Source organism: Jaculus jaculus, chromosome 15 (genome assembly GCF_020740685.1).
Source record: "Jaculus jaculus isolate mJacJac1 chromosome 15, mJacJac1.mat.Y.cur, whole genome shotgun sequence".
In the NCBI taxonomy this organism is placed as follows: Eukaryota; Metazoa; Chordata; class Mammalia; order Rodentia; family Dipodidae; genus Jaculus; species Jaculus jaculus.
This window is the reverse complement of record NC_059116.1, coordinates 338,145-482,323: the sequence shown is the minus strand read 5'-3', so window position 1 is coordinate 482,323 and position 144,179 is coordinate 338,145. Positions and strand designations below refer to the sequence as shown.

At 37.8% G+C, this 144,179-nt stretch overlaps 1 protein-coding gene, 1 non-coding gene and 1 pseudogene across 2 annotated transcripts; 1 reads left to right on the top strand and 2 right to left on the bottom strand.

Moving 5' to 3' along the window:
- Nucleotides 1-12,856: 12,856 nt before the first annotated feature.
- On the bottom strand, nucleotides 12,857-17,265 carry LOC101595917 (dynactin associated protein). The gene is made up of 3 exons (XM_004654623.2): nucleotides 17,209-17,265; nucleotides 14,313-14,393; nucleotides 12,857-13,207 (listed from the first exon to the last, which is right to left on the bottom strand). The coding sequence occupies exons 1-3, from the start codon at nucleotides 17,263-17,265 to the stop codon at nucleotides 12,857-12,859; spliced, it is 489 nt and encodes a 162-aa protein (XP_004654680.2).
- Nucleotides 17,266-44,968: 27,703 nt separating this feature from the next.
- On the top strand, nucleotides 44,969-97,830 carry LOC101595325 (annotated as a pseudogene).
- Nucleotides 97,831-101,329: 3,499 nt separating this feature from the next.
- LOC123455164 lies at nucleotides 101,330-101,436 on the bottom strand. Its single transcript, XR_006633722.1, has one exon. It is a non-coding gene; the product is annotated as a U6 spliceosomal RNA (small nuclear RNA).
- Nucleotides 101,437-144,179: the final 42,743 nt, after the last annotated feature.

Sequence of the window (144,179 nt, the reverse complement as noted above, 5' to 3'; positions counted from 1 at the left end):
TGGGAAATGGAACCAGCCTAGATGTCCCTCAACAGATGAGTGGATAATGAAGATGTGGTACATTTATACAATGGAGTTCTACTCAGCGGTAAAGAAAAATGAAGTTATGAAATTTGCAGAAAAATGGATGGACCTGGAAAGTATTATACTAAGTCAGGTAACCCAGGCCCAGAAAGCCAAGCGCCACATGTTCTCCCTCATATGGGGATCCTAGCTACAGATGACTGGGCTTCTGTGTGAGAATGAAAATACTTAGTAGCAGAGGCCAGTAAGTTGAAAAGGAGACATAAAGGGTGGAGAAAGGAAGGGAGGAGGATACTTAATAGGTTGATATTGTATATATGTAATTACAATGATTGTAATGGGGAGGTAATATGATTGAGAATGGAATTTCAAACGGGAAAGTGTGGGGGTGGGGAGGGAGGGAATTACCATGGGATATATTTTATAATCATGGAAAATGTTAATAAAAATTTAAAAAAAAAAAAAAAAAAAAAGATGTGCGCCACTAAAAAAAAAAAAAAAAAAAAAAAAAAAAAAAAAAAAAAAAGGGCAAGATAAGTCTCACCTTCTCAAGGAATATTCTACTCTGATCATTCTTAATGCTTTTCCTTTGGGAAGCAGCTGGATTTATTCTTTCACTATTTACAATGATGTTATAATGAATATGGATCTATCCTTAATCATACATTATGGGTTCTATAAATGTGATGATATTAAAAAATTCATGATAAATGTGACTATTGTGCTATATGGGGTTTATACAAAGAAAATATTAATAGTGGTTGCTTCCAAATACTTTTTGAACTGTTCAGTTTTGTCTCCACAATGAACACATCCCTGACTTAAATAGAAAAAAATTAAAAAATCAAACTGGATGGGCACAGTGGTGCATGCCTTTAATCCCAGCACTAAGGAGGCAAAATTAATTACCCTGATTTGATCATTTTCATTGTATAATGTACTGAAATATCATTTTGTTTCTTATCCATATGTACAAGTATTACACGTTAATCAAAAATCAGGTGTGGTGTTCTGTGTCTATTATCTCAGCACTTGGAAGTCATAAACAAGATGATGTAGGTTCAAGGTCACTTAGGTTCCATATCAAAACTAATAAAAAAATTTTAAAAAAACATTTAGAGCCAGGAATTGTGGCTCATATCTATAATCCCAGAACTCAGGAGACTGAAGCAGGATTGCTATGAATCTGAGGCCAACCTGGGCTGCATAGTGAGACCTTTTCTCAGAAAACAAAAAAAGAAGAAAAAACATGCTTCAGGAAGTTTAAATGCTAATTATTCCAGTTTGATCACTGTACATTGCATATATGCACTGAATTATCACATTGTGCCATATAAGTATATACAATTTAGATGATAACTTTTAAAAGTGTGAATTTTCCTTGTAATATCACATTCCACTGTGCAGTAGAATAAGACTTCTTAGAAATTATTAAGAGTGGCACTATAGGATACCACTATCATTATGACTCATGTCTACTGATGACATCCTAATACATAATTAGGCTGCTGGTCTCCGTGACAGGTAATAATCAGAATTTCTTCAGTGTACTCATCTCTACTGGCTATTGCTGGGGATTTGCCAACCAAAAAACTATAGAAAATAAAATCTCCCGATCCAAATTTACCCCTTATTCCTCTGAAATTTTGCTGCCTTGGAGGTGACTTTAAAGTTCTAGTAATCGGTAACTCGGTTAGCAGATGAAGTTCCAGATGAGTGCTATTCTGTATACCAGAGGTTTTGTTTCATCAGGAACTTAAATTCATTTAATTATATTCTATTATTGTTTTAGAAGCTGCTAATCTCACATAATACAGTCATGGTCATGACTTGGAATGCTCTTCTTCTGAAAGTTTTTACTTACTCATATAAGGTGAGGATTAATAGTTTGCCTATAATTATCAAACTAGGAGAAAGACTAGAGGCCACGTCCTCAAAAGCAAGGTTGACCTATTTAGGAGTCATGGGAAAGGGAGATCAATATAGGGTGTGAGTGATGAGAAATAGCTATTATTGAACCAAGAGTCTGAGTCACAATGAGTTTGAGGAAGAAACATTAAAAGAGACCTTCTTCTCAGAGTCAAAGTAATAGTGACACAAGTAAAAGCATGCATCCTAAGAGTACAGGCCATCTTAATGTTCTACTGGAAAAATAATATACAGGCATGTCCACATGCCTAAACTTTTCCCACATGGGTATTGTTTGAGGCTATAGCAGTAAAGGCCACTTTGACATGCAAATACACTGGACTGCTCCTAGACTAGTCATAGCAACCAGCACCATGGGCCCTGATATGGTTACCTTGATGTTGGTAGTCATGTGGTGGACATAGCCTTGAGTGGTAGTTAGTGAAAATGGAGGAAAACCCATCAAGAGACATGGGGAAAGGGAGTGAGTTGTGATGGGATAACTGGACCCTAGCAGGGAGAATCAAAACAACAGTAAAGGTTTTCTAGAAAAAGGTGAGGTATCTCTAAAAATAAATGTCACCTGCCCCACAGTTTATGTCTTGGAGGAGCCCTGCAACAGATTATTAGTAATTCAGGTATTTCAGGTGGAAACAATAATGATTTGACAACTATTGACATGTGGTAATCCCTTACTGTATGGAACCATTCTACAACAGACTATTAACTATATTCATACAACTATGTTATAGCTCTCTGTGCACTTACCTTATACATTATATACTATTGTCATTCTCCTTTTACAAATGGAACTCAGATTTAGTCTTTATGTCCACATGTCCATGTTTGCAAACAGTGGACCAAGCTTTATCCTTCTAGAATAAAGAAACCATGCCACAAGTAAAACTAAAAATTCTAGTAGTTTTTCTACCTAATAAGGTAGTATAAGTAACAGCAATTCAACCTTTTTCTGGTCCTTTACAGCGACAAAGTGTCCTAAGATCATGATACTCAATTATCTTCAGAACCACTTTAGAAGCAAACACCAATGTTCCTACTTCTGAGATAATAAAGAAGCATTTACATATGTATGTATGCATGAAACTTCCTCCCAAGGCAGAGGATTCATAAGTGGAAAAGAAAGACTTTAGTGCTTTTTAGTAATTTCATGCATGATTTTGGAACACAACTTGTGATTGAGTCTTTTCTAGAAAAGAAAAAGGTAGGCTATGGTGATATATATATATATATGAAGTCCTTGGAGAAAGGATATGTGAGAATCCCAACCATTATAAAAATTAAACATACAAAAATGTACCTCATTGATGTTTTAAAAATCTTAATTCTCTTAACTAAGTTGATTCTTTTAGTGAAAATGCTAAATCTTGCAAGCATTTGTATGTTGTGCATGCATGTGTGCATATATTTTTTAATGTTTCTTTATAGTATTTATTTGAGAGAGAAAGAAATACAAAAAGAGGCAGATAGATAGATAGATAGATAGATAGATAGATAGATAGATAGATAGATAGATAGATATGGAGAAAGAGAATGGGCATGCCAGGGCCTTCAGCCACTGTAACTGAACTTGAGACACATATGCCACCTTGTGCATCTGGCTTACATGGGTCCTGGGGAATCAATCCTGGATCCTTTGGCTTTACAGGCAAATGCCTTAGCCACTAAAACATCTCTCCAGCTCCTTACAAGTTCCTTTTTTTCTAATATTTATTGGAGAGAGAGAGAAAGAAAGAGGCAGATAGATAGATATATATATAGAGAGAGAGAGACAGAGAGAGAATGGGTGCATATATGTTTTTATACTAAACATTTTTAAATGTTTTGTTTGAGAAATAGTGCAATTCTCTTACTGTGATTTAGCTATCAAAAAAAAAAAAACACATTCTGGGCTGGAGGGATGGCTTAGTGGTTAAGGCATTTGCCTGCAAAGCCAAAGGACCCAGGTTCAATTCCCCAGGACTCACGTTAGCCAGATGCACAAGGGGCGCACACGTCTGGAGTTCATTTGCACTGGCTGGAGGCCTTGGCACACCCATTCTCTCCCTCTCTCTCACTCGCTCACTTGCTCATTCTCTCTCCCTCTTTCTCTGTCAAATAAATAAATAAATAAAAATTTAAAAATTTCTTAAAATCCCGCATTCTCTGTCATTCTTACGTAAATGAAGATGAATCCTTTCATCTCTCACCCAAACTTCACTTCACAGGCATGTATTATACACACTTGCTGTATGTGTATGCATGCCTGTGTGAGTGTGGGTATACATGGTTGGTGGCGTATGTGTATGCACGTGAAGGCCAAAGGACAATATCAGGTGTCATTCTCAAGAACACCATCAACCTCTTTTTTTTTTTTGAGACAAGGTTTCTCATTGGCTTGAAACTCATAAATTTAAGCTACACTTGGCTGGCCACCAAGCTCAGGGATCATCCTGTCTCAGCTGAAATTATGTATGTGCCACCACACTTGATATTTTTATTTGAGTTCTTGGGATCATATCAGGGCCTTATGCTGGCAAGGCAAGTCTTTAAACAACTGATCTAAATCCCAGTCTCATTTCAAGGACTTCTATATAAAATTAATTTTTATTCCACCTTTTTTAACCCTTTGTTAAGCTTTGAATTTTCTTATAACTTTGTTCTCTATTAATTATCAATATCTGTTGCAACTTTCTCATTATCAACTTTTTAAAAAATCTAAATTTTTTTATTAAGTAGAAACTTTGTATGGACATATCATATGTTGGTACCATTATTTTCTTCCTCCCTGTCCCACTCCACTGTGAGCCCTCCTTAGTGTATTCACCATGGAGTTATAGCTTATGAGTTGTGAAAACAGAAGTCAGTCATTGTGGGGGTGGACAATGTCTCTGGATTCCTACCCTGTGACTCTTACATTCTTTCCACCCCTTCTTTGACAAAATTCCCTGACCTTGGTGGGTATACTTTAACTCATCATAGTGTTGACCTCTCAGCAGCTTCTAGATTTCTGATTTGGTAAATTTTGAATATCCTCAGTGTCTGTCTCTATCACTTTCACCCAGGTTGTCAGGCTCACCATGGATGCAGCACTCTTGTTCATTTTTCCAGTTCCTTTTTGGGTTTACTTAGGCCCTAGCTGTTGTTCAAATGGCAGGGGGAGCATACAGTGAGGGTGTTTGTCTCCTCCCAGGGAGTCTAATATCCTTGCCTTGTTATTTTCAGTTCTCACTGCTTTAATGGAATTAGGCTACTGGGCAAACTGAATAGCCATATGCAGGAAAATGAAACTATGTCCACACATTTTGCCATGTACAAAAATCAAGTCCAAATTGGTCAAAGACCTCAATATAAGACCATAAATTCTGCTACTACTGGAAGAAAAAAAATAGGAGGAAATTTTCACATTACAGGAGTGGGAAAAGGCTTCCTGAACAAAAAACCCCAGTAGCTCAGGAACTTAAACAATCACTCAACCATTGGGATCTCATGAAGATGAAAAGATTTTTCACAGCAAACATACAATAAGCAGAGCCAATAGTCTACCTACAGAATAAGAGAAAAATTTTGCCAGTTATACAACTGACAGAGGCCTAGTTTCTAGAATCTACAAAGAATTCAAAAATGTAAACAATTTAAAAAAAGCAAACAATCCACTCACAAAATGGGGTAGGGAACTGAACAGGGAGTTCTCAGAGGAAGAAATACAAATGGCAAACACACACTCAGAAAATGTTCAATGTCCCTAACCATCAAGGAAATGCAAATTAAAACAACTATGAGATTCTACCTTACCCCAGTAAGAATAGCAAACATTTAAAAAATCACAATGCAAGACCCACATTCCCCAATGAGGATGATACGTGTGGAGAAGGGAAGACAGGGAGGAGGGTAACAATGGTTACAACATGGCTATTTACACACTGTGCACATAGCTAAAAAAAAAAAAAAAAAAAAAAAAAAAAACCAAATGAAAACAAATATTGGCAAGGAACCCTCATTCACAGTTGGTGGGAATGTAAGATGGTACAACCACTATGGAAAGCAATAAGGAGGCTCCTAAAAAGGTTGATTTCAGAATTACCAACAGACCCAGTTATTCCCTTACTGGGCATTTACCCTAAAAGCTCCATGCCTCAGTTCAGAGATATTTTCTCCACCATGTTTATAGCTACTCAATTCATAATAGCTAAGAACTGGAATCAACCCAGATGTTCATCATTAGATGAATGGATAACCAAGATGTGGTATATCTACATGATGGAATTCTACACAGCAGTAAGAAAAAAATGACACAAGGAAATTTGAAGAAAAATGATCGAACTTGGAACAGATCATTCTCAGCAAACTCATTCAATCATAGAAAGGCAATCATCGTATGGTCTCACTCATCTGTGGCTCCTACCCTGGATCTGCCCAAGGTGCTTTCAGACCTAATAGGCATCTCAAGGACCAGTCAATAGGGAGGGTGGGGCTGGAATATAGGATAAGTGGGGGGGGGGACACAAAACTGGACCCAAATGGAAATGGTACCATAAAATCCTATATCCTGAAGGAAAGACTACAAGGTTGAATCTTCATCAGGTCCTCAGAGGGAATGCCTGAATCTAAGGACCCTGGAAAAGGGATGATGAAAACTAAACTTAATTTTCTCCTGTTTCTCTCTCTCCCTCTCTCTCTCTCTTTCTCTCTCTCTCTCTCTCTCTCTCTCTCTCTCTCTCTCTCTCTCTCTCTCTGTGTGTGTGTGTGTGTGTGTGTGTGTGTGTGTGTGTGTGTGTGTGTGTATGTAGTTTCTCTCTTGCTCTTTTAGATTGCCTTTTTCTTCCTTCTTTTATTTGGCACTGGCCTGTAACTCCCAGTATCAGAATATGGTTAACATCCACAGTGAGCTGTTGACCAGAGAGACCTACAAGGTTTCCCAAAAGAAAACATAATTCTGTCCGAGCACTTGATTACCTACCAAAGGTTAATGGTAAGAGCCTACTACCAAAGATACCATATGCTGTTGGAACAGAACATGGCGAGACCTGGCTGTAATCTGGAAGAGTCATTCCTCAGACAGTTAGCTTGTCTACTGCAAGAAGGTGCTACATGAGCTACTGTGAGAAAATGGCCAACATCTGTCCAAGCAACTCATGATCTAAGCTAATCAGCAGCAAACAACTTGATGTAATGCTCAACCAAGTGCAATAGAGGCACACAACCATGGTGGGTAACCAACTCTTCTTGGATTGGCTAACTGATCTGCTCAGTGGAATGGAACCCATAGCTGGAACTGGGAAACAAGTCAGAATCATATCCAATAAAATGTGTTCACTCTCCAATATCAAGCTCCTACCAATTTTGGGCTACAATAAGGCCTAAATCTGTTAAATTCCCTCTAAAATAATAATGGTTATCCCATTGATCCAGTGCTGACTTTACTCTCTGTAGGAGAATCCGCTTCTCTTTGTCAGATGGATGCAGAACCTGAGGAGAGAATCCGCCCATCTCTCCTCACCAGGGTCCCAGCTGAAGCCATAGAGTAATTAGGAAAACGAGCAAGAGTTATGCTTTCTTGCTGAACCTAGTATAAGAACAAGCATTTCAAGGGGGAAAATGACAGATAATGTAAGGTGAAAGGTTTTGTGCTAATACAGAGCCTCAGAGTCTTAGGTCTATCTCAGCTTTACCACTAATGCACCATGGACAAAATGATTAAAGTACTTTGCTTTTTACCTTCACAAACCCAGAGCTAGCCAAAGAGTGTTCCAGCTCCAGTCCTTTCCTTGGTAGAGTACTTGGATTAGCTAAGTACCAAACTCTCTCTTCCTGTCTGATGTCTCTATTATGTTGTCAGTGTGATAATGCATTTAATGATGCTGGCTTTGTTCTTCCTCATGACAGCACAGGGCTGTGCTCCTTGGGGTGACACAGAAATAGCAGACATGAGCCACTCTTTGTGGAAGGGTCTTCTGATACTCACTGTATAGCATGATGCTCACCTGGAGACATGAATTGACAGCCCATGAGGTTTCTAATGACCAGATTACTTTAGCACTATAAATGACTCAGGCTTATTAGACACCCTTGTAATTTGGCAAGTACCAAAATGTTCATGCAAGAGTTTTTATAAAAAAAAAAAAAAAAAAAACAAAAACTGGAGATCATGAGGGATCAGAAATTTGGAGACAAGCCAGGTGTGGTGGTACACACTTTTAATCCCAGTGCACACTTTTAATCCCAGTACTAGGGAGGCAAAGGTAGGATTGCTGTGAGTTTGAGGCCACCCTGAGACTACATAGTGAATTCTAGGTCAGCCTGAAGAGAAACAAAACAAACAAATGAATGAATGAATGAAGGAAGGGAGAGGGAAAAGAAGGAAAGAAAGGAAGGAAGGAAGAGAGGGAGGGATGGAGGAAGGGAGGGAGGGAGGAAGGAAGGAAAGAAAGAAAGAAAGAAGGAAGGAAGGAAAATTGGAAACAAATGCATACATTTTCCTCTAAATTTTTAAAAATGTAATAGCTATGGCAGTGAATCTTGGTTGTACCCCATAACCAATCTCTTGTTAGAGCACTAACTTTTGGCTGACCACACTTATACTACTCTAGCCCTTTTTTGTCAATTAAAGCATGGCTCTATGAATAATTTCTGGAAACAGTTGTATAACAGAATTTTTGTATGCAATTTCTGGTAGAAGAAAGATATAACAGATACAAATAAGAAATGTAGAAGTCAAATTATTCCTACTTGCAGATGAGCAATTCTATACATAAGATCCTATGAACTCAACCAGAAAACTTATAGATAAACATTTTCAATTAAAGTTACAGGATGAAAACTCAATATACAAAACTTTTATAAATACTAATGAACTAGCTGAGAAATTAGGTAAAATATTCTCTTCACAATAGCTTCAAAAATTCCATTATTATAAACCTAACCAAGGAGGTGAAAGTATGCTATAATGAAAATTTTATTAAGAATACTCTTAAAGAGAAGATTCAAGACCTCTGACCCTTTTCCTTTCTGGGGGCTGGATAATAGACATAGCTAGAGCTTAAGCAACCACTGTGAAATGAAAATTGTGTGCCAAGGATTGATAATATTGTTTATATTTCCAACAATCACGACATTACTTTCATCAACATTGAATTTTCAGTCTTTTAATGTGTGTGGGAAAGAATTTTCTGGTTGTAACGCTGCAGGCACAGACCATGGAGAGACCTGGTTGGAATCTGGAAGAGAGCCAGTCCTCAGATAATTAGCCCATCTAGTGCTGGAAGGTGCTACATGAGCTACCAGGGGAAAGTGGCCAACCTCTGTCCAAGCAACCCAAAGTCTAAACCACTCAGAAGCAATCAACCTGATGTGATGCTCACACAAGTGCACTAGTGGCCCACAGCCATGGTGGTTAACCAACGGCCCTTGAATTGGCTAAAAGTTCCACTCAGTGGGAAGGAAACCATATCTTGAACTGGGAAACAAGTCAGAATCATATCCAGACGATGATTCTGCTTTCCATTGTCAAGCTCCACTAACCTTAGACTAAAGTGTCTAAACCCTTTCAATTCTCTCTAAATTAATAATGGTTATCCCACTTAAGTGGCACTGACTTCACTCTCAGTTGGAGAATCTACTTCTCTTTTTCAGATGGGAACTGGACTTGATATAAATGACCCAGTGCACTCCACCCCCACTGCCCAGCCCAGCTAAGACCACAGAGGAATTGGGGAAATGAGCAAGAATACTGCTGATATCAGCACAAGGGTGATGGAAAAAGATACTGAGGACACTCAACACCTACCAAATCAGACCTCTAGATAATCCTAAGTGCCCATCACTGAAATAGACTTAAAATGCTCCCAGCATGGCTCAGGGAATTTTGTGGAAGAGGGGGCAGAAAGAGTGTTAGAGCCACAAGTTGGGATATTTTCGCAGAGACATTGCCTCTCCCCCATAACTGACTGCTGCCCCCATGAGGCATGACCCACAATCCCCATGGGGTAGACCTGCATTCCCCAGTGAGGAAGACCTCTTCAGAAAAGGGACAGGGAGGAGGGAAAGGATGGTACCAACATGTGCTGTTTACATACAAAATTTGTCCATATCTAATAGCAATAATAAATAAAAAGAATTTTGTGTTTGTTATTTTTCTTTTTTTTTTAATATTTATTTATTTATTTGAGAGCGACAGACACAGAGAGAAAGAGAGGGGGAGAGAGAGAGAGAATGGGTGCGCCAGGGCTTCCAGCCTCTGCAAACGAACTCCAAACGCGTGCGCCCCCTTGTGCAGCTGGCTAACATGGGACCTGGGGAACCGAGCCTCAAACTGGAGTCCTTAGGCTTCACAGGCAAGCGCTTAACCACTAAGCCATCTCTCCAGCCCATGTTTGTTATTTTTCTATAATTTCTATAACTTCCTATTATTTAGGAATATTTATAAATTTCAATGACCCTTACTTTAGCTGATACAAAGATAGGGAGTAGGAAGAACTAATTTGGGGTTTCTTGTTACATTGATAAGAAGAGCCCCTCTCTTCCATTCAGGTCATTGGCCAATATAGAACCATATACACCAGGTACAAAACACATGTGCTTCCAATATTTCTTACAAACCAAACTGCATTTCAGAGAAAACACACATCCACATAAAGAATGTGATGAGCTGTGCAGAATCTTCATGGCTTCTTTATTCTGTTGTTATTCTATAACATGTTTGTTTTGTTTCTTCTTTCCCTGGGGAGTCATACAGACATTTCAAAACTCACCTTGCCTGATTAGAATAAAGGTGATATGAGATGGGCAACTCATGGTGCATTTTGAATTTAAAAAACTAAAAGTTTTCAAAGTAGTGGGAGAAATGATGAATACTACATGAAATTTTAAGAAGAAATTTTTTGAAGGTAGGGATCATTTTTAATGAAAAAGAGGGACATGTGCAAAACTTGACAAATTCCAGCATGATGTGGCAACAAATCTCAACAGGAAACATAGTAACATTAAAGTATGTTTGGCTTCAGTATAGCACCAGTAACAGATGCCTGTCACTATAGTGGTGACTAATGAAATTCAGAGATCATTAGCAATTTGAAGATTAAACAGGCTGATATCCCAAAATTATAATTCATTATAAAGTACAGGTGGTTCAAGAAGTTTTAGAAACTACATATTAAAGTGAGTAGCTTAATTAGTACTATGCCTTCTAGGAGGTTTTCCATAAGATACTTGTGGGACAGTGTGCTACTTGTTATGACAGAGAATTAGTATAGATAAATTAGCTTATTTAGGGAAAAATGTGCCTAATAGGACATTTTGTCCATAATGCATCTATGAATGGACTTTTGCCCTTATTTGGTAAAACTACATTTGAAAACTGAATGTTTTAGTCTGTGTTATCAAAAATTTTCTTGCTATGACAATACCAGGGAGAAACAATTTAAAGAAAGAAATATTTGTTTTGGCTCATGACTTCAGAGGTTTCAATCCATAGTTTATTGGTTCCATTGCCAATAAGTCTGTGGGGAACAGAAGCATGAGGGGATGACAAAATAGCCAAGAAAGGCTGTTTACTTCATGGCACTGAGAGAATAAAGAATACTAACAGGAAGGGGCCAGAGATAAAATTGCCCTTCAAATACACCCCAATTACCCACTTACTTCAATTACATGTTTATCACCTTTCAATAATCCATTTAAAATTTGAATCCATCAATGGATTAAAGCATTGATTAGATTAGAGCCCTTGTGATCTTTTTCTGGAAATGTTCTCACACTCATAGCCAGTGGTATATTTTAGTAACTTCTAGTTACCTCTCATTCCAACAAAGTTGAAAATCAAAATTAACCCTAGCATAGTCCAACATAAATATTTAAAAACAAATTATGGATTCCCAGTAAAAGACTTTATTTAATAATTTGAAATATATTGTTGTTATTAAACTTCAGTGAATGTATTTTGAAGTAATAAAATGCTAGACTATGTTAGCATTTAAATATTTGCTAAATAAGCACTAAAACTGGGTAATTACTTATCTATTAAATATGCTTAGTATTTTTATAATATTTTAAAATTTTTTGTCAGGTTATGTAATTTAACATGTGAAGCCATTTCCACAGATGTGTTGACTACTTAATAGTTTATCAAACTATGAAAGCAAAAATACCAAGAGCTTATCTCCATCCTCATTTCATTAAGAACAGAAATCCAATCAACCCTTATAACCTTAGTCAGGATTCTTCAACCCTGGTATTTAACCTTTGGCTGAAAGGTTCAGAACCTCAAACAAGGCATGTTTCCATGTTGTTGTATTTTGTATCATCATTGAGGCAATCAAAGGAAAAGGGTTCCTGTCAGTGACTTAAGATGGCTTCCAGAAGGCAGGACATTTTAAGTTTTCTTTATTGAGAGAGCATTTGAAGAATAACATTTTTTGGCTCTTGTATCCAAAACAAGGTTGTTTATTTTTTTTATTATGTACTTAGAGAAACAAAGCCACAGCACACATGTGGAGGTCAGAGGACAACTCTGGTTGGTCTTGGCTTTCTACCTTATTTTAAAGCAAGGTCTTTAGTTACTGTCCAACACTCTTTTCACTAGCTTCAAGGAAATTCTTCTGTCTCTGCCTCCCTTTCCCTTGTAAAATCATTGGGATTACAGATGTCTGGCAAGGCTTCTAGTTTTAATGTGGTGTTTAGGGATCTGAACCCAGGAACTCAGAGCTGTATGGCAAGCACTTTATCCATTGATCCATTCCCTCAGCCTGAACCTAACACATTTGAATTTTCATCTTTATGATCATATAATGAGCCAAGACTAAGGGATCACTATATGGGGAACCAGAAAAGAATTGAGCAAGAAGAACCAGATCTCATAAAACCACATACTTTAGAATGTCATGACATGGGGAACAATATCCTGGACATGTCCCTGTTAGGGTAAGGGAGTTCAAAATTGTCCATCATACTCGATTTCAGCTTCATGTTCCATAGTTGTGATTCTTGTTGTTGTCATAGCAGATGTGGGTATATTGGTAGATGAGCTTAGGGTAGCCACAGGAGTAGGAGGCAGAGTGCTCTGAGATTCAGGTGGAAATGATGAAGAAAAAGATGGGGTCGAAGGAGGAATGAAGTGGTCCTCACTGGACCTCCCGTCTGTGTGAACGATGATAGTGGTATTGGTAGTTGCCTTGCCAAAGGGGCCAAAATAAAAGACCAGAACAGTAATGGCCATGGCAACTAAACAGGCCAAAACACACATTAGAAATGTTTTCCAGAGTGACCATGAGTGTTCTGTAGCCTGAAAAATTCAAGTGACTATTTCAGCAAATTACAATGGAGAAAGATAAGAAACTAGAATTGGAATAAAACTAATGTATTTCATTATTCCAAATGCCATAATGAAAACAAATGTTTCACACCTCTCTGTGTGTCTCAACACACACACACACAAAAAAAAAAAAAAAAAAAAACACAGACACACACGCCTATGGAAACAAAATATCACCTTGTAATAAGGCTTCATCATAATAGATTTTCTTAGAATATATACATCATAATAGATTGTCAAAGAATATATTATACCATTATCAAATACTAACAGCTCAGAATAAATTATCTAATTAGTCCAGGTGTATATAAAAGATACTTAAGACAGTTTATATTGGTTATCTTTGGATGCTGGAAAATTGCAAGATTTCTTTTTTGTTGTGCTCATCAGTTATAATTTGTACATACATATTGAAATTTTGTAATTAAAAATTATTTATTAAATACGATCTTACATGTCAAATATAAATAAAAGAAATCTCACTGTCTGAAATACATAAAAACTTAAATTAGTTCTGATATGGAGCAGGATTTTTTTAATATTTTATTTTATTTATTTATTTACTTGAGAGAGAGAGAGAATGGGTGCACAAACAAACTCCAGGCACATGTGCCACCATGTGCATTTGGCTTATGTGGGTCCTGGACAATTGAACCTGTGTCCTTTGGCTTTGCCGGCAAGTACCTTAACTGCTAAGCCACTGCTCCAGCCCTAAAGCAAGATTTTAAAGGTACAGAATCGAGAACAGATAGCTGGGTGTGCTGGTGCACACCTTTAATCCCAGCACTTGGGAGGCAGAGGTAGGAGGATCTCCAAGAGTTTGAGGCCACCCTGAGACTACATAATGAGTTCCAGGATAGCCTGGACTAGAGTGAGACCCTACCTCGAAAAAAAACCAAAAGAGAATCTAGTACAGATACTCTTTAAGGAACCTTAAGTCCCAAGTGTTGTCAGGATAAACTGTTCTGAGATAGTGTGAATCCTACAGAGGAGCAGTGGAGAAGGTCCTGCCTGCTCTATTTCACATTATTTCAGATGAAAAATCTCACATTCTTCCTCCTCTATTAAACTTTACCTGCTGTGGCTGGATTATCACATGGTGCAACATGCAACCACAATGTGTTCCTTCATTTGAACAGTTTGGATTTCTTAATGACTGTATAGAAACAGACACAAAAATAAATGAATAAGAAGGCAAGTAGGCAAATCCTGTTTTTTTCAGAATAAGAAATGTTCATAACACTAACATACAAAATAAATATAAAATTATATTAATCCAAAGTGAATCAGATGAAATAGCCAAATACTAAGAGAAATTTTAACTGTATTAACAGCTTATTTCTATGAGATATACAAGTACATATTTCAAGCCAAGTGATCAAAGAAGAAAAATACAAGGATCGTATCAATAGATGTCAAAGTACCACTTAACAAACTTCAGCATTTAGTCCTGGCAAAGGGGACAAAGATATCAAAACTAAGAACAAAATAAGATAGAATAATTCAAAGATGTTGCAGGAAAGGTTTACCTAAAAATAATGACCAGTATTTTATTTTACAGTGAAATATCAGTGCCATTCCATTACGGGAAGGGGAAGTAGAATATGGTTTTGTAAAAGTTCTAGTAAGTACGTATGAATAATATTATTAAATGGTTATAAAATATGAAAAATATGTGACAGCATTTGCTTTGTATGTAGGTTTATGTGTATGGGTATTTGCAATAATAATAAACATAAATATATAAAATGCAATAGAATTTACATAGCAAAACCCAAGAAACTTTACTAAAGAACAAAAAAGACAATATTAACAATAACAATATTAATAAATATTATTCAGTAGCAGTATAACCTGTCAATTCCATGAATTTCAATTAATAATCTTGTAGAACTTTTGGAAAGAGATCCAAAGGCTCCTAAAAGCTCATCATTGAAGTAAAGTTAAAACTCACCTACATGGCTCAGGGAATTTTGCGGAAAAGAGGGCAGAAAGATTATAAAAGCCACACATTGAAACATCATGTGCAAAGGCATTTTCTCCCCCAGAAGAACTGACTACTTCTCCCACCATGCATTAACTACAATCCCATGGGGAATACCTGCAACCCCACTGAGGAGCATCACCAATGTAATGGGGGCAGGGAAGAGGGAAAAAACATGATGTCTCTGCCAACACATGATGTTTCCATACAAAATATGTTGTTGGGCTGGAGAGATGGCTTAGCAGTTAAGCTCTTGCCTGTGAAGCCTAAGGGCCCCGGTTCGAGGCTCGGTTCCCCAGGTCCCACGTTAGCCAGATGCACAAGGGGGTGCACGCGTCTGGAGTTCGTTTGCAGAGGCTGGAAGCCCTGGCACGCCCATTCTCTCTCTCTCCCTCTATCTGTCTTTCTCTCTGTGTCTGTCACTCTCAAATAAATAAATAAATAATTTTTTTAAAAATGTTGTTAATAATAGAAACAATGATAAACATAAGAAAGAAATTTACACCTGGCGTGGTGGCGCACGCCTTTAATCCCAGCACTGGGAAGCAGAAGTAGGAGGATCGCCATGAGTTCGAGGCCACCCTGAGACTACATAGTGAATTCCAGGTCAGCCTGGGCCAGAGTGAGACCCTACCTTGAAAAACCAAAAAAAGAAAAAGAAAAAAGAAATTTACTAAGACCAAATTTTGGAAACTTATTTAAGAAATTTAATATGGTAGACTTAATCCCATCAATACTATTAAAAGAGACAACTTGGAATAATGTTTAGTTCTAATTAAAGTATAAAAGCTCAGTGTCTTCTTTAACATGACTGATTTCAAATCTTTTAAATATAATTGATTAATAAATTTTTAAAGGCTGAGCTGAAAGAATTAAAATAGTTGTTTTTGTTATTGTGAAGGGAAAATTTTATTCAGCATATTATGGGAAAAGAAACAGATTGATGTACATATGAGGTTAACACAGTGACATGTTAGAGCTTACTTGGAATCTCAGGAAAATATAAATTAAGTTTATTATAATCTAGATTTGAAGCCTAACACAATCTGAAAATGGTCTTATACGCAAACTTCACATTACAAAACAATCTTATATTAAATCCCATCTTTACTTTTATTTGTTAACATTCTCAAGTTAATCATAGAATTCATTTTTCTTTGTTAGGAACATAGAGCTTAAATTTTTTTTTGAAAGCTAGTTGCTTACAGAGGTGTATATGTGAGATACCTGAATTAAGTCTTCACCTCTGTCAGTGCCTAAGTATACTCAAACATTTCAACTTCCTCATTTGTAAAATGAATGAGCTAATTTAGATGATTAATGAGACCTTTACAGGTTGGTTTACATGCATAATTTGTACATTACTAGAAATCATATCTTAAGCATAAATCCCCACCATGAAACATTTTCCTAAATATTACTTTAATTGTAAGTAGGCCACAATTAGGTAGGAAGAAATATCTGTACTAAGTACTTTCAACGGACTAAAATACATAGAAATAAAAATAATGTTTTTGATATTTGATATTAATACATTTCAAATCACCAACCAAAATTTTTTCTACTGTTCCTATTTAAAAGGTTTTTTTGTTGTTGTTTTGTTTTTTTTTTTGTTTGTTTTTTTCGAGGTAGGGTCTCACTCTAGCCCAGGCTGACCTGGAATTCACTATGGAGTCTCAGGGTGGCCTCGAACTCACAGCAATCCTCCTACCTCTGCCTCCTGAGTGCTGGGATTAAAGGTGTGAGCCACCATGCCCAGCTAAAAGTTGTTTTTTTTTTTTTATAAATAGCAAAATATAGACAAGTCAACTTTCAATTGCCCAAGAATAGGATAATACTATTTGGCATCCTGATATTAACGTACAGGTTCCATTTATTCTGCAATAGCAAATACTTTTTAAAAATACAACTAAATTTTCTTGGCAGGTAAATGTTGAAAGCAAGAATATAAGATACGAAAGCTACTAATTATTATTTACATACTCACCTGCTCCACAGCATCACGTTCAGCATTAACAGTGTACTGTTGCTGTTTTCCAATCATACTGAGGCTGCTTGTCCAAATGTGATTCCCAAGACGTCTAAACTGACTTCGTGTATTAGAAGTGAGAAGATTCTGCGTTTCTGCTAAATTGATAATTTTGAAGTTAGTCAGTTTGGAATATGTATATGAATAGTAACTTTTCTTCTGGAAAACAATACAATATTACACAATTCTTATTAGATGAAGAAAATAGAAAAAAACTCTTCAAAAAATGGCATGAAAGAAATTATCTCTTTTGTGTGGATGACTTTAGGATTCTGAGAAGATATAAGCTGTTATCCTCCTTATTTTATGCAACTTGTTTGAAATCGCTGTAATTTCTCATAGGTTAGGAATTCTGTCATTGCTTCTGAAGAGACCCACAGAACCACTCCCTGATTATTCATGTTGCAGAATTCTGTTGCTAAGCAAACAAGGATTATGGTGCTCACTAATTTCAGACTGCTCAACAATAATACTTAGATTACCGGATCAAGATAAATTTAGGTAAATGGTGAAAAACATCTCTACTATTAAAATCAAGGTTTGTTTAAGATGGATAAAGAAAATAAGTGGTTAAAATTATTTTAGATAAATTTTAAAAAACTTTTTTTTAAAAAATGGAGATAATGAAATTTAATAGTTTTCGACTGCATGAATTGAAAATTGTCCAAAGCCAATCTTATCTACTTCTAAGGACATTATATTTTGCATCAGGCTATGTAATAGTTTTTGCGATTCTGGTGAATCTTGAGCTTTTAGAACAATAAGAACTAAAAGAAAAAGAAATAGTATCTGTGATGGCTTTCCACCTCTCATTGGAAAAGTAGATATGATACAGCATGCAAAACTGAGGCGATGTTTCATATTGAGAGTTGATTATCTTTGCCCCTTTGGCAGAGTGAAATTTCAGTAGAAAACAAAGAAAAACAACTTTAAAATAAATAATTAATTAAATGATTTTAAAGACTTTTCTTGTTCATATATTTCTTATACATGAGCCACCTTTCAGAAAGTTAATTATGTGAATTTCCATAGCATCAATAACTTGCACTCATACCCTAATTCAAGGAAAGATATGTATTCCTAGGAGTTCCAATATTTCTTCAATATACTGGGTATTAAATATTTCCCAGAATCAGAATGGCAACCTTATAAGGTATTTCAATTTTAGGTTTCTCCAGAACCCTCTGTACTGATTTCCAAGTGAGTATCTTAATTAACATTTTCACAATATAAGAAAGTTGCCTTCTCCCACTAACTTCACCCAGACTTGCTCTCATTTTTCCTTTTTTATAATACTTATTCTAGCAGGCATAAGGTGATAACTCATTGTGATTTTCATTTGTATTTCTCTGGTGGTTAGTGCTGCTGAAGTATCATACACCTGCTAGCCATTTGTATATATTTTAAGATATGTATATTCAGGATCTTTATTTATTTTTAAAACAGTAATATTTGTTTTCTTGTTACTGAGTTGAGTTCATGAGGATTAACTTTAGATATTAATCCTTTTCAAATATATCATTTGCAAATATTTTCTCTCAAAGTATGGGTTGTCTCTCATTCTGTTGTTTCCTTTGCCTTACAGAAGCTTCTTATTGTGATACATTCACATTTATTTATTTTTGCTTTGGGATCATATGAAAAAAATCATTGGCCAAGCATACTGGTACACACCTTTACTCCTAGCACTTGGGAGGCAGAGGTAAGGGAATCACTGGGCTACAGTGAGAACTTACCTAAAAAAAAAAGAAGAAGAAGAAGAAAAAGAAAGAAAGAGAAAGGGAGTGAGGGAGGGAGGGAGAGAAAGAAGAAGGAAGGAAGGTAGGAAGGCAAGGGAAGGGAAGGAAGGGAAAGGAAGGGAAGGGAAGAGGGAAGGGAGAAAAAGAAAAACAGAAATCATTGCATGGCCCAACACTGTGGAGCTTTATGTCTGTATTTCCTTAAAGTAGTTTTACAGTTTCAGACTTTATATTTTTTAATATCATTATTTTTATTTTTATAATAAAATATTAATTATTTATTTGAAATTCAAATTTAACATACATAACCTTGAATTTTTACTCCAATTATAGGCATTATATAAGCTACAATATTTATTGCTTCTTTCTTTTTTTAATTTTTCTTTTTTTTTTTTTTGTTTGTTTTTCAAGGTAGGGTCTCACTCTAGCCCAGGCTGACCTGAAATTCACTAGGTAATCTCAGGGTGGCCTCGAACTCATGGTGATCCTCCTACCTCTGCCTCCCGAGTGCTGGGGTTAAAGGCGTGCGCCACCACACCCAGCTCTTTTTTTAATTTTTATTAATTAGTTTTGTATTCAGCAAATACAGTCAGTTTGGTACCATTATAGGCTCATCCGTGACCTATCCCCTCCCCATTGGCCCCTCCTTGTTGAGGTATATGGGTCATGCATTGTGGAGTTAGCCCACAGTTATAGGTAAGATAAATATCTCTGCATATCATGACCAAACATGTGGCTCTGACATTCTTTCCGCCCCCTCTTCTGCAAAATTTCCCTGAGCCATGTTGGGTTCATTTTTGGTCTGCTTCAGTGATGAGATGTTGGGGGCCTCTGAGGCTCTGGCTCGCTGATTTGGTAGGAGTTGATTTTTCTGTGTTGCAGACCTTATATTTTTAAGCCTTTGTTCCATTTTTAAATAAATCATGTAACTTGGTGTGGTATGTTTCATCTACTATGTCTCTGCATGTGGAAACCAATTTTCTCAACTCAACATAATTTATTGAAGTGACTGTGCTTTCCAATAGTGTGTTCTTGGCACTTTTGTCAAAAACTAATTGATGCTGAGCTTGATGGTTCATTCCTTTAATCCCAGCCCTCAAGAGGCAGAGATAGGAGGATGGAGGTGAGCCTGAGGCCTTTCTGAGACCACATAGTAAATTCCAGGTCAACCTGTGCTCAAGTGAGACCCTACCTCAAAAAAGGAGGGAAAGGCTGGAGAGATGTCTTAGCAGTTAAGGCATTCACCTGTGAGGACTAAGGAGCTAGGTTCAATTCCCCAGTATACATGTAGGCCAGATGCACAAGGTGGCACATGTGTCTGGAGTTCATTTGTAGTAGTTGGTGACCCTGGCACACCCATATTCCATATTCTCTCTCTCTCTCTCTCTCTCTCTCTCTCTCTCTCTCTCTCTCTCTATCCCTCTTTCTCTCTCTCAAAATAAATAAATAAAATTGACAATAAGTTTCTGCTTATGTGTATGTGCTATTTGTATATATCTGTTCAATATGTGTGTAGGCATATGTTCTGTTCTTTAGGTTTGATCTCCACCTTGGTGTCACAGATTGAATTGTCACTCTTCAGAGAAGTAGGACAAAGAGTATAGATATTCTTCTTTTCCAAGCTATTGATTACTAATTAAAATCAGCTTTGGGCCACAGCAGGCAACTGCATCTTTATTTCTGGTCACATTTCTTGGGCTTTATTTGTGTATCCACAGAAAAAGTAGAAGTGCATTTGCACTTAGCAGAACTGAAGAGATTGCTTCTGAGTTTTATTGTAATCTCTGAAAAATTCCTATGCAAATCCCAATTATTGAGCCAATTCAAGAGCTCAGAATGTCAACTTGTAAAACCAGTAATAATATAAGGAAATTAAATATATTGTCCATATATTCATCACAGACTAGTGGCAATTCTGGACACTGGCAGTGAGCTACAATCAACCATATGGTCCCAGGGGACACAGCTAACACTAAAGTGTTGTAAGCATGTTTAAAGTTGACTAGCCTAAACTATTATGTTGGTAGGTTGGACTTATTAAATGCAACCTTGACAATATTTTCAACTTGCATTTTTTGGGATATATCATCATTGGAACTGGAGTCACATCTACTTCTCACATAAAGATTTGGCTCTATAACTCAAAATAAAAAAATACTTAATTTTCAAAACTTCATGAATCACACAACTATTGAAAAAGTATTATGTCAACTTTTTTATTTATTTATTTTTTATTTTATTTATTTTATTTATTTATTTATTTATTTTTGGTGTTTCGAGGTAGGGTCTCTCTCTGGCCCAGGCTGACTTGGAATTCACTATGTAGTCTCAGGGTGGCCTCGAACTCACAGCGATCCTTCTACCTCTGCCTCCTGAGTGCTGGGATTAAAGGCGTGCGGCACCACGCCCCGCCTATATACACATTTTAGATGAAGAAAGTAAATATCAGGCTGGGTGTGGTGGCATATGCATTTAATCCCACCACTGAGGAGGTAGAAGCAGAAGGATCACTATGAGTTTGAGGTCAACCTGAGACTACATAGTGAATTCCAGGTCAGCCTAGTCTAGAGCAAGACACTACCTTGAAAAACCCAAAAAGAAAAAGGGGCAAGGGAGGGAGTGGGAGACACAAATCTAGACCCAAAGGGCAATGGTACCATAAAATTCTACATCCTAAAAGGCAGACAAAATGGTTGAAACCACCAGACCCTTAGAGGGAACACCTGAGCCACAAGACACCAGAGAGGGTATGATGAAGACTGACCTTAATCTTCTACCGCCTCTCTCTCTCTCTCTCTCTCTCTCTCTCTCTCTCTCTCTCTCTCTCTCTCTTCTCTCTAACTCTTTTACATTAGTTATCTTTTTCTTCCTTTTCTTAGTGGGCACTGACCTGTAACTCCTAGTACCAGCATATGGCTTTCATCCACAATGAGTTTTTGATCAGAGAGACCTACAAGGTTTCCTAAAAGAAAGACACATTTCTGTCAAAGTACTTGATGACCCACCAAAGGTTAGTGGTAAGACCCTACTGCTGAAGACACCATTTGCAGTTGACATGTAAAATGGAATGGCATGGATGGAAGCTGGAAGAGAGTCAGTCCCCAGACAGCATGTCTAGTGCCAGAAGGTGCTACATGGGCGACTGGGGAAAATGACCAATATCTGTCCAAGCAACTCATGGTCTAACCTATTTAGCAGTAAATAACCTGTTGTGATGCTCACACAAGTGCAATAGTGGTGCACAGCCATGGTGGGAAACCAGCTGCTCTTGATTTGGCTAACTGATCCCCTCAGTGGTAAGGGACCCATAGCTGGAGCTGGGAAACAAGTCAGAACCATATCCAAACATGAGCCAGCTCTCCATTATTAAGCAACCACCAATCGTGGGCTACAAGCGGCCCTACACCTATTAAATTCTCTATTAAAAAAGTAGGGTTATCTCATTTGTCCTGGTGCTAACTTACTCTCCATTTAGAGAATCTGCTTCTTTTTTTCCAGATAGATGCAGATCCTAAGGAGAGAACCCTCCCATAATACCTCAAAAGGGCCCCAGCTGAAAGAACAATGGGCAAAACAAGCAAGGGTGCTGTTCTCTTGGAGAAATTGGCACTAGCACAAGGGTGAAGGAGATCGACACAGAGATCAACTCCTACCAAACCAGATATTCAGAGACCCAGAGGCCCCCAACTCCTCATCAGTGAATCAGACCAAAAATGAACCCAACATGGCTCAGGAAAGTCATGCAGAAGAGGGGTCAAAAAGAATGTCAAAGCCACATGTTGGGTCATGATATGCAGAGACATTTCTCCTGCCCATAACTGTGGGCTAACTCCACAATGCATGACTCACATACCTCAACAAGGAGGGGCCAGGAGGAGAGTAAAGGGGAGGGGGTACTACATGGATGAGCGTAATAATGGTACCAAGTTGACTGTATTCACTGAGTACAAAACTATTTAATAAAAATTTAAAAAAAGAAAAAGAAAAAGGGGGGAAGAATTTAAGAAATCTCTAGGTTTGTAAAACCAGTCATTGTTGAAAATCAGAAATTCAATCCCAGTTCTAAATTGAATGTCCATGTGTAACCAGAAATCTAGTTCATTTCTCACAGACAGCAAGCAAACAAATAACCTCTCAGCAGATATAAATAAGGCTTGGAGGGCTCCTTGTATAACTCAGTTTTAAAACAATGGCTTGCAGCCACTATATATACATTCAAGAAAAGATACCCCAGCCATACGTGAGTGCAGATTCATTATTCTCCTTTAAATCAAGGAATTTCAGTTTCTTTTTTCAGTGGCCCCAATTAACTGATTTGACATTTTTATGACTTTTTTATTAGGTTGTAAAAAAGAAAACTCACTTTATCTTTTTTTATAACTAGAGAAAGAATACTGCCTTTATAACTAATTAGGAAAATTATAGGAAAGTTACTACTAATCTACTGTTGAAGTTTTGAAGCTTTCATTCCAGACTTTTTCAATGCACACTTAAGAATATTTATTCATTTTGTTTGTTTTTGTGAGTTTTGTTTGTTATGGCTACACAACAGTCTCATATAAAATTACCATAATTTATTTAAACATGCTTTCATATTTAAGTATGTAGATGATCTAAAACACAGTTAATTAGATTAAAATTATTGATAATGGGCTGGAGAAATGGCTTAGTGGTTAAGGCACTTGCCTGTAAAGCTGAAGGAACCATGTTCAACTCTCCAGATCCCACTTAAGCTAGATGCACCAAAGGTGAGGCAGGCACAAGGTCTCACATGCCCACTAGGTGACACAAGTGTGTGGAGTTCAGTTGTAGTGGCTGAGGCCCTGACATGCCATTTCTGTCTTCCTCTCTCCCTCTCTCTCCCTCTCTCTCCCTCTCTCTCTCTCTCTCTCTCTCTCAAATAAAATAAAAATTAATTTAAAAATTATTGGTAAATGTCCAAAGTGAAAAAATAACAACTTCCATTAACAACATAACAATGCTATGTTAGTCACTACATTCCCCCGCTTGATTGCTTTGTCAGTCTTTACTAATCAAATAAGGTAAAACCATGTGTGTGTGTTTGTGTGTGTGTGTATGTGCGAGATTGATGTGGTCATTTTCTAACTCTGAAATAAATATATTTACAACCATTTACTTATTAGCCAATATTAATATTTATTTTTATTGTTTATGTTCATATTTATGTTTTATGGCAGTTTGTTGTGGCTTGGTGTTATTTTCTTAATGAGCATTTTATATATTATGAAATGAGAACTGGGGAGATGACTGTAGGCAAAGCGCTTGCTGAGCAAGTCTAACAACCTGGATTCAGATCCCCATAATCCTGGTAAAGCCAGGTGCAGTAGCTCAGTGTGAAAGATGGAAGGCAAAAATAGGAGAATCCCAGAAGCTCACATTGAACAAGAGGTCCTACCTTAAAAAAGGTAGAAGATAGGCTATATTGATGGCTCAGTGGTTAAGAGAAAATCTTGTGCAAGAATGAGGGCTTAGAAGATGGAGAGACCCCTCAAGTTTGATTCTAAGACACACATGAACAGCTAGGCCTGACTATGTGCCTCTGTAGCCACAGGCCTATGGAGAAGCAGAGATCCAAATTGCCAGAGCTCACCAATAGTCAACTCTAGAATCACTAAGAGACTCTGATTCAGCAAAGAATGGACAATCAACAAAGCACAATACCAAATGTTTTCTCTGGCCACCTCAGGCAAGCATATGGGACAACACATGGGCACACATACACACACACAAGCAAAAATAATTATAAATGGTGAAATGAGAGAACCAACCTTCAGGATTATTCTCTGACCTGCAACTGCACACACGTCATGGCACATGCATACCTGCACTCATACACATGAACACACACATTCAAAAGTCAAAATAAATTGAAAAATAAGAAACCAGATATTATTTTTATCCTGTGTGTTCCAAATATTTTACCAGTAGTTTTCTGTCTTTTATTTTTCAAATAACCTTATGACTTTCAAGACTAGTGAACAGTTAAGGAGTTAGGGTGATTATCTCTAGAATATATATTTACACCAATTAACTTAGTACATTTAGGTTGACTTCTGTATATCCTTCAATATTACTCAGAATATATGTTATAAAATTTGTTTATAAAATTTTTTCGTGGTCATTTTCCCACTATACATTGTTTTGTTGAAGTTTTATTAGTAATTTATCCTAATTATAAGTCAATATTTAATCGATAGTAAAAACTACTAAAAGTTATTTGGGGCACTCTGGCTACCACATACAGAGCACAAATATTTTGATAAATAGTCCATGGACAAATTTTTTTGGTTTACTTTTATTTATTTATTTGAAAGCAATGGACACAGAGAGAGAAAGAGGCAGTTAGAGAGAGAGAATGGGTACACCAGGGCCTCCAGCTGCTGCAAACAAACTCCAAATAAGTGCACCACCTTGTGCATCTGGCTAACATGGGTACTGGGGAACTGAACCTCAAACCGGGATCCTTAGGCAAGTGCTCTCCAGCCCAACAAAATTTTTTATTCTTCACTTAAGCTTCAGGAAATTGGTGTCTATATGCTATTTTGTGTGTGTGTGTGTGTGTGTGTGTGTATCTAGTTGACATGGCTTGATACTGATATCAATTCCTCAGAATAGAGTTCCATGTCCATGTCAGATAATATGGACACATGACTCTTGAAAGGTGCCTTTTATGATACTGTTTCTCTGAAAAAGTTTGATCACTCGAATAACCATTGACATTTCTGCATTTTTATCTTGTGACTCTTAATTCTCTGTCTGCAAATATCATGTTACCAGTTATCTATACAATGAGACTGAGCATATGCTATTATATTTAAAATATTATAATATTAGTTCTGAAGGGTGGGTGTAGTATTTGAAATGAATTTCCTGAACAGTTACTATACAACTTCAGAATTTGTAAGAACTTAATGAATATGAGACAACTAATAAATTGCTTGTTTAATGTTAACAAGTTGTGTAAATCTGTAGTTTATACTAATTATAGAGTCTATCAATTTGTTTGAGAATATGTGATATGATTAACAGACTTGGAGTAAACAAAATAGTGTATATGAATGTATATGAGGTGTCACTTCTGTTGACATCAGAATTCTACTCATACTATAAAAAGTTTCAGTGTAATGAACATTTAAAATTTCTCATTTCCATCATCTTGACAGTTTTTAATCTTGCATCTTCTAGCATGGCTATGACTTCTTTGGATTAATTAGCCAGGGGAGGCCAAAGTCATTGTGGAAACAGAACTGAGAACTCCCATGACCACTGCTCTAACAGTTACTAGTGCATTTTAAAACCACCCTGTCCAAAATGACTCAAGTAGCCCATTTTTACATCACAATATGAATTTGTTAAGGTATAAGGGTAATTTTATTAGATTTTCTATGAATTTATAAAAATATTTAACAATAATATACAAAGAATAACAAAATAATTATATGTCCAATGCCTATTACAAAAAATTACTAACATAATTGCAGCCCCAGTATATATTATCTTTCATCCCCAAAGTACCCTACATTACAAATTCATCTGTTTGCAATAGTTTTCTTTATATATTTCACATCCATTCAGCTTGGAAACAGCAATAAAAGTACAATATGGCCTTGCCTTTACTTTTGTTATATTCATCTGTGAACATCTGGCCTGTTTCCTAGAACTTCTCTAGAAATTACCCAGGGATTAAGTTTCTGTGTTACAAGGTAAGAACATTTCAAATTTACTGGAAAAATTACAAAATAGTTTCCTGCTTATGCTAGTCTACATTCCCAAAAATGTGCATTACTCTAGATTACAGTCAAAGCTTCATGTTTTCAGATTTTTAAAGGTATGCTGCAATCTAGCAGGTATGAAGTATTTCAGTGTGTTGGGAAATTGGCATTTCTGCAAAATAATATCTGAGATGTTAACTGGTTATTTATATTTTCTTTTTTCATAAGTTTTTTATTGACAGCTTTCATAATTATGGACATTAAACCATGATAATTCCTTCACCCCCCTCAATTTCCCCTTCACAATTCCACTCTCCATCATATCACCTCCCCCTCTCAATTAGTCTCTCTTATTTTGATGTCATTAACTTTTACTCCTATCATGAGGGTCTAGTGTAGGTAGTACAAGGTATTGTGAGGTCATAGATATCCAGGCCATTTTGTGTCTGGAAGAGTACATTTTAAGGAATCCTGCCCTTCCTTTGGCTCTGAGCCTTGTAGTGGGTGATAGAAATGTTTCAGTGCTGAGTACTCCTGTCACTTCTTCTCAGTACTGTGGTGCCTTTTGAGTCATTCCAGAGGTCAGTATCATCTAAAAAAAAAAAAAAAGATTATCTAACCAAAAGTGAGAGTTTGATTGAATGTGCATATTTCTCAGTTGAATTTTAGAATTTGCCAGTAATTTGCTCCACCTAGCCTACTAGGATTTTGAACAGCAGGCAAACTAAACATCTAGGGTTACTTTTGCTGTTACTCTGGGAATATAAGAGCTACACCTGGCACCTTAAACTCCTGCCTTGAAGATAGTCAGATTTACATGGCTAAGAACAACGGTAAAGTCAACCAAGAATATGTCAATCAAATCTAACACATAACCTTCCCTGATATGGAAGGTAAGATTAGCACTTCCAATGCAGGCCTATGTACCTGGATTTGTATAAGCAGGCCCTGTTACCATTTGGGATAGTTCTAATCTCACCAATCCTCAATCCTTCTCTGTTGTACTGTGGGCTCGATTAGACTGCTTGACTCACTGTGTCTGGTATTCTGATCCAGCTGTGCTGGATGGCATGCAACCAGGGGGTGGATGAGTTCTCTGGTGGTTGTTAGCACTGGTGGTTGGGGATGGGAGGCTGTGCAGGATGCCTGGAGTTGTACTGGAGCTGCTCAGCTGATCTCCTATATGATCTCCTTCAGCAGGTGTTCAGCTGGTCCCTGCTGTCTTCTCCTTCAGGTTTTTTGGCTTTGCCAGGAGGCTTGTATAAGTGGAAAATCTCTTCACCTGGTTTCTGCTTCTGCAGCTCTGAATTTGCTGGACAGGTGTGTGGATACGGGCTGCCAGTGCCTCACAGGGATTATGGATGATTTCCTGCTTGCTAGAAGATCTGAGTCTTTCCTGCTTTACTGCTGTGAGTGATAATTCCTTATACACGTTCACTTTTTGGTAGATGAGTATTATTTTGCTGTTTCTCTGCTTATTTCTCTCCCTGGGCTGCTTTGATGTGGCTACTATGCCATCTTACCCCAAAGTCCCTTATGTATGCTTTCCTAAAACATAAGGCAAAAGTCTTCTATAGTTAAGGAATTCTATCCCAGATGACGATAGCTCAAACTCCTAAGAGACACTTGGAAGTGTCAAAATTCATTTTAAAAATTATCACATTCTAGCTAGTCTGGTGATTTAATTGTTTGCAGTTGTTCATGAATCCCAGTAATTATTTCTAAGCTTTCTTAAATTAACTTCTCACTTCTCAAAGAATTATTAACAAAGCAGAAGTTAAGAAGGCTTTGCTAAATTGTCATGAAAAAAACAAAAGAAAAAATGATCGAGGAATGACTAGGAGGAAGGAAGAGAAATATGGGATAAACCATGCTTGACAATGAATAGAATGTCCAAAAAATGAAAATGAGCATTCCAATAGTATAAAGACTGGAAGTAATAAACTTTAGAAATGAGATGAGGCTAAGATGGCAAGCTATGGCTTAGGTACCTCATTAGAACAACAGGACTTTTGTGAGACTGATGTGTCAGTTTAGGGATGAAGTAAATGAGTTAGATCTATTCCTAGCATCCCTACATATGGCCAAATTCATCATCTTATATTACAGCTATGACTTTTGTTTCCCTTACTTAACATTCAATTTACTGCCCTTCCTCTCTTATCACCTTTTAACTATGTTGTGAAACAACTAAAGTCACATTTAATGTTACTTTGTCTTTAATTCTTTACCTATTGTTTACAAACATTGCTCATTCTATCTATTCATCAAATAACACCACTTGCTCCAAAGTAACATTGTTTTGAAGTTTAACCAACATCAAACAATGGATATATTTCTTTCAATCATGAGCTACCTGGGTCAATTGCATGGCTTTTCATCTGTGTCTTCTCTCCTTGCCATTTTCACCACCAATAGACACCCAGTGATAATTTTGATCATCTCTTTTTGTTTCCATTCTATTTCACATACTGCCTCTAGGATAATGGCCCCTAAAGGCAGGTTATAAGACACTGAGCAGTGTTCTTTTATCAAGTAACAGTTCAAATTCCTCCATTAGTAATTTCCAGTCCTCACACCTACTCAATTTATCTTGCTTTCCATGAAACTTGATTATCAACTGATATAATCTCCAGTGTTAATTGTGTGTCCTTAGTAAATCTTTATTACCTGATATACCTAGTCCAAATAAATGAGATTAAAATATTTATATGTATCTTAAGCATGCACCATATATAATTATATGCACTTTTCCTCTTTGGGCTTGCCATGATGTCTTAGGTGATGATGTTAAAAGATAATATTACCTTCTGTGTAACTCGCCCTTTTATGAGCAACAGAAAAAAAAAGACAGTATATGGTACAGCCCTACTTAAGGCTGAAGACATGGAAGCCTTCTGGAGAGTCACTGATGCCCTCATGTTATGTTAATCCTAACACAATCTTAAAGAGATGAAAATACATACAAAAATCATGGTAACAGCTAGATGTTTTAGTGATTCTATTGAAACTCTCTTGACTTACATTGAGTATTTCACAGGCTCTAAAGTTCAGCCAACCTTGGGCACTGACCCAGAACCCAAGTGTGATCATTATTATTTTAAAGTGCTTTTGGTACCCTAAAAAAGGCCTTTTATGTTAGTTTAGGAAATAAATTTAGGATCCAGGCAATGTGAATCCTAAATAAATTTTAATAGGTCTTTGGCTGCATTGCAAGTGGCACCTGCTTATACCCCAAGAAGGGAATAAAGATGTGGATGAAAGCAAGATATGAATTGTCTCATTCTAGTAGCATTTTACCTCTGCTCAGCCAAGTAGCTAAGAACTCTTCTGAAACTAGTAAATAGGCAGGAATTTGAAATTATGGACCAAGATTAAAAGGAATAAGAGACATTACTAAACTAGAGAGAAAATTAAAAAGGATTAAAGAAAACCAAACTATTTCAGATGAGAAAGTCAGAGCACCATGCCAAAGAACTAAAGGAAAGCGAGATGTAGTCACCATGAGAAACTAAATACAAAGAGCAAACCCTAGGTGCCACCCTAAAGCAGAACCAATGGGAGAGTTTGATCACAGTTTGTGAGTATTTGCTATGCATGTTCTGTTTATCTGAGAAGCTGTGTGCTTTGTGCTAAAGCATTCATGTTCAGAAGTGCTATCTAACAACTATCTAAAACCATACCAGGTACTATCTTTGACATTCCCACACACAAAAAGATTTATCGTGTAATATCAGGAGGGCAAAATACCAATGTCTGTGATGCATTCAAAAAGTTTCAAATTAGTGTATGTCAAAATCTGGAACCAAGAAATATTTAGAACATCAAGGTATATAAAGTGTCACTAGGGAAAGTGTGAGACAAGAATGATCCCAATGAGTGATTACAAACAAAGACCTAAAAGATAAACTGCATGGTAACCAGTGGCTGAAAATAACTTTGTAGTATTCATGATCAAAAGATTCCTCCTAGGGATTTTCAGAAGACCATGAAGGTGTGGGAAGAATAAATTAGTTAGAAGATTAAGAATCAAAAAGGCAACCTGCAAGATCTTATTACTATAAATATAAACTTATTCCTTTTGCTTAGAAGTTGTCTCAATTTTGATATAACGTTGATATTTTGATACAATTTTGGCAGTATGTAAGCACATTTTTTTTTTTTTTTTTTTTAGGTAGGGTCTCACTCTAGCTCAGGCTGGCCTGGAATTCACTCTGTAGTTTCAGGGTGGCCTCAAACTCACAGCGATCCTCCCACCTCTGCCTCCCAAGTGCTGAGATTAAAGGCATGCGCCACCACACCAGGCTGTAAACACATTCTTTTCTTGCAACCTTTCACTTAATCATTGAGAGAGAAGTGGGGAGGGAATGAGTGCACCAGGGCCTCTAGCCACTGCAAACAAACTCCAGATGGATGTGCCACTTTGTGCATCTGGCTTTACATGCATACTGGCTAAACAAACCTGGGTCTGTTGGCTTTACCAACAAGTGACATAACCACTAAGCCATCCCTCCAGCTCTGGTCCATGTTTATTCTGGAAATATTCTCTGCAATTGAGTTTTCCCTCATTACAAAGAAAGATTTCAGGTTCTCCTGAAAAGATAAATTAATTTCTTATTTTCCATTTAATTACAAAATTATGAAGTTAGGGATTAGGTAACAATTTTGTCAGTGCTAGAAAGTGAATGTTTTTCTCTCAACATTGTTTTAAAGTCTTTTTCCACCCAGACTGAAACCAAAGGCACTACATGCCCACTGATTTCCATTGTTTTAATATGTCATGATCAAGAAGGAAAAATATTATTTTGGGTTCTTACTCTCTTTGGTACATATTGTGACAATGAGATTTCTGTGTTATCTTGACATGTCTCCCTGGAGTCTAACAACTTGTTTGCTAAATGTACAGGATATTCCTGGTTTATCTTGCACTTTTCCTGATTCAAAGTAAAAATAAGTGAAGAGCTTCTTTTTTTATTTTAAGAAGAATTGGTATCTAGAAACCAAGACCTAGAAGTCAAATGTCACTGGGGTTCCATTAGGTGGAAAGATCCCAGGAATATTTATTTATTTATTTGGTGTTTTTAAAATTATTTATTTATTTGAGAGCGACAGACAGAGAGAGAAAGAGGCAGACAGAGAAAGAGATAGAGAGAGAGAATGGGTGCACCAGGGTCTCCAGCCACTGCAAATGAAGTCCAAATGCATGCACGCCCTTGTGCATCTGGCTAGCATGAGTCCTGGGGAATCGAGCCTCGAACCGGTGTCCTCAGGCTTCACAAGCAAGCGCTTGACCACTAAGCCATCTCTCCAGCCCTTATTTATTTTTTGTTTTTTAAGGCAGGATTTCAATGTAGCCCAGGCTGACCTGGAATTCACTATGTAGTTTCAGAGTGGCTCGAACTTACAGTGATCCTCCTACCTCAGCCTCCCAAATGCTGTGCTTTAAGACATGTGCCACCACACCCAACAGGAATATTTGTTTTTTAAAAAAATAATATTGACCATACATTTTAAATTAAATGTTAAAGTGTTATCCTTAACTTCTACAACTGTGTTTGTAAATCATATTTCAATTATTTTTCTGAGTCATTTATGTATAAGCTCAATAGTGCTCATAACAATAGTTGGCATGTGATGGAGACATTATTTTTACAAAAATTACATGAAGGAAATGATACAGAGAAGTGAAATTATATGCCCAAAGTCATACTAAGTGGTAACTAAATGTCAAAATTACATAATTTTGCACAAACTTAAGTCCACCAACAGCATACCATAGCAGAAACTAACCCAGTATAGGCAAATATTTTTTAATTTATATAAATTGTGAGATATGAAATGATTTTTATTTGACACAGGAATTTGATTATAGGTATATGTGTTTATATGTGTCTTTATTTATTTATTAATATCTTCTTCATTTTTATAAAATCCATGACAAAAGCAACTTAAGCAAGGAAAGATTTATTTTGGACCATGGTTTAGAGATTCTATCATGGCTAAGAAGCATCTTGTCTCATTCTGACCATAACAGCAGAAGAATGAGGTCACAGCTCTTCACATCTTGGAATATAAAGCAACAGACTGTCCAGGCTGAAACCAAAGGCAGATATTACCTAAAGTTCACCAACCCCAGTCCCAAAGTTTCTATAACACCCCACAACCAACAACAACAAAAAATATTATCACTACTTGAGGGCCAGGCATTCAAACACAATGCAGAGGGGGAACATTTTACATCTAAACCATGACATCTACTATATTATGTTTATACAGTGCTGAACAATTCTATTAGTGTTTATATGCATAATAGGCATACCATCTTGGGGTGAGGAATTTTATGTTATTAGTATGTTAATTTCTTATCACTTTCATCTGGACCACCTTTGTAGTACCAGGAATGGCAGAAGATGAGTCACTTAAGAGGAATATTAAAGATAAGGAAGAATCCTGAACATAAAGGAAAAGAAAGATAAGAATCCTTTCCACTCTATCCTCAAAGAATTTTGGTGAGAAATGGATAAGCACAAAATTATTTTAATTAATTGTTACTAACAAAAATTTATTCCAGGGCTGGAGAGATGGCTTAGCAGTTAAGGTGCTTGCCTGCAAAGCCTAAGGATCCATGTTCGATTCTCCAGGTCCCAAGTAAGGCAGACACACAAGGTGGCACACACATCTGCAGTTGGATTACAATGGCTAGAGGCCCAGGTCTGCCAATTCTCTCCCCCCCACCCACACACACACACACTCTCTCTCTCTCTCATAATTTTTTTTAATCTATTCTAAAACTGGAAATGGTAATTTCATGGGCTGGAAGTCTGTTAACCTCAAACCGCCTCAGATTCATTGTAGTTTGTATGGAATCCAGCAGTTGCTACATAGGTAGAGAAGTCTCAATTTGGAGATATTCATGTGGCAGATGGAGGAAGTTAGTGGCTATTGGGGCCATAGTTAAATCCAGGGACAAATAATTACCAGCTTGCAAAAAGGGCCACCAGACCAGAGCACAGGTTACCACTGATGAGGAGCAGAAAACACTAGAAAAACACACAGCTGGAAGCCTGTGCACCACACCTCATCAGGCATGAGCCACAGTAGATTCAGGGACCAGAAGAGCAGGCATCCACTATTCTCTCCAGTGCCCCAGAGTCCTTCTGAGAAAGCAAAGAGGGAAGATGAAATCTAAAAGACCAATTTACAAACATGACTCAGTATTGAATAAGTATTTTGGCTCATGCTGGCCTCAGAGTACTATAACAAGATTTATGATTTGTCCATAATAGTGCCTGAAATTTCTGTTACAGTAATGGCCAAGACTCTGTCTTCATAGTGGTAGAAGTTCACAAGGTAATATAATTTGCTAGTTGGTAAACTCTCGAGGCTCTAGTGTCATTTGTTTAAATCTCCTGCATATGAAATTTCTCCTAATTATACAGTTAATTTGTGTGGAAAGAAATGCAATACTAATAACTGAAACCAATGCATACAAAGTGGTTAATATTACTATGAGATTTTCTTTAAAGTTTTGTAATGAGCTAGATGTGGTGGTGCAAGCCTTTAATCCCAGCATTCAGGTGGCAGAGGTAGGAGGATCACCTAGAGTTCAAGGCTACCCTGAGACTACATAGTGAATTCCAGATCAGCCTTAGCTAGCGTGAGACCCTACCTCAGAAAAAAAAAAAAAAGAAGTTTTGTAATAATTTCCTATGTGAACAAGTTGAATTACTTTTCCCATGTGAAATTATATTACTTTAACAATGGAACAAATTTCAAATTCATACAACATAAATGCTCAATCACATGAAAATAGTTTGTGGTCATTCTTCCATTTAACATGAATATAGTCCAAATTATTATTGGTCAAATAGCATCTTTATTGTAGGTATGATATAGAAACATCAAGGATATAGATTCAGCCGGTTTAGAAGAGGTAACTAGAATTTTAGGTTGGGGAAAGGCAGTGGGACTGGAGGGTATTTTGGAGGGTAATTTGTATTGGTGATAACTAAAGGTGACCTTGATGCATAATAAATCATTTTAATAATTGACAGTGGTTCAACTGCAAGCAACTATTGTAGTTGTCAGCTGAGCAGAGGAGATCTGGATGCAGCAAGGGTCAACATGGCCGTTAAGCAGTACTCTGAGTGGCACTGTAGTAGTTGCAGCTTCTGTAGTGCTGGTGGCAGATGTGGTTTTACTTGCAGCTGAAGCTGACTTAGCTTCAAGTTTGAGTTGAGGTGATGGTCATGGCTGATGTGGCTGTAATTGAAGTGGAGGTTGCAGAGGTTGTAGCCTAGCTTGAAGTAACTATACTTGTGATCTTTTGAGTGGAGGCTGCAGAGGTTCTAGTCTAGCTTGAAGTGGCTATTCCTGTGATTGTTGGAGTGAAGATTGTAGTATGGCTGGAAGTGGCTGCAGTTGTGACTATTGGAGTGGAGGTTGCAGAGGCTGTAGCTTGGCTTGAAGCAACAGTACTTGTGGGTTCAGTTGAAGTTGTAACTGTTGTGGTTAAAGGTTGAGTTGAAATGATGGTCATGGCTGATGTGGCTGTAGCTGGAGTGGAGGTTGTAACCTGAGTTGAAGCAGCTATACTTGTGACTGCTGTAGATTCAGTGTGAGTTGAAGTGGTGGTTGTTGTGGAAGTTATAGCAGTTGTTCCTGCTGAAACAGAGGCCACTGTAGTTTGAGAAGTAGAAGTTGTTACAGGTATAACTGTAGGCACTCCATTGTTTAAGGGCGGTTGGATGACAATAGAAGGATTATTTTTATTATTCACCAGACTTAGAAAGAGTACTCCAATTGCTGTTCTTAGCACACAGGCTAAGAGGCAAGCCAGAAAGACTTTCCACAGAGACCTTTCCTTCACCTACAAAAAATACGTAAATTAACATAAAAAAGGTAAAGGCAAATACTATTTACCATGATTTTTTTTGCAATACTTATAATTTGTGGCATTAATACTATAGAAATCACGAGGTATTTAAAATTTAGGGTTAAAAATCTAGGCATCATCTGTCTTTCTCTCTGTGTCTGTCACTCTCAAATAAATAAATAAATAATTTAAAAAGAAAAAAAAAATCTAGGCATCATTTTTAGTTTCAAATCATTCCCAAGCTCTCTCACCTTGACCTGATTTTTTTCTAATATTGTTAACTTTCTCCCCATGTCTTCTGACACCTCTGTAGTCCAAGTTTTCATCATCTCTACCTTGACCTTGAACAATGTCCTTATATTACTTGGCCCTCTACGCAGTTCCTTCATTGTACATGCATAGATATAAGATAGTTCTTTCTTGGGCTGGAGAGATGGCTTAGTGGTTAAGCACTTGCCTGTGAAGCCTAAGGACCTAGGTTCGAGGCTTGATTCTCCAGGGCCCACGTTAGCCAGATGCACAAGGGGGCGCACACATCTGGAGTTCATTTGCAGAGTCTGGAAGCCCTGGCATGCCCATTCTCACTCACTCTCTCTCTCTATCTGCCTCTTTCTCTCTCTGTCACTCTCAAATAAACAAATAAAAATGAACAAAAAAAATTTTAAATAGTTCTTTCAGTCTAGCTAGAACTCTATCCACCATCCATAATATCAAATAGTAAACCTTCAGTATGATACAGTGTCCAGTGACCAGTGGCAAATACCTAAGCATTTGTCAGTGACTATATTATCAGGAGAGTAATGATACATTATGAAGACTTTCATGATGGTTCTTAGAATATCCAATTTATTAAGAAGTATTGGCATGAAATGGATGTTAATAACCTTTGATAATAACCTTTGATAAATTTCTACCCTTCAGTATGTAGGTGGCTGTCTGGGGCCTAGTATAATTAGAGGGACCAAAAAATATAACTGTGTCATTACTTCTTTCCTGAAATTGGACAATGAAAAGAGCTTCTTAAAAGTGAGACACATTTTACTAGGTAAACTAAGACCCTGCTTATTATTTCATTATCTTTATCACTGACTAAGTAATTTACCTGCACGGTTTATAAGAATAAAGTCAGAATGTTTTTTGACACTCTGTATTGGAATATACATTAGCTTAACTGCTTTGAGTCCCATCTTACCACTCACAAGTTAGTGATATAAGTTGTTTATAACATAGGGTTAACAAAGCCAATTTGTGCTGTTCATTCTAAAGTACTTTCACAAATATTTGTTATGACTATTCTCAGGCAATGTGGTATCATAGAAATATAAAGCTTTTGTTTTATTAGAAATAATAAGTATAGAATCACTAGCTTTCAAGATTATGTTTTTTGGATGCAATATAGTATTGGCATTAGGAAAAAGAATTTCGAGTCCATGGACTGGAGGGATGGCTTAATGATTAAGGCACTTGCCTGCAAAGCCAAAGAACCCAGGTTCAAGTCCCCAGGACCCACATTAGCCAGATGCACAAGGGAGTGCATGCATCTGGAGTTCATTTGCAATGGCTGGAGGCACTGGCACACCCATTCTCTCTCTCTACCTCTCCCTCTTTCTTTGTGAAATAAATAAAAATAAAATATTTTTTAAAGGAATTTGGAGTCCAAACATTGTGTACTATCACTTAAGTGAGAGCAAGGCTCTCAAAGAATAAAAGGTAAAATTCATAGTTTCAATGCAGATTCAAGTAGGACTTAACCAAAAATATAGACCACAGTATTTGTTGGGAAGCCATAGTTTTATGGAAAGGGTAGTGGACCCAAAACTGTGGGAGCAAGATAAGGGCGAATGACATGGGAATCATAAGTGGAAATAAGCCCTTAGATGAAGAGCATCTTTTTTACTTTGACTATAGCAATAAGAGTTAAGTAAAAGAAATGACAATGGGGTTTATGTGAATCTGGTAAGAGTCTAGAATACTACCTCAAATAAATTTACAAAGAACCCTTTATTGAAATATATTGCACATAACCAGACTATAGAAAAGCCAAGTTATACTCATGTGTTGGGTCCTTCTGGCAAAGGTAATGTGAATTCTGGTACATCTTTCAATTCACCTTAACCATATTTTCCCTTAATGCTCAATAATGAAATGAACCTAGATTACTCATTGTCAACAGTGGCTGCACATCTGATTCCTCTGAACAGGTTTTAAAACTGTTGTTATAGGGGCTCACCCCAAGAGTTTTTGAATAATAGGTAAGGTAGAATTCAGTCATCCCTATGTCTTAAATAATCCCCAGAAGATTCCAATATGCATTCAGCCTTAAGGACCAGCTGATTAAACCTCTTCAAATTCTAGGAATGATATGACTTAGTTAACCTCTGAAAACAAAAAGAATTTTACAACTCCACCATACTGAATAAAACATTAACTATGACAGTTTTCCTATCAAAACATAACTATTTAATTGAACAATACACTTGCCAACATATTTTATCTTTAGTTCACTCACCAACTATGAATTTGGGCCTTACATTTGTATTTGTTTCTTTTGATTGCCATTTATGTTTTCTATCTATAATAATATTTGAGTTCTAGACTAGATCACTAGTTCTCTAAAAATAGACTAGCTAGTCATAGTCTTCCCATGAATTACTTCACAGTGACATAATGATACTGAAAACACAGCAAATTTAAATGAAAGTAGACAAATAACTACATTTCCAAGGAAAGAACAGACCAAGAGCATACCCCTGTTCAACATATCCCAATCAAAGGAAAAGCTACTTTAGCAGACATTACCTGTGTGTTGTGTGATTTTGGGTGTTGGCATTCTGAATGTGCAAGGATCTCTGGGCTTACCCAGACCTCAGGCAAGTTGGAAGGGCCATCACAGGATATGTGATTTGATGGTGGACAGCAGGATGTAAAACTTTGACCTTTTTGGTCATTTGTACACATGCCCTGCTACAGAGATGAAACCTAAGTTAGCAGAAATTCATAGTTTCATTTCAAAAGTTTGGACCCTTTTGTGACAAAAAATACAATAGAGGTTTTCAAAGGAATAAATGTCTTCTTATGCTCTGAGAACAAAAAGTCAAAGTAGGTAGTATGTGTGACATTTAAGCTAACTTTTATAAATATTTCCAGTGCTCCAAATGAAGCAAGTGTGCTAGCTTCTCCATATTACAGTGGCTGTGGGTGGAATATGCTCTTCTATAAGGAATAGAATGAAAGAATTGAAAAGGTCCTCAGAACTGATCAGATATAACCTATTCAGGTACTTTTGGAAATTGGAATATTGAAGTAAAAATAATTGATCTGTCATTCCTACAAACTAGTAATCACTGGAGCTCAGACCTTCCCTTGTTAAGACCACTAGCTTTTCCACCACACTATACTATGTATAGTGTATGGTGTAATATTATGATGTATTGAGCTAGTTAATAATGTACAGAGTATGTTATACTGTGCTGTACCCATAAATAAATTCCAAAAACATCTCCTCACACAACTTACATCATGATATAGCCAAGAGAATTTGTGATTCCATGTCAAGGACAAATCATTTGTCTAGTTAATACCATACATTCCCTGTGCTCTTCACAACAACTCCCAATTTCTACTGATTGTATTAATTATATTTAATGTGGCTATGGCTAATGATTTTGGACATGTTAATACATTTTGTAAACAAAGTAAAACTCATCAGGTTAGATTTCCAAAATTTTCTGGACCCACTGGAATGCTAGCTCTTTCAAAGAAAATAATGGCAGGTGAGTCTACAGTGGGGTGGTGAATCCATGATCTGGGCTCAGCTTTGCAGCATGGGTGATCATTTTAATGAGACAAGTTGCTCTTACTCTTAGTACAAGTGCAGTCTCTACAAATTTTCAATAGTTAGAGAATGTAGATATGTTTCAATCAGGTCGTTTGTATTAACTAGTAATAGCTGGAGGCAACCAAAGTACATACTGCACTTAGCAGAGGAAATTCTGTAGGTCCTTGCCTACCTTTATAAGGACTGACTTATGATCTTGTATATTCCTAACCAGAAAAAACACACACCAAAATTTACTTTCTCTTTTGTTTAAAACCTTCAAGTAATTTAAAAATTACATTATTGAATTTGTTCTTAAGATAAATATTTTTGCAACGATGCTATTATCTATAATAAGCTGAAGCCTACAGCTAGCCATATGCATACACTCTATGTTTAAATAATACACATATTTATCTATTGTTGTCTAGAGACATGATGGAGAAGACAAAACCAAGCTAAGAGCTGGGCATGGTGGCACATGCCTTTAATCCTAGCACCTGGGAGGCAGAGGTGGGAGGATTGTTGTGAGTTTAAGGCCACCCTGAGTCTACATAGTAAATTCCAGGTTGGCTTGGGCTAGAGTGAGGCCCCACCTCAAAAACCAAAAATAAAAATAAAAAAATAACTAAGAAGAATTTGTTTTTATCTGAGTGTTTAGACATCTTGACCAAAATAAAGAGGGTTAGAGGGCCATTCAGAAGTGACAATGAGAACTTTTTCAGGAGGGTCTTTTGATGACCCAAAAGGAACAATCTCCCCTTTTTGGTGTATGAGGAGTCCCTACAAGGTTCTTTTATTCAAATAACAGAAAATTCATTGAGAAACAGGACTTTCATCTCTAGTTTACCTAAGAAGTAATTAATGCAGGCTGATTGTCACAGCTCCTTATGACCATGGCAAATATTTTCCTCACACACACACTTGCCATTTATTCTTCAGGCAGTGAATTTGAATTTGCCATTTCAATATTCAAAACATGCCCTTCCTTTGTTTTGTTGTCAAAGACTATTTAATCAGGTACAAAGTTACATAGAAGCACTTGTGAAAACTATACAGTAGTGGCTTAGTTCTTGGCATAAAAACATTTTTTAAAAATATAGACAATTATCTCTTTACATAAAGCAGGTATATATAGAAGACTTTGTTGTCAGGCCTAAAGATAATATCTATGTCTAATATTTATATTTTGTTTTCAGCATAATTAGAAATCTTGGATCTGACACATCTAGAGGTCATACACAAAACTGTAAGCATCAAATTGTAAAAAATAATTAATAAATGAATAACTTCATTGGGGCTTTATAGCCACATGTTAATGAATATAGGAAGTTAAATAGGTTTATTTGGATATCATATAATCATACAAATAGTATTTTATTGCTATAAGCATTTAAAATTATATGTAATATGCAATGAGCAAAATACATCAGTAAAGTTATAGCAGCAAATATCATCTATGGCTACACTTCCTTTTGAAGAATACAAAGCTAAGTCCATGACTATATAATAGCAAAGAGATTTAATTGCTTTTTAATGCTGAAAATGAAAGTTTAATGTAGGAAAAATATCAAAAAGAAGCAACAATACTAACCAGCTTGTTTCCAGAGTGTTGTACATTCACCACATGTTTCCTGTACTTTCTGTCCATTCTCTTGCACTGACAATATCACAAGCTTAACTCCAAGAATATTTTCAGTTTGCTCATTGCCCTTTATATCTGCAACCATGAGAAATAATTAAAACTCATTGTGGAAAATCACTATGATACATTCATGCAGGTGTGGATTAAAATAAATAATATATAATTGTTCACTAAAACAGGATACACCTTTGAGGAGGAAGTGATGTATTAACTACAGAAAGACACAAGATCAATACTGCCTCTAAAAGCTATCATGGATGCTCACAGCAACCCTCCTGACAGAAAAATAATCTGAATACCTTGTATAATTTTTCTTGTTGGCTCTATCTTTCAGTGCTTACTTTCTATTTTAGTACCAACTCAAGAAGAAACTTCTGATGTGGAAGATGTGCATGGCTTTCTCCATTATAAAGTATCAATTAAGACACTTGCTTGCAAAGCCTAAGAACCCTGGATCAATTCTTCAGTACCCATATAACACCAGATGCACAGTGACACATGAATTTGGAGTTATTTTGCAAGGGCTGAAGGCCATGGCATGCCCATGCTCTCTCTCTCTCTCTCTCTCTCTCTCTCTCTCTCTCTCTCTCTCTCTCCTCTCTCTCTTTCTATCTTTCTGTCTCTCTTATTTCTCTCTCTGTTTACAAATGAAAAAATAACAATATTTTTAAATGTTATTCAATTAACTGTATTTTCTTTAACTACCACAATTTTTTTCTGCAGAGACATTTATGTTAATTGGGCAACATGTAAAACTCCATCCCTTTGGATAGCATCCACACATTGCACCAAGGACATAGAGTGAAAATCTCTTCTGCCACTTGAGTCTCAGAACTTCTAATCAACCAAGAAGTTGTAAGTTCAGATGCTTTGCTTGGAAAATATGAACATGCCTGCTTTTAGTTTAAAAAAAATAGTAGCAGATGGGTTAGAGAGATGATTCAGTGGGTAACAGTTCTTGCTGCACGAGCCTAAGGACCTGATGTGAATCTCCAATACACACATAAAAAGCTAGGTGGGGCAGAGACAGGAGGATGACTGGGGCTCGCTGAACAGCCAGTCTAGCCCAAAACTCAAAGCATCCCAGGGTCAGTGAGATACTCTGTTTCAAGAAATTAATACAGAAGAATAATAGAGGTAGACACATGCAACCTCTTATATATGTATATAGCCTCCACTACATGTGCATATGGTGTGCACAACTACACACACATGCATACCCCACATGTGCACAAATGCATACTATACACAAAAAAAGCAGTAGCAGTAGAATAAAACAACATACAGTTAAATTTTCTATGTGCGTCAGAACTTTATTTTATTTTTTCAGCAGGTATATTCATAATTATGTGAATACCTTCTTCCACAGGTCAATGTGAAAATAAAGCACACCTGGATTGGCACCTCTTATTGCCAGAATGAGAATTTCCTATGAAATCTTTGTTCCAAGCAGGATTTCCAGCCAAAATGAAACATGAAAGTATGGTTGACCTGTAGTTAAGTGAATTCTGCTTGTTGACTATTCTTGGGGGTAAAAGATAAAAAGGTGAGAACCCTGTTTCTCTGTCAACTCTAGCAAAGATGAATGACACTGTTGTTTCAAAAGCAAGGGCAAAACTATTATTTTAATTATATTACTCAGAGAGTTTCTTGCATAAATTTCTGCCTATTCTTGATTATTTTTCCTTGATTTATGACAGCTCCAGTTCTGTGACCTTAGACAACATTGCAGAGAAACAATTATCCTTCATTTTTGGTTGCATTATTAACCTTACAACAAAACTTAGATACAATTTCAAAACTAAGTAAAATATTGACATGTAACCAAATCAAGTTCAAAGTATAAAGGATTCCTGTTAAAAGTATAGGTACTGAAAATATATTTCCAAAATTACCTATCAAAGTTTTTATTTGTAATAATAATTAGCAAGTTAACAAAAAATTCTGCAAATGTTTATGTTGTTATAATTCTATAAAGGATGTTCTTTTTATAGGTTTTTTAAAAATCTGAGTGAATATCTAAAGCAAGTATTCACTACAGCAAAAGAAAAGAAATCAAAAGCTATCTCAGCAATACAATGGGAGTATAGTAATTAGCCCTGCTCAAAATAGAAACTACAGGGTTGAAAACATGTTTTGATGCATGTAGTTGAATTTCCTACTTACACAGTTTAATGGTTCTATAAACAGAACATTCCTTTTATTTTTTTTTCAATTATTCCCAACTAACACATCCCAGGCATGTCTGGGCCCTAGAAATCAAGTTATCTTAGACTGAGAGAGATGTGACTCTGCTTCCATTTGTCTTTAATAAACATTTTGATTTTGACTTTCAAATTTAAGTTGTAAGATTTTCATTTACTCAAAAAGATGTAATACTTTGTTTAAAGGTAAGTTTTAGTGTTTTGTTGAAAAAAGAACTCTAAAAGTAAATATATATCAATTTCAGGAAACAAAGAGGCATCTGTATAATTCCTCTGGGTCTGACTACAGTGACTGAGTCACTGAATTTGAGACTTTTCTTTTGACTGGTATTACACATTATAGTGATCTAAAATCATGAAAGTTCTTCAGCCTTTGAATCTCAGATTTTTCTTGTTCCTCCTGGTTCTGCCACTGAAAATAAAGTTGTTGTTGTTGTTTTTCTTTAGAATATGGGTTATGGACCCTGACTTGAAACAAAAATATGTGTGTGTGTGCGTGTGTGTGTCTGTGTGTGTGTGTGTGTGCGTGCACACACACATGCATATGCACGTGTGTGTCACAGCAAGCATATGGAAATTAGAAGACAACCTTGAGGTGTTTGTTCTCTCTTTCCACTTTTCTTTGGACAGTTTTTGCCACAACATGTGAGTCAGTCTAGCTGGCATGACACACCCTGGATTATCCTGGTTCTACCTGCCATTCCCATACCTGCGATTGCAAATGTGTGTGGGTCTTTCCATCCAGCTTTATCAAACTTGAGACACCAGGCTTACAAGCATTTTTTTTTTTTTTACCACAGATGCTCACACTCCTAAATACACACACATAAATAATTTTTTAAAAAAGAAATGTACTCTCAAGTGGAAAATGTTGATAGTGAGGAAGCTTAATCAAAATATATTTTCAGGGCTGGAAAGATGGCTCAGTGGTTAAGGTACTTGCCTGGAAAGCCTAAGGACCCAGGTTCAATTCCCCAGTACCCACATAAGCTAGATGCACAAGATGATGCATGCATCTAGAGATCATTTGTAGTGGCTAGAGGCCCTGGCATGCCCATTCTCTCCCTCTCTCTCTCTCTCTCTCTCTCTCTCTCTCTCTCTCTCTCTCTCTCTCCCTCTCTCTCTCCCTCCCTCCATCTAATAAATAAATAAATAAACAAAATATTTTTAAAATATTTTTCATATTCATCAAAGCATAGATTTCCTTTATGTACCTTCCATTCAGACTGAGTCTAAAATCAATCTAAAAATAAACTCTAATGAAAACTTAGAATAAAAAAAAAGAAAAAGAAAACTTAGAATAGCTTTAACCATGGTTGGAATGTAGCAAATGGTGCCTCTAACATAAGCTTTGATTAAAATATTAACACTACAAGAATTCTAAGCCTATTCCAGTGGGTGTACCACACTCTTGTAGCTAATCCTTTTAATGCCTGTAATAATTTAGTATTATTATGACCATTTTTCTGATGAGCATGCATGCTTTCAGTAACCTTATAAACCCTAAGATTCAACAGTATGTGACATTCATCCTCTCTATTATTTCATTGTTCATAGCCAGTTAATAACTTCCCAGTGTATGCCACATGCCATCTGGAGAATGGCAGTGGGGAGTGTCAAGGACAACTCAGAGATGAACTCATTTAACAACCACACATATAAAACTATGGAACCTTTAGAAACACTGGGGATATATGCAACGGTTATGGAGGAAGTGTGGATGTTTACTGGAAGCAAAGCCAGAATATGGTACTGCCTTAAAACAGAGCTGCTCATAGTAACAGAGTGTTATACTCCAAACAAGAACTGGGACTCAGCAACTTCTACTGTGGAAACTCAGCTCATCACCCCTATGATGCTGCAAGGTCAGCCCAGGCATAATGAAAATGTTCAGATGCTCTCAAATCATAGGAGTGTCAATAAGCTGGGCAGATAGAGCTCTTAGAAGGCAGTGTATGTCCAGATATAGGAGCTAAGATTTGTATCAAAAGGATGTGAATTTTTAGGAATGAGCATGAGAAGAGTTCCAAGCCTCATTGTTTGAAACTTGTAGCAAATAAACTGAATATTAGTAAGGAAACCCAGTGTGATAGTTAAGGTTTTGTCAACTTGATCTGTTTAGTAATCCACAGAAATCCCTTTGGGGTGGGTCTCCTAGGAATGATCAACTAAAGGAGGAAGTCCTTCCCCTAGAGTGAGCCCTTCCCCAGAGGGGGGAGGCCAGCTCAGAGGGGGATTTCATATAAGGAAGATCTGGGTGAAGAGAGCCCCTTCTTTCTTCCCACTTGGCTGTCAGAGCTGCTTGCTGCCTTCTAGCATGGACTGAAGACCCACATGGATCAAAAACCAGGGGTTCCTCAGGAAGCCTCCAGGCCTTCCAGCACCATCTGCAGTGCTAGATTGGGACTTCTAAGGCATCTGGCCACATGGACTGAGCAGCTACCAGATTTCTTGATGCTCAGGCCTGCAACTACTATTGGACTACTGTAAACTATTCCAATAAATTCCCTTTTTAAAATAATTCATTCTAGCAGTTCTGTTCCTCTAGAGAACCCTGACTAATATACCCAGGATGGCAATCTAAAACACTTTCAGATCTATAAGGCAAAGGAAAACCATAAAGTGAAAGCCAAAGCTGGATTATAATTAGATTTGAGCTCAGACTGGGGTCAATTCTCAGACTAGGATTAGAGTAGGACCAGCAGCTCAGTGGTATAAGGTCATAGCATTGATCAAGGCTGCAGGATCCTGGATCAGGGACATAGCACAGATTGACCCAGTAAACTCAGAGTTAAGGCTGACCCCACTTGGTGTGGAGAATGGAGTGGTAACAATTACATGGAGCTGGATCTTGAGCAGCTGACAGAACTCATGAATCAGATTTGGATCTGTGCCATTCATAGTGAATTCAGCTTTGAGGAGCTGATGGCCTAGACAGTGCATCAAAGAGGGAATAAATCTGGTGAGGTGATGCTCAAGTACTAGGAAAGCAAAAGAAGTGATCTTTGTGGAATGTAGTTGCTCATGATTTAGAAAAGGAAGTTCAGATACAGAGTTTAAAGGACCTCAGTATAGATGGCTGGATGGGAAGGAGGAATGAGAAGCTGTGAATGGGAACAAATGAAAACAGCCTGGCAGTAAAAACCTAGATTTATGAAGGGAAAGATAAATGTAAGGTGAAGGTATCACAAAATCAGAGCTCAGTTAAATTACTTAGACAAGTGAAAATGGTGTTAAGATGTGAGCTTGATTTTGTTAGATACTAATGACTTTATCATTATATTCCTAGGATTGCAAATGTATTTTGCATATTTGAAGAATATGTTGCTTAAGAAGGACCAAGTGTTTACTGTTTGCAAGAGTAGATTATATAAAAAGATATTTTATTTATGACAGAGAGAGAGAGAGAATTAGCACTCCAGGGCCTTAGCCACACTGCAAATGAACTCAACACATGTACCACTTTGTGCGCATGTGTAACCTGTGTACATGCTTCACTTTTGTGCATCTGGCTTATAGGGGCCCCTGGGGGAGTTGAACCTGGGTCCTTAGGTTATGCAAGCAAGTGCCTTAATGGCAAAACCATCTCTCCAGACCATAAAGAGATTTTTATTTTGGACCAACATTATCCAATAGAACATATGCAATGGAAGAACTATTGTCTGCACACTCTTTTGTTTTTTCATTACCCAGGATTGAACTGGGATTGCATTCATGGTAAGGAAGTGCTATACTACTGAACTATGTCACCAGCATTTTTTCTTGCCTTTTAATTTATTCATTTTAAAGTAGCATATCACTAAGCTATCCAGGCTGGCCTATAACTCACTCTGTAAGTAGCCAGACCTTGAATTTGAGATCCTTCTGCCTCAGCCTCCCAAATAGCTAGGATTACAGGAATGCACCACCCAGTCTAGCTGCTCCAAGGTATGAACTTTAAAGTATGAATGGAGAAATGAACAAAAATAAGTCTTTGAAGCAAGAAAGTTAAAATAATGCTTGGAATTAGTAATTGTCTATTAGTAATCCTGCTGGAACTGAGCTGAAAACCTCCTCCATGTAGACCAACTAACAGAAATCTGGAACAAGCTATGCTACATGCAGTCCAATGGGAGAGAAAGAAAGTGAAGATACTCAACAGTGGACACTGCAAGCCTTCTTTTAATGTTTATACCCATATATTAATGCTATTCTCACTTTTGGTTAGAGAACCTTCTCTTTTCAGATGACAGCGACCTTGGGATAACTCAAAAGGCACCATGGTGCTGAGAAGCGACAGAGGAGTGCTCTGCACTAAAATATCTCTATCACACCTTCCAAGGATCAGGGTCCATTGTGGAAGAGGTGGCAGAAAGAATGTAAGAGCCAAAGAAAGGGTAGGACTCCTTACAATGTGCTAACCCTTGCGGCAGGAACATCCACTCAAAGCATTTTTCAGGTCCTTCAGATGAGCTCTTAGGAGCCTCTGCATCTCTGCTTTGGTAGGTGTTGAGTGTCCTCATGGTCTGTCTCCTACTACCTGGTGCTGATTATCAGGTTCACATGGCAGCACTCTTGATTGTCTCAATTCCTCTGTGGTTTCAGCTATGGCCTGGCTGAAGCACCATGGGTAGTTTATCTTCTTCAGTCTTGCTACCTTCTGAAAAGGAAGAACAGATTCTCCAATGGAGAGTGAAGTCAGCATAGTTTAGATGGGATACACATTATTTTTTTTTAATTTATTTATTTATTTGAGAGCGACAGACACAGAGAGAAAGACAGATAGTGGGAGAGAGAGAATGGGCGCACCAGGGCTTCCAGCCTCTGCAAACGAAGTCCAGACGCGTGTGCCCCCTTGTGCATCTGGCTAACGTGGGACCTGGGGAGCCTCGAACTGGGGTCCTTACGCTTCACAGGCAAGTGCTTAACCGCTAAGCCATCTCTCCAGCCCTACACATTATTAATTTAGGGAAAATTTGATATCTGTAACCCATCTGGTAGCTAAAGACTAGTGAGAGCTTGACACCAGAGAGCATAATTTTTGTCTCCATAGGATTCTGATCTGGTTCCCAATTCCAGTTATGGCTTCCTTTACACTGAACAGATCTCTTAGCCACTCAGAAAGCTATTGCTTACCCAGTGAGGCTGTGTGCCACTATTGCACTGGTGTGTACATCCTGTCAGTGTGTTTGCTTCTGAGTAGCTTTGCTCAGATTTTTCTTGGCCACTTTCCCCCAGTAGCTCATGTAGCTCTTTCCAGCACTAGACAATCTAACTGTCTTTCTTCTGAATTCCAGCCAGATCTCTCCATGCTCTGTATCAACAGCATATGGTATCTTCAGCAACAGGGTCTTAGCTTTAGCCTCAGGTAGGTAATCAAGTGCTTTGACAGAAAACTGTCTTTATTTGAGGACCTCTTAAGTCTCTCTGATAAATAGCTCAATGTGGATAAAACCCAATCTCTGGTACTGTGAGTTACAGGCGAGAGACAGAAAAAAAAAAAATTCTTTTAAGCTTAGACTTCATCCCACCCTCTCCAGGGCCCTACTTTTAAAGTGCTTCCCCCTTACTCCTTTTGAGGGTTATATCTTCAAGCTATCTCCAAGGATAAAGAGTCAATACTTTTTACAGAGTTTAAGGTTGATATTACTTTCTCTTGTTTTTCTTTCTTGTCCTAAAATCTACCTCTTTCTCTGTCACTTTCAAATAAATAAATAAAAATAAGCAAAAAATGAACAAAAAAAGTTTTTAAAAGAATATGTCAGAAAGATTATTCACCCTGACCAAGTAGGCATTATTCCAGATATGCAGGGATGGTTCAACATATGCAAATTAAATGAAATAGACTATATAAATGGACTGTAGGTCATCTCAACAGATGCAGAAAAGGTATTCAACAAAATCCAATATCTCTTCTTGGTGAACATCCTACAGAAACTGAGAATAGAAGGAACAAATCTCAACATAATAAAAGCTATTTATGACAAACCTACAGTCAACATAATACTAAGTGGGGAAAAACTTGAAGCCTTTTCACTAAATTCAGGAACAAGACAAGGGTATCCACTGTCCACATTTTTATTTAATATAGTACTGGAAGTCTAAGCTCTAGCAATAAGGAAAAACATACTTATAAAAGAGATAGAAATTGGAAAGGAAGAGACTAAATTATCATTATTTGCAGATGATTGATTCTATACATAAAGGACCCTAAAGACTCTACCAGAAAGCTGTTAGAGATGTTAGCAATGTAGCAGGATACAAAATAAACTTACCAAAATCAGTAGCTTTCCAATATACTAACAACAAACATATGGAGGATGAACTCAGCGAATCTCTCTCATTCATAGTTGCCTCAAAAAATAAATAAATAAATAAAGTACCTTGGAATAAACCTAACCAATGAAGTGAAGGATCTATACAATGAGAACTTTAAAACACTCAAGTGAGAAATTGCAGAAGACACTAGGACATGGAAAGACATCCCATATTCTTGGATTGGAAGAATGAATATTGTAAAAATGTCAATCTTATCAAAAGCAATCTACACATTTAATGTAATCCCCATTAAGATTCCAACTCATTCTTCACAGAAATAGAAAAAAACAAATCAAAAATTTATTTGGAAGCACAAAAACCCTTGAATAGCCAAAACAATTTTGAGCAACAAAAATAAGGCTAGTGGTATCACCATACCCAATTTTAAGCTATATAACAAATCCATAGTAACAAAAACAGCATGGTACTGACACAAAGACAGACACACTGATATAGAACAGAATAGAGGACCCAGATATTAAGCCAGACAGCTACATCCATCTGAGTACTGACAAAAATACCAAAAAAAAAAAAAAATCATTGGAGAAAAGGCAGCATCTTCAACAAATAGTGCTGGGAAAATTGGATACCTGTATGTAGAAGGATGAAAATATATCCTTGTCTTTCTCCATGCACAAGAATCAAATCCAAATGGATCAAGGACCTTAATATCAGACCTCAAATTCAGAAACTGCTAGAGGAAAAGGTAGGGGAAACCCTTCAACATATTGGCATGGGCAGTGACTTTCTGAATATAACCCCAATTGCTCAGGAAATAAAACCACTAATCAACCACTGAGATCTTGTGAAATTACAAAACTTTTGTACAGCAAAGGACACTGTGAATAGAGCAAAGAGACAACCTACAGAATGGGAGAAAATCTTTGCTAGCTATACATCTGACAGAGAATTAATATCCAGAATATACAAAGAACTCAAAAAACAACAATAAGAAATCAAACAACCCAATTAAAAAATGGGCTATGGAACTAAATAGAGAGTTCTCAAAGGAAAAATACATAGGGCATATAAAGAGCTAAGAAAATGTCCTACATCCTTAGCCATCAGTGAAATGCAAATTAAAACTACTTTGAGATTCTATTTTACTCCTGTCAAAATGGCTATCATCAAGAAAACAAATGACAATAAATGTTGGCAAGGATGTGGGAAAAGGGAAACCATTCTACACTGTTGGTGGGAATGTAGTCTGGTACAGCCATTGTGGAAATCAGTGTAGAGGTTCTTGAGACAGCTAAAAATAGATTTACCATATGATCCAGTTATACCACTCCTAAGCATATATCCTAATGACTCTTCTCACTTCCTTAGAGATACTTGCACATCCATGTTTATTGCTGCTCTATTCACAATAGCTGGGAAATGGAACCAGCCTGGATGTCCCTCAACAGATAAATGGATAATAAAGGTGTGGTGAATTTACACAATGGAGTTTTATTCAGCAGTAAAGAAAAATGAAATTTGCAGGGAAAAGGTTGGATCTGGAAAGGATTATACTGAGGCAACCCAGGCACAGAAACCCAAATATCACATGTTCTCTCTCACATGCGGATCCTAGCTACAAATGTTTAGATTTGTGTGTGAACTGGAACCAAAAATCAGTAGCAAAGGCCAGTCAGGTTGAAAAAGGCTATAAGGGATGGAGGAGAGGAAAGGACTTTAGGGGATGATATTCTATGTATGTAAGTAGAACAATCGATTATAGGGAGTGGAATGGCCTAAGAGAGGCCAGGGGAAGAGATTAAGAGAAGGACAATCAAAATTCAAGCTATGGTGAATAAGATATATGAAAGCCTACTTCTTTGGATAATAGCACATCTGGAAGACATAGATGGCTACTAGAAAATTTTCAGTGCCAGGGATGGGATACCTTCCAGTGAGTTGTTGGCCAGGGAGGTCCTTGTTGCCTCCAAAACATTACAGGCTATTGCCAAGGTCCTTGGTTTCCCACAAATAACATATGATAAGACCCTATTGCTGAAGACTTCACATGCCTGGATGGCAAGTTCACTGAGAAATCAAGCTGGTGCTGAGCTGAAAACCTTCTCCCTGTAGACCAGCCAACTGAAAGCTGGAAAAAGCTGCACTGTATGCAGCCAGCCCTATGGTAGACAGAAGTCATCAGCCGTGAAAACCATGGACACTGGAAGCCTCAACTTTGGCCAGGCAGGCCAAATGACTGAACAAGTGCAATAGTGGCATGTCTGCTCTTGGGGAAACCAACTGTTCTATAATTGGACTGGAGACCCACTCTATGGGAAGGAATATATGCCTAGTACTAAAACCTAATTAAAAGCCTATGGCAGGGGAGGTCATGAGCCTTAGGCATATAAAGCTTGCTCTTGTCTGGCTAAATGCATATATTATTCTCACCAAACTGCCCTGTAAGCACTACACTTAATGTTCATATTCATATATTAATGCTACTCTCACTTTTGGTTAGAAAAACTTCTCTGTTAAGATGGCAGTGATCACTGCAATGACCCAAATGGCAACATAGTGCTGAGAAGAAGTGACAGAGGAGTATCCAGCCCTGAAACATCTCTATAACATCCTCCAAGGCTCAGGGTCCATTGTGAAAGAGGTGGTAGAAAGAATGTAAAAGCCCAAGAAAAGGTACCACTCCTTACAATGCAACTGTCCAGTCAGAAATTGGCCTCAATATCCATGACCTCACAGTGCCTAGCAGTACCTTCACAAGACCCTTATAATAGGAGAAAAAGTTGATGACATCAAAATTAAAGACAGACTAAGGAAGAGAAGAAGGGGATATGATGGAGAGTGGTGTTGTGAATGGGAAAGTTGGAGAGGGAAGGGAATTATCATGGTTTATTGTCTGTAAGTATAGATGTTGTCAGTAATTTTTTTAAATGAGCTTCTTTAAGCCACTAAGTGTGTGGTGGCTATAGTAAAAATATGAAGCTATTAGAGATGTGAGGACTTGGTGTACTGCTTAGGGAATGACTAATAAGAAGAAGCTAGAAAAATTTTGAAAAGTGTTATAGATTTATAAACAAAGCACTGAAGGTATAAACTTGTTTTTATTGCTCTTGATAGTAAAATAAAGTAAAATTTAAGATAAAAGAAATAAACTTGAGGAAGGACTATTAAATATAAAGCAATGAGAGTTGATGACTTGAGAGTCATGGCCTATACAGATTGTAGGAGGTGGTAAAAGCAACAGGAATCACTGTGAGGATAGCATGGTCTAGCGAAGACCCAGAGCAGGACTGAACCACTGTTATGCAGTGCCTTAGAAGGATAAAGTCACAGAATTCAATCATATAGAAGGCTCTTTAAAGCAATTAAGTATGTGATTTCTTCAGTTATTTCAGCTGAATCTAGGAAGAGAAATGGGTTTTCTCCAGAAAGTTATTGTGATGTGCACAGGGCACCCACAAGGTTCAGCAGGATTTTATACCAGCAGAAATACTACCTGCTTGAAATGAAAAGAACACAGGATGAAATACCAGCCTGTTGACCTCCAAAACTGTTCAGAAAGGAAACAGATTCTATGATTCATCTGAAAGCACATGCTGCCTTTCAAGAAAAACGGTGAAAGGGCAGATCCAAGTGAAGCTTGAAGGCAAAGCTAATCCCAGGCATGAAACTTAATGGCTTTTTCCCAGCTGAATCTTTAATTTCTTGGTACTCATGGCTGCTGTTTTCTTTCATGGTCTCCCTTGTTGAATGTGATTGTCTTTCTGGATCAGATAATTTGTTTTCTTGTTACACTGAAGAAGCCCATTTTGTCATACAATAATTAATACCCTGAGACTTGACCATGCCTAGTTTTAACAAGATTCAGGTCATTAAAATACAGTTTTTAAGCTGATGAGACACTTAGATAGAAGATAAGATTTGAGTTGATACGATAATGGGTTTAGATTTTAGGGGAAGCTTGGGATGGAGTAAATGTACTTTACACATAAATGGATATGCATATTTTGCATACAGTACATGGACTGCATTAGGTTAAATAATGCCCCCCCCAAAGATACACATGATAATATTGTGTTACTTTCTTTGTTCCATGGCAAAAGAGACTTTGCAGAGGAGGTTAAAGATTTTTTAAAGGAGGAGATTTTTTTTGAATAATCAAGGTGGATCAAATGCCACCTCTAGTACTTTTAAGAGGGAGGCCAAGGGATGGGAAAAAAATAAACAGACTTGACAGAACAAGCACTGAAGCAGGAAAAGGTCCATGAGCCAGGGACCATCTCTCCTGTTGCATCTGGATAAAGCAAGGAAATATCCTTTCCCAGAAATAATCATTCTTATTATCTCTATTTTACTTGATATAATGAATATTTGTTGTTCTAAGCCCTGATATTTTTAGTAATCTGTTACATCATAAATAGGAAATTAATACACAGCTCAATTAACATATATCTATCCATCTGTGTGTGTGTATATATATATATATATATATATGTGTGTGTGTGTTAGGTTAGACATATTTTTTGAGCACATGCTAAATGCAAAACTGAATTAATACTGCTACTATTTTAAGAGTAAGCTTATATGATTAAAATGATATGAGGAGAAAATTGCTTAAGAATAATCCGAATTTTTTAAAAATTCTAACATATACCTTTAAGCATGTAGAATTATGGTAAATAGGCTGAAATATTAAAAAATCGTATTTTAGAATGAAACTACTGGAGAATATATAAATTATTTCTCATTGTCATTGACCTTAGTGAAATACTTACACTTTTTACTTAAACATACAAACTTTTTCATCTCATAAGCAAAATATTTCCTCCAAGCCCTTTCAAGATTTGCTCATATCATATATATATATATATATATATATATATATATATAGTTCATTTTTTAATTTATCTTTTATTTGAGAGCGACAGACACAGAGAGAAAGACCGAGGGAGAGAGAGAATGGGCGTGCCAGGGCTTCCAGCAACTGCAAATGAACTCCAGACGCGTGCGCCCCCTTGTGCATCTGGCTAACGTGGGTCCTGGGGAACCGAGCCTCTAAATGGGGTTCTTAGGCTTCATAGGCAAGCGCTTAACCGCTAAGCCATCTCTCCAGCCCATTTGCTCATATTTTATTTTTTTTTTTGCGATTAATTTTTACTTTATTATTAAGACAGAATGATATCTACGTTAATAGTGCAATATTTCAATTCTAATTCTTACACTGCTTGTTTTCCTTAAAAGTTAAGGTATGTTAAACCAGTTTTCATGGTAGAAATAAAAAAGAAGACTGAATTTAACATTGCTTTATATGTGCCATTCTCAGGGGAAAATGTCATAGATATATATTTTTTTTTAATTTGATTTATTAGTTTTTTTTTCATCAAATACAGGCAGTGTGGTACCATTGTTTAGGCTCATCTATGATCTACCCCCTCCCATTAGACCCTCCTTGTTGATGTAAATGGGTCATGCATTGTGGAGTTAGTTCCCAGTTATTGGTATGCTAAATGTCTCTGCAAATCATGACCCAACATGTGACTCTGACATTCTTTCCGCCCCCTCTTCCGCAAAATTTCCCTGAGCCATGTTGGGTTCATTTTTGGTCTGCTTCAGTGCTGAGGTGTTGGGGCCCTCGGAGGCTCTGGCTCTCTGATTTGGTAGGAGTTGATTTTTCTCTGCCTTGGTCTCCTTCCCCTTTGTGCTAGTATCCGGTTCACAGGAAAATATCACCCTTGCTTGTTTCACCAATTGTCCTTAGTTTCAGTTGGGCCCCTTTTGAGGTATGTTGGGGCAGCTCACTCCATAGGATCTGCATCTATCTGAAAAAGAGAAGCAGATTCTCCAACGGAGAGTAAGTTAGCACCCAGAAAATTGAAATAACACTTACTTTTTTGGTAGACAGATTGATAGGTGTAGGCCCTCTTGTACCCCATGATTGATGATAGCTTGATATTGTAGAGTGGGCTTGTGTTTGGGTATGGTTCTGACTTGTTTCCCAGCTCCAGCTATGGGTCTAGGACCACTGAGTGGATCAGTTAGCCACCATTTGCTCATATTTTAAATGGAAATTTATTCTCCATATGTCTGAATGAGGTTGTATTTTTTTTAATTTACTTTAATTTTTTCTTTTTATTTAGCTTATTTTTTATAAGTAAGAAATCTATAACAAATCATGGAAAACAGTTTAGAGGATTGAAGTATCAAATAGCTACATTTCTGACTGCACTCTTTTTCTTTTTCTTTTCTTTTTTTTTTTTTAGTTTTAGTTTTCTATTCACCAAATACAGGCAGTTTGGTACCATTATTAGGCTCATCCATGACCTACCCCCTAAAGGCCAGGCTGAAACTAAGGAAAATTAGCGAAACAAGCAGGGGTGCTGATTTCCTGATGAACCAGATAGCAGCACAAGGGGGAAGGAGACCAACACAAAGAAAAATCAACTCCTACCAAACCAGAGAGCCAGAGCCTCAGAGGCCCCCAACACCTCATCACTGAAGCAGACCAAAAATGAGGTTGTATTTTTATAGCATTCTCATTCACTAACTTTTTTGTTTTGTTTTGTTTTGTTTTGTTTTGTTTTGTTTTGTTTTGTTTTGTTTTGTTTGAGGTAGGTCTTGCTCTACCCCAGGCTGACCAGGAATTCCCTATGTAGTCTCAAGGTGACCTCAAATTCACAGTGATCCTCCTACCTCTGCCTCCTGAGTGCTAGGATTAAAAGCATGTGCCACCACACCCAGCTTCATTCACTAACTTTTAACAATTCTTCAGTGTCGACTACTGATTTGTGAAATATATCCTTGGGCCACCCCACCACAGTAGGTTTCCAGAGGATCCTGGTAACTATACCTCATTATTAGTTTTTAAAATTTCTAGAAAATGGGAATCCAAATTTATAACTTTATTACTTCTCCACAGGTATTCTCTCATTAATATGTTTTTAAGTATTTAATTAATGTGCTTATTGGAAATAGCAAAAACACATTTATAGTACAGTCAGTAGCAACCAACATGCTAAAAAAAATAATAACTTAGGGATAAAATAATTTCATTGAATATTGCATACATGGGAAGTGAAATATAGTAACTAAAATTCTATATAAACTCAATTAACATAGTCTTATATGGGAAGTCTATTTCTTAAATATATTCAATTTCCAGCAGATATTAATAGCAATTATGATATTTTATCTTAAATTTCTGAGATGAAGCTTTTTAAGTAGGAAAAAAGATTCACTTCATATGCAATTTCCATAATCTGAAGTTTTAGAAAAACTGAAAAAAACTCAAAATTAAACCGCTAATTCTAGAGTTTGTTAGCTCAATACTAGTTATCATTTCCATTAGCTTGATTAGTGACAGTGGGGGGATAAAGTGATTGCACAATATTGAGATGACTGTATTATGAGAGATGCATTAAATTGAATAAGAGGCAGTGACTGATGTGGTCATATAAAGTTGTACATACCATCCTTTTTCCACAAGGAATGGTTGAAGAGACTTGAGGGAGGAAAGTGTCAGTGATTGTGGTTAGGGCAGTATGAGAGTTTAGCCAACATGCTGGTTCCAATTATAGCTATACTTTTAGCTGAAGAGAGTAAAGATATGAAATTCTAGATCTATTTGAAGGGTTATAACTTCTGAGCTGGGATTGTTTATTTTGATAGCAAGTTCTGAGCAAATTATGACTGATTACAAAAGTGTTGCTTCATTTTGTACCTTTATATCTAGTGGTATCTGTAGATTCTATTTTAATGGGAATACCTTCCTTGGTTATAGCTTCAGTGGTATTGGTGGAAGGTTTATGTTCAGTTCAATGGCAGGCAATTCTGTAGATTCAGCAGGAGGAGTTTGAGTTCTCATTGTGGTTTCTTCCTTACATGCAGAGTATCCAGTAGAAACCGTTGTGTTGTTAAGTTCTGTGTATGAAGCTAGGCTGACTGCATTTGTTGTTATTTCAACTGAAAGGGTTGCTGTGGGTATAATAGTAGTACTGTTAGTGAAAATTGTAGTGTCTTCATATTCAATGGAAGTGATGATTTATTCTGTGGTCATAAGTTCAGCAGAAGGAACTTGTAGTGAAATGGGTTCCAGAATAAACTAAAGAGGTTGTATTTCTAGAATCACTGAGTATGGGGAGACAGTTGTGGTGGTTCAGAAAAAGTTACAATGGCTATAGGTTTAGAAGTTGTGTGTTCTATTGAATTAGAAAATGTTGTAAAGTCAATTGGAGTGATGTCACATATAAGCTCTGTTATCATAGGTTTACCTGTCATGGTAGTATCATGCTCAATTGAGGTATTAGATTTCACTGGAATGATGGTGCTATTCATTGTAGTGGAAGCTACAATAGAAATGCTGGTGGTTCTCATGGTAATAAGTTCAATTGAAGTCAAAATTGTTTGTTGTAGATTCAGGTGATATATTGGTGGGGGACTTTATGCTACTAAGTACAATTGAAGTGTCTGCTGTGGTAATTGTAGGTACATTTATTGTGGTCATGGTGTTTTGTTGCTGGATGAGTAGGCATTGAGGTTGTTCAATGATTAATTAGATGCTCCCCCACCATGTGGGGGTATATGAATAATAATGGAGGCACAATGATTTCCCTCTTTATTGACAAAGCACATAATGAATATACCCATCAGTGCTGTTATTGTACAAGCTAATAGACAAATAAGAAAAATGTCTACAGAGACCAGCTGTTTGAATCACCTGTGCAGTATTAGAATAAAAATAGTAAGAATGAAATCAGACATTTAAAGGAAAACAATTATTATCACTTCTGTGTAATTTTCGCTAATATTTATTGCTTATAATTTAATTTCCATTTACTTTAATTTATGACATAAGCATGGAAATGTTACTGTTATAGTATCTTTCAGTAATAAATGCTAAATTAAATTTCTATCTTTTCTTCTTAGGAAAAGATTGATCTTTTCCTTTCCCAACCATTGGTGTGGACACACATGTACACAATGACACTCTTTCTTACTCTATTATTTAAAAATACCAAAACAACCAGGCATGGTGACACATTCCTTTAATCCCAGCACTTGGGAGACAGAGATATGAGGATCACTGTGAGTCTGAGGCCAGCCTGAAACTACAAAATAAGTTCCAGGGCAGCCTAGGCTATAGTGAGACCATACCTTGAAAAAAAAAAAAGAAATACCAAAAGAAATGTGCTAATTAATACAATTACCCAGAGAAAGAACAGAAGTACATACCTTCTGGCACTAGACACGCTGTCTGGGGACTGACTCTCTTCCAGCTTCCAGCCATGCCATTCCATTTTATGTGTCAACTACATAAGGTGTCTTCAGCAGTAGGGTCTTATCAATAACCTTTGGTGGGTCAACAAGTACTCTGACAGAAATCTGTCTTTCTTTTAGGAAACCTTGTAGGTCTGTCTGATCAAAAGCTCATTGTGGATAATAGCCACATGCTGGTACTGGGAGTTACAGGTCAGTGCCCACTAAGAAAAGGAAGAAAAAGATAACTAATATAAAAGAGATAGAGAAGAGAGAGAGAGAGAGGGGCGGGGAGGGAGAGGGAGAGAGAGAGGCTGTAGAAGACTAACGTCAGTCTTCATCATACCCTCTCCAGTGTCTTGTGGCTCAGGTATTCCCTCTAAGGGCCTGATGAAGGTTTAGCCATTTGGTCTGCCTTTTAGGATGTAGAATTTTATGGTACCATTGCTGTTTGGGTCAAGATTTGTATTTCCCCTCCTCTCCCTCCCCACCCATACTACTGTCTAGCCCATGAGAAGCTTTCTGGGTATGTAAGGCATTTGGGTAGATTCAGGTTAGGGGCTGTAGATTAGTGAGACTATGTGACAATTTTTTCTCTGTGATTGGGTAAGTTCACTGAGAATGATCTGTTCCAAGTTCAACCATTTTTCCTCAAATTTCCTTGTGTCATTTTTTTCTTACTGCTCTATAGAATTCCATTGTGCAGATATACCACATCTTAGTTATCTACTCTTCTAGTGATGGCCATCTGGGTTGATTCCAGCTTTTAGCTATTATGAATTGAGCCACTACAAACATGGTTGAGCAAATCTCTCTTGCCTGTGGTTTGAAGGTTTTAGGGTAGATGCCCAGTAAGGGAATAACTGGGTCTGTTGGTATCTCTATAGTCAGCTTTTTCAGGCATCTCCAGATTGCTTTCCAAAGTGGTTGTACCAGCCAGGCATGGTGGTGCACACCTTTAATCCCAGCACTCGAGAGGCAGAGGTAGGAGGATCACCAAGAGTTTGAGGCCACCCTGAGACTACAGAGTGAATTCCAGGTCAGCCTGAGATAGAGTGAGACCCTACCTTGAAAAAAAAAAAAAAGTGGTTGTACCATATTACATTCCCACCAACAGTGGATAAGTGTTCCTACTTTTCCACATCCTTGCCAGAATTTATTTTCATTTGATTTTTTGATGTTTTCTATCCTTATTGGGGTAAGGTGGAATCTCATAGTTGTTTTAAGTTGAATTTCCCAGATGATTAGGGATTTTCTTAAGTGTGTGTTTGCCATTTGTATTTCTTTCTCTTTGAACTGCCTGTTGAGCTCTTTGCCCCATTTTGTGAGTGGAGTGTTTGACTTTTCACTGTTTAGATTTTTGAGTTCTTTGTAGATTCTAGAGATTAGGCCTCTGTCAGTTGGATAACTGGCAAATATTTTTTTTCCCATCCTGTGGGTAATCTATTGGCTTTGCTTATTGTATGCTTGTCTGTAAAGAAACTCTTCAGCTTCATGCAATCCCATTGGTTGAGTGACTGTTTAAGATTGTGGGGTTTTGTTCAGGAAGTCTTTTTTCATTCCTATATCATGGAATGTACTTCCTATATTTTCTTCCAGTAGTAGTCGAGTTTCTGGTCTTATATTGAGGTCTTTGATCCATTTGGACTTGAGTGTAGGACATGGTGAAATGTGTGGATCAAGTTTCAATTTCCTGCATATGGTTGTCCAGTTTGTTCAGCACCATTTGTTGAAGATGCTGGTTTTTTTCCAGACTATATTGTTAGGGCCTTTGTCAAATATCAAGTAGCTATAGTTGTTTGACCCAAAGTCTGGGTACTCAAGTCTATTCCATTGGTCTATACTCCTGTTTTTATGCCAGTACCATGCTGTTTTTATTACTATGGATTTGTAATATAGCTTTATATCAGGTATGGTGATGCCTCCAGAGGTCTTTCTTTTGCTGAGGATATGTTTGGATATGTGACGCCTTCTGCCTTTCCATATGAAATTTGAGATCATTTTTTCTATCTCTGTGAAGAACACCATTGGGATTTTAATTGGAATGGCGTTAAATCTGTATATTGCCTTTGGTAGGATTGCCATCTTCATAATGTTAATTCTGCCTATCCAGGAGCATGGGAGGTCTTTTCATTTTCTCAAGTCCTCCTCATGTTCTTTTTGAGTGTTTTTATGTTTTTGTTATATAAATCTTTCATTTCCTCAGTTAACGTTATTCCAAGGTATTTTATTTTTTTGTTGCTATTGAAAATGGGATCATGTCCCTTTTTTCTTTCTCTGTGTCTTTGTCATTTGCATTATTTTTATGCATTGATTTTGTATCCTGCTAATTTGCTATAGGAGTTAATCACCTTCAGGAGTTTTGGGATGGAATCTCTTGGGTCTCTTACATATAAAATCATGTCATCAGCGAATAGGGCTAACACAGTGGCTCCCAGCACTTTCACCAAGGCTACAACTACAATAGCCACCACGCCAATTCTACTGAACTCACAAACAATAACAATCACCACTTCAAATGAATTGTTTATCATAGCCATTACTAGCAACTCTATGGAGTTTACCTGTACAATGCAAAAGCAAGCCTACTCACCATTTTAATTATGGTTCATAATCTATTAGTTAAAGCTAGCATTTTATATGACCATAACTGTTTAGCCTATGAGTACAACTACTTGAACTATTGCTTCAATAGAACTGATTTACAGCACTAGTCATTTCTTGAACTACAAACCACACAATCACTTGTAACACTTCAGGCAAATGTCAGCATAGCACTATGCCCATCATATTCAGCTGAGTCTATAGGCCAAACAGGCAGTTCTGCCTTTTAAATGACCTGATTACTATAAAGGCAAATGCCAAACTAACTGAACTCACTTCTCTACAACTACTAGTATCACTTCATATAATCCTTCCAGTACAACTGTGAGCATTATCTTTGAGTCTGAAGCCACAAATATGGGATGGTTAATAGTACCAACTTCACAGGATCTAGAATCACCTAGTACACAAACCTTCAGGCATGTTTGTGAGGAAGCTTCTAGATTGATTTAATGAAGGAGGGAAGACAAACCTTACATGTAGGTGATGCCATTCCAAGGGTTGAGGTCCATGATTAAATAATAAAGGAGAAAGTGACCAGAGCATTAGCATTCATCTTTCTCTGTTTCATGACTATGGATGCAATGTGATTGACCTGAAGCTCTTGTCACCTTAATCTCTGTCATAATCACTGTACCCTTGAACTGCAATAAATTTGTATTTTAGGTTGTATTTGTCAGGTACTTTGTCACAGCAACAAAAAGTAACTAATATATACTTTACCTCTAATATTTGTTCCTTTAATTAATTCATTACCAGAACTTTAGTTATCTCTTCAATTATATTTGTAACCATTAATACCAAGTTCATAAAAACTGAATCTATATCCATCAAAATTTTACTAAATATATTGTCATGAGATTATAGTAACAATTCAACTCATTGGTATCTATTCATTTGTACTTCAGTTAAATCTACTTATACATAAATCATCTAATTTGTTATGGTTTGAGTTAAACACAATCCTCCATGGGTTCAGGTATTGAATGTTTGATCCCAAGTACAGGTTCCACTAATTTTGGAAGATGCTGGAAACTTTAAGACATGAGACCTGGATGGAAGAGGTAGGCTACTGGGGATATGTCCTTGGTGTTACCTTATTTCTTTCCTGTCTTATTATACTTTGGTTCCTGTCAATCATGAGATGAAGTATTTCTTCTACCATATACTCCAGCTGAATGTTCTGTTCAAATGCATGTGGCCAAGTGACTAGGAATGGAACTTGCTAAAACCATGAATTAAAATAAATCTTTCCTCCCAGAAGTTGTTCCCTCAGTATATTGATTATAGCCATAAGAATCTAACTAGTAAATATTCAAACTTTAATAAGCTCCTAATAAATCTACAATTTATTGTCACTTTAGCTGAATCTGTGGATACTAATATCTTTTCAGGATAAAGTAACCTTGGTTGATAATTGTCTTTCAGAACTTGAAACACATCATTCCAAGCCCTTCTGGCTTTTAAAGTTTGTGTTGAATAATCTGCAGTTATCATGATAGGCTTGCCTTTGTATGTGACTTGATTTTTCTCTATAACTTCTTTGAATAAATTTTTGGTTTGTGTTTTTGGTAGTTTAATTATAAGTAAATAAATATATGGTGAGGAGAGTTTCTTTTCAGGTTTTGTCTGTTCAGTATTCTAAAGGCTTTCTGGATCTGCATTGGCATTTCTTTCCCAATTTGGGGGCAGTTTTCTTCTATGATTTTGTTGAAAACATCTATTATGCCTTTGGAGAGTGTAGTGCTTGGTTCAGTTGTAACGGTGGCTATTGTTGTCAAGGGAGATTGAGATAAGGCAGTAGACATGGTTATTGGAGTTAATTGGTTCACTTGAAGTGTCTAAAGTTGTTTCAACAGGAGTTGTGGATACTATTGTAAAGGAAGACTGAGAGTTTACTGTAGTTGTGGGTTCAGAGGAAGTGCTTATAGTTGTAGTGCATGGTTCAGTTGTAGTAGTGGTTTTTGTGGTCATCTAGTGTTGAGTGGAGGCAGTATTGGTGGCCAATGTAGTTGTAGTTTCAGTTGACATACCTCTACTTGTAGTGACTGGTTTGGTTGAATTAGTTGCTTCTGATATAGTAGAGAGTTGAGAGGAAGCAGTATTGGTGGCCAAAGTGGTTGTTATTCAAAGTACTGGCAGTTGTAGTGTTCTGTCAGTTGACATGGTACCTGTTGCAATGGATGTTTGGGAGGAGGCAGTACTTGTGGCTATGGTGGGTTTATCATCTAAAGTTGTTCCTACAATTGTAGTAGACAGTTCAGTTGCATTGTTGGTTACTCTTGTGGTTATTTTTTCTGTACAAGTGGCTATTGTGTTTATATTCTCCTTGGAAGTACTGATAAGTTATGCTAGTTGTTTCAGATGTTGTGGACACTGCTACTATAGTTGCCATTTCTGTAAAACCAACATAGGTAGTCATTTTTATTGTAGGCTCAGTGGAAGTTCTGTCATAGTCTAACCAGTTGAAGTGATGATTACTGTTGTGGATGTAGGCTTAATAGAGCTAGCAGTTGTCCATTGTGGTTATTCCCTCCCCAGATATTGGTAGTCATTGTGGTAGTGGCTCCTGGAGTAACTTTGGCTGTTGTTGTGGTTGAAGCACCCATAGAAGTTGCAGTGGTAGCCACTGTAGTTATGGCCTCCATGGAAGTGCTTGACCTCATAGTGGTTATTTCTTCATTTGAAATAGTACCAGATATTCTAGTAGTTTCCATTGAAGCATTACTTCTTGTTTTGTACCAGTAGGTTCTTTTGAAGTACTACTAGTGGTTGTAGATGTTGTGGTTGATTCTATTACAGTCATAGTAATTATAGGTTTAGTACTTGTAGCTAGGGTTGTTCCAGTAATAGATAAAGGTGTCCTGGGAACTTGAATAATAATGGAGGCCTTGCTATTTTTCCCATTATAAACCAGGGACACTATGAGTACCCCAATTGCTGTTGTTAACACACAAACTACAAGACAAGACAGGGAGATTTTCTACAGAGACCAGTGAAGAAATTTTGTTGCACCTGGAAAGAATTTTAATAAAATTACTAAGGATGAAAAGATATATTTCAAAAATAATTCCACTGATCATCTTTTGTATCTTAAATTTGTTGTCATTTACTTTATCATCTTAAATCCTCTCCCATGGTATGTATAGTAGGATTCAGCAGGGAAGGCATATATACCAGACCAGAAGCACTAATTCAACTGCCAGACTCCATCAGCTACCTATCAGGTAAAATAAATTTTGACCCAGGGAAAAACTACCACAAAACCAAGAAAAAAAGTAAAGGGAATATACAATTTTCCAGTGCAAAATTGAAAACATATGAGGTTAGAGGCAGAAAAGCTAAAGAGAGCCACAGCCAGGCTTAGTGACAGAGGAGATAAAATGACAAATCACCTGCTGATAAGGGCCACTGGATTAACATCATTTCTTCTTCCACCTAAGCAAGGTTTGCAAGCAATGCTGGCTGTGTTATCACTGACACAGTGCTCCAAAAAATAAGAGCACTATACTTTTGTTTTCTTTGCCCCTCAAATATTTTCTCTAAACTTGATTTGTTTTTGCCTATCTTCTAAAATAATTACCACTCTTGCATTTTTTTTTCTGAGTGACTTTATGGTATTTTCATGGTAATTACATCTAAATCCAACAAAACGAAAAACATCCAAGTATTATTTGACAGTGCTGAAATTCTCTGCTTGGAAATTCTTAGTGTCCAAGGGTACCTGGGTTGGGACAGGCATTAGTTAAGTTGGTATCAATATCACCAGATATATCTGTTGATGTGGAAAAGTGACTTGCTAACTTGTGAGCATCATGGTTTCCTGGGAATGACTGGAGGTAAAACAGAATGCAGGAAACATATATGTATAATTTACAGGAACATAACTCTGAAAAAGAAGAATCAGATTATGAAACAACACGAAGTTGTTTTGATCAATAAGAAAGTTATTTGGATCAAGGCTGAAGGCATAAATAAAAGCATTCATCATATATTTTCTTAAAAAGTGAAAATCTAGTTAGGTCATCACCAATTGTACATAGAAGTATTGATGTAGGGCTGGAGAAATGATTTAGCAGTTAAGGCATTTGCCTACAAAGCCGCAGGACCCAGGTTCAATTCCCAGGACCAATGTAAGCCAGATGCACAAGGTGGTGCATACATCTGGAGTTCGTTTGCAGTGGCTGGCGGCCCTGGCACACTCATTCTTTCTCTCTCTCTCTCTCTCTCTCTCTCCCTCTCTCCCTCCCTCCCTCCCTCCCTCCCTCCCTCTACCTTTTCTCTCTCTCAAATATATAAATAAAAATAAAATAATTTTTTACAAAAGATTGTAAATGTATTGATGTTAAAGTACAGGACAAATTTTTTTCGTGATTAGTTATGTACATATTCAGTGTGTAAACAGCCATGATGATCCTTGGGCTCCTCCCTGTCCCCCACCCCACCCCCTGAAGGGACTCTCCTTGTCGGGAATTGGTGGTCATGCATTGTGGGGGTAGCTATCAATTATGGGGAAGAAGCAATGTCTTTGGGCATAATGTCACAACTTGTGGCTCTAACAATCTTTCCACTCCCTTTTCCACAAATTTCCCTAAGCCATGTTGGGTTTGTTTTAGGTCTACTTCAGTGACAGGTCTTGGGAGCCTCTGTGTCTCTGGATCTCTGGTTTGGTAGGAGTTAAGTGTTTTCTGTGTCTCTCTCCTTTACTCCTGTGCTGGTATTAGGTTCACCAAAAAAGCAGTACTCTTGCTCATATCCCCAATTACTCTTTGATGGGTAATCAAATGCTCTGACAGAAATCTGACTTCTTTTGGGAAACCTTGTAGGTCTCTGTAGTCAACAGCTCATTGGGGATGTTAACCACATCCTGGTACTGAGAGTTACAGGTCAGTGCCAAGGGAAAAGAAGGAAGAAAAAGATAGCTAATATAAAACAGAAAGAAAGAAGAGGGAAAGAGAGAGAGTGGAAAAAAACCAGAAGAATATTAAAGTTAGTCTTCCTCATACCTTCTCCAGGGCCCTGTGATTCGGGTGTTCCTTTTAAGGACTTGATGAAGATTCAACCTTTTAGTCTGTCTTTCACAATATAGGATTTTATGGTACCATTTCCATTTGGGTCCCCCCCACCCTCCCATCCTGCACCACCTTCCCTATTAGATGTCTATTAGGTTAGGAGCCACAGATGAGTGAGATCACGCGACTATTATCTTTCTGTGATTGGGTGAGTTCGCTGAGAATGAACTCTCCAAGTTCAACTGTTTTTCTTCAGATTTCATGGTCAAGATAAAAAGTTTTACTCATTATTTATTGTATTTGTAGTATAATTATTTCACCAACTGATATAGACAAAATGAATCCATCAATTAATGAAGACACTGATTAAACAACCAATATTTAAGCATTTTAATTGGATTTCAAAATAATAAGAATATGTCTGAAACTGAACTTAATACAATACTTAAACCATCAAAATTTTAATAATAAGTCTTTATATATTATACATGTGTAATATATATGATTGCTATGTTAAAATTTGAAATCATTGCTAACAAAAGATAAATAAAACCAAAATAATTAGGGAAAATAATCTATGTTCTTGAATTGGAAGAATTAGAGTATTAAGATATTTGCAGATTCAATATTTTCCCAATTAAAATTGTAGGAGTATTTTTGTAGAAATCAACAAGCTAATTCTGGGAATTTTCTAAGCAAATGCAACAAGTTTTGAATAGATAGAATAATCAAGACAGCACAGAACTGGTTAAAAAATAGGTAAATTGAACAGATTAAACTCTTGAAACTGACCCTCAAATCTAACACATTCCTGACTTAAAGGACAAAATACCACAGCGGATCAGTAGTAGAGACAAGATGGCCTTGAAAATCATCTGAATGGACACAATGGTTAGATGGAAATAAATAAATGTTCAGCCCTATTTTCCAAACTAGTGATAATGAATTCAAAATGGATCTAAATGTACAAGTAAAACAACTGACCTAGGTTAAAAAAAAAAAAAACTTTACATCTATAGTGTAGAAAAATTTTATTCAAGAAACATTAAAACACAGTTGTAAGATTGGTAAATAAATGTTGTTAAAAATTAGGAAAAGGCCAGTCACTCTGTGAAGAAAGTAGTCATAGTAAGTCCATGTGGCAGTGAACTCATCTGTGCTATATAAATCAATAAGCAAAATCCAAACAACCCAATTTTAAAAGGCTATAATATTTAACACATACTTAAAAATAAAGGATGTAAGACTTTCCACTTCAAAAAAAGATGTCTCAACTTTAGCCATCAGAAAATTAAAATTAAAACCTCTAATGAGATACCAGTATGCCACCTGTAGTGGTTTGATTCAGGTGCCCCCCATAAACGTAGGTGTTCTGAATGCTAGGTTCCCAGCTGATGGATGTTTGGAAATTAACGCCTCCTGAAGGGAGTGTATTGTTGGGGGCGGGCTTATGGGCTTTATAGCCAGTTTCCTCATGCCAGTGTTTGGCACACCCTCCTGTTGCTGTTGTCCATCTTATGTTGGCCAGAGGGTGATGTCCACCTTCTGCTCATGCCATCGTTTTTCCCTGCTATCATGGAGCTTCCCCTCGAGCCTGTGAGCCAAAATAAACCTCTTTTTCCCAGAAGCTACTTTTGGTTGGGTGATTTCTACCAGCAATGCGAACCGGACTGCAACACCACCCATAAAATGAAAAAGACTAAAAAGCACAAAATACTGACAATGATGTAGACCAAATAGAATTCTCATGTGTTTTCTTACACCAGTGTAAATTGATCCTGCAATTTTGGAAAACATCAGCTATTCATGTTAAAGTGATACATATGTGCCAACCGAGGGGTCAGGACCAGCTACAGCATAGGCTACTGTAGTCTTTATATAACTGGCCTGAGAAGAAACCTCCCTTCTACTCCACCCCAGCCCTCAGCTGACATGACATAACCAATGCATTGAAGTGCTTGGAAGGAGATGCAGTGAGGAGTTAGCCTCCTCTACCACACCTTGGACCAATATGCATGAGCATATTAGCATTCCCAGCCTAAGGACTTCCATTTGGAGGTCTTGTTTAGAGAGGGGATAAAGAGGATGCAGAGAACTCCTTATAATGAGGTGAGGAGTGGTTACCTCTGAAAAGATATGCTCAGAGTGATGGTCCCACAAGCATGTAAATGTGAGTCTGTGTGTGTGTGCGTGTGTATGTGCGTGTGTGTAAATTTATCAAGCTGTATACTTCAAATGGGTTTATTTCATGTAGTTTCACATAAATTTCATTGTATCTTAGTTATATCCACTCCTAAATGGAATCAAAAAAGCCAGTGACAATCACAGTTCAATAAATGTTTAATTTCTGAAATTTTATATCAAAAAATTATAAGTAGTTAGGTTGAAGTCATCTAAAGGATCTATTACAAAATTTTTTCCTGGGTCTAAACTTCACTGGCAGCACTGAGTTCTGACTTTAAATGTATGGAGAAATTTTTGAATTCTGAGAAGTCTAGATCTCATCCTATAAATCTAGACAACTAACACACATGTAACACATACATTTTCAAAGCAATTTGTTAGTAGAGTCAAAATCAGATTGGATGACTCCTATTTGAATTATAACTGTACATTATTATTTGAAGCTGTTAAATTGTCACCCCTAAAATTACTAATGTCTTAGATTAGTGAAGATTTAAATTTCACATTTCAATATGCAGAGAAAAACTCTTAGACATAAGTAGTAATAGGATAGATAAAATTAGCTCAATGCAAAACTTGAATTAAAATTTCCTTTCATAGCTGGATGTTGTGTTGCACACCTTAAATCTCAGCACTCAGGAAACAGGTAGGATGATCACTGTTAGGAACAATAATTAAAAGTAAAAATGGGATGTTAGAAGCAATGTTAGAAGTAAAATGGGAGCTGCTAGAAGCAATTAGAAGTAGAAATGGGGCTCTCATTCAGCAGTAACAAGGTCGCCATGGCAACCAGGGGCCAAGACCAGAGACTGGCCAGAGACTGGCCACTTTGATGACCACCACTCACTCAGCAATGGCGAGATCACCATGGTAATCAGGGGCCAAGACCAGAAACTGACCAAAGACCTTCTGTGTACTGATATGCAAATGAGCTAACCCTAAGACGGCTATCAGTAGCCAGGATGACTGAGGGAAAAATGGGTATAAGAACCCCAGCAAAGGCTCAATAAATGGTCACTCAACTCCACGTCTCTCGTGTGTTAATGCCCACCTCGAGGAGAACCAGCAGCCCGTGGGACCTTTGGCAGCCTGGTACCCAGAGGAGCAAGACCCACCCAGAAGTAGCTGCCTGCAGACCAAGTGAAATCCCTTGTGAGTGCCCCAGGGGGTTAAGGCCAGGAGGATAGGATTGTTGAGAGGACAAGGAAAAGGGAATTGGCTTAATAAATAAATAAACTGTGTAAACTGAATCTACATAATCCGTCTCTTGACTAATGAGTTTAGCTGCTTGCGAGCTTTCGACTATCACCATGGGTTCAAGGCCACAATGACACTACATTGTGAATTCCAAGTCTACCTGGGCTAGAGAAACACCCTACCTTGAAAAAACAGAAAAACAAACAAACAAAAATTCCATTAGGGAAAGAACCATGTTGTGATTTTAAATATTCTTAGAGATTCATATATATTAAAAAGTAATTCTCTAGCCTATCAGAACATACCACAGTGGGCTGCCCATACTCACTGGTTGTTCTACAGAATGTTCAATATTCACTGTGTATTTCCCATATTTTCTGGCCATTCTTTAGCTGCCAATATTACACCCTTAACTCCAGAAACATTTTTCAGATTGTTCATTGCCCTTTATATCAGTCAACTTGAGAAATAATTAAGTTGATTAACATCAAATATGCTATGAGATATCAGTGCCTGTGTGGATTAGACTAAATAATAAATAACTATTGTTTATATGGGATTCAGCTTAAAAAGAAGTATATTAATTCCTTAAGACACAAGAAAATCAATCCTACGTTGGTGACTACAATCTCAGTACTCTAGCAGATAGCCAGCCCAGTAACTACATAAAGGTCTTTCTTATGTCTAAAGCACATCATGTCACAGGACCCTTCTTCAGACTTCAGGAATTGCCCAAAGTAGAATCCGAAATGAGTAAATATTGCTTCTTTTCTAACCAGATGTGGCTATTTTATCCTCATATGTATCACAGTTAGCTTTTAGGCACTGAAGACTGTCTCACTGCTTAAGCTTTTTAACTTTTTGAGTACTTCCTGTGTTTTAAAATGGTTCTAGATTCTCTCCTGCCTCTCCCACTCCCTCTTCCTTTTGGAAAAAAAAAATAATCTAACTTGGTTTCTAGTTCCCTGGGCACCAAATCAACACAGATAATTAATATGGCAAACCCATTTTTAAATGAGCTCACAACAGTCACTTTTCTACCCTTCTTGTAGGGTCTGATTAGTATACCTCCCCAGATGATGCTTCTCTTTGTGTTTGTAATATACTAACAGGACACTAGAGATGATAGGACTCTTCCAAGTCCTGCAAATTTTGCTCTAAAGTAAAGCTATCTTACTTGTAGAAATATCTTTAGTAGGATTTAAAATATGATTAACAAGCACTAACAAATGATTTTAACCTCTGAAATAAAAAAATCATCATCAATCAGTTCTCAAAACATGTGTTTAGGGAATCCCAAATAAAATTAATGCAGAAAACTATTTGTGAAGGATAGTGCTTAAATATTTGGAGTCTAAAACTATCTTAAATAGTAATTAATCCACAAATTCTTTTATGTGAAGCAACAAAGAAAAAGTAGTTGTGCTCATTTGCAAAAAAAATTGTACTATGAAACACTGTTTTACTGATATGATGTCTAATGGGTTTCAAAGACCAGCTAAGACTGAGCCAAACTCTCCAATAGCAGAATCTGTCTATGTCCAAGTACTAAATAATCCTTATTCATATAATACTTGAGTAATATTTTACTAAGGAATAATTTAAAGGATGGTCATGAGAAGTCTTAGTGGTTTTGGAAAGAAAAATTTAAGTATAAAATAACCTAAATATTCTAAGTTTAAAAATGTTTAAAGTTATTCTTTCAATAAGACCTAACTGCTCCTCTCCCATACTGAGTAGAGATACTGAGTGGTATGCAAGGGGCTCTGTGTTCAGTGCAGAGTAAGAGCCAATGTTCCTGCCTTCCTGGAGTATAGGATAATGTCTATAGATTACATATTAAAATTTTATTCTTTGTCATTCTTACTAATGAGCAGTTTTAGCTAAAAATTTCTGCTGGAATCCAGTGAAGTAAAATAACATAGCCCTGGCCCTACAAAACATAAGACATATGAGAAGATCAAGGCCAATATTGGTACCAAGGAAATAATAATGCAACAAATGATTTCATAAAGCACCAGTATGCCATACAAATTGGCAGTTTGACTTTTAGTGAATATGACCACTGGATAAGTCAATAAATTTAATACTCTAATTCATATTTCATTTTCACAGAATACAGTTTACTTGGGATTTTTAAAAATCTAAAAAAATATTGTGGGACTGAGACACATATATTAAATATTACACTGAGGCATCATAACTATTGAGTAGATAAAACTCAAGTAACATGATTCTATTTCAATAACATGAGTATATATATACATATATATATATAAAATTCTGTCACAGACAAAATATTTTCAAAATCCCAAACCCACTGTCATTAATTGATAAACCATTATACAAGCCAAAATAGGAATACACAATAAATTATCATGTATATGAATTTTCAGCATAGAATTCAAGCTTTATTTTCCAAAGAACTTGTTGTTAATTGATATTACAGAACAACTAATAATATAGAATGCAGCCGGGCGTGGTGGCGCACACCTTTAATCCCAGCACTCGGGAGGCAGAAGTAGGAGGATCGCCGTGAGTTCAAGGCCACCCTGAGACTCCATAGTGGATTCCAGGTCAGCCTGGACCAGAGTGAGACCCTACCTCGAAAAACCAAAAAAAAAAAAAAAAAATATATATATATATATATATATATATATATATATATATATATATATATATTGCATAATCTGTGAATATAAGTCATTTGTCATTATAAAAATAACAATAGGGCTGAAGAAATGGCTTAGTAGTTAAGGCACTTGCCTACAAAGCCAAAGGACCCAGGTTTGATTCCCCACATTGGCCAGATGCAAAAGGTGGCACATGCATCTGGAGCTTGTTTGCAGCAGCTGAAGGCCCTGGTATTCCCATTCTCTATATATCTGCCTCCTTCCTTCCCTCTCTCTCTCTCTCTCTCTCTCTCTCACTCTCTCTCTCTCTCTCTCTCTCTCAATTAAATTTAAAAAAAATAAGATTTTCTAAAAGGAACAATACAATAGTCTTGACTATTATAACAAAATTGACTTATCAACCACATTATCTACATCAAACATTTCATGGCTGAAACTTTACCACACTCTAACAGTAATCAGAACACCTCTGGGCCTCTGCTTTGGTCTTCTAAGTGATGAGAACTAATAAGAAAGCTCTAGCTCTCTCATGTTTAATCATTTTTTTTTAAATATTTTTTTGTTCATTTTTTATTTATTTATTTGAGAGCGACAGACACAGAGAGAAAGACAGATAGAGGGAGAGAGAGAGAATGGGCGCGCCAGGGCCTCCAGCCTCTGCAAACGAACTCCAGACGCGTGCGCCCCCTTGTGCATCTGGCTAACGTGGGACCTGGGGAACCGAGCCTCGAACCGGGGTCCTTAGGCTTCACAGGCAAGCGCTTAACCGCTAAGCCATCTCTCCAGCCCTGTTTAATCATTTTTATAGACTAAAACATTATTATAGTTGTGTTGAGAGATTAAACAATAACCAAATAGATAGACACTAAATTTTAAGTCTTTAGTACAATTAGTCAATTTGCATTTCCCATTAAACAAGAAGATATTCAAAATGTCAAGTCAAAACAAATCAATCTGATTACTGTGTGGGGAAAATGATCAGGTTGAAGAGTAAAAACAACTAAATGTTTTACATACTTGTTCAAAAGCCACATTCCTTCACAGTGAAAACAGGGACTTACATAATAGGATTATATTTCCTAGACACATGGAGAAGGCTACATGAGAATAATTCCACATGTGGGTTAAAGATAGAGAATCAAAAGTTGCATTCCTTTCTGGAAAAAATAATGTCACCAGGGCATACTAAGTGGGTTCTACTCTACAACAATGTGGCCTCTGACTCAACCAGGGTTTCTCATTAATAATAGCATTTCTGTGGAGAGAAGCCTCCTCCAATGCATACCACATTGGCCACATTTAATCCTCCATGACACCTTCCCAAATTCTATCTTGGAAGAAAAAAATTCAAAGAAGTTTGCTTCCTTCACAATTGCTACTCCCTCCAGCTCCCTGCCAACATGATCTCAGCCTTCTGATATAAAACCGCTCTTGCCAAATGCACCTCTAATGTTCAGAATCCCCACTGCTGAGATGTGAAATGTCCCTCTATGAATAGACTTGCCTTCACTAAAGTCTAATTTCTCTGTCATAGATATTCTTATGGCTTTTTCTAACACTAAGTACTAGACAAAAGTTCTAAACACTTCATGACTATTAGTTTATTTAATCCTCAGAACAATCCCAGGAAGTCTTTCCTGATTTTTCAAGGAAACTGAAGCACAGAAAGAAGAAACTGATAAATGTGGCCACAAAACAACAAAGTGGTAGAGCCAAAATTATTTTCAAATAGTATGGGCTTCAGAACCTACTCTTTCATCTTCTATTCAAGGATATCTCATATTTTAATACAGTGATATTTTCAGTGTTCATATATATATATGTGCTATATTAAATTTCCTGGTTTTCTATGTTGAATTATCTTTATATTCCTGGTATTATTCCAGTTGATCAAGTTATATATATATATATATATATATATATATATATACACACACATACATACATACATACATATACATATATATCTTGATCTAGTTGATCAAGATATATATATACACATATATACATACATATATATATCACATATATATATACACACATACATATATATATCTTGATCAACTGGAATAATACCAGGAATATAAAGATAATTCAACATAGCAAATCAGGAAATATAATATAACACATAAATAAATCAATGACAAAAATCACATAATATATACAATAGATATATATACATACATATATATGCATATAATATATGCAATAGATACAGAAAAGGCCTTTTATCTTGAAGAAGCTAGAAAAACAAGGTTCATACCTCAACATAAGAAAAACCCTACATAGTGAATTCCAGGTCAGCTCTGAGCTAGAGTGAGTCTCTACCTCAAAAAAAAAAAAAAAAGAAGAAGAAGCTACTTAGTGTAATATTTGAAACAGAATCACTTATGACACCAGCCAGTTCTTATCCAGCTTTGCACTTTTTGCAGGTACAAAAGTCCTTCAATTTTGGTGACATATATTCAGGAAAAATGCTTTGGGGACTTTTAATAAACCAATGCCCAGGTTCAAGCAGAATATTTATGGGAGTTGCTCAGGATATGGCTGGTTGTTGGGTTTTTTAAAAAATGTTTCTAGATTAAAATGAATAAGTTTTAATGTTAGAATGACTATGAGTTGACAACAATTAATTTAATCTTTTTAAAATACCTCATAGAGAAAAATTTTGAATGTTCGCCAACACACACACACACACAAAATCATAGGTATCCAAAATGGCAAGCATACCAGTTACATGTATTGGATTATTATGCACAATATATATGTATTCAAATTGCTAAGTCAGGACAAAATGGAGTCGCTGAGGATATCAGGGTGGTGACAGGCACAAGGAAGTAGGTCATCCACATTCCTCAAGGAACCACCCAACCATCATCCCTTCCTTGCATAACAATGCCCCAGCTCTAGTTTTCCTGCTCCCTTATCTCTCAGGACACCAGGTAACTGTTCTGGTCTCACACTCTGGCTATTTTAGATCTCCCCTAAAGAAACTTTTTCTTTACTTCCCCCTTCCTCCCCCCCCCCCCAGCACTGAAGAGCTCTACATAGCCCACTATCTGTAATCCCAAATTGACTGCTCCATTCTCAAGTCAGTCCTGGTAGCATGTGTTTTCCCAAAATAAAACCTTCTATCTTTGCCTCAGAGTGGTCTCTGTGGTCTTGGTCACTCCTGAACCTTACACAAATGTCACACTCTTCATCCATAAGATTGTGCAATTACTTTATGTCCATCAAAAGCAGAGGTTTTTTTTTTTTTTATTTTAGTCTTTCCCAGTAGTTTTCATGCAGTCAGAATCCATGGTGTAAAGAGTTGCCTTATTTATTAATTCATTCTTTTCTCTGATTACCTATAATTTTGAGGGTCTTGTCATATACTGGTTAATTTTTTAGAGTTTTTTCTTTTAAAAAATTACTGTTCTCCACATATTTACATGATTAAAAGCAAGTTAAAATAATCTAATATAGGTGTGAAGGGGAAAAGACATATCTAACTTGTTAGATCAAAGGATGATCTGACTTCTTATCACTTGCCTAGTTCTGTAGACCTGTTTTTCCATACCTGAGCCCCTCCCTGGGGCTTTTTCTGGAATTCTTTTTCTAGAATTCAAAGCTAATCCTGACATTATGGTTGATCAAGCTTAGACCCCAGAACTTGGCATCATAGCTGACCTCTTCCTGAGCCAACCTGTGGCCCAGTCAGCTCTCTCTGGCTCACCAGCGCCAGAAGGCGAAACCCATCACAATGAGATTATAAATGGGTGAACACAAGGGGACAAGCCTCTCTCTGGGCTGCATAACCACTCATGAACCTCCAGTTTCTGGTGAGTTTTCCCTACCAGTGAATACTTGTCTAAGTTTTTCAAACTTATAAATTGATTATCATTTTTCTTTAAAATGGAATTGCATTGTAGATATAGTTCTAAGACATCTTTGGATTTCTTATTTCTATATATAACACTTTGTATTTTAAAATTTATAATTTTTATACAAAAGTTGTCAAAAGATCCTCTTGATTTTCACAGAAAGAATTAAATTAGAATTATCTTAGTTAATATATCTACATTAAGTCATTCCACTAATTTACATAAATATGGGCATTGTGCATCTTCAATGAAACTCAAGTAGTAGTATTTTATAAATAAACTGTATCCAAACCTAATATACAATTATATGATATTTTAAAATAAAAATAAGATGATGGGTCTTAAGATACGACAAGGAAGACAAAAAAAAAAAAAAATCCCTGTATGTGTGTGTGTGAGACTGTAATTCTGACTTATAATTCTCACAGAGAAAGAATACTGGAGTGTGAACTAACTCCTTTTGGATTAGATCCATATTGTCTATGTCATTCTGGCTGTATTTTAGCTATAGTCAGCTGCTCTGGCTACTTGAGCTCCAAAAATACTTCAAAAAGAAAGAAACAAAGTATAGTAGCCAAATGAGTCACTACATCAGGAGAGAGAGGTTCTGAGAGGTACGGTATTCTAAGCTATTTTTAAAATTGAAATAGCCTCAACAGACTTAAGACTGTAAGAAACAAACCATAGTTTTATATACTCAGAGGAAGTGCTCCTTAAGTTGTACTAAGCAAATGAAAAAAAAAATATTGGAATCATCACTGGATAAACCATCTGTTGCAGTCCGGTTCACATTGCTGGTAGAAATCACCAACCAAGAGCAGCTTCTTGGAAAAAGAGGTTTATTTGGCTTACAGGCTCGAGGGGAAGCTCCACGATGGCAGGGGGAAAACGATGGCATGAGCAGAGGGTGGACATCACCCCCTGGCCAACATAAGGTGGATCACAGCAACAGGAGGGTGTGCCAAACACTGGCATGGGGAAACTGGCTATAAAGCCCATAAGCCCGCCCCCAACAATACACTCCCTCCAGGAGGCATTAATTCCCAAATATCCATCAGCTGGGAACCTAGCATTCAGAACACCTACGTTTATGGGGGACACCTGAATCAAACCACCACATTCCGCCCCTGGCCCCCATAAACTGATATCCATACATGATGTAAAATACAATGCATTCAGTCTGACTTTAAAAGTCCCCATAGTTTTTTTTCATCAATCCCAATGATGTTCATATATCCCCATAGTTCAAGATCTTTTAACTGAGCCGTAATACCAAAAAATAACCTCAAAAAACCCATAATGGCACAGAATAAATATTCACACTGCAAAAGATGGTATTGGGCATAGCAAAGAAACATTCAACCAATACAAGATTTAAAACAACCAGGGAAAACATCAAACTCTAGCTTCAAGTCCAACAACTCTAGCCAGTGACAAATCTTCAAGTCCGATAATTCTAACCAGCAACAAGTCTCTGGCATTCCAATTCCGCCCCTCCAGCTAGGCTACTCACAGTCCTGGGAAACTTCATCAGGGCCGGCAGCACCTCGGCAGCCATCTCATGGTCCCGGCATCTCCACTGGGTCTCCACTGCTAGCCACGGTTCATCCTCATGGCCCCATGGGGTCTCTATGCAGGCAACCAGCAAACCCGTTTCACACTGCCCATGGCCATTTCCAAAACACAACACCATGTTGCAAACTCAATGACCCTCTTTCCAGCATTTCTTATACTCCACGATACCAGGTAGGGTGCCAATTTGTTAATCCAGGGGGGAATAAAGCAGACTTTGAAGAACAGGACACTCCTTGAGCACTCAGACCCCTTCAAAAGAGTTGACATTCTTCTTGTTGCCCTAGCGCAGGTCAGCTAGCCCAGTCTCATAGGTCGTAATATCTCAGTTGCAGCTGAACGGGCAACAGTTCCCCCAAAGATTTTCCTTTCTGTGCCATATCCCTCTGCACACACCAGTTCATTTCTACGCAAAGCAACCCTGCACAACTTCTCAGGACATGGGCACAAGAGCAAGTTTCTCACACACTGCTAGCCCAGTCCAGGCAAAACTCTTTCTCACCCTCATAAGCCAAACCTCACAGTCCATAGTTCTTACTGCCTTCAGGTCTCGCAGCTCAGACCAGAATAGTCCATCAGGCTGTACTTACAGCACTGCAAGGCATCTCTTAGGCCAAGGTTTCAACTCCTTCCACATTCCTCTTGAAAATCAGCTCCAAAAGGCCGAAGCCACACAGTCGGGTGTCTAGCAGCAACCCCACTCCCGGTACCACTTTACTGTTGCAGTCCGGTTCACATTGCTGGTAGAAATCACCAACCAAGAGCAGCTTCTTGGAAAAAGAGGTTTATTTGGCTTACAGGCTCGAGGGGAAGCTCCACGATGGCAGGGGGAAAACGATGGCATGAGCAGAGGGTGGACATCACCCCCTGGCCAACATAAGGTGGATCACAGCAACAGGAGGGTGTGCCAAACACTGGCATGGGGAAACTGGCTATAAAGCCCATAAACCCACCCCCAACAATACACTCCCTCCAGGAGGCATTAATTCCCAAATATCCATCAGCTGGGAACCTAGCATTAAGAACACCTAAGTTTATGGGGGACACCTGAATCAAACCACCACACCATCTAACAGATACCATGTTCCTCTAACCCACTGTTCTATATTACATTCTCAACTTTGCCTAAGCACTGCTCCTATCTTAGGGATATCCACCTTTCATCTTTCCTTTAAATACTCGCTCTTCACCTCTGGTCACAATCCAGGCTCAAGTTCAAACTCCCACAAAGCTTCTCCAAACTAGTTTCAATTGTCAATGATATTATTTGCTACAATTCTTTAAAATGTACTGCTTTTTTATAAAGTAGTTTGTTTTCAATTTATGATTATATGACATATATTTGGCTCCAAAACTGGCTTGTAAATACATTAAGGACATAGCCAAGTGTGGTGATTTATGTCTGTAATCCCAGAATTTGGAAAGGTGAGAAAGGAGGATCACAACTTCAAGTCAGTTTAGATTACATAGTGACACCCTGTGTCAGAATAAAAACAAAGATAAAACATAAAAATCTTGAAATTTATAGCATACTCTCATTAAATATATATATATTTGGTTGTCTGATAAACTATGTTACAAGAAAGTTCTAAATACTACTTGCACAAAAGATTTCATCATCCAGAATTCTGATGAGCAATCATATTTGGACAGCGCACATAGAGGTAGACTATAATTAAAATAAATAAATAGGTTAAGCCATGATGGGCTGATGTATTCTAAAAGAGCTAAATCTTCAGGCTTACCTTGAACCATGAGTCATCTGGCTCCCTGCATGCTGCCCCACTGCTGTGGCTATCTCTTCAGCTTTCTGTAAATTCTTTGAATTGTCTTTAATTCAATATTCAGTCTTGAGGAACTCTTTTTTTTTTTGAGGAACTTTTGTTTTGTTTTTGATGACCCGTCTTATCAAATGTCTGCATGATGAGTTTAGGATAGGCTTTTAGTGGTGATATACTTGCTAAGGTTTCTAGACTTAAGAAGGCTGTGATCCTTGGGGAACACACCCATAATCACTGTACTGTTGAGGGTTCCAGCCAGCCCCAGGAATCCAGATCCTTCTGGGCCACTTAGTCTAAGACCTTCTTAAACATATCTGAATGCAGTTTGTTTCTCTGGGACCTTGTCTCCTTTTATGTTCTCTTTCTTTTCTTTGTTCCCAGTAATAATTTTTTTTTTCTGCTATGACTCTGAATTACTTCTTACTAATGAGAATCAAAATGATTTACCAGAGTTTTCTCTTGTTCTCTTCAGTTTCTCATTTGTAAATCCACTGTTGAATAGCCAAGTTATTCCCATGATAAAATACTGAATTTATGACAAGAAATCTAAGTCTATGCTATTTGCTCAGATTATTATAAAGATTTTTTTTCCCATAACTTTACTCCAAACATAAAATTGTTCATGCTAAGGACAGAAGAGTCTTTAGGGATACCCCTTTGATTAGTACTCATCTATAAACCAAACCAGCATTTTTTATTGGTGTCTTCATTATGAAATTGAACTTCCAACTCCTCTTGCCTCAGTAATAAAAACATTTACAGACCTTGACTGCATAAATTCCTCTTTAAGTAATACTCTTCCTATGCCTACAATTTCTTCATGCTTTACTTTATAATTTTTCCAAAGTATTTTGTGATCTCACCTGTGATTTTCACCTATATTTGCTCCCAACACATGAATTTTTTTTTACTCCTTGTGGTTTTAATTTCTCATTTTGCTCCTGTGTTGTAAAATAACATTGTCTATGGTTTGAAGAAGATTAAATATTTTTAATCTTCCTTTATGACCTTAAATTCTCAAGATTGTGTCTAATTGGAGTGAGGTTGAAATAACTATATCATGTACTATTGAAGATACTGAATCTCCATTTAAAATGGTCTCCTGCTTTTGGCCAGTAAAGCATATGCATATTTTACACAATGCTTGGATGCTATTTCTTAGATATACAAAATCACAAACTATAGAAGTTATCTTTTTAATATAGTATTCAAAAGACTAAGTGTAAATTAGGGGATGTATTTGATAAATTTGAAATGTATTTTTGATAACTATGCCTGAAATTATATTCAGTTATGTCTGCTGATGTGATTGCTGTGTCTAAAGTAACTGAGGTAACTATATGCACAAATGGTAAAGCAGCATCTTAAGTTATTTTTATTATAGTGATTGCTATATCAGTTCACTCTTACAATTGAAGGTAGAAGTACTTCCCAATTACTTCTTAAATTACTAACTTGAGGATGACAAGTAGATGTTTTATCTCTTATTTTTACTATTGCTATGATACATCTCACAGGCATCATTAATGTGGCTGCTAGGGTTCTCTGATGCAGATAAACCATATACGGACAATTCTTAGTCATTTAAAAAAAGAGTATATAGCATAGATATGGTATTTTCCCTTTGCATCATATCTCTGAATTAATACTTTCAGGCTATGTGTGACTTAAATGAAATATAGCATTAGAAAGTAAAATATATGATAGCCATTTATCTGTCTATGCTCATCCTTTGGGCAAAGTAGACAAGTTAAATAGGATGCTATTAAAATCCCCAGAGGGTGAGGAGCATGTGGTGCTAATATATAGAATAAAAGATCATGAAGATAAGACTCATTGAGTGATGATATTGATAGCACTTCTGTTTCTCTAATGATATATTTGAAACAAAATTTGTTCTTGAAATATATATTAGCGTGATGGCTCCTAAAGCACTATTAGCATTTCTTTTTTTCCTGAACATCACAGTGGCCTGTCCCACAGTAGATTACGCTCCCAAGACACTTACCATAAATCCTCTGTGTGCATATCTTTACCTTAGAGTCCAAGTCTAAAAGACTTCATCTGAAAAATACCATGATTATTGTCTTTTGAGTTGTGTTAGGACAGATACAATTTTGTGACTAAAAGACGGCATCACCAACTGTTCAGATATAAATTTACAGCTGTAGAAACAATGCAATTGGAAGCATTGGTCTTTTTGCTGCATTTCTATTAAAAATTTAAAATTATTTATATTTATTTTAAGTTATTGAAATGGTATATTAACTACTTTCTCATTACTGAGACATATAACCAACCAGGAGCAGCTTATGGAAGAAAAAGGATTTAATTTGGCTTTCAGTTCCAAAGGGTAGAATCTAAAATGATGGGGAAATCATGGCAGGAGCAGGAGTCAGTGTCACATAGTCACATCAACAGGGAGGGAGGAGACAGAACAGCAATCAGGGTAGACTATAATGCCTTTAGTCCTGCACCCAGTGACAAGCTTTCTCTAGTAAAGCTGTACCTGTTAAAGCTGCCACAACATTCCTGAATAGTGCCACCAGTAGGGGATTGTTTTCAAACATGTGAAGCTATAGAGATCATATGGATATCCCTGTCCCTCTAGCAGTGCTGTCTATACCCTCTCTCTTGGGCCAGATCTGCCCTGACCCAACAGTTTTTCTTGGTAGGCTCATGGTCCTGGTATCTCTAATATTGTAAGATCTCTATTATAACTTAGGGTTCATCTTCACAGCTTCGTACAGTGACCTACAGGACCTCTTTGCAAGGACTTCAACTTGCCTCACGTTGCTTAGCTTCAGTGGCTATCTTTAACCATGGTGAAATACTCTACTACCCATTACATCTCTCATCTTTCATATCTTTTTGTTCTCAATTTTGTTCTTCATTGTAGATCTGAATCTTGTGGTTGTTGATAATCTTCTACAGTTCTATGATAGGGTATCAGGAGGACTTGTCAAAAGTAAGGTAGCAGAAGACACATTTTCTTTTTCTTTTCTTTCTTTTTTTTTTTTTTTTTGAGAACTACTGACTTATAAAAGATTACTGGCACTTACAGCATCACAGGATGCTGATAGAGATCCCATACTCTCCTAGTAGAAGACAAACTAAACAGAATCTCTATATAGACCCTTGGACTCCCTATTTTTATAGAGGGAAAATGAACAAAATGCTGATTTGATTTTAAGAAGCAAAATTAAAAATTCTTGTGCAACTTATTTCTTCTAAAATAGCAGTCTTATTTTCTCCCTTAATGTTAAATGACTCTCTTATATATTTTTTATATTTATTATTTATTTTTGTGTATATTATTTGTATATGTGTCTGCATTGTTGTATTCATTTGGGCATGTGTGTGTACAAGCACATTGTGTCCATTTTCATTTGTGTGGAGGCCATAGGTCAACATTAAATGCCACTCCAATGACTCTCCACCCTATTTTCTGAAGCAAGATTTCTCTAACTAAATATGGAGATCACCAAATTAACTAGATTAGTGAGCCCACAAGCCCCAGGGGTCTCTTCTCATTGTTTCTCCAATGCTGGGACTTCAGGTGGGTGCTGGGAATCCAAACTCAGGTCCTCATGCTTTTTACTCAATGAGACATTTCTGTAACCCTCATAATGAATTTTTATAAAGCTTCATTAAATCCATGCTGGGAAAATGTAACTATTTACTTTTAGCTGAAAAAAAAAAAAAAAACTTAGTCTCAATGAAGTTAAGGAACACTCCCAAAGTACACAGGAAATGTCCATCCTAAAGAATTAATCCATGCTCCTTGGGAGAATCCTTCATAAGCAGAAAAATATTCCCAACTCAGTCAACCTCCCTTATATTTCTTCTATCGTTGAACATAATGTAAGCTCCACAACCAGATTGCCTTACTTTTTATTCAGTGTATAATGCTGGCTGAACTTCTCTTCAGCTCTTTGTGCCTCAAATTCCTCATATGCAAAATGCAATAATAATGTCTACCTTACAGCATAAACACCACATGATTAAGGCAGGTCAAGCACTCAAAGCAGCACCTGCTATTTGATAAGCACTTGGCAAGTTTATATTTTGTGATTATTTTACTACTCACTGTGCCCAATGTTTTTCATGTTCAAACATGTTCAAATTTTACTGCATTATACTTTTTTTTAGAACTTCAACAATTTGTTCATTAACAACAGGCATTAGCCTTGGGAGTGATATGAAAATAGTACTAAGTAAGTGTGGTGACCATGTGGATGTTGATATTTTGGAACCTTTGTTTTGGAAGAATAGGCATGGGTTTGGTGCTTACAACTGAAGATGCCTTCTGGAGTGGTAAGCCAAGTTCTATGGACTATTCTGATCAGAGTGTGAGAATGCTAAGTGCAGACAATATTAAACTTCAAGGCTTGGCTTATGAGCTTTCTAAGGAGAAGGAAAGACTTCAGAGGACTTTGTTGGAACTGGGCCACTGGCATAAGGGCTGGCTGCATTCTACTGCCCAGGCCCAAAAAGTTTGATCAATGTTAAATTTGTAATAGGCTGATGTGCTTGGCTAAAGATATTGGACTGAGGAATTTAAGATTTTTAAGCTGAAAAACCTCAAGCAACTTAAAATTACAGGCACTGAGACTGGTCTTAGGTTACTGAACCTGATACTGTCAAACACATTAGCAATCTTAAAAAAACATGGCTGACTCCTTTACATTAAAACAATAGGAAGGATGCCCAAGGAAAGACCACCATAGAAATGCAAACACTTTTGGAAAGAGTTGACTGGAGAAGGAACCTGCTTTTCAAGGTTACTATTTATTTCTTCTCTGAATTAAGAATATGGCTGCGGGCTGGAGAGATGGCTTAGCGGTTGAGCGCTTGCCTGTGAAGCCTAAGGACCCCGGTTCGAGGCTCGGTTCCCCAGGTCCCACGTTAGCCAGATGCACAAGGGGGCACACGCATCTGGAGTTCGTTTGCAGAGGCTGGAAGCCCTGGCGCGCCCATTCCCGCTCTCTCCCTCTATCTGTCTTTCTCTCTGTGTCTGTCACTCTCAAATAAATAAATTAATTAATTTAAAAAAAAAAAGAATATGGCTGTGTCCTACACAACTGGTATTGGTTTTGGAAGCATGAAAAATGCATGGAGTATTTGTAAATTGCACACAGTTCCAGGAGCCCCTCCTGAGATGCAGCATGAGACAGAGCATGATGCCCTGATAGGCTAAAAGAGCCTTTGGAAGATGGACTGTGACTTGCATGAGGACCCGAAGATGTTTTAGATATACCAGGGTTGAGCAAAGCCTACCATGGAGTGCACTGTTAACCTGGGATGGAAGTCTTCCCAGGCTACTCTGCCCAGCTGGAAGGGTGGAAATGGAAAATCTAGAGACTGCTAGTTTGTCCAGTTGTATTGAATTTAAACTGCAGAAGTTTGATGTTTGTTTGATGGTGGTTGAGTGTGCATTGTTTTAGTCTCTCCTTGCTATGCATTATACCAGTTGAAAATATTTAATCTGTGCCTTTATATGTTAGAAGTGTTTAACTTCTTTGATTTTATAGGTCTTAATATCTTAAATTGGTCAAGACTGTGGGGACCTTTGAAATTGAACTGAGTACAATTTACAATGTGAGATGGTTATAAATCTATTGGGGGCCAGGGGCAGAATGTGGTGGTTTGAATAGATGGCCCCCAATATATTCAGTTTTTTATTTGTTTGTAATTTGCATCTGCAGCCACCTGGCTGGAGGCAGTGTCACTAAGTGGATCTTAAAGTGTGGTGATGGGTTTCAGATTTCAATCTAAAGATATGCAAAGTGTGCCTAGCAGGGAGCTCCTGAAGTGTTCTATGCTGTATGGCTTTTAGCTTTTGGCTTGTGCTTCTCTTTCTCTCTGTTTGGTCCTGTGAAGGCAAACCAGCTTCTTCTGCTATTATGGAACTTCCCCTGAATCTGTAAGCTTCAATAAATATCTCTTCCTACATAATTGTGCCTAGTGTGGAAGTTCATCTCAGTGAACCTGAGCTGTCTGCTATAGTAAGGTACTGTAAAAGGAAACTCGCCTTCAGTTTGTCACAGATACAAACTGGTGGCCCAGAGAAATTTGCATCCCTAATAGAACTCATTTATATTACTCAATCGCCTTCTCTTAAGGTAGTATAAGCATATTTGATAGTTCTACTAGAAATTCACACTTCTTACTTTTTGACTTACCTCAGCCAGTCACCAAATTGCTTGAAACAGGCAAGGTGGTTTGACTGCTTACTCATGCTATGACTCCTTAGTCCCTTTTATACTCTCACTTTCCAGTTTAAATATTCCTGGGACTTCTTTTTTGGGATATGTTCTTTCAAGTAGAGCTGCTAAATAAGTAATGGGATGTAGGATTAATGAGCCTGGAGTTCATGAGGCTGGCCAGGAATATAAACCAGGAATCACTGGCCTACAGATGTAATTATGAATAATAATCCAGTATGAAAACACTGAGTGGGTGGAAGTGGATAAGACCAAGAACCTAACTCTGAGACTCCAGTGGGTGGCAAGTGGTCAAAGAGAAGAGCAGGAAGTGGGCTGGGAGTTATAGCCAGTGAGGAACATGGCAGCCTATGAAGAAATCCTGCAAGTAATGATGGAGTACTTACTACATGAGAGTTACTGACTAGCTGCTTCCTATGCATCTTCATACTGGATTCACACAGAAAGTGATGTGGTATGTATGAGTATCTCTATTTTTACAGAAGACAAGTCTGAAGCATATATAAATTTAAAGTTTGACCAAGTGAAAGACTTGGACTGCAACCTGACATTTTGACTGACCTTGACTTCTATAGTCTGCTGAAGACTTAATATTGTATTATATCAAATTCATGAGGACTTCACCTTTGCTCTTAGAGTAGTATACAAAGTCTCCAACTTCACATGTAAATTAATGAAGACTTTTCTATAGTGTTAATAAGTGTTCATAGTGATTAACTGTATTCCCAGTACAGAAAGTCAGCATTGGGATTTCCATGTTTCAATGATGTGGGGTCTCAAAAAAAAAGCCCTACAGAGTTTTATCATTTATCTATCTAATGATTAAAAGTCTACTAGTTAATCAAAGGGAGAAATGGGGGTAGGAAATCTGTAAATTTCCTTACCAGTAATATGTATCTAGAGATAAATTTTAAGTGAATTCTAATTTTAAGTTAATTATCAGAATAAACTTCTTGTGTGTGGGAGCTGAGTTTTATTCTGTGTTAAAGTGCCATCTGCAGCAAACAGTAAAATATTGACACAAAATGTGCCTGTAGGATACTCCTTTCCCTGCTTATTTCAATAACAGCTCCAGTCTCAGACATTAATTCCCACTCCACTGGCCATGGTCCATTTTTATTCCACAGTTATTTCTATTCATTATTAACATCTTTTGGAATTTGGGGACTATTTTTGAAAGGAAATGAGCCAGTCAGACATATCTAGAGGCTTCACAGATGGTATTTTTTAAGTAGTTTTGTTTTCATTTTGCTTTTACAAAGTCCTCTTAGACCCCTTTGCAACATGCAATAATGGACTCACATTAACTGATACATGATGTGTGCTTCTGCTATTTTTCCTCTGCTTCACTTGGCAATTAAACACATGATTTCCCTGCAAATGACTATAATTTTTTGCTTCCATAATATTTATGTCAACTCAAAAGGAGCTGGGAGTTGGCATCCTGAAAACCTGACCATCTGAGGCAGTGGCAGCAGCATGTAATTTCATCTGTATCCACTAATTACTGGATGATCAGAATACTAGAAATAAAAAATCATATGCTAAAAAACCATAATGTGTGCCCTCAGCTGGCTAAATCAGTAATTTGAAGGCGTGTACAAATGAGCACATAACTTTCTGAGTGATTTATTGCTGTTTGGGGGATACATATTGAGCTTTGAAAATATTTCATTTGACCTGAACTATTAACTTCAGAATGAAAGTGACTCAAGGCACTTTCAGATCACATCAAGAGGTCTGTGAAAGAACCCTTTCTGGAGTCAGAGGGTGGGATCAGAGAGCACATGTTCTGTTCTGTCTTTTAAGTTCTTTGAACATGATGCAGTTAGCTGAAGGCAGAACTTGGACACAGAAACTACTATGGCTATTTGTGTCTCATGGGAAGCAAATAATGTGGTCTCTGTGCTTTAGTTTCATCACAGAAAGTACCAGCTCCTTCTTTGCAAATTCTAAATTCAGTGGCCCTTAAACATTACAGTACAGTTGTTTCCTTCTTCATCCAATGTAACTGATGTCTAGAGAGAAAAAATTCATATTGAAATAGTAGCAAAGCCTAGCCAAGGAAGCTGGTCCACTTGTTTCTTAGTCGCTTCTTCCTTTCCACCTGTGGTTCTTGCTGTATCATACAATATTTATTCCCCTTACCAACAAACATGGCAAAAGACCGGGCTAGAAAGTGTAAGAAAGTTTAGTGTAATAAGAAAGTTGTTTACAATCCAGCAGGTAAAATTATGGACCATAGTGAGGGAATATAGCCTTGTGGTCCTTGGCTTAAGTGTAACCTTGTCCTCAAATTGGCAGTTAAGGTAAGGTATTTATCTACACTTAAGTATTTATTTAGCTTGAATTATCTTCAAATCCATTTTAACATCTTACTGCTTACTTTTTAAGCAATGAGTTGGACACAATCTGACATGTGTCCACTTTGTATTTGTGTAGTCATTACATGACCATCCTAAGAATAACACTTTTTTGTTCCTTGCCTATCTCCTCACATTAGAATATAAATTGAATGGGGGGATTTTTCGTTGGTGGTGTTGTTTTGTTTTCTGGGGTTTTTTGTTGTTGTTGTTGTTGTTGTTGTTGTTTGTTTTTCAAGGTAGAGTCTCACTCTAACCCAGGCTGACGTGGAATTCACTATGTAGTCTCAGAGTGGCCTCGAACTCACAGTGATCCTCCTACCTCTGCCTCCTGAATACTGCTAGTAAAAGTGTGTGCCACCACACCTGGCTGAAGGAGGGAATTTTATCGGGGAATTTTACCAGTGCCTCCCACCATTCCTGACACAATGTGTATATAAAACTTTTAAATTCAGACCTTTACTTTCAGTAATTCTAAATCATTCTGAACATCTCTTTTCCTTCTGTTAACCTTTAAACATGATCCCATAAATTCCTGCTCCTTTGTGACATTATTGCTTTTTTACATTGTAGGAAGGGCAAGGGGACACAAAGGGGAAGAAAAAGCTGTTTAAATCTGTTTTTGTGGTGAGATTTCATTCCTGATACAGATTTGTGGTCAGAAAAGGTACTTAAGTTGAATTGTGTAGTGAAAGAGAAAATTAGTCCCTGAAAAGTGCTAACAAATCATGTTTAGTGCAATACAGCCCAGATGGACTGCTTTGAACTAGACTGAACCTCTTTCTGGCAAGGAGAAACCATCATGGTTTCTATCTGTTAAGTGAAGACAGTTTATGGGGCACAACTATAGTCATTCCAGCCAAATTTATGTTTCATCTTTGACCAGACAAGAGGGAAAGAAATGAGGAAAACAGGAAGAAAGAACAATTAGTGTTACTTTTCAGCTAACCAATTTAGGTACTTGTTTAGTTAGTACCTTTTTGGAAGAAAGTAATATGAAAGGTAGAACTGAGGAGAGGAAACAGACCTAAATGCAGGAAGGCAAGGATTTAATTTTTAATACTCCCTAGGAAGAGTCTTAGAGAACTGTATTCAATGGAAATATAACAAGATATAAATATAACAAGACACAGTGAATGCCATTTATGTAATTTTAAGTTTTCTATTAACCATATTAAAGGAAGTAATAAAATCTTTCACTTTATTAATCAAGCTTAACATGATTAATATATTATAACTCAGTATGTCCAACATGTGGTACCTGAAAAAGGGTGACATGAAGATCAACATATAAAAAGTTACAGCAGAGAAGATAAGAAACCTTCTAAATACTGGGTACATGTAGCAATTGGATTCTTAGAGCTACTGTTTAAAGAAACGGGAGGAGAAACTGCTGTGGTTAAAATAAATTCTAGAATTAGAACGGCAAAGATGGAAACACTAGCGAAAAGAAATAAGTAGGCTTGCAGCTGGATATGAAATAGCTAAGCAGACTAAATTAACAAAAACTGCTCAGAAAAAAAAAAAAAGCCCACAATATATAAAACCATGAGAGGAGGATGCTATGTAAATGACCTATAATGAGCCATGAAGCTCATGGCCAAGGCTTTTTGGGTCAATGTCTTTGCTAGCTCACTAGCCTACTACCAGTCTCAGGAGTGCCTTCTCCTTCTTAATAAACTGTCTCTTTTTCTATTACCTTACTACATGTCTCTGGTACAGTTCATTGTTAAGAGACACAAGAACCCAAAAACTTAACATTTGGCTCCTGTGGACTCAGACTTGCACCTACTTATACCAGTTTCATCTAATACACTACAAATGATCAATACAAAAAAAATGAGGTGTTTCATTTTTATACTGCCTTTAAAATCTGAAACACATTTTACATGGACTGCACATAAAAATTCAGACTAGCCATCTATCAAGTGTTCAACAGCCACACTTAATATAAGGCTGCCATGTTGGACTTTAGTGGCCTCCTCAAACTTTATTGATGCCATTTCTTCTCAAAAGCTTTCTCTCAACCATTAAGTCACTTCAATTCTGAAGGAAGTATTATAAAATGACTTTGGGGCATGTGAAAGGTTAGCTCTTATTATCTTGTATTTTGCTTTGAAATGGTATGCTTCTTTATTGGTTTCCTCTAGCTCTATTAGAACCTATGCCAGCTAAAAGTTATTCTGTAAGTACCAAAACATTCTTTTTCCCAGTACCCTCATTATAACCTAATGGGCATAACTGTTTCTAATAAAACCATAATTATCCTTCATATTTATATTGGTTGTTCACACATATTAACTCATTTGCCCCTCAGAGCAATCTCTTGAGGTAAACCCAGTTTATGGGAAAAGAGACTATGATTCCCATAAGGTTCATTTCTTATCAAGGTCATACAGCTTGTAATTTGGAAAAATAAAATAGTTTTGGTGCCTGGAAACATGTAAACAAAAGCCATCCTGAAATGAATTTTCAAACATCCCTGATGTGTTTTTAAGAGAGGTTAATTGTAACATTATTGACACATAATTGTAAGAATCAGAATACATAGACATTTTCTCATGAAGTGTTCTTGAATTTAAGTAGTTATATGTGCCTATTGAACAAATCACCGTCAACATTTTTTGTTTCCCTACACTGTAAAAGGCAACACTTGGGAACTATTCAAAAATGGTCTCTAGCTTACTGTCTGCAAACAGTAAGTTCAAAAAAAACATTTTGAACAATAAATGATGTATGATTCTGTGTTTGGCCTTATCACATATGCTTATGTAAGACAATAAAGAGGGAAGAGTTTTAGAAAGTACTTGCTTTATTACATTGAAAGGGAAACATGGACCCGAAAATTATCTTGAGTCAACACTATCTAATAGAAACATAATCTTTCATATAATCTTAGAATTCTTGGAGCTACAGTTTAAAGAAATGGGAACAGCAACTGCTATTTTTAAAACAAACGGGAGGGTGCCCTTTCAGCTGGTTTGAGGCATCCATTTTGAAGAGACAGGGTGGGAGGGGCTTCTGTGATTCAGGAACTGAACCTAAAGCTCTGACTTTGAGAAGTCAGCAGCTCCGAGGTTGGGCCGCAGCAACACCTCCCCCAACACCCCTGCCAAAGTTGAGGGCTGGGTGAGGTGGTCCAAGTCCCCTCCACACGGCCCTGTTTCCACAGCAAACGTGTCTCAGCCTGTCAGAAACAGGAAGGTCGTTGATTATTCACAGTTTTGGGAATCTGATGATGCAGACGAAGATTATGGAAGAGATTCGGGCCCTCTTGCTAAGAAAAATCAATCATCTCCTAGAGAAGCTAAACATAAGAAGCAATCTGGAAAGAAATCACAAGATGATAGTGAGGACTCAGAAGAAAAAGATGTGAAGACGGCGTGGTGGGCCACGCCTTTAATCCCAGCACTTGGGAGGCAGATCACCATGAGTTGGAAGCCAGCCTGAGACTACCTAGTGAATTCCAAGTCAGCCTGAGCTAGAGTGAGACCCTACTTCGATAAACCAAAATAAATAAATAAATAAATAAATGTGAAGTCTTAGAAGGATGATTGTCACTCAGCCAAAGACATTGAAGATGAAAAAGATCACAAACTTGTGCACCAGCAACTGCAGGCAGCATCTAAACAGAGAAAGATGCACTTGGAGGATGTGTGCAGTGAGGAAGAGCCAGAGAAAGAAGATGAGGCACGATTGGAGGAAGAAAGGATTCTGGCGGTGATAAGGATTTCCTAATTGGAGGTAATGATGACAGTAAATAGTCACTTTTCAAAAAAGAAAAACAAAAAGTGGTTAAGAAGTCCAAGCCCAAGAGAAAAAAAAATGCCAAAACCCAGACTAAAGCTTTCCTAACGCGAAGTCCAGTAAAAGGCAAAGGAGAAGGTGAGCTGCCCCACAGCTTTGAAGGTGTCAAAGGAAAAGATGCCTTCTCCCAAAGAAGATGATGAGGAGCCAGACAGCCCTCCAGAAAAGAAGGCATCTGCAAGCCCTCCACCAGAGAAGTCTGAAGATAAAGGGTCTGAAGGTGAAACCGAGTTAGGGAAGATTAAAAGTGAGGATGGTTTGGGGAGAGATTTTATTTATTTAGAACAAAAGCAAAAAGAAAGGAAAAATAGAAAGCTAGGCAAGATAGAACATGGTATTGGCTGTGACTTCACTCATGGGCTTTCAGTACTTGTTTTTATTAGTTGAACACAATCTCTTTCAGAAAACTATTGTATGTTGAAGTGTTTAAGGTACCATTTTGTCTGTTGGTCTCTTTCTCTTCTCTTTGCCAACACTCTTCCCCCACCCCTCCCCCACAAATGAAAGCTATGTCAAATTTATCACTAGATTGATACTTCATCTTTTTATTTTTAATGGAAGGTATGACATGACTGTAAAGCAATGAGATCTGAGGTGGAGATTATGGAAACTGCTTTTTGCTAAGGAATGGCAAGTTGTGTTATGGTGAGGACCCCCAGGGAAGACCACATGGACACCAAGTAGTAGGAAAGGAATCTTTTCAGGGTTCCTTCTATAGGAGAAATCCATAAGATTGAACATCTTAGTTTTACAGCTCAGAAGTTCAGTAATCATAATCTTACAAAACCAAGAGTTAATTTCAGTTTATTTTAGAAAAACAGAAACTATTCCAAATCTCCCCTCCCTGCATTTTCCCTCTCCGGCAACTGAAAGCAAGCAGCAGTTAATACAGAAGCTAAAAATTGCATTTAGCAATAGCAAGAAAAATATCTTGTCTTGTGACCCATTGTGTTAAAACAAGCCAAGCATAAAGTTCAAGTGCAGGTGAGACCATATCCTAAGGTACCAGCTAACCTGAACTTCCTTTTATAAGTTCACAATATGGAGTCACTTATGTCCTTCTCTAGCTTAGGCCCTTGTCACAGTTGAACAGTAATCAAAAAAAAAAAAAAAAGATTTTAGTTAAAAATGAATGCTTCTTTCTCTTTCTGGTACTTTTTAAAAACCAATTGTTATCTAACTTGAGTTTATATATCTATATACCTAAATGTCCAAAAAATCAGGACTCTAAACTTGTACTGATGAGGCAAGTAAATAAACATAAATTCTGACTTGTTACTGAAAGTACTCATATTTTTCCCTGTGGTATATGGGAGGAATAGGGTTACTGAGCTTGCATGGGAATTTGAGGTTTCTTTTTATTTTATACTTGTTATTCTTAGACACAGACTCAGTGATGGTTTTATTCTACTATTGTCCTTAATAAGCTTTAAAAAAAGAGAGGCAGCCAAAACTGAAATCACTCCCAATATCATATTTAATTCTCCAATAGTTTGTGTTTTAAAAATATATATGTATGTGGGGCTTTTTGGATAAGATTTTACCAAGAATCAATAAAATTCAAAATATGACAGAGAGGGCTGGAGAGATGGCTTAGCGGTTAAGTGCTTGCCTGTGAAGCCTAAGGACCCCGGTTCGAGGCTCAGTTCCCCAGGTCCCACGTTAGCCAGATGCACAAGGGGGCGCACGCGTCTGGAGATCGTTTGCAGAGGCTGGAAGCCCTGGCGCGCCTATTCTCTCTCTCTCCCTCTATCTGTCTTTCTCCCTGTGTCTGTCGCTCTCAAATAAAAAAAAAAAAAAATGAACAAAATATGACAGAGAGAGAGAGGCCCTAGAATTTAAATGACAAGATATAGCTATACATCTGGATTTCTTTGATACTGACAATGTTAAGGTTTTAGCGAAATAAAGTTTCAACTAATGTGAAGCCCAGTTACAAAGGATTGAGGGCTTTTCCCTTTATGAAAACAGAATTAAAATTCGTTAATGTTCAAGATACACACTCAGATCCCAAGAACCATACTCTCTATTTGGGGTTAGAATTTTTTTCTTGTTATCTCCCAATCTTCCCATTTTGTTTTTCATAGAAACAGTGGGAAGTACATAGCTCTACTTCCTGCTGCTACATGGACACCACTGCATACCCTACCCCATGTCTACCAATTCTACTCTAGGAAACTGTTTTCCTGGCTCTATTCTTTACTTACTGGCAGGACGAGAAGCACGTTACTGCTTCTCCCCTACTGTGGAGTTTGGTTTGTCTTACTTAATTCTTTGTAGTTGGTTTGACCTTCCTCATTGCTCATGTTTCTTAAAGCAAGAACCTGAGATTCAAAAGGACTAAAGAACAGCACATAAGGATGTACATTGCCATTGATAACAGACTTTAAGAAAGTATTCAAGAGAGGTCTATTCTACATCTGAATCCCATGAGCTAATAGAAAAAGAGCTTAGGCACCTTAGTATGTCAATAAATTGAAATTTTAGTGTTGAAGAATTTATGCACTTGAGCTAAACCTGCTTCCTCAGTATCCAACTTTTGTGGTTCTGTTTTGTGTTAAGTGAGAACATGTTTATCTCAGAAGCTGTGGTTTTCTTGCAGATGTCCCTAGGACAAAGGGTAACAAGGCATATATTTACTATGGTTTTTAAAAAGTGCTAGAATTAAAATGGCACAGATGGGAACACTAGGGAAAAGAAATAAGTAGACTTGCCGATGTGTACAAAATAGATAAGCTGACTAGACTTAAAAAAATAAAATAAAATAAGGACAGGGTTCTGGAGAAACAAACAAAGCTGGTCTCAGCAGCTTCTAACCAGGTTCCCAGGAATCCTCTCTCTAAGGAGCATGTGCAAGACACTATGGTCTTTTCCCCTAGTAAGCTTCTAATGCATCTAATTGTAACTGACCAAGTTGTAGATAAAAGAGCTTACAAGTTTCCCCTTATTCCAAGAACACCACCTGAGATCACCCCAGAGGTAGGGAAAAGAGAGTGTATATATGAGGTTGAGGCTTATAACTTGAGATACTAGAGGCAGCTCAGTATTTCCTTACACTCTGGAGGGTGAACTTACTTCTCAACTTTTACTTTCTTATCTGTGGATTTACCAGCCTGGCATTGTATTTGCATCCTTTGTTGGTACAATGACCCTCTGCTGTGACTGCCTAGGTGCTACCCATTGTGCAAGATAAAACATCAGAGATTCAGTCTTCTACATCGGGGGAATTTAGGATTTAGCAAAATCACATGCAAATAAATGTTTAATAGGTTTCAGTAAACACTACAAAGGAAAATCCACTATGAATGAAAGTGGGATCTCAGCACTTTAATTTTCATAAGCAATGAATGCCAACTCTTTCCAGTCCTTGACTTTCATGATGCTATTTACTTGAACCTCAACAAATGCATGGAAAATAAATTTTTCCCAATAGCCTTGAGCACTGAAGATCAGCTATTTTTTCTTATTTTCTGGTTTCTTTAATCTTGTTTGCTTATTTCACATGTAACTTCAGTGAACACCCTGAGTGATTTCTGGAACTCCTTCAGCAGGAGGTTAAAGAAACAAAAAGTTTCCTTTGAATAAAATATCTGTTGCTCCCTCAAGGGTAGTTTAAATAATTGCTCCTAATTTCTTATTTTTTGATAGTTCTTATTTTTACCTAGTCAAAGGATTTGTGCCAAGATTTGATTGCATTAAACCTGAAATAGTTTTCATTTTGGCTAAATTTCAAATAACTCAACACCCAAAAGTATTGGTTTTCACCTTCACTTGAGCAACTAGTAAATTGTTACTAAAGTTATGCTTAAATCTTGGAAAAATATATTGACCTATTTTTAGCTGCTTACTTGAACATGACGTATTTTTAACCACTCTTTCACTTAACATATTTCAACTGCCATGGATTTTATATGACTAAAAATTATACCTAACTTGGATATTTGGTTAAATATATGACATATTTGGAGATAGGGACTCTATAACCAGCCTCATCCAGCAACTAATTTCCTGTCACAATAAGTTAAGTAGGATACCTTAAAATTACTAGTAAATTCATTAGTTATTAATATGCAAGCTGTTATTATCATTCTGTTACCAATATCCTTGGAATGAAGAAATGATAACATATCTGTCTATCACCATCTCATGTCACAAGTTCATAGACATCCTGAGCAATTTAGCAAGATCTTTCTCAAAGTAAAAAAGTCAAAAAGGACTGGTATGTAGTGCAATGGTACAGCACTTGCAGAGCATGCATACACAAATCCTGGGCTCAATCCCAATACTGAAGAAAGGGAAAGAAGAAAGAGAGAGAGGAAGGAAGGAAGGAAGGAAGGAAGGAAGGGAGGGAGGGAGGGAGGGAGGGAGGGAGGGAGGGAGGGAGGGAGGGAGGGAGGAAGGAAGGAAGGAAGGAAGGAAGGAAGGAAGGAAGGAAGGAAGGAAGGAAGGAAAGAAGAGAAAACCATCTGATTGTGTCACAACAAGGTAACATCAAGCACCAAAGTGGTTATGAATTTCTAAATAATTGAAAGAGAATGACATTTTAAATAAGAACCCCCTGAAGAACCAGTTCATTTGTACTGTCCAATGTAAAGGATCTTTCATGCAGAGCTGGTCCACCACGATTCAGATGTCTCTTGGTTCCTGTGATTGTAGGTAGATTTATAGCCTTTGAAAAGTCATTTATGTTTGGATCATAGGCATATCTCAATTGGAACTAACTCAAAGATCTCATAATTTACATCATCAAAATAGCCAAAGTTTGGGCTGGAGAGATGGCTTAGCGGTTAAGCGCTTGCCTGTGAAGCCTAAGGACCCCGGTTCGAGGCTGAATTCCCCAGGTCCCACGTTAGCCAGATGCACAAGGGGGCGCACGTTTCTGGGGTTCGTTTGCAGAGGCTGGAAGTCCTGGCGCGCCCATTCTCTCTCTCTCCCTCTATCTGTCTTTCTCTCTGTGTCTGTCGCTCTCAAATAAGTAAATAAATAATGAACAAAAAATATTTTTAAAAAATAGCCAAAGTTTAAGAAAACAGTTTCAAATTACTAGAGAATCTGCTAGACAAATTGTGCAACAGTATAATACCTGTCCTGAATATCACTCAGTTCCTCAGCATGGAGTAAACCCTAGAGGATTGAAACCAAGTCATCTGTGGCAGCTGGATGTAACTCATATTCCTGAATTTGGAAAATTAAAATATGTTCATGTATCCATTATACTTACTCAGGATTTCTGATGGCTATGGCACAGACTGGGGAAGCTACTAAGCATGTTGTAGCACATTGCATTAAATGTTTTGCTGTAGCAGGTATACCATCAATTATAAAAAGCAGATAATGATACAAGTTACACTAGTCAATCTTTTCAGTGCTTTTGTGCCCAATTATCAATTGTTCATAAAACAGGCATGCCTTACAACCCTCAGGGACATTCCCATGGATCTTTAAAGAATCAATTACAAAAATTAAAAAAGGGGGAGTTATACCCTTGGTCACCACAGAATGTTTAAACCATGTACTCTTTATTTTAAATTTTTTTAATGTGGATGCATCCAGTCATTCTGCCTCAGACAGACTGTGGCATCCTAGAACATTCGACACTTGTGCTCAAGTTAGATGGAAGGACCCCATTGATAGACAATGGCGTGGCCCCCATCCAGTATTAATATGGGGATGAGGGTTTGTGTTTTCCCACAGGATGCTGGCAATGCCAGGTGTCTGACAGAGAGGTTGGACCGGTTCACAGGGATTGAACATCAGAAGAATAATGCCTCTGCTACTGATGATATGGATTCAACTCCCGATGATCCACAGTGAGCTGTATTGGGTTTATGTTCCTGACCCACCCATCTTACACCCAGAAACTTGGGAAGATAGAGAAATTACAGTCTTGGTATGTTGGGACTGCTTACATCATGCGTAATGTCTCTGGAACTGAAAGACATGTTAAGGACTGGTCAGGAAATCCTGGAGCAGAAGGGAGTGGTAAATGGAACAATGACTGGACTGGTGGACTCTCTGCTGGACTTTGGTGGTCTAATAAGGGCTTCCAACAGACTTACCTATGGAAAGTTGCTGCAGCCATGGGAGGAGTGAGCATCACCTCCCCCAGGAATGACAGTTCTTCCCTCCCAAAGGGGAGGGTCATGGCTTGTGTTACTCCACCCTATGCTATGTTAGTGGGAGACGTAAATGTTACATGGACTGAAGAAATGTTCAATGTTACATGTAATAATTGTACTTTGTCTCATTGTGTTTCAGAATCATCCTCGAATAGTCGAGTTACAATTTTTAAGCAACCAGAATTTGTTAAGATTCCTGTTAATGTAATGAGGCCTTGGTATTCTGACAAAGGAATACAAGTGTTACAGGAAGTAAAGAATGCTTTAAGTAGACCAAAAAGAGTGATAGGATTGGTAATTGCAAGCATCCTATTACATTGTCAGTTACTGCTACTACCGCAGCTGTTGTTTTGTCATAAGAAGTTCAAATTGCACATTTTGTTAATGAATTATCCAGAAATGTTTCTATCACTCTAGGAACTCAAGTAGATATAGTTAGAAAAATGGGGGAAAAAATAGATGCTCTGTATGATGTGGTTATATATTTGGGCAAAGAGATATTAGGGTTGAAAGTTAGAACTCATTTGGAGAGTCATGCAGATTATCAATGGATTTGTGTTACTTCTAAAAATATAATGACAGTCAACAGCACTGGAAAAAGATAAAAATGCATTTAAGAGGTATTTGGCATAATGATAATATTTCCTTGGATCTGACTGGTTGCATTCAGAGATTTTGACTTTGCAAAATAATCATCTTACTTTTGATGCAGCTAAAGCTGCCAATGACTTAATATCTGCTTTTAAGTCTGTCTTGCCAGAATGGAATTTTCTCATTTCTTGGATAGGAAGCTTTGCTGCTACAGGTGTTTGTCTTTTGCTTATTCTGTGCCTCCTGCCCATACTCATTAAATGCCTTTTATGATTCCCTTATGGACATCCATGCAAAAGTGCATGGGATACAGCTACAGACCTGACCCTGGCTTCCTGAGGCATTATCTTAATGCCCCTGCAGAGGCTGGTAGTCAAATACAGGTAAGATTCTCTCAAGTTAGGTCAACCTAAGATGGGCATGAATGATGGCATTCATGTACCAATGATGGGTAAGGCCTAAATATCATAGAGGACAACTTAAGATGGGCACAGTCTTTCTGCACCGAGGTCCAGAAGGGCCTAGTTCATAAAAAAAAATTACAAAAGAGGGAGCTATCAGGGGCCATTGGGCTGGTCTTGAATCCATAGCATTGGGCTGTGTGGCAACAGGACTTTTGCACCTGCAAGTAAGCAACATTGTGTATATTCAGTGTTACTGGTAAGAGCTGACCACTCCTTGAACCTTTATGCTAGAATTGCTGGGAACAGAGGGTTTGTTTCTCTCCCAACCTTGAAATAAATTTTTGTACTGAGAAGTGGCTGAGGTACATAACTCTGTAACAGAAAGTAGTTGTTTTGACAGAAACTTGTGTGAAAGTCACGGAATTTTTGTACATTGTTTGCAAATGTACAAATTGTTTGCAAGAACATATTAAAAAGGACTGCTAAGAAATAAATGGCACTTCAGTCCTGGACTGGAGTCCTTGCTTTCACCCTTTTCTCCTGTCTTTCTTTAATCCTCACTCCCCACCAGGCTCAAACTGCTTCAGCCAGCAGGCTCCTGCACATGCAGAGCTGGACCACCACAATTCAGTTTCTTGGTTCCTATGATTTTAGGTAGATTTATAGCCTTTGAAAAGTCATTTCAGTTTGGTCAAGCAAAATATCTCTTCAATAATAGACAAGTAAATGAGGACTCCACTACTATCACCCCTGGGTAAAACAGACTTAGAAGCATATAGACCTTCTTCCCACTGGGGGAAGGGGGGGGGAGAAAACTCTTAATGGAAGTCTGTCTCTCTGGTTTCCTGAAAAAAGTAAATGGCCTTTACTTGAGCCTTACCAACAGTTTCTGAAGCTATATACTATCAGGGATTATGAGTGACAAACAGGAAGGTGGATGTATGTCCCTGAAAGACTGAGAAAAGAACCATAGAGAGCTGAAAGTATTGCACACAAACATGGCATATAATATCTCTTCAGATGTTTCTACTTTCATTCTCTTTTTAAGAAGTTGTTTGTTGTTTTTTTGGTTTTTTTAAAATGGGTCTTCCACAGAGACAATCAAACCTAACATCTGCATGACATTGCTAGGATTAAGTTTAAGAGTTAGGTAGAATTTATCATGTCCTCCACTGTGAAATTACTTTCCCCTCCAGTCTTTGAAAATCTGATACATACTTTACAGGAGACAGAAGAGTTCAAAATATACTAGAAGAAACAAAATGAGGAGCAACCAGAAAGCTAGAAACAAAACTCAAAGAAACTATTGTACATGCAGACAAGAAAGAAAAAAAAAAGTTTTAGAATGAGGACATGGTCAAATGCACCAGGAAGTAAGCTAAAATACTGAAAAAGATCAAATGGAAGTAGTGAAGACTCTATAAGAGCAATTTTAATCATGTCATGAAGCAGAACCAGAATGTGATGGACAGGAATAATTACAGAAAATGAACATAACATACAAACTAAATATCTTAGAAGCTTGACTATAAAGGAAGTACATGGAAAGGACAGTGTCTGGAGAGGGAGTCACAGAGTCAAAGATTTTTTTGTTTTGTTTTGTTTTGTTTTTCCAGTTTGTTGGTTAATGTAGAAGAGGCTAGAGAAAATATGTGCTAAGGGAAAGAAAAACTTGAGGGGGAAAGGGGAGTAAAGCAGTAGAAGTGAGGATTAAAATCAAGGCAATATTACTGGAGAGAATAAGGGTACCTGAGCTATGTCAAATATCTGCCATAAAATTAGGCTAGTCTACATTGAGCAAAATGTCTATTATTACAGATTCGCTTGTCAGAAATGAATAAAAATTTAACGATACAGAGATTAGCAGCTCAGAAAGCTCTTCTCTGTCTTGTGTTTCTTATTTTCTCCCTCCCACTCTCATCATTCCTTTATTGTCTCTAAATCTCCATAAAGCTACTCTTATAGGCTTTTAATTAACTGGAGCTGGGTGAGCTGTCATTTCTATTTAGTAATTCTTGATATTGAGGTAAGTGGGCTTTTAGTAAAGCTAAGCAGAGCTTGGCCAGGAAAGCTAGAAATTTTTACTCATATAAAGAAATTGAATATTCTAGAAGCTTGACTATGAAGAAAGTCTATTAGACAATAGATAGAAGGCAGGACAATGGCATTCAATGCATCTTTGATGAGCTCCTTTTAATCTTATTATTTCATTTTTTTATGAATTTTCATGTCATCCTTGTGCAGGAGCCATGCTAATCTTCTCTGTGTTGTTCCAATTTTAGTATATGTGTGGCCAAAGAGAGCACTGCTTTAAATTTTTTTAATTTAAAATGTTTTTATTTGTGAGAGAGAAAATGGATACACCAGGACATCTAACCACTGCAAAGAAGCTCCAGACACATGTGCCACCATATGCATTGGCTTACATTGTTTCTAGGGAATTGAACCTGAGTCCTTAGGCTTCATAGGCAAGTGCATATATTCCTATGCTAACTCCTCAGCCCTAAAATAATTTTTACATTCTTTTTTAAATTCTTTTAGTATTTTTTTAAATATTACTTTACTAACAACTTCCATGATTGTAAACAATATCCCATGGTAATGTCCTCCCTCCCCCAACTTTCCCCTTTGAAACTCCATTCTCCATCATATCCCCTCCTCCTCTCAATCAGTCTCTCTTTTATTTTGATGTAATGATCTTTTCCTCCTATTATGATGGTCTTGTGTGGGTAGTGTCGGACACTGTGAGGTCATGGATATCCAGGCCATTTTGTGTCTGGAGGAGCATGTTGTAAGGAGTCCTACCCTTCCTTTGGCTCTTACATTCCTTCTGCCTCCTCTTCCTTAATGGACCTGAACCTTGGAAGGTGTGATAGAGATATTGCAGCATTGAGCACTCCTGTCACTTCTTCCCAGCACCATGAGGCCTTCTGAGTCATCCCAAGGTCATTGCCATCAGAAAAGAGAAGGTTCTCTACCAAAAGTGATAGTAGCATCCATAGAAGAGTATGAACATTAAGAGAAGTGCTTATTTGGCAATTTGATGAGTAGTATAGTATATACTTTATAGTATATACATTTAGCCAGACAGCAGCAGACATTACACCCCTAGGGCTCATTACTACCCCTGTTTTGGGTTTTCAGTATCAGGGATGTATTCCCTCCCATGGAGCAGGCCTCCAGTCCAATTACAGGGCAGTTGGTTTCCACCATGACAGATGTGCCACAGTTGCACCCATTGCCTCATTTGGCTTGGCTGGCCAAATATAAGGCTTGAGGTGTACACTGTTGAGTATCTTCACTGGTGATTTCTCTCTCTTCCATTGAACTGCATGCAGAATGGCTTCTTCCAGCTTTCTGTCAGCTGGTCTACATGGAGGAAGTTATCAGCTCAGTTCCAGCAGGATTTCTCAGTGGCCTTGCAGCCCAAGTATGTGGAGTCTTCAGAAATAGGGTCTTACCATCTTTTCCTAATGAGAAACCAAGAGCCTTTACAATGGCCTGTAATGTGTAATGTTTTGGGGGGGGGGGTACCAGGGACCTCCCTGGCCAACAACTCACTGGAAGATATCCCATCCCTGGCACTAAAAATTTCCTAGTAACAATCTATGGGTCCTGAGTGTTCCATTGTCCAAAAAGGTAGGTTTTCACATGATTTATTTATATCCTCATAGATTTTATTTAGCCCTCCTTCCACCTTTCCTTGACTCAATGTCTTCCCCTGACCTCACTTGAGCCTTTTCACCCCCATTAATCTATTTTTCTACTTACATATATACAATACCATCCTATTAAGTACCCCTTCCGTTCCTTTCTCTTCCCTTTATATCTCTTCTGTAGCTTACTGGCCTTTGCTACTGAATTTTCTAGAAGTCCAGTCATCTGTAGCTAGGATCCACATATGAGAGAGAACATGTGACACTTGGCTTTCTGGGCCTTGGTTACCTCACTTACTATAATCCTTTCCAGATCCATCCATTTTCTTGAAAATTTCATAACTTCATTTTTCTTTACTGCTGAGTAGAACTCCATGGTATAAATGTGTCATATCTTCATTATTCACTCATCAGTTAAGGGACTTCTAGGCTGGTTCCATTTCCCAGCTATTGTGGATTGAGTGGCAATAAACATGGTTGAGCAAGTATCTCTAAGGTAATGAGATGAGTTCTTAGGATATATGCCTAGGAGTGCTATAGCTGGGTCATATGGTAGATCAATTTTTAGCTGTCTTAGGAACCTCCACACTAATTTCCGCAATGGATGGACCAGATTGCATTCCTACCAACTGCTTTCTTTTTTTTAACAGAGAAAGCATAGCATAATATTGTCCTTGACTGATACTCTCGTGATGATTATGAAAGAGAAAGGTGCTGTCTTTTCTTCCAAAGGGTAAAAAAGATACATAAATTCAATTCTGGGAGAACACCATTCTGTGAGTAAACCCCCATTCCTGAGTCAGCCATCACAGGAACCATAAACTAAAAGAAATAACAATCCTAAAACCAAAGCTTCTATTTCAGAATTTGGTTTAAAAAAATAAAAATAAAAATAAAAATAAATAAAAAGTCCTAGATCTTCCCTTCCTTCTTTAGGTTTCTCGTAGAAACTGAATTATTTTTGTGTTTGAACCAATCATGTGAGGCCAAACTGACTCAAAATAACACCCAGGACCTTGCCTTCATAAGGGAATACAAAATGCTAGCAGCCATTCTGCTAGTGTGCTTGCTTGCCAGAACTCTTTATAAAGTTATGCATCTTTTTGCAGAAGTAAAATTTCCTTGCCAATATACTTTGGATTGTGTGGTCATTATAGAACCCTACACTCATTTCTAACACTATTGTATGTCAGCAGCTCAAAATAAGTAAACAAAAGTTGGTTTCTCTAAAGCACAGATATGTTGTTCAGATTTTCAATTTTTCAATCAAAAAAAAAAAAAATTCACCATCTCTTATTTTCCCTGAGACAAATACAGGTTTTCATGATGGTGGTAGTATAGGTGACTGAAAGGGATATAGGCAACCCCAATAAAAATAAGTGAATTTTCTGGAGGTTTTAAACTTGAATGTAAGCTATAACATAAGACAATAAACTTTTTTTTAAAATTTATTTGAGAGCGACAGACACAGAGAGAGAGAGAATGGGCACGCCAGGGCTTCCAGCCACTGCAAATGAACTCCAGACGCGTGTGTCCCCTTGTGCATCTGGCTAACGTGGGACCTGGGGAACCGAGCCTCGAACCGGAGTCCTTAGGCTTCACAGGCAAGCGCTTAACCTCTAAGCCATCTCTCCAACCCCAGACAATAAACTTTTAATAAAATAAGAAAACACAGGCAACTTTGGACAACATCTAAAAATATATTACATGCTGTGATTCAGCAGATTTTCTTCTGAGAATTCATATTAATTTTCATAGTGATTTAAATAATAGTATGAATGACTAAATTAGCTATGTTTATATACTGCATAAGTAAAACTTTATCTAATTTTTATTTTTCTTAACATCAGCAAGTCAACAAACCATACACTAAGCAGAAGAATGAGATGTCCTTAAGGGAAGAGCTTAATTTTTTTTTTCAGAGTTTAAAATTTTGTCCATGTTTTTATTTCTAGCTCTTGATAAAGTGCCTAAATTCAAAATATTTTATTGTGTTAATGGTTGAACAGGTGAATATAATATTCTAATGAATAAATAAATAATGTAAGTGGCAAAATTAAAATGACCAAGCCTCAATCTCACTCTTTTATTTTTTTTTTTAATTTGAGAGTGACAGACAGAGAGAGAAAGGCAGAGAGAGAGAGAGAGAGAGAGAGACAGAATGGGCACGCCAGGTCCTCCAGCCACTGCAAACGAACTCCAGATGCGTGCACCCCCTTGTGCATCTGGCTAACGTGGGTCCTGGGGAATGGAGCCTCAAACCAGGGTCCTTAGGCTTCACAGACAAGCACTTAACCAGTAAGCCATCTCTCCAGCCCCAATCTCACTCTTATGACCATGATGTCTCTAAAATAGTAGTTTCTGAAGAAATTGAAAAGTATACTGGCAGATGGTACCTCCAAGAAAACTCTTAATTGTTGTTATGCTGTTTTATTAATATATAACAGAAATCAGTGGATTGATTTTTTTTCTAACAAAGGTAAAACAGAATGTATCTAAAAGGAAGAAGAGAGGGAATTAGATAGTTGAAGAACAGTGACTAACATTTGCACTTTGGCATGGAGGTTGTTCTTTTTAATTTTGTGTTTGTTGAATTGTGTTGTTTGGTTTTGTGAGATAGGGTCTCACTCTGTAGCCCAGGCTAACCTCAAACTTGTGGATTCTTATTGCCTCAGCCTCCCAAGTGCTTAAGAGTAGAGGCATGAGCAACCAAACCCATCTTTTGTATTTTTATGTTTTTAAAGTAAGGTCTTTAGCTGGCAGGTACTTTAGTGCACTTATATCTGTTTGCCTCTGTTTGGTTACCCTCACAACAGACACCAGAAACTACACCTTTGTTTTAACAACTATTCTTCCTTTTGATGTCATCCTCTTTCTACAGCCGAGTCTTCTTTACTCAGGTTTCCTGGACTCATCTGACTTTCCCAGGACCTAGCATTTGAAAGAAATTCCCTCACAGCTCCAACCTCAAGAGGCTGAACCACATGCTGAGTCAGCTTTCTGTACAAATTAGCAGCAGATTAAGCATTGAAAGGCATCCACTTGTCAATTCAGAACGTTCCAGAAAGAGAGTTCTTACCACTTAGGATGAGTACCACCTCAACACAAACTAGTGTATTTCCTTTCCTGTGAAAATGTTAGGGTGCTGGCAAGACTGCTCCCTAGAAGCATCTTGACTGGCTGAAAGGGCCAATGGGAGGTCGGTAACCCTCTCAGCAAAGATCCTTTCAGGGCTCTGAGGATGCTCCTTGCAAACATTGCCGAGAAGCTTAACTTTGTTTGTTCCTATTGGCACATCTGGCCACAGTTTTCTCTCTATGGCTATTAGCTGTGCTGTAGTCTGAGAAGAGAAGTCTCTTCGGTGACTCCATCTTCAAGTCTCGGCCATTGTTAAAAATGTATCCAACTGCCCTGCTCAAATTTTTGTATCATAAGAATGACACAGAGAAAGTGGTCTGGGAGTGATCACTAAAGCCAAGAAATTTGAAAATAGCCATCTAGACAGTAATTCACTTTTTTAATCTTGAAATGTGAGTTGTATTTGGACATATGTTAATATTAGAAAAGACATCATGCACAGAGAAGAAGCATTAGTAATCACAGAAAAATAAAAGAAATGATAGTGTATAGGATAGAATTAGTTTTGGTTATTCTCAGAGTTCTGAAATTAATTCTCAGCTAAATTTTAACACATTCTGATAGACTGTAATTTTTTTTGCAAAGTTAAACTGAAGAAAACTTTTCAAAATCAAAATTAATTAGAGGTTGTAAATCAGAACAAGGGCACTGAAGAGATGGCTTAACAGTTAAGGCACTTGCTTGAAAAGCCTACCAACCTGATTTAGGTCCTCCTCAGCACCTACATAAAGGCTAACACAAAATGGCCTACAATTCCAGTGTGATTCCAATGTGCCTACAACAATGGGAAAGGGAGTCATGAGAATCTGGAGCTCACCAGCCACTAGATGCATTCACTTGCATCAGCAAGAGACACTGTCTCATAGATGGAAGAAGAGCACAAGTACCTCAAAGTTGTCCTCTGACCTCTAACACAAACATGGTGGGGTCCCAATTTCATCCAACAAACACTATTAGACTTAAGGTCACAGAACACCAAACACAATTGTAGTGGGTGAGTTCAATACTCTACTTGTGTCAATTGACAGGTCATCCCAGCAAAAAATAAACAGAGAGACATCTGAATTAAATGGTGTCATGGAACAAATGGACCTAACAAATATCTTCAGAACATTCCATCCAAATGCTGCAAAATATACATTTTTCTAAGAAGCACATGAAACATTCTCTAAGCTAGACTATATATTAGGACACAAAGCAAATCTTAATGAAAGAAAATTGGAATAATCCCTTCTACTTTATCTGACCAAAATGGGATTAAACTACAAATCAGCTACAAGAAAAACTACAGAGCATACCCAAATTCATGGAGACTAAAAAGTACACTATTGAATGATGAATGTGTCATTGAAGAAGTAAAAAAGGAAATCAATAAATTCATAGGCTCACATGATGATGAGAATACAACATACCAAAACCTTTGGGACACAATGAAGACAATCCTAAGAGATAAATTATAGCTCTAAGGCCTTGGAAAAAGAAGAACAAGGCAAACCAAATATCAGTACATGGGAAGAAATAATAAAGATTATGGCAGAAATTAATGAAATAAAAACCAAAAACAAAAAATATTCAAAGAATCAATGAAATGAGTTGGTTCTTTGAAAGGATAAGCAATATTGATAAACCCATAGCAAATCTGACCAGAAGAAAGATAGCAGAGACAAAAATTAATAAAATTAGAGATGAAAAGGCACCATTACAATAGATACCAAAGAAATTCATAAAATCATAACAACAGAATTTGAAAATATATATGCCACTAAGCTTGAAAATCTGAAAAAAAATGGATGATTTCCTTGGTCTATATGACCTACCAAAATTAAATCAAGATGAGATAAATCATTTAAATAGACCTATAACAAGTACAGAGATCCAAGCAGCTATAAAAAGCCTCCCAACTAAGAACAGATGGATTCACTGGTGAATTTTACCGGATGTTCATGGAAGAACTAACACCACTGCTTCTCAAACTTTTCCATTAAATAGAATAGGAAGGAATTCTACCTAACTGCTTTTACGAAGCCAGCATTGCCCTGACACCAAAACCAGACAAAGATAGAACAAAAAAAGCAAATTATAGACCAATCTCCCTCATGAACAAAGATGTAAAAATTATCAACAAAATACTACCAAACAAAATAAAGGATATATCAAAAAAATCATTCACTCCAACCAAGTAGGCTTCATCCCAGAGATGCAGGGATTTTTCAACATAGAAAATTGATAAATGTAATATACCACATAAATAGGCTAAAAGTCAATAATCATCTCAATAGATACAGAAAAGGCATTTGACAAAATCCAACATCCCATCATGGTTAAAAAAAAAAAAAGGCCTATAGAAACTGGGAATAGAAGGAACATATCACAACATAATAAAGGATATTTATGACAAACTGACAGACAACAGAATACTCAATGGGGAAAAAGTTGAAGCTTTTCCAACTAAAATCAGGAACAAGACAAGGGTGTCCATTGACCCTACTCTTATTTAATATACTACTGGAAATCTTAGCTATAGCAATAAGACAAGAGACACTCATAAAAGGGATACAAATTGGAAAGGGAGAGATCAAATTATCATTATTTGCAGATGATCTGATTCTATACATAAAGGACCAGAAAACTGTTAGAACTGATAAAAAAAAGTTTTAGCAATGTAGCAGGATACAAAATAAATACACATAAATGAGTAGTTTTTCTTTATAATAATGACAAACATGTGGAGAATGAAATCAGGGAATCCCTCTGGTTCACAATTGCCTCAAAAATAAAGAAATAAATAAAGTACCTTGGAATAAATCTAACCAAGGAAGTAAAGTATCTCTACAATGATAACTTTAAAACACTCAAGAAAGAAATTGCAGAAGACACTAGGAAATGGAAAGACATCCCATGTTCTTGGATTGGAAGAATCAATATTGTGACATTGTCAATCTTACCAAAAGCAATCTACACATTTAATGCAATCCCCATAAAAATACCAATGACAGGGGCTGGAGAGATAGCTTAGCAGTTAAGGCACTTGCCTACAAAGCCAAAGGAGCTAGGCTTGACTCCCCAGGACCCATGTAATCCAGATTCACAGGGTAGGGCATGCATTTAGACTTCATTTGCAATGGCTCAAAATCCTGGCATGCCCATTCTCTCTCTCTCTCCCTCTCTCTTTCAAGTAAATAAATTAAAAAAATAAAATCAATAAAAGTTTAAAAATACCAATGACATTCTTCACAGAAATAGAAAAAATAATCTTAAAATTTATTTGGAAGCACAAAAAAAAAAAAGAACCTTGAATAGCCAAAACAATTTTGAGCCACAAAAATAAGGCTGGCAGTATCACCATATCTGGCAGTATCACCATATTCTACTTTAAGCTATATTACAAAGCTATTATAACAAAAGACACTACTGGCATGAAGACAGATGCATAGATCAGTGAACAGAATGGAGGGCCCAGCTGTTAATCCAAGCAGCTACAGCCATCTGATTTTTGACAAAAATGAGAAAAAAAAAATCATCAGAGAAAAGACAGTCTCTTCAACAAGTGGTGCTGGGAAAACTGGGTATCTCTGTGTAGTAGGATGAAAATAGACCCTTGTCTTTCTCCATGCACAAGAATCAAGTCCAAGTGGATCAGGGACCTTAATATCAGACCTAGAACTTTAAACTGTTAGAGGAAAAAACAGGGGAAACCCTTCAACACATTGGCATAGGCAATGACTTTCCAAATATAACCCCAGTTGCTCAGGAAATACAACCACCAATCAACCACTGAGATCTCATGAAATTACAAAGCTTTTGTACAGCAAAGGACACTGTGAATAGAGCAAAGAGACAAACTACAGAATGGGAGAAAATCTTTGCCAGCTATACATCTGACAGAGGATTAATATCCAAAATACACAAAGAACTAAAAAAAAAAAAAAAAACAGAACAATGAGAAATCAAACAACCCATTTTTTAAAATGGTCTATGGACCTAAATACAAAGTTCTCAAAAGAAGAAATACAGATGGCATATAAACATCTAAAAAAGTGTTCTACATCCTTAGCTATCAGGAAAATGCAAATTAAAACTACTTTGAAAGTCCATCTCACTCCTGTCAAAATGGCTATCATCAAGAAAAGAAGTAACAATAAATGTTGGCAAGGATTCAGAAAAAGGAGAACCCTTCTAAACTGTTGATTGGAATGTAATCTGGTACAGCCATTGTGGAAATCAATGTGGAGGTTCCTGAGATAGCTAAAAATAAATTTACCATATGACCCAGCTATAGCACTCCTAGGCATATATCTTAAGGACTCTTCTCATTACCTTAGAAATACTTGCACAACAATGTTTATTGCTGCTCTATTCACAATAGCTAGGAAATGGAACCAGCTTAGATGTCCTTCAACATATGAATGGATAATAAAGATGTGGTACATTTATACAATGAAGTTCTATTCAGCAACAAAGAAAAATGAAATTTTCAGGGAAATGAATGAATCCAGAAAGGATTATACTAAGTAAGACAACTGAGGCCCAGAAAGCCAAATGTCACATTTTCTCTCATATGTGGATCCTAGTTACAAATGTTGAGACCTGTGTGTGAGCTAGAGTAAAAATAGGTAGCAGAGGCCAGTAAGCTAGAAAAGGACTACAAAGGAAGGTGGAGAGGGATGAATTAAGGTGATGGTACTGAATCTATGCAAGTAAATGGACAGATTACTGCAGGTAGAATGGCCTAAGTCAAGGGAAGAGATTGAGTAAAAGGAATATGGGGGAGGGGTAATTAAAATCTAAGATATTGTGAATAAGTTGTATGATAATAATGGCACAACCAGGGCTGGAAAAAGATGGATTAATAGTTAAGGTGGGGGCTGAAGAGATGGCTTAGTGGTTAAGCGCTTGCCTGTGAAGCCTAAGGACCCCAGTTCAAGGCTCGGTTCCCCATGTCCCACATTAGCCAGATGCACAAGGGGGTGCACGCGTCTGGAGTTCGTTTGCAGAGGCTGGAAGCCCTGGCGCGCCCATTCTCTCTCTCCCTCTATCTGTCTTTCTCTCTGTGTCTGTCGCTCTCAAATAAATAAATAAATAAAAATTTAAAAAAAAATAGTTAAGGTGCTTGCCTGAGAAGCCTAAGGATTCAGGTTCGATTCCCCAGGACCCATGTAAGCCAGATGCATGCAGTGGCACAGGCAGTAGCTAGAGGCCCTGTATTCATTCCCTCTCTCTCTCTCTCTCTCGCCCTCTTTCTATCTGCCTCAAATAAATATGTAAATAAAATACTTTTTAAAAAAATAATGGCACACCCAGAAGCCATAGACTAGAAAAATGTCAGTGCGAGGGTTGGGATATCTTCCAGCGAGTTATTGGCCACAGGCTATTAGCCAAAGCTCTTGGTTTCCCACCAGGAATAGATGATAAAACCCTATTGTTGAAGACTCCACATGCCTGGACTGCAAGGTCACCAAGAAATCAAATGGGGGATGGGGGCTGAGCTGGAAACCTTCTCCTGGTAGACCAGCTGACAGAAGACTGGAGAAAGCTGCACTGCATGCAGCCCAATGGGAGACAGAAGCCATCAGTGAAAAGCTGTGGACACTGCAAGCCTCAAGTTTGGCCAGCCAGGCCAAATGAGCCAATGGCTGCAATAGTGGCATGTCTGTTATTGGGGAAACCACCTGCTCTCTGACTGGACTGGAAGACAGCTCTATGGGAGGGAATACATGCCTCATACTGAAAAGCTAATCAAAAGCCTGGTGGGGGAGGTCATGAGCATTAGGAGTGTAATGCCTGCTCTTGTCTAGCTAAATGCATATATTTTGCTAACCAAACTGTCCTTAATATTCATACCCGTATACTAATGCTACTCTCACTTTTGGTTAGAGAAGTTTCTCTTTTCAGATGGTGGTGACCACTGGGATGAGCCAAAAGGCAACAAAGTGCTGAGAATACATGATGGAGGAATGTTCAGCACTAAAACATCTCTATCATACCTTCCAAGGCTCAAGGACCATTGCAAAAGAGGTTGGCAGAAAAAATGTAAGAGCTGAAGGAAGAGTAGGACTAAAAATGGGAAAGAAAATAAAAGGGTGGCATATAACTTGAGAATATTTAAAAGATGTGCACTGAAAATGTATCAGATGAATAATAAACATGCCTGAGAAGGATATTACCTAGGTAATTAAGGTGATTAGTCTCTTGCATTAGTAATATTTCTGCAGCCAGAGCACAGGCATTATATACTGAGTCATATAGGCAGGAGGAAGAACTTGAAAAAAGTCAGCGATTTTTATCATTTAAAATTTTGTAAACTGAAATTTATAAAGCTTAAAGATTAGTTCCTCATCTTCACCTCCATTGTTTTGATTTAATTTTAGTGGTATAAATGAAGTGCTTATAGTTTTATAGGGTGCACTGTCCTTGTCTGTGCTTTTTTTCTTGATTCAAGAGAAATAAGATGGGTCTGTAGGAAAACCACAGCTCTTTCATTATTGCGTTGCCATTCCGCATTTATCATCATGAACAAAGCCTTCCCTGGATTGTGGTTCCTGGGGATTGTGCTGAGACAGCTTTCTCAGGAGGAATATTGCAGACTTTTAAATGGAAATATTGAAAACATTCTTATCCTAATGTTACTTTAAATAATCAAATATAAACTAGATGCATTCTCCTTATGCTTTTGGTTATTAAACAGATATGACCAAAATAAATTTACAAAGTAATACCAACAAGACTTTACAGCCAGTAAAAGTTGAACTAACATTATTAACATGATGCTATACTCTGAAAACTAAATTGCTTTTTATCACGGGAATTTTCAGATTCCAGGCACACAGACCTCATCTAATAATTATAGTGACCCATTTTATGTCATACTAAAGACAAAAATGGGCTACTAGACATCATGTATGGTTTAAGAGCAAACAGCTGAGTTTGAATCTCTTCTCTGATTTTCCCTCTTTTTTAAAAAATATTTTATTTTTATTTATTTATTTGAGAGAGAGAGAGATACAGAAATCGACAGGTAGACAGAGAGAATGGGCACGCCAGGGCTTCCAGCCACTGCAAACGAATGTTCCAGAAAATTCATCCCTATTTTTATGACCAAAGACATGGAACCTCTTATTTCTTTTTTGCTTTATGATTTTACTTTTAGCTGTTGATCTCTCAAATATCTCACATATTTTCATACCACCAACACCCTGCTAATTATCTGAAGAACAATTCAGTCCTCAAATCAAATGCCTTCTTCAAATATAGTTATGACCTTGTCTTTGCCTTTAGCCTCATATAACTGCCATGGATGACTAACACTTGTGGTGCTGTCCTGAATCTGTTGTATAGCCTACACTCACCTAAGTGGTATTCAAGGAATACCAGCCTTGATAAGAAAATATAATAATTTAAACTTGTAAATTAAAAATAAAAGTTCAAACACCAATCAGCATAAAATACCACCTTAAATGTGATAAGGGAGGAAATAGAAATATATATTAGAAATATATATATAGGCATATATCTTCCAGTGCTCATCTTTATAACAGTAATCCTTAACATAAAAGAATAAAGAACATTGTCTCATTGGTGGGAGGATCCACTCCTGTCCCACTGGTCTTCACTAATACCCCAGAAAAAATGCTCAGACATACTAGAGTTGTCTCATTTACAACTACATTTATTCCATAGTACCTAGAAAACAAACTGCTCCAAAGAGCAAAAGATATTTTATCCACATGTCAAAAGAATTGTTTTTAACCACATTATTGACACCAAATTTCACATGTGAAAGCACACAGATTATATACACTGGTACAATATCAATACAAAGACTTATGCATTGATGGCCAGCCAAATTTCCATGGAAACCATTTTATCACTCCCTGTTGTTTCTCCTCACACCCCCAATGTGTCCCCATCACCAAGCAAACACAGACCTGTTAACTGTTGCCATGGATTGGTTTGTATTTTCTAAAACACTGTATAAGTGTAATTATATAGTATTCACATTTTAATGTTTTTAACTCTATAATTATTTAAGATTCATTCATGTCATGTCATGTATAAAAAGTTAATTCCTTTTTATTGCTGGCTAGATTTAATTATACAGATATCCTACAATTGTTTGCCCATGTATTGGATATTTGGGTTTATTTTGTTCTTTGGGCTATTATAAATAAAAGTGATATGAACATTGGTGCACAAGTATAAACATATGCTTCATTTATCTTGGGCAGGGTAGAATGACTAGATCATGTTGTCAAAGTATATTTGACTTTCAGAAACTATCAAACTGCATCGCAGTCATTCTACCATTTTTACCTTCACTAAACCAATGTGAGAACATTCTAGTTACTCTGCAACCTTGTCAACAGTTGATAGGATAAGTCTTTTCACTTTTGTACTATTAACAAGTGTAGTATCTACATTTTAGATATTACAAGAGTGGTGTCTCATTGTGTTTTTATTTTACATTTCCCAAATACCTAAAAATTATTGAGCATGATTTCATATGCTTACTTACTGTCCAACATTTTTCTGCATTAAGAATGTTGAGCATGGTGGCTCACACCTGCAATCCTAGCACTCAGGAGGCTGAGGTAGGAGTATCACTGAGTTCAAGCCCAAACTAGGCAGCAGAGTGAATTTCAAGTCAGCCTGGACCACAGTAAGACCCTGCTTCAGTCAGAAAATAAACAAAAAGAATGCCTCTTTTCTTTACCTCATGTAGGTAATCAAGTGCTTTAACAGAACCTGTCTTGTTTTGGGAACCTTGTAGGCCTCTCCAATATACAGCTCAATGTAGGATGTAACTAATTTCTGGTACTGGTAATTACAAACCAGAGCCAACTGTTTTGAGGTTAGGCTTTATCCCACCCTCTCCACGGCTCTTCTTAACCAGTCACCCCACACTCTTGCTGAGGGTTATATCTTTTAGTCTATTATCCAGGAGAAAATTTCTATGGTACCAATTCATTTTTGTCTATATCTTCCCCTAACTTCCCATTCCCCTATCAATTTGTTTTCTTATTATTGAGGTTTTTTTTGGGGGGGGGGTAGGGTATATGTTCTAAATAACAAACATTTACAGGGTACATAAGTTTTTCTTTCAGAAGGAGGGCTGCTTTTCATTATATTATCTGTGCTTTTTAAAAGAATAGAACTTATTAATTTTAAGAAATTCTCATTTATCAATTTTTATGGATAATGCTTTTAAGAAATCTTGACATTTCCCAAGGTCTAAAAGTATTTCTCCATATGTTATCTTCTAGAATTTTTTAGTTTTAGGTCTTAAAATTTAGATCTATATCTACTTTGAGTTAGGTGGTGGTGTTGTTGTTCATTTTTATTTATTTATTTGAGAGCAACAGAGAGAAAAAGATGTAGAGAAAGAGAGAATGGGCGTGCCAGGACTTCCAGCCACTGCATACAAACTCCAGATGCATGTGCCCCCTTGTGCATCTGGCTAACGTGGATTCTGGGGAATCGAGCCTCGAACTGGGGTCATTAGGCTTCACAGGCAAGTGCTTAACCACTAAGCAATCTCTCCAGCCCTAAGTTAGTTTTTGTAAGGTATAAATCCATGTTTACATTGGTTTTTATGAATCCAAAGCCAAATTATATATAGCTGTAGCTGTCTTTAGTTACACCTGTCAGGGATTTCCCTTTTTTTGTATGTGTGATTCTGGTAATCAAGCCAAGGATCCCACACATCCTAAGTAAGAACTCTACCACTTAGCTGCATCCACAACCCACATGTATGCATTTTGTAAATTTAAATGGCCATGTATAAGTGGTTGTACTTCTCAATTATTCATTTCACTTTATTCATCTATTTGATATGACATAAATTCCACCTTAACTATATTCCTGTGGCTTTGTAATAAAATCTCAAGGTACATATTTTTAGCCATTGAGTTCGTTCTACTTTTGAAAAGTAATCAAGCCTAGGCCCTTTGTATTTTCATGTAAGTAGTAGAGCTATATTTTCAATTTCTACAAAAAGTCCTAGTAGAATTTTGTTGGGAGAGTCCATTCAACCCATAGTTCAATTTTGAATTGATATCTTAAAAATATTGAGATTTCCAATCCATAAAAGTGATATATGTTAACCAGGCATGGTAGCGCACACCTTTAATCCCAGCACTTGGGAGGCAGAGGTAGGAGGATTGTGGTGAGTTCAAGGCCACCCTGAGACTACATAGTGAATTCCAGGTCAGTCTGAGCTAGAGTGAGACCCTACCTTGAAAAAAAAAAAAAAGTGATATATGTTGTCATTAATTTGGGTCTTAAACTTCTCTTTTTCATTGTTTGCAGTTCAGTACATGAGTATTTCATATTTTAATGTTTTATATGTATTGTGTTTCAAATTTCAACCATTACTTAGTGTCCGTTGTTTTCATTTCTTATTGCTGCTATAACAAATCGCCAAAATTGAATGGCTTATATCAGTAAAAAATTTTTCTTTCACAGAGCTCAGGCAAAATGAGCTGACTCCTCCTGGAAGCTCTGTTGGTGACACTACATTGCCTTAGCTTTTCCAGCTCATCAAGTCTTCCAACATTCCTTGACATGTGCTCCACATCTCTGTGACCTCTGGTTCACCTCCTCTACCTCCCAAAGGCTTTATCACAAACACATGAGACTATGGGGGACATTTTACATTGAAACTATCACACTTGGCTTTTGGCTAGAGCAAGACTCTAACTTGAAAAACAAACAATACCACCAACAAAAAAACATAGCTGAAAGTAATAGATTCAGGAAGAACAAAGCATAGAGTGTAGGGTAAGATGAGACAATTAACAATAACAAGACTATTCTAAAAAACAATGATGAGGCAGCCTACCTACTGTGGGCCATTTGGTATCATCTTATGGAATAATTACTAAAATTTTGGGATTGTTATGTACAATAGATTTTTAAGATGAAAAAAATTAACAGGCCATTTCAAAGGCTATTGGAATCTTCCATAAGTCCACCCTCAAAATTTTACTTGTTACTGTATTTTGTCATATTTTTCTCACATCAACTTATTAATGAGTTTCAAAGATTTTTATACCAATAAAATTCATGGTTTATTTTATGTGAATTATTTTCAGAAAATAATAAATTTTTCTGAAGCTATTCTCCTAATATAGCCCTGTGCTATAGCAATGAGCTTGTCACTTAAATCCTATCATCTCTTTTGTAAGTTCTAATGATGTGTCTAGACATGCAGAAGAAAGTCAAAATGAAGCAATCAACTGTATAATTTGGACAGAAAATCACATGCAGCTGAAATGTTGAGTTGATTGGACAAAATGAAATAAACTTCCCAGCAGTTCTGAGAAGCACTTTTCACTGACAGCTCAGACATCATTCTTGTTTAGGATGTAGCAGTGGAGTTCATAGTTGTCATAAATCTATGTATTCCCTCTGCATTGTTGATATCAGTTCATCCTAAGCATAAAAAGAGACCATTCCTTATAATGAAATAAGCTAGTTCTCCCACAATGCCTTGCCCAAACCCACATGTATAGATTCAATACACCAAATAATTGGATGGAAATTAGCATTTTGGCTTAATGTGTGGAAATTTTTTTTTGAGGTAGCATCTCACTTTAGCCTAGGCTGGCCCAGAATTCATTATGTAGTCCCAGGCTGGCCCTGGAATTCACTGCAATCCTCCTACCTCTAATTCCAGACTGCTGAGATTAAAGGCATGTGCCACTATGCCAAGCTTAATGTACCAATTTGATTAATATGAAAATATGGTGTCTTATTTTTGGATATGTCAATTTCTGCACATAGTCATAAAATTAACTAAACCTTTGTGCTAAAATTCTAGAGACAAAACTGGAACTTCAGGTACTTGGAATAAGTTTGTCTGGGAAGGCAATCAAAGATGATTATCCTAGAACCCCTACACATAAGTTATACCTTGAAATCCTCACAGAATTCCTTCAGTCCTCTTTTCAACAAAAGTAATGAGTACCCACGATGGGAGCACAGTCTAACATGAAAAACATATATGGCCCCCATTCATAAGATGATTATAGGGAATTTACATTGAGTAAATATTACCACTGTGTTCTGATGGAAAGGGCCATCATTCTGTTAGATTGGGTGACAGTGGAAGATAAATTGAGGTCAAGGGTCCCTCATACCATAAGACTACAAAGCTCAGAGAAATAAGTAACTTTTGGTCAAAGTCACATAGTCAAGAAGGAATTGAAATAGGATTCTATAGCCCTTCTTCTTTCAAGATAGACAAACATGAAGCCAGGCAAGGGGTGTGTAGAAGACTCTACTCTCTGCTGTTACTTGAGTGTATCTGCCATAGGCTGTCAGTCTTGGAGTCTTGGTAGAATCAAACTGGTACATATTATAAACTTAGTAGTCACACTAGACTCCTGCTCCTTCATGGGTAGTGTGAATGGTACATTTCTTCCTGGGTAGTGTGAGTAGTACATTTCTTCCCGGGTAGTGGGAGTGGTGCATTTCTATACTTAGTAGCCACACTGGTTAAACTGATTCTTCCTGAATAGTATGAGTGGGGTCCTATATGTAATGTCTTTGTTTAATTTAGTTTTCATAAGGTAAGACCATTTAATATAAAAGATTGTTTTTATAATTTTTTAGAAAAGAAATAACATTAAAGGCCCAAACTGATAGACATTAACTCAAGTTCTCTATGGATTTTATTACTGAAAATCCAAGAACTTTCAAAAATGCTCAATACCCAAACAAAAAAATTGGTAATAGATATATGTAGCCTTAAACAATTGAGAACTTTTTACCAGTGTGCTCTAACAACCAAATAATAAAAATCATGGCACCTAAACTCTAAGGATAAAGGGAAAGTTATATAGTGTTACTGTAGTCCATTCCATGAAGGCGCAATTTATAGATTCAATCTGTATGCTATATTGTCGGAAAACTTCAGCTTTCTAGACACATTACTAAAGTTTTCAGCAGAAATGTATGCAATTTACCAAACACAAGTTTTGGGCAAAAGAAAAAATATTTCAGGATGTTTCGGTCTATTTTCTGCTGGTATTATAAAACATCTGAGACTGCACAAGCTATGAACAATTGAAGTCCTGCTTACAGGTCCACAACATGGTTGCCTAAAGGACAGGGAGCATAAAAGACAAAAATCAAGAAAGGTTAAACTTACTGTTCCAACAGTTCACTCTCACAATAATGATCCCACTTCTACAATAATGACTTTAATCCATCTAGAGGGCCAAGACCTCAGAGCCTAATCACCTCTAAGAGACCCTGTGTCTTAATAGAGTTATAGTAGCAATAAATTTCAACATGACCTTAGAGAGACATTCAAACCATAGCATGAGTGTTATAGCGAACCAACCTATAGCTTAAATAAAGCCATGTTTACGAGCAATTAAAACAGTTTTCTTTCATAAAAAGTTAAATGTAGATATTTTCCAATAATATGATGTAGATTTGTTAGTGCTGATGTTTTGATGTTTGGTTGGTTTGGTTTTGGTTTTAGGAGATGGAGTTTCACTCCAGCCCAGGGTGACCTGGAATTCACGATGTAGTCTCAGGATGGCCTCGAACTCAGAGCAATCCTCCTGCCTCTGCCATCCAAGTGCTGGGATTAAAGACATGTGCCACAATGCCCAGATGATGTTTGAAATAAGCAAAAACCACTACTTAACAACTTTTGCCATAAAATGTAGAGTCAAATCCTCATTTTTAACTTCTTGCCTCATTGAGAGAGAAAGAGCCAATCAAGAAACACTTGAGCAGAAAGAACCAGGCTGTTTTGCTATTGGTTTGACTTTACTTGCATAACTCAGGCATCAAAGGTCCTTTGAGGACTTGTGTTATACAAAATGCTAGAATTGCACAAGCATATGTCATTGGCTTTGTTGGTATTTTAATAGCTACCAATTATTGAATATTTAATGGGCACCAGGCTCTGTCTTAGTTTAACTGCTTAACTTAGTATAAATTCTCACAACTATGAATTCATACAACCAGAAATTGTTTTTCTAAAGTTTTAGAAGAAAAGAAGTCAAGAGGGGCTAAGTGACTGCAAAAATCCCACAACAGGAGCAGCGGCAAGAACATCAGAGAGCAGGTCAAGTGCTCTATGCAAATTCACTTTTACTTAAGAACATACTTTGTATGGATACATCATATGCTGATAACATCTTTTCCTTCCTCCCTGTGCCTATTTGGCAGTAGGCCCTCCTCAGTGGAACTGCTGATACTCCCCATGGGGTTGTCAAGGGTTATGCATTGTGGGAGCAATCTTTCCACCCCTTCTTTAACAAAATTCCCTGAGTCTTGTTGGGGGTGTTTTAAGTCTATATCAGTGATGAGCTCTCAGGACCCTATGTATTTCTGCTTTTGTATGTGGTGAGTATCCTCAGCATATGTATGTTTCCTTCACCCCTGGCACTGATTGTCAGGCTCACCATGGAAGCAGTACTCTTGCTCATCTCCCCAGTTCCTCTGTGGATTCACTTGAGCCTTGGCTGAGATGTGAGGGTTAGTTTATCTCCTCAGGACTCACTACCTTCTGAAAAATAAAAACAAATTCTCCAGTGGAGAATGAAATCAGCAGAGGTTATATTGGATGTTATTAATTTAGGGAGAGTTTGATACATGCAGCCCCTCTTTTAGCCAAAGACTAGTGGGAGCTTGATGTTGGGGAGCATAAGATTTGTCTCCATATAATTCAGACCCAATTCCCAATTCCAAATATGGGTTCCTCTCCACTGAGCAGATCTCTTAACCAATCAGAAACTCGTTGGTTACCCACCAAGGCTGTGTACCACCATTACACTGGTGTGTACTTCTTGTCAGGCTGGTTGCTTCTGAGTATCTCATACCTTTGTTGGCCACTTTCCCCCAGTAGCTCATGTAGAACTTTCCAGCACTAGATAGGCTAACTGTCTGGGGACTGGCTCTCTTCCATATTCAAGCCAGGTCTCTCCATATTCTGTGTCAGCAGCATATGATGTCTTCAGCAATAGGATCTTACCTTTTACCTCAGGTGGGTAATCAAGTGCTTTGACAGAGCCTGTCTTGTTTTGTGGACCTCTTTGGTCTTTCTTTCTGATCAACAGCTCAGTGTGGGTAGCACTGAGTTCTGGTACTGGGAGTTACAGCTCAGAGTAAAAATTTTTTAAGGTTAGGCTTCAGCCCACCCTCTCCAGGGCCCTTCTTTTCAGGTGCTCCCCCTATACTCCTATTAAGGATTATGTAGTCTACCTTCAAGGATAAAAATTTCAATGATACCAGTTCATTTTGGGTTTCATTTTGTGTTTATTCTGCCCCTCTCCAAACTCCCCTGCTCCTCCCAACAAACCCTTCCATCCCTATTGTCTGGGCCTTGAGTTGCCTATCTGTATGCCAGCAACTCAAGCTGATCTAGGTTAGGAACCTCAGATGAGTGAGAGTATGTGACATTTGACTTTCTGTGATGTTTGTGCATGATCTGTCCATCCATTTTCCTAAAAATTTCATTGTATCATTTTTTTCTTACTAATGAGTAGAATTCCATTGTATATAGGTTCTACAACTTCATTACACATTCATCCAATAGTGGGCACCTGAGTTGATTTCAGTTATTAGCTATTATGAATTGAGCAGCTATAAACATGCTTTACTACAGAGATATTTGAGCAAATATCTCTGTAGTAAAGCATGGAGCATTTAGGATAAGTTCCCAGTAAGGACCTATTGGTAGTTCTATATTCATCTGTTTCAGTAATCTCCATATTGATTTCCATAGTGGTTGTATAAGTTTACATTCCCACCAACAGTGAACGAGGGTTCCTCTTTCCCCACATCCTCACCAACATTTGTTGCTATTTGATTTTTTAATTATTGCCATCTTTATTGGAGTAAAGTAGAATGCCATAGTTGTTTTAGTTTGCATTTCCATGATGGTTAGGGATGTTGAACATTTTCTAAAGTGTGTGTTAGCCATTTGTATTTCTTTCTCTGAGAAAAAAACTCCCTATTCAGTTCTCTACTCCATTTTTTGAGTGGGTTCTTTATTTTGTTTAGTTTTTTGAGTTCTTTATAGATTCTAGATATTATTAGACCTTTGTCAATGGTATAGCTGGCAAAAATTTTCTCCTATTCTGTGAGTAATATGTTGGCTCTGCTTATGGTATGTCTGTCTGGTAAGGCTTTATATATATATATATATATATATATATATATATATATATATATATATATATATATATGTATATGTATATAGATAGATATAGATATAATTATATATATACATTTATGTATATATATATATATATATATACATATATACATACACACACACACACACACACACACACATATATACACACACAATTTATTTATTTATTTGAGTGAGAGAAAGAGGCAGAGAGACAATGGGTACACCAGGACCTCCAGCCACTGCAAACAAACTCCAGATGCATGTGCCCCCTTGTGTATCTGGCTTATATGGGACCTGGAGAATCAAACTGGTATCCTTCAGATTTGTAGGCAAATGCCTTAACAGCTAAGCCATCTGTCCAGCACCCCCCCCCCACACACACACACACAATAAGGCTTTTGATGTGTTGTTGAATTCAGTTCACAAGGTTTTTGTTCAGGATCTTTGCATCTAAGTTCATCAGGGATATAGGCCCATAGTTTTCTTGTTGTATCTCTGTCTGGTTTTGTGATTAGGGTGATAAAAGGAGTTGGAGAGCAATCCCTGTTCTCCCATTATGTAAAACAGTTTGAGAAAAATTGGTTTCAGTTCTCCAATGAAGTTTTGATAGAATATTTAAGACTTTCAGTTTAAAAATTGAAACAAGTTTAAAATTTACTGACACGTGAGACTGGTTTTAGGTTACTAAAGCTGCTATTGTCAAACACATTAACAATCTTAAGAATTCTCAACTGCTTTACATTAAGACAATAAAAGGGATACATAAAGGAAGACTATGATAAAAATACAATTTTTTCTGAGAAAAATTGACTGAAAAAGAAACTGCTTTTCAAGGTTAAGATTTATTTCATCCCTGAATTCAAAATATGGCTGTGTCCTACACACATGGTATTGAGTTCAAAAACATAAAAAATGTGTGGAGTGGTCATAAAGTGCATATGATCCCAGGAGCCACTGCTGAGATATAGACAGGGTGTGATGACCTCATTAAGAGGCTGACAAAGCCATTAAAAGATAGACCAAGGTTTACATAGAGACCCAAAGATGTTTTAGATATACCAGGACTATAGAAGGACTACCATGGAGGCTGTTAAATCAGGATAAAAGTTTTCCTTGGCTATTCAGCCCAGCTAAAGGGGAAAAAAATTTTAAATCCAGATACTGTAAGTCACTGGTTATGATACTGGTCTTAAACTGCAAAAGCTTGATGTTTGCTTTGATGCTTGTTGAGTTCATATTGTTCCAGTCTCTCCCTGTTATACCGTATAATGGTTGTAAATATTTACTCTCTGTGCCTTTACATGTTAAAAATATAACTTATTTGATTTTACAGGACTCACAGCTAAAAGACTATCTTAAATCTCAGATAAAACTTAAAATTATTTTAAGTTGGTAAAGACTATGGAAACCTTTAAAGTTGAACTAAATACAATTTACAATGTAGATAGTTATAAATCTATTGAGGGCTGGGGTAAAATATAGTAGTTTGAATGGATGACCCCCAATATATTCAGGAGTTTGTTAAAGATTGTAATTTAGATGTACAGCCTCCTGGCTGAGGAGGTGTCACTGTGGGTAGATCTTAGAGCCCAGCCCTAAGGCAGATCTGAATTCAAACCTAAGATAAACAAAGTGCTAGAGTCTTGCCTGGAGCCCTAAAGTGTCCTTACTTGTGGTGGCTTTTGGCTTTTGTCTTTCTCTCTCTGCCTGTGAAAGGGGGCCAATTTCTTCTGTCATTATGGAATATCCCCTCTGTCTTCATTAAATCCCCTCCTCCATAATTGTTCCTGGTTTGAAAGTTTATCCCAGTGACCATAGGCTACTACATTGTCCAGTTCATTAATTTCTGCTCGGATCTTGATTATTTATTTGCATTTGAAGCTCTTAGGGTTTTATTCTTCTTGCTTTTCCAATGCCTTTAAATAGATGGTTAGGTTATTAATTTAGGATCTCTCTGTCTAAGGTTATGAAAGCATTTAGTGATATGATTTTTTCCCTTAGGACTGCCTTCATTATGTTCCATAAGTTTTGGCAAGATGTGTTTTCATTATCATTCAATTATAGAAATTTTATAATTTTTTTTATTTCTTCCACAACCCATTCATTGTTTAAAAGTGTGTTGTTCAGTCTCCAGGATGTGATAGAATTTCTGATGTGTCTCTTGTTCATTTCTAGCTTTAAAGCTCTGTGATCTGCAGGAAGTTATGTCAATTTTCCTGAGTCTATGGAGCCATGCCTTATGACCTAATATATGACCTATTTTGAAGAAGGTATTATGAGCTGCTGGAAACAATGTGTATTCTGTAGAACTGGAGTGGAATGTTCTGTGATGTCCATTAGGTCTAGTTGGTCTATGGTGTTGTTGAGCTATGTTAATTCACTGTTGATTTTCTGTGTGGGTGATCTGTCTATTGATGATAGTGGAGTATTGGAGTCCCCAACTATGATGGTGTTGGTGTTTATTTCTGATCTGTTGTCAAGTATGTTGTGTTTTATAAATTATGGTGCACCTGTGTTTGGTACATACAGATTTATGATTGTGATGTCCTCATGTTGGATGGTTCCCTTGATGAATAAGAAGTGGCCTTCTTTGTTCTTGTGATGGTTAAGTTTTGTGTCAACTTGATCTGTTTAGGAATCCACAGACATTACCCATAAGTAGGTTTCTGAGGTTGCTTCCAGGGAGGATTGACTAAAGGAGGAATCCTTCACCCAGGGTGAGCCCTTCCTCCAGAGTGGGTGGACCCTCTCAGGCAGGGGGGCATATCTAAGAAAGCTCAGGGAAGGAAAGTTTCCCCTCCTCCCACCTGGCTGCTTGCTGCTCCCTGTGTGCTGCTTTCCAGCATGAACTGACGACCAGTGGCTCCCCTGGAAGCCTCCAGGCCTTCAGTGCCAGATTGGGACTGCTGAAGCATCCAGTCTCATGGGCTGAGCAGCTACTGGGTTCCTTGACTCTCAGGCTTGCAAACTGCTATTGTTGGACTGGTGTAAGCTAATCTAATAAATTCCTTTTTAATACAATTCGTTTCTATCAGTTCTTTTCCTCTAGAGAACCCTGACTAATATAGTCCTTTTTGATTATTTTTGGTTTGAAGTCTATTTTATCAGATATGAATATAGCAACACCCATTTATTTCTTGTTTCTATGTGCTTAGAATGTCATCTTCCATCACATCACCCTGAGGAGGTGTATGTCTTTAGTGGTAAGGTAAATTTCTTGAAGACAGCAGATAGAAGGGTCCATTTTTCTGATCTACCCTATTATCTTGTGTCTTTTGATGGATGAGTTCAGACAATTAATATTTAAAATTAAAACTGTGTCAATTTAATCCTTGAGATGATGGGGTGCTTTATGGGATTTTGTGCTTTCTTGGGCTTTGTACTTTTTTGAGCTTGCTCTAGTTTTGATCAGTGTGATCTTGTTGGCTCTTGAGATAGGTTATTTGCCTCTTCTGTGTAGAGTATTCCCTGGTTTTCTCTGTAGGTTTGACTTTGTGTTCATATAATCATAAAGCTGACTTTTGTCATGGAAAGTTTTCCTTTCACTGTTATTTGGGATACTTTCACTAGGTACAGTAGTTTGGGTTGGAAGCCATAGTTTCTTAGACTTCAAGGTATTTCATTCCAAGCCCTTCTAGAGTTGAGAAATCTGAGGTAATTCTGACGGGACTGCCTTTATATGTAGTTAGTTGTTTCTCTATTGCTGCTTTTAGCACTCTCTCTCTCTTTGTTTTCATTGTTAAGAGATTTAACTAGGATGTGCGTTGGAGTGTTTCATCTTTGGTCCTGTCTCTTTAGTGTTCTGTGAGCTTCTCATATCCAGATGGGCCTCTCATTTGCAAGATTGGAAAAATTTTCTTCAGTAACTGTTTTGAGTATGTTCTCTGCCTCTGGCCTGGATTTATGCCACTTCTGGTATACCCATCCTTGTAGGATCTTCAGTGAGTGTTTTATTTTAAATATGAACTGGATTGGAATAAGATGGAGTTATACCACAGATGTTCAGATTGTGGAGGTTGCAAGTGTATTAAGAGTACCTGGGGAACTTGGAGGTGGGGAGTTGGGAGCTCAGGTTTACTCACTCCACTTATACACACTCTTTGTCAGGGGGGAACTGGAGGTTGAGGAACCATGAGCCAGGAAGCTGGAGAACCAAGAGCAAGATGCCAGCTCCCACAGTGGCCTTTATACCCTCTGGGTCAGGGGAACAGGGAGTTGGGGACCCAGGGGCCAGTCAATTAGGAAGCTGGAGGAAAGGTCCACAGCACACATACAGGGTCCAGGCTGCCCTAATCCAGCAGCAGGGGTACCAGGACCAGGGAACTGGGAGGTGGGTAATGAATCAAGAGCTGCAGTCTACTCACTCTGGCATGCACCTTCTGGATCAGGGAATCCAGGAGATCTGGGAGTTAGAGACACAGGGAAGGTCAATCAGGGAGGCAGAGCAAAAGGCTTGCTTCTGCAGCAAGCACCCAGGGTCCAGGCTTCCCCAAACCAGCACCAGGGGTATCAGGACCAGTAAACTTGGAGGTGGTGAACAAACTGGGAGCTCTAACCTACTCACTTTGTGTGTACTCTTTGGAGTTGGGGACCCAGAGACTATTCAATCAAGAAGGAAAAGTAAAAGACCTGCTTCCACAGCACACATTCAGGGTCCAGGCCACCCCAAGCCACCAACAGGGGTAAGGGGACCAGGGAATGGAAGGTGGTGAAAGAACTCAGGGCACTCACTCCACCTAGAGCAGGGGATTCTGGAGTTGGGAACCCAGAAGAAGGTTAACCAGGAAGGGGGAGCAAAAGGCCTTCTTCCCAGCATGTATGCAGGGTCCAGGCAGCCTCAAAGTGGCAGTAGGGGTACCTGGACCAGGAACTGTGAGGTGGGGAACAAACAGGACCTATTGCCTCCTCACTCTATGTGTGTACCCTCTGGAACAGGGGATATGGGAGTTCACAAATTCACTTTTGAAGAACTCTATTTCAACTGCTAATGCACACCATAAAGCAATGTTTGGTCAGTTTGCTCTCTCAGAATTCCCCTCATAAAGTAGAAATTTTAATTCATTAAAACATTGGTGTTTTTCTGTTTTGTCTTTTAAGTGGGTTGTAAAACAGTCATTCAGACTATTTTTATTTCAATATTTAAAATTTTCAACTTTAGAATAAAAATGAATTATCCAGGTTGTTAAAATCTCTTCCAATTTTATTTTTAATAAAAATTCCCTTTTTTCAGGCATCCTAATGTCTATTAAAAAATCTCTTTGAGCTGGGCATGGTGGTGCATGCATTTAATCCCAGCACTTGAGAGGCAGAGGGAGGAGGATCATCACAAATTCGAGGCCAGCCTAAGACTATATAGTGAATTCCAGGTCAGCCTAGGCTAGAGTGAGACACAACCTAGAAAAGAAAAAGTCACTTTGCTGCTATAAAATCTGGTTATCATTATTTCTCCTCATTGTTTTCTTTGGATTGTCATACCTTTCAAAACCTAAAGCGGGCTGAAGAGATGGCTTAGCAGTTAAGGCCTTTGCCTGCAAAGCCAAAGGATCCTGGTTTGATTCTCCAGGCCCCACGTAAGCCAGATGCACAAGGGGGCACATGCATCTGGAGTTTGTTTGCAGTGCCTGGAGGCCCTGGCATGCCCATTCTCTCTCTCTCTCTCTCTCTCTCTCTCTCTCTCTCTCTCTCTCTAGTAAATAAATTAAAAAATATTTTTTTAAAAAACTAACTAACCAGATTAGAATTTCCACTTCTGATAGATGTTAGTTGTTATCTACACTTACTATGTACTTAGCTGTATTATAATTGCATCTGTAATGAGAATGTATAGTCTCTTTTCTTCATGTTCTTAATCCTTAAACAACATAGCATAACATCTATTATTTAAAGTTTTTACATTGTATTAGGCATGGGATATGCTAAGAATATGACTCAATGTTAAAGCACTAGTCTTGCATACAAACAATCTCCATAATTACAAAAAATAAAATAAAAAGGATAAGAGAGGGTAGTGGGGGTGAATATGACTGATATGTGTGGTGGCACATATCTCTAATCCCAGCACTTAGGAGGCTGAGATAGGAGGATTATGATGAATTTGAGGCCAGCCTGGGCTACAAAGTGATCTCCAGATCAACCTCAGCTAAAGTAAGACCCTGACTCAAAAATAAATAAATGGATATTGAAGGATATTTACAGGTTATATGCAAACATGACGCCTTTTCATGCAAGGGACTAGAACATATGTGCATTTTGGCTATTAGTTGGAGTCCTGAACCAACTTCCCATGCATATAGGAAGATACATTTATATAAAACAGATTTATATGAGCTACATAATTCCATTTATTTTATTTATAAGTAAGCAAATTCTGTCAGACATGGTGGTGCATGCCTTTAATACAAGCACTCAGGAGGCAGAGGTAGGTGAATTGCTATGAGTTAAAGGCCATCCTTAGAGTACATAGTGAATTCCGGACCAGCGTGGGCTAGAACAAGACTCTACCTTGAAAAACAAACAAAAACAAGTAAGTAAATTCAAAGTCAACTTTTTCTGAAAGTAAATCTTAAAAGGAATTTAAGATTATAGTAGCTGAAATTTAGTGTGTATCTGATCTGTGACAGGTACCGGATCCAATAGTATACACACACGATATTTTAAGAACAAATAAATTATTAATCAGATCAGTGTTTATAATAGACTCATGTGATAAGATAAAAGAAAATGCCTTGTAGTACAATCATTTTGATTTATTTTTCACATGATTATTTTCTGTCTTCTACTTAAAAGAATATATTATATTAACTATTAATGTAGAGAGAGTATTTCTGAAAAAGTCACGGTAAGATATGTCCTGGCAAGTTTTGACTTCAGAGGAATATGACTAAGTACAGAAACAGAATGAAAGATGTCAAAGACAGAAAGAGCCAAAAAAAGGCGGGGGGAAGGAAGAAGGGAAGGAAAAAAGAATGAGGGAAAGATAGAAAGAGAATAATCCTGGCTTGTTCCTGCATCAAGATTTTCTCTTTTGCCAAAAAAAAAAAAAAAAAAAATCCCTGATATGCATTTTAAAAAAAGCAGTATTAAGGGGGCTGAAGAGATTGCCTAGCAGTTAAGACACTTGCCTTCAAAGCCAAAGGACCTTGATTCGATTCCCCAGAACCCACATAAGCCTGAAGCACAAGGTGGCACATGTATCTGGAATTCATTTCCAGTGACTGGAGGCCCTGGAGTGCCCATTCTCTCTCTCTCTCTCTCTCTCTCCCTCTCTCTCTCTCTCTCTCTCTCTCTCTCTCTCTCTCTCTCTCTCTCTTCTCCCCCTCCCTCCCTCTCTCCCTCTCTCTTTCAAATAAATAAGTAAAATAAAATAAACTTTAAAAGAAGCAGTATTAAAATCAATTGGTACTGCTAAACATTAAATCCATTGGTACTGGTATCTAAAGCCTGTCATTCTGCCTTTGTTTAAAATCAGTTGAATTTGGAAACATTTGCTTAAGACCTTGCAAATATATACTATTTTTTGCTAATTTTTTTGTTATTTATTTATTTATTTATTTGAGAGCAACAGAGAGAAAGAGACAGAGAGAGAGAGAAAGAGAGAGGGAGAGAGAGAAAGAATGGGCACACCAGGGCCTCTAGCCACTGCAAATGAACTCCAGACACTTGTGCTCCCTTGTGCATCTGGCTAACTTGGATCCAGGGGAACTGAGCCTTGAACCTGGATCCTTAGGCTTCACAGGCAAGTGCTTAACTGCTAAGCCATCTCTCCAGCCCAATATACACTATTTTCAAAGTAGGGAATGTAATTCTTTGGCATGTAATTTCCATCATTGCTTTTATATGATTACAGGAGATAAACTTTAGAATTTGCTTTTATATTTTATTCAAGGGAATTTTGTTTTTATTCTTTGAGCTAATTGATACCTACTTTCAATATTTTTCTGTGAAATGAAGTTTCTAGTAAGAAGGGAACACTCCAAAGAAGAGGGCCCAAAAAAATATTATTGCTATTCTCACTGCTAATCGTAGCTCCTCTATGGAACTGGCAGTAGACACCAAGAAGACTCAAACCTCATCAAAGGTGAAAATAAAAAGCTATTAAGCCAGGCGTGGTGGCGCACGCCTTTAATCCCAGCACTCGGGAGGCAGAGGTAGGAGGATTGCCATGAGTTCGAGGCCACCCTGAGACTCCATAGTGAATTCCAGGTCAGCCTGGGCTAGAATGAGACCCTACCTCGAAAAACCAAAAAAAATAAAAAATAAAAAGCTATTGAGAGCAGAACACTAAAGGAGACATCTCTGTCATGCCTTCCATGGTCTAAGGAACATCATGGAAGAAGAGGGGACTGAAAAAAACATAAGAGCCAGGAGGTGGGATCTTTGGGGCACTATGCTCCATATATGAATTGACTGGTGCATTCATGACCCAGAGTAGTTCTCACTAACCCCACAACACCTGCACAACTCTGATCCCATTAACATGGACATGGAGGACAAAAGGAATGAAACATCAGGACTTCCAGTTAAGATGGTGGCATAGGTACCACACCAAGGCGGCCTAGGGGGGAAAAAAGACCAAAAAAACTCAGCAAAATACAAACTTTTACTAAAAAGTGAGGTGTATAGGAAATTGAAGCGGCAGCAGAGAAGTAGAAGAGATCCAGACCATCCAGAGCCCGCACAGGCTGGCAAAAGCAGCTCCGGCAGCTCCGCAAACCATGGTGGCGGTGGCAGCAGTGCACCAGAAAGCCACCAGGCTCAGCTCCAGCCACAGGAAAAGCCAGGTGTGGGAGCCTCCACTCACACCGGCGCTCTCCGCAACTCAGGAAACGTGAAGGGAGAGCGACAGTGAGCAACAGAGGAGCAGAACGCGAGGTAGGAGAACATGTGGAGCAGCGAGAGAACCAGAGCAGCTGCAGCTCCCTCCCCTCCCCCACTGCCTGAGCCCAGCTCCAGCAAACAGAGCAGCGGTCCCAGGACCCAGCCACGCCAACTTGAGCCAACAGTGGGACCCAAGCAGGAGCAGAGTTCGGCAGCAACATCAGTGGCTCCGGCACCAATAATAGCAGCCCCAGCAGCAGCAGACCTAGGAGTGGGAGCAGCAGCAGACCCAGGAGTGGCAGCAGCAGCAGACCCAGCAGCAGCAGCTTCAATGGGAGCAGTGGCAGTGGACACAGCAGCAGCAGCTTCAGCAGCAGTGGTGGCTCCAGCAGTGGCAGCTACAGCAGAGGCATCAGCAGCAGTGGTGGGTCCAGCAGCAGCACTTTCAGCAGAAGCAGTTCCAGCAGCAAGGGTGCTGATCTGCAGGGCCAGACTTGCCAGGCTCGGTTTGCCCCGCAGGAAAAGCCAGTACCCAGCTCCAGAAATCAGAACAGCAGCCCAAAGACCCAGCCAGCAACTTGACTGACCAAAATCATCCAAGGTAACTGGGATTGCACCAGGGAAGGGTCTCACTTGGTCGCAAGCTGACTTGGATCCCTCAACAGACAAGAAATCTTAACCTCTTTGTTGATAGAGAATCTGGTCGTTATAATAACTACTCTTGCATACATACTCAGGGCTGTTTTTGATTGAATGTGTACAGTGTTTAGTTAAATTTTAGAATCTACCTGTATTTTATTCCACTCAGCCTGCTTGAATACCCCTATAGCAGGGAAACTCAACCCCTAAGAACATCTTTGTAGATACTCTGAGAGTCTTAAGGGCCACACATAATACCTTAAGCTCCAATCCCTGAAAATATATTACACCAAATCAATTGATACAGCTAAGAATACCCAGCTAGCTAGAAAATCCAAGCATTAACTTAATCCAAGATGCAAAAATATATACATTATAACACAAGAAACACTAAAAAGCAAGACGATATAAATCCACCTAAAAGTATTAATGCATCAGAAATGTCCTCCAGTGAGAACGAGTTAGAGGAATGCCTGAGAAAGAGTTCAAAAGAATGATTGTAAACATGTTCAAAGAAGTCAAAGAACAAATCAAAAGAATCAAAGAAGAAATCAAAGAGGAAATCAAAGGAATCAAAGAAGACACAGGACACCAATTTAATGAAATAAAGAAGGCAATACAAGACATAAATAAGGAAATAAAAATAATAAAGAAAAACCAGTCAGAATTACTAGCAATGAAGAACACAGTTAATGAAATAAAAAACTCTGTAGAAAATCTCACCAGTAGGATGGATGAGGGAGAGGACAGAATATCTAAGCTAGAAGACCAGGTGGCAGATCTAATACAGTCCAACAAAGAGAAAGGCAAACTTATAGAAAAGTATGAGTGGAAATTTCAAGATATTCAGGACACTATGAAAAGATCAAATATTAGAATTCAGGGCATAGTAGAAGGAGAAGAATTCCACTCCAAAGGCATAGTAGGTGTCTTCAACAAAATCATAGAAGAAAATTTCCCCCAAATTGGGAAAGAGGTGCCAATGCAGATACAGGAAGCCTTTAGAACCCCAGCCAGACAAAACCCGGGAAGAACCTCTCCTTGCCATATTATAATCAAACTTCCAAACACACATACCAAAGAAAAAATATTGAAAGCAGTTAGAGAGAAAAATCAAGTTACCTACAAAAGCAGGCCATCAGGATTACAGCAGATTATTCAACACAAACTTTTAAAGCCAGAAGGGCTTGGAGTGATATATTCCAAGTTCTGAAAGATAACAACTGTCAACCAAGGTTACTTTATCCTGCAAAGTTATCCATTCAAATAGATGGAGAAATAAGGACATTCCATGACAAAAGCAGGTTAAAGGAGTATTTGAAGACAAAACCAGCTCTATAGAAAATAATTGATAGAATCCTCCATGCTGAAGAAAAGGGAAAGCACACATATAAGGAACCTAGAAAAAACAAGCAATACTCAAATACTAGTTAACACAAGAGAGCACAGGTAGAACCGGAACCACAAAAAAAAAAAAAAAAAAAAAAAAGGCAAACATAAATACACACCTTTCAATAATATCTCTTAATATCAACGGCCTCAATGCCCCAATGAAAAGACATAGGTTTGAAGACTGGATAAAAGCAGGATCCTACAATTTGTTGTCTCCAAGAAACTCACCTTTCTACAAAGGATAGACATTATATTAGGGTGAAAGGTTGGAAGATGGTGTCTCAAGCTAATGGTCCCTTAAAACAAGCAGGGGTTGCTATCCTAATATCGGACAAGGTAGACTTTAGTCCAACATTAGTCAAGAAAGATAAGGAAGGTCACTTTATATTGATTAAGGGCACACTCCAACAGGAGGACATTACAATCCTAAACATATATGCACCTAACATGGGGGCTCCCAAATTCATCAAACAAACACTATTAGAACTAAGATCACAGATAACACCAAACACAGTGGTGGTGGGTGACTGTAACACCCCACTCTCATCAATTGACAGGTCATCCCGGGAAAAAATAAACAGAGAGGCAACTGGACTAAATGAGGTCATAGAAGGAATGGACCTAACAGATATATACAGGACATTTCATCCAAAGGCTGCAGAATATACATTCTTTTCAGCAGCACATGGAAAATTCTCTAAAATACACCATATATTAGGACACAAAGCAAATCTTAACAAATTCAGGAAAATTGAAATAATTCCTTGCATTCTATCTGACCACAATGGAATTAAACTACAAATCAGTAGCAAGAAAGGCTATAGAGCATACACAAAATCATGGAAACTAAACAATACACTACTAAATGATGAATGGGTCAATGAAGAAATCAAGAAGGAAATCATAAAATTTTTGGAGTCAAATGATAATGAGAACACAACATACCAAAATCTTTGGGACACAATGAAGGCAGTTCTAAGAGGTAAATTTATAGACTTAAGTGCCTATAATAAGAAATTAGAAAAGTTGCAAGTAAACGACCTAATGCTTCACCTTAAAGCCTTGGAAAAAGGAGAACAAGGCAAACCAAAAATCAGTAGACGGGAATAAATAATAAAGATTAGGGCAGAAATTAATGAGATAGAAACAAAAAGAACAATCCAAAGAATTAGTGAAACAAAGAGTTGGTTCTTTGAAAGGATAAACAAGATTGATAAACCCTTAGCAAATCTGACCAAAAGAAAGAGAGAAGAGACACAAATTAATAAAATCAGAGATGAACAAGGTAACATCACAACAGATTCCAGAGAAATTCAAAAAATCATAGGGACATACTATAAAAGCATATACTCCACAAAGTATGAAAATCTGAAAGAAATGGATGATTTCCTTGATCTATATGAGCTACCTAAATTAAAGCAAAATGAGATTAATCACTTAAATAAGCCTATAACAAACATGGAGATCCGAACAGTTATCAATAATCTCCCAACTAAAAAAAGCCCAGGCCTGGATGGATTCACTGCTGAATTTTACCAGACTTTTAAGGAAGAGCTAACACCATTGCTTCTTAAGCTTTTCCAGGAAATAGAAAATGAAGGAATTCTAACAAACTCCTTCTATGAGGCCAGCATCACCCTGATACCAAAACCAAGCAAAGATAGAACAAAAAAAGAAAGTTACAGACCAATCTCCCTCATGAACATAGATGCAAAAATTCTCAACAAAATATTGGCAAACAGAATACAAGAGTATATCAAAAAGATCATTCACCCTGACCAAGTAGGCTTTATCCCAGAGATGCAGGGATGGTTCAACATACACAAATCTATAAATGTAATACATTACATAAACGGGTTGAAGGACAAAAATCACATGATCATCTCATTAGACACAGAGAAAGCATTTGACAAAATCCAACATCCCTTCATGATAAAAGTCCTACAGAGACTGGGAATAGAAGGAACATATCTCAATATAATAAAGGCTATTTATGACAAGCCTACAGCCAACATATTACTAAATGGGGAAAAACTGGAAGCTTCTCCACTAAAATCAGGAACAAGACAAGGGTGTCCACTGTCCCCACTTTTATTTAATATAGTTTTGGAAGGCTTAGCCATAGCAATAAGGCAAGAGACACACATAAAAGGGATACAAATTGGAAAGGAAGAGATCAAGTTATCATTATTTGCAGATGACATGATTCTATACATAAAGGACCCTAAAGACTCTACCAGAAAACTGTTAGAGCTGATCAAAACCTACAGCAATGTAGCAAGATATAAAATAAATACACAGAAATCAGTAGCCTTCATATATGCTAACAACAAACACACAGAGGATGAAATCAGAGAATCACTCCCATTCACAATTGCATCAAAAAAAAATAAAGTACCTTGGAATAAACCTAACCAAGGAAGTAAAAAATCTCTACAATGAGAACTTTAAAACACTCATGCGAGAAATTGCAGAAGACACTAGAAAGTGGAGAAACATCCCTTGTTCCTGGATTGGAAGAATCAATATTGTGAAAATGGCAATCTTACCTAAAGCAATCTACACATTTAATGCAATCCCTATCAAAATTCCAAAGGCTTTCTTCATGGAAATAGAAAAAAACAATCCAAAAATTCATTTGGAATCACAAAAAACCACAAATATCCAAAATAATACTGAGCAACAAAAATAAGGCTGGTGGTATCACCATACCAATTTTAACCTATACTACAGAGCCATAGTAACAAAAACAGCATGGTACTGGCACAAAAACAGACATGTAGATCAGTGGAACAGAATAGAGGACCCAGCTGTAAGCCCAAGTAGATATAGCCACCTGATATTCGATAAAAATGCCAAAAATACTCATTGGAGAAGAGACAGCTTCTTCAGCAAATGGTGTTTGGAAAACTGGATATATATCTGCAGAAGGATGAAAATAGATTCTTCTCTCTCGCCATGCACAAGAATTAAGTCCAAATGGATTAAAGACCTTAACATCAGACCTGAACCTCTGAAACTGCTAGAGGAAAACGTAGGGGAGACCCTTCAACATATTGGTCTTGGCAAAGACTTTCTGAATACAACCCCAATTGCTCAGGCAATAAAACCACAGATTAATCACTGGGACCTCATGAAATTACAAAGAGTTTGCACTGCAAAGGACACAGTGAAAAAAGCAAAGAGGCAACCTACAGAATGGGAAAAAATCTTCGCCAGCTATATATCTGATAGAGGATTAATATCTAGGATATACAAGCAACTCAAAAAGTTAAATAATAAGGAATCAAACAAGCCAATCAAAAACTGGGCTATGGAGCTAAATAGAGCATTCTCAAAGGAAGAAATACAAATGGCATATAAGCATCTAAAAAAATGTTCTACATCACTAGTCATCAAGGAAATGCAGATTAAAACTACATTGAGATTCCATCTCACTCCTGTCAGATTGGCCACCATCATGAAAACAAATGATCATAAATGTTGGCGGGGATGTGGAAAAAAAGGAACCCTTCTACACTGCTGGTGGGAATGCAATCTGGTCCAGCCATTGTGGAAAACAGTGTGGAGGTGCCTAAAACAGCTAAAGATTGATCTCCCATATGACCCAGCTATAGCACTCCTAGGCATATATCCAAAGGACTCATCTCATTTCCTTAGAAGTATGTGCTCAACCATGTTTATTGCTGCTCAATTTATAATAGCTGGGAAATGGAACCAGCCTAGATGTCCCTCAACTGATGAGTGGATAATGAAGATGTGGCACAATTTATACCGCTTTACTCAGCGGTAAAGAAAAATGAAGTTATGAAATTTGCAGAAAAATGGATGGACCTGGAAAGGATTATACTAAGTGAGGTAACCCAGGCCCAGAAAGCCAAGCGCCACATGTTCTCTCTCATAGGTGGATCCTAGCTACAGATGATTGGGCTTCTGCGTGAGAATGAAAATACTTAGTAGCAGAGGCCAGTAAGTTAAAAAGGAGACATAAAGGGAAGAGAAAGGAAGGTAGGAGGATACGTAATAGGTTGATATTGTATATATGTAAGTACAATGATTGTAATGGGGAGGTAATATGATGGAGAATGGAATTTCAAATGAGAAAGTGTGGGGGTGGGGAGGGAGGGAATTACCATGGGATATATTTTATAATCATGGAAAATGTTAATAAAAATTTAAAAATTTTATAAAAAAGTAATGAAACATAAAAATAGAAAAATGAGTATTTGGAAAGAGTGCTTAGTGGAATGGGAGTGTTGGGGGGGAATAAAGGGGTAATGTTACAGAAATATGATTACTGTATGTTTTAAATTTTTATGTGTTAAAGTGCTCAATAAGAAAATTTTAAAAGCCAGGCATGGTGGTGCACTCCTTTACTCCTAGCACTCAAGAAGAAGAGGTAGGAGGATCACCACGAGTTCAAGGCCAGCCTGAGACTATACATAGTGAATTCCAGGTAAGCCTGAGCTAGAGTGAGACCCTACCTGTAAAAACAAAAAAAAAGCAAATAAGTTACTTTCATTTTTATATTTTTATGCAGTATGATTTAGAACCAACTAATCTAGGTTCACTAGACAGCTTTCACACTGTGATAAAATTCCTGAAATGGAGGAAAACGGTTGGGTTAGAGAGATTGCTTAGTCATTAAGGCACTTGTCTGTAAAGCCTAAAGACCCAGGTTCAACTCCCCAGTACCCATATAAAGCCGTATGCACAAGGTGGTACATGCAACTGGAGCTCATTTGCACTGCCATTCTCTCTCTCTCTCTCTCCTCTCTCTCTCTCTCTCTCTCTCTCTCTGTCTGTCTTTCTCTCTCTCTCTCTCGTCAAATAAATAAATAACTTTTGGTGGGGGGGACTTATTTTAACTTCTAGTTACAGAAATTTTACTCCATAGTGATTTGGCCCGTTGCTTTGGGCCTGTAATGGCATGTAGTAGATCATGATAGTGTCAACTAGTTAAACCACTAGGAATGCCAAATAAAGAGACATAGGGGAGATTTCCCAGTATCACCTTCAAGAGCATGTATCCAACACCCTAAATTCTCTTACTAGGTCTCAATTCTTTTTTTTTTATTTTTTTTTCTCAAGTTTTATTAACATTTTCCATTATTATAAAAAATATCCCATGGTAATACCCTCCCTCCCCCCAAGGTCTCAATTCTTAAAGTCTTCACCTGTTAGCAATAGTGCTAAAGGCTGATAGTCAATTTTTGGGAATATTCAAGATTCAAACTTTAGTACTTGGAAGGATTCAAGCATAGAGTCTGTGAAGATGATACCCAAATTATATAGGAATCACTGGAGAATATATACTGTAACAAAGAACATTAAATATATACATTTGCAATCTAGTAACATATGTAGTAGATGTATGATAGCTATTAGTATGATTTGAAGTGTTTAACTCCTGTTAAAAGAGCAAAAATCCTCTCTCTCTTGGGCTGGGGAGATGGCTTAGCAGTTAAGGCTTGCCTGTGAAGCCTAAGGACCCCGGTTCTAAGCTCCATTCCCCAGGACCCACCTTAGCCAGATGCACAAGGGGGCGCATGCATCTGGAGTTCGTTTGCAGAGGCTGGAGGCCCTGGCGCGCCCATTCTCTCTCTCTCCCTCCCTCTCTCCTTCCCTCCCTCCCTCTCTGTCTCCCTCTTTCTCTCTCTGTCACTGTAAAATAAAAATAAACAAAAAATCCTCTCTCTCTCTAATACATAAATAAAATAAAATATTTTTAAAATAGAACTTGCCTGAGAAACCTAAAGACTCAGATTCATTTTCAGAACCCATGTAAGTCAGATGCACATGGTAGCACATGAGTCTGGAATTCATTTGCCATGGCTGGAGACCCTGGTGTAACCAATCTCTCTCTCTCATATATAAATAAAAGTAATTATTAAAAATAGCACAAATCATCAAAACATTATCATGCTGTTGAGCATTCCAGACTCCTCTGGAGTCTATAAATATTTTCTTGCTATATTTCCCACTTTTTCCATAAAGTGAGTTATTTCCTCCTTAGTTCTTGTTGTGTGTGCTATATTTTTATCTGTAAAAGAAAATCACTCTGGACCTCTTCTAGATCCAGATGGAGCAGACAATGGATTCTCTTTTTTTCTTTCTTTCTTTTTTTCTTTCTTTTCTTTCTTTTTTTTTTTTTTAAGGTAGGGTCTCACTCCAGTAGATCATGTAGTAGATCATGATAGTGTCTGTAAAGCCTAAAGACCCAGGTTCAACTCCCCAGTACCCATATAAAGCCGTATGCACAAGGTGGTACATGCAACTGGAGCTCATTTGCACTGGCTAAATGCCCTGGTGTGCCATTCTCTCTCTCCTCTCTCTCTCTCTCTCTCTCTGTCTTTCTCTCTCTCTCTCGTCAAATAAATAAATAACTTTTGGTGGGGGGGACTTATTTTAACTTCTAGTTACAGAAATTTTACTCCATAGTGATTTGGCCCAGGCTGACCTGGAATTCACTACATAGTCTCAGGTTGGTTTCATACTCACAGAAATCCTCCTACCTGGGTCTCCCAAGTGCTGGTATTAAAGGCAAGTACCACTACACCCATCTGGATTCTCTTTTGACAACAACATGGCTACATTATCCTATTAAACCCAATCCTCAATAGCTTGGGCCATTCTTTTTTTTGGGGGGAGGGGTTCAAGATAGGGTCTCACTCTAGCTCAGACTGACCTGGAATTCACTCTGGAGTCTCAGGGTAGCCTTGAACTCATGGCAATCCTCCTATCTCTGCCTCCAGAGTGCTGGGATTAAAGACATGCGCCACCACACCCAGTTTGGGCCATTCTTTTTTTTTTTTTTTTTTCATTTTGTAATAAAAAATTTATTGAGATGATGTAATTATAGGCTTTTCTTTAAAAATTATTTGCAACTCAATGGCCCTGAGAAAAGGCATTTTTTTGTTTTTTCCTTTTTTTTTTTTGTTACATTCATTTGATTCAGTCCCTTATAAACCCCATACCTCATAAACAAGAGATTAGAAACTAAACAAAAAGGATTCATTCTAGATCCGTCCTGGTTTGCAGGTGGTGCAGTTGCAGTCGCAGAAGGGATCGTCAAGAACGTTCACTTGGCGTGCGTGAGAGATCAGGGTGCTTGCGGTTGTGGTGATGCAGATGGAGCCAAGAGGATCTTGAGTTAGTCCTCGGTCGTTTTTGGCCAGGCAGAGATTACTGGGTGTCCCCCCCGCCCACAATGGGCTTCCTCGTGTCACTCCTTTCCGCCCAAATTTCTGCTCAGACGAACAGGCCGAGAGAATGAATAGCAGTTCTAACTAGCACCAGATGACCGGGCAGAAAAACCTGCCCTTTGTTCTTTGCCCTTCCAACTCTTTCACTTTTCACTTTCCCGGCTGGGAGCGGGTCAAGAGGGGATCTGGATCCCAGTCTTACATCTGTTTCTGCCATGCTATGTGACCCCTGGGCAAATGATACTATTTCTCGGGTTCTCTTCCTGACAAAGGCGGTTAATGTTTCAAACGTGGGTTCAGGGTTGGGGCCCCAGACAGTGGCAGAGCAAACAACGGTCACTCACTCATTCCAGTAAAGCCTCGCATCACCATTTAGGTTTCGCCTAGCATGTGACATTCTCACTGGGACAAGGCATCAGTGTAAAAAGACATTGGATCGGAGGATTCTAAGTGTGCTGTGGACAGGAAAAACAAAACAAAGAAACAAAACCAACCCATCGGCCTGCACTGCACTTTTCTTGTGGGGGACCTTCTCGCCAAATGTTGTGGGACATCCGTGCCACTGCCTTGGGCCAGCCCATGTTGCTATGGATCAAGGTCGGAGCTGTTACCTTCAACATCTACCCAGATTCCATTTTTTTCTTCGGATGGAGACCTGGAGGTAGCCTGGCCAGTAAGTCAGGCTATAAGGCAGGGCGCCCACCCGTCGCCTAGCAATGTTCTTCTGCAATTCCTGACTGCGCCGTTGGAGAGCCAACAATTCCCGCAGTGGCCACGGGGAGAGGCCAACTGTTCTGATTGCTGTGTGAGCTTTTAGTTTGGAATTTTTTCCTCACCTCTCAAGCTTAAAGTTGAGTGATGGAAATTTGTGCTGGATGGATCCCCTGGGCGGGATAGAAAGTGGTGCCTCTTCAAAGTCTGAGAATTTAGTATGAGCCCGAGGACAAGGCACCCCTGGTGAAGCGCCACCCACATCTTCTCCCAAAGAACAAACAGGGAAGACTTGCAGTTAAGAAAGTGAACAGAAAATCATTATGGCTAACATCTGGATGAGAAATAAAGATGACACAGGAATTAGCATCTCTAAGAGGCTGATGCCGTCTTTCTATATCTTACATATTCTCAAAGCTTGTAATACAGGAATCCTTAGAGATAAAGGGAACATCTCTCCGTAATTCACCTGTAAGATTCTTTGGATAGTAAGAGACTGAGTTGTTACAGGAGAGTAAATTGGCCAAAATGAGGTCCTGGTCTCCTATTTGATATTCATACAGAGGACCTCAATTAAAAAAAAAAATAAATAAATCCAATCTTTCTCTCTAGCTCTTAAACCCAGTGGCTTGCCTAAGCACACCAAGTATTTGGTTTAATCTTCCCATTTGAGATACAGTACCAGTCATCTTAAAGGCTGAAAAGTGTCACCTGAACATGCTTTAAAGACACCTGCAGCACCCTCAAGCTGACCCAGATCACACCTCACCCAGAAGGCCACTGACCTCCCTGAAGGCAGAATAGGGGTGTCTTGGAACAGCAAGAGCAGGCTGGTTCTGCAGGGTGCCTACCTACGGCTGGCTAAGAGGCAGGGCTGGAGCAAGACCAAAGGGCCCCGATCAGTTCATTTCCAGTGTCTCAACCATAGTCCATCTGTTTTGCCTGCAGGCTGGTGTCCTGGTGAGTAAGGCCCAGGGAGAACTCTGAGCATCTCCAACCCCTGCGGAGCCCACGCAGCTCGGAAGTGGCTGGTGGACAGCCCTATGTAGCCAGCTTCACCTGAGACCTACTGCTGTCTGAGCACAGACCTCCCGGAAGGCTGGGAGATGCTCACCTACCGGTGTAGAGGAAACAGAGAGCGAGGAAGGGGGCCAGGTGCTCTGCAAGGCACACCTCATCTTCTCGGCATAAAAGACTCGGCTCCAAAGCTTGCTGTCTGCAACTATGGTGGAAGAGTCTAAGTAGACGGCTAGAAAAGGGTGGTGGTGGGGGATTGAAAATGACTGTCTAAAAATCTGTGGTCAGAAATACTAAAGGGATAGCGCTGTGTTGAGGTGAAAAGCCATGAACACGGCAATGACGGGATCTGAGGAGGTTCTTCAGGATATGCTGAAGGAGTTCATAGAGCACATCGCCTGAATGAGGAGATCGGTAGCGGAAGTCCTCTTTGGTCAGCAGCAGGAGAGCCTTGCCGTTCATTTCAAACGTGTTACTATCAATGGGCCTTAAAGAAAACTCATTTTCAGCCCACTTGAGCCACTGGGCTACGTCATCTCTGCTCCAGTAAATCGGCTGCAAGCGCAGGTGCGCTGGCAGGCGGATCGAGTCTTCCTCCATCCTGAGCGCTCGAGGAACATGAAGCGGGGTCGAGGAAGTATAACTTGCCACGGGGCTCTCTGGAGGTGTGTATGAAATTCGTTCTTGCTTAATGCTACACTGAGCAGGAGTCTCAGACATGTCTCACGGCGACCGGGAGCGGAGAGAGCGCGAGAGAGGGATCAGGAAGTTCTCAGTTTTTTTCCACTTTCCTTTCCTCCTTGCTCCCCAGCCCAGAAATGCTCGGCGGGCAGCCGGACGCGGTCATTTAAGAAGTTTCTGGCGGCGGCGGTGGCGGCAGCATCCCCCGGCGACGGGCGTCCCGGGGGATCCGGAGCGCGGGGCGCGCGGCGATGGGGACGCGGGGCAGCCGCTGCGGGTTCGAGTCCCCGGCGCGGCGCGGCGACCCCGGGGCGCAGCCGGCCGGCCTCGCGTCTCCCTGGGCCATTCTTAATAACCATTTCCAACCATCTTTATTTGTCTCTACTTGTCCCATTTGAGAAGTACTCTCCTTGTACTGCAATCAGTCTTCTCTGAAGCCCTATTGTCTGAATTTGACTGAGTCCCTTTCTATTTATCTGAAACAAAAGATAGTTGGCCTGAGAGAACCAGACTCCAATGCATAGCAGTGCTGGATCCATGAGCTGAATTCTGTATGTTCATCAGCTCATTTCCACTTGCCAATGTTTCTCAAAGGTAGTTCTACATGTATGTGTCTCCTGGATTGTTCACTGAAAATACAGAACCACAGGCTCCATTTCCTAAGTTAGAATCTCTAAGGGCTAATGATGAGTACTGTATTTTTACATCTTCCAAAATGACTCTTCAAGACACAAAAGGTTTAGAATTACTGCTATTAAAATAGGTAAGTTAAGGGCTAGAGAGATAGCCTAGCACTCTCTCTTGTTTGCTTTCTCTCTCATAAAAAAAATTTAAAAACAAATAGATAAGTTAGGCTATACCTAATGGGCCATTATTTATTTCATGTTATTTCAATTTTTCATTGTATTTTCTATCAGTGTTCTATCAACTAAGAGTGAAACATTAGCCTACAGAAGACTATAGAAAGTTAGAAAAGATGTTAGGAACCAAAATCACCTGAGTCTGAACCCAGTTTAAACATGGTCAACAATGTCTTCAGGCAAAACTTTAAGCCTTCTAAGTCTCACTAAGCCTTGAAAAACTGCAAAACAGAGAGAATGAAAACTACTGTCCCACGCTATTTCCTTTGGGCCTAGTTCTGTGTTCGTGTTTAGCTCAATAAGTGATGTCTGTTTTAATTTGCTGAACTGCTTTGAGGGTTGGAATTTCAAGGACTTAACTGTGAGGTGGAGCCTCTGCTGCCACTGAGAAAAATGAAAAGGGTAGAAAAGAAAGTGATGCTGAATTTCTTCATGCTATGGTGAATTATTTTAGTTATATTTGGTTTACTTAAGGAAATGGTCATGGTTGCTAATTAAAACTTCGAAATGAGCTAAGTAACATTCAGGAGAGCAAATGCTGACTTTTGCTTTTTACACCTGATAATTTTGGGGGGGATTTTGGATGGGTAAGAGTTCTCTTCCACCTGCTGAGGTGAAAAGAGACACTTTTTTTTAATTGTCTTTATTTTTTCTTTCTTTTTTTTTTTTTTGAAAATACATTTGTTTTTTAAAATCTCCTTTTGTATTTTTTTTTTCAAGATCCATGTTTGGCTACTTGAGCTTTTGGGCTACATGTGGCCTATGTGGGCTTTT

What these genes read in the sequence shown, in the direction of transcription:
- LOC101595917 (XM_004654623.2), bottom strand. Translation starts at nt 17,265, where the DNA reads ATGATTGGAAAACAGCAACAGTACACTGTTAATGCTGAACGTGATGCT. An exon ending in AACGTGATGCTGTGGAGCAG is followed by an intron (nt 14,394 to 17,208) that starts GTGAGTATGTAA and finishes GTTTCTATACAG; the next exon opens with TCATTAAGAAATCCAAACTG. An exon ending in TGATAATCCAGCCACAGCAG is followed by an intron (nt 13,208 to 14,312) that starts GTAAAGTTTAAT and finishes TGAATTTTTCAG; the next exon opens with GCTACAGAACACTCATGGTC.